The sequence below is a fragment of the Lottia gigantea genome (genome assembly GCF_000327385.1).
Source record: "Lottia gigantea unplaced genomic scaffold LOTGIsca_78, whole genome shotgun sequence".
NCBI lineage: Eukaryota > Metazoa > Mollusca > Gastropoda > Lottiidae > Lottia > Lottia gigantea.
The window spans coordinates 1,477,035-1,621,213 of record NW_008710601.1 but is presented as its reverse complement, the minus strand read 5'-3'; the positions used below and the strand labels follow the sequence as shown (position 1 = coordinate 1,621,213).

Genomic DNA, 144,179 nt, shown 5'->3' with positions numbered 1-144,179 from the left:
TGACATAATATGTGCTCATGTTTATATTTTTTATTCTAAGAACACAGTGAAAATTCTGGACACATGAATTTGAAGACTCAAATTTCGACGGCGAGTTGTTAATACTAATACCGATCATCTCAGCTAAGCGAAAATATTCCCATTTCTATGACGAAGGTAAGATTGGTCAAACGGATGGCGAAATCGTTCCTTTAATAATACAGAGATCTCGTTCCACGAGTGCGTTCGAGTCGTGTTATTTTTGTTCTAGATCAATCTGGCAACACCGCGTCGTGTCAAGGTGCGCGTGTCAAGACTCGCAAGCTGTTTTCAAGAAGAAATGGTGAGTATGTTTTTCTCGATTTTATGAATGTATTTGAGAAAATTATGAATAAGACATATTAAAGCAAGTTTAGTTTTAACCTTTGAGTATACAGGGGACCCATTTTCACTTGATTCCGGTGTAAATCATTGAAGAATTTGCTTGACAAAGATAGGAATGTATTTTCAAAATCGACACGTTTTTCGGTTTTCCGCCTCCAACACATTTCGACTTCAAAATTCTCTAGATTATGATAGATCTATCTATTTTTTACTTGTGACAAGATTTTACAAGATAATGTGTCATATTTGTTGATGTTATTCATTTTCAAAATATGTTAAAAATCGATATTGTTTTCGAATGTTTTTTTAAAATGATTAAATCAACTTCCGGTGTAAATAAACTCGAATGGCGTCCATGACAACATTTGATATTTCCCGAAAAGATAGTGACTCTTTAGTCTGAAGAGTAATTTTGGAACCGTATAGATTACTACTGCCTTTTGCAAATTTGACGTTTGTGTTGTCTCCTATTAAATTCACGTTCAAAGTAAAATCAGTGAAGGAATGTAGAATAATTGATATACTTGTGTAAGTTTACATCCTGGAGATATATTTTGTATTTTAGGTCACATTTACATTCTCAGTCACAATGCCCTATGCTGTATCTCTGCTATAGACAGGTTCCTGTTTCTTCCCTAAATTTCTTTTATTACCCCAATTTAATTTGTTGCTCAAAATCTAAACTCTGACCAAAAAGCTCTCTGAATAGCAAATTGTCAATTAACAAATATTAAATTATAGCCTATCAATACTATTTTTCTTTGAATCATAGTGGAATCCATAGCAGTTTGACCCATTTTTAACATTTCTTGCACTATTTCTTTATAGCAGAAATATGTTAATATTTGAAAAAAAAATTCAAAAATTTTGACAATTCAGGTCTCTTTTATTTTTTCATTATGCCAATGACTCATATACTTTTCCATCATTTATTTAACAAAAATATGCCTTCTTTTGATATGTTTTTTTCCATATATTTTCATACAGTAAAACTCTTCTTTTCAATAATTTAGAAGGAAATAGACATTATTATAAAAAAAATAACAACATTTACACACTTTTAAAATAAATTCAAAGTTTTACAGACTGAAACAATTCCGAGAGATTTTGGTAACGTACATAACAAAATATATACATATTTTATCATACACAATGACATATTAATCTTTATTCAAAAACTATTCATATTATATGCTAGTTGTAGATAAACAACACACCAAATATGTTTGCTTCAATATCTAAAAATGTAATGTAAGTAATGTTACATACGTTACATTTCTCAATTATCCCTATTGGGGTGTGCTTATTTGGAATAAACCTGCTTGCTTCCTTTCCAAGTCAAGTCAACTCAAGGACAAATCAAGACAAGAACAATACTTTCTTAATCTTATCAATTATATTTTCATAATTTATATTAAGATTTTGTGATATAAGGGTGCATCAATGCTTTGTGCTCTTGATAGCATGCATAATTAGTATTCTGTTCAGCCAATTGTTCATAAATGACTAAATCTTATCTCCTGAAGCCTGCCACAGACGAGAGAAACTAGCTGAGCTGCCTGCCTTTCAAGGCTGTCAGCTGAGCAACAGTCTTATTGCTTATTTCACCGCAGACGAGAGATCTTGCCCGAGCTATTGTCTCATTAGAAAATCTTAGACAAATTCAGTACGCCAACGAAAACAACCGAAGAACGCATCCATGTCACACAAGTGATAAAATCTGCCCCATTTTTTTGTTTAGTCGGATAGTCTTGCCATGTTCAGCAAGTTGATCTTCTAAAATGGCATCAATCACGGTTACCATAATGATACCACGTGATCCGTCAACACATTTCTATTGGTTAGCTACTTTTTCTAGCTCAGCTGGCAGCTTAGAGGCCCACAAACGATGAATTTCTGGCCTCTTGAGGCAGAAAATATCAAACAGGATAGATCTTTTCCTCACAGCCTCTCGAGGCAGAAATCTCAATGAAAATGCAGCGCACAATAGGAAACAGCTCAGCTCCTAACCTCTTGAGGCAGGCAGCTCATCTAGTTCCTCTCGTCTGAGGCAGGCTTTAAGAAAAAAAATCTACAATCATGTTTTTCAGCCATTTGTGGTCAATATCATTGATAACTACCCATTACTACAATGTATGAACCATGTATTAATTTGCAATATATTGTTGTAGAATATTATAATGATAACTCACATTTAATTTTATTAATTTAAAGGGACCATGTTGTTTATTTCAATTTTGATTTCAACATTTGATCACACTAAATACCGGTAACAGTTTTATGTTTCTAGAGTTATATCCGTCATGCACAGAAATGGGGCAATTGGAAATGGTCAACTAATCTAGATAAGATATACTATACTATACTATACTATAAAATGCAAAATATTGTAAAAATTATTGAACCACCAACAGTTGTGGATTCCAGAGATCAATTTCAGTTTTGTGAAAGGTTGTTAATGAATTAATAGTCTAGAACCTATTGTCCAAGGTTGTGTTTTATGGGGTTATATTTAATTAAGTAAATCTTATACGATTGATCTAAATAATGTTACAAACTTACCCAAACGGTACAAACCCATTATTAGTTTAATTCTGTTTTTTTTTTTTTCGCCCAATGAATTTTTTATTTAAAGTAACTGTTATTTAAATTATAAAAAGAATTACAAATTGAATGTATTTTAATAAATTGTTTTAAAATTCAATCAATTTCCTCTGAATTCATACAAGTAACGTTTTACTGTAACGTACATAACACCATTCTTACTACATTTACATGGCTATACAATTACAAAGGCCTTCAAATCTTGCAACAAAATGCGAACACATTCCTTCAAATCACAGAAATATTACAATTTTTAAAGACAATTCAATCAGAATTTTGATTTTTTGTGAGTAACGTACGTACGTACGTACGTAATTCTTAATAAAGGGTCAATATTTTGTGAACATTACATATCAAAAAGTTTTAACTAATTTCAATATCTGTCATATGTTCCAAAGTAAAGTTTAGTGGACTTTCAGTTGATATACACTATAAATTGTTATAACTACATAGAAATAAAACACAAAAAAATGCTCCAAATGTAACGTACGTAATAAAAGACTCGCCCTCTTGATTATTCGTAGAAATAATAACTAACCAAGAAACCGAGATTTGTGAAAGTACAACATAAGCTTATTCCTTCAATTGAATAAACTTATAATCTTGCCATTTTACAAATGCTGTTTGGAATGGCTTCAAAAACACACATTATGAACCTTAATTCTAACAAAATTTATTGGACACAATCCTCAAGAGGTGAACGTCATGTGCCATCAACAAGTATGTTGGCCTCAGATGTAAGGACATCAACCCCAATATTCAAAATTAACTTTGGGTGAAAAATACACCCAAACCCTCCTCAAGTATGGATTCAGTTTGATCAAGATTATACATCAATGTAATTAACATACTTGAAAAATATTTTCAGGTATAATTTACAACAGTTTTGATTATGAAAACTTTTTTACACAAAAACGGATTACCCCTTTACACTTCTGTTTCTTTTAATTTCAGAACTGAATAAAAAAAAAAAAAAAAAAAAAATGGCTGCCAGAGTAACAGATTCTGATGGTGGGTCTATGACACCTTCTGAGAGAAGTGATGATGAAAGATCAGAACATGATTCTGATTATGAAACTGATGAAGAAGAAGAAAATAGGTAGGAAGAGCACTACATAAGTTAAGACTTCCATAAAGTTCAAGAGTAATATTCTTTGGGGACTTGAATCAAAGGGTTTCTTAACAAAGTCGAATATTATCAAATTATCAATTTCTAAATTTCTTAAAAGATCTAATTATGCAAATTACACAAAGTTATAAAATGGTGACAAAGAAGTTCTTGATGAGTAAAATGTACCATATCCTAAGGTTTTTTGCATTGAACCACACAAAGAGACTGGACATTGAACCACATAAATCTTCAGACTCATCATTGTCTATCATCTTCAGTACAGCTTATTTCAGTTTTTGTTTCTTTCAAATTTATATTTTGAAACATTATTTATTATTTCAGTTCATCAGATAATTTGAATATTGTGTGGACAGGGTACGGCAAGAAGAATCCTGTGATGATATTTAAGTCTGAAACTATTTTAAATAAGAAGTATATGAATATGAAGACTGTAGGAGGTATACTTGTTATTTGATAGAATTTAAAGGGATTGTAAAGAGGTTTTGTAAATTTTTTTATGTGTATCACTGATAGAATCAATTTGCCTCATTCCAATTTTCTATCAGACGTCTGTGGTTCCTGCAATTCCACTAAAACCAAGCGTTTTAAGACGTCACTAATCGAGAAGTCCTTATACGTGATAAAGCATATTTTACGACTAATGATGTCATCAAACACAATTTGCCTCATTCGAGTTTTCTATCAGACGTCTGTGGTTCCTGCAATTTCTCTAAAATTAAGTGTTTTATGACGTCACTAATCACAAAGTCCTTGAGCATATTTTACGATTAGTAATGTCATCAAACACTTAGTTTTAGTGGAATTGCATGAACCAAAGACGTCTGATTGAAAATTTGAATGATGCATATTGACGCTATCAATGTCCCTGATACACATAGATTTTTTAGAAGACCTCTTTACAATCCCTATATCTTTGGAATATTTCTTATACACAGGAATTCGCAATTAACGCGACCTTTATCAGTACAGATGTTTTTCTACAACTAGATATGCAAGATTTGAACAACATTTAAAGTGATAATACACTTAAATCTTAATATGGATAATTACTAAGTTTTTTGGATTTATCAGATTATATAAGGATCTTGTTATGTTATTTATGACACCAGGTATATCTACTGATGAATATATGGTCTTATAGGCCAAGTTTAAAATTCTTAAATTTTATGTTCATTCTAAGACGTAGTATTCCTTTAAAAGCAGAGAGCTCATAGAAGGACAAGCAAGTGCCTGGCTACAAATTCTCACGTTTAATGGGGGGAACATAATGACAAATAATTCTTCTTACATTTCTTTTTTTTATCAGAACGTTATCACATGGCTTATAAGTTTACCAATTCTGAGTGTAAAATTATTCGAAATATTTTACAGTCACATGGCTTCCATGAGGTGAGACTTCTCCTATGTTTTGAAGGCTATTTTCAACTGAAAGTTTAACTCAGCCATCTATTCAATTAGCTGATAGAAATAAAACATTCACAAATTGAAAGCAAGAAAGAAAAATTACTTTCATTTGAATAATTTTAATGCCTTGCAAATATTCAGGCCATTTCCAAAGGGACACAATTTTCAAAACAGACTTAATATTTTCAGATTCATCCCAATAGTTCAGATTATAACTTAGTATGGTCTAATGGCCATCTCAAACCATTTACATTACGCAGTATGTCAGAATTCCAGAAGATTAACCATTTTCCGAGGTAAGTTTGTTACTGGTGAACTAGTGAATCTTAGCTTCAGTAAGTTTGGGCTCCATATTCAAAGCCTTGTGCTAAGTATTGGAAAAGAAATTTTGGGACAATCTTGTCTACTAATAAGAGTAACTAGCCTATTGGTATTTATAGTAAATATATCCCAAAACCTTGATTAATTATTAGGACTCTCAGAGAGAGATGCTGAGCTGACGATGATAATTGCATTCCTTTATGCTTAAATTTTCGTTGACTCTCTGAAAGAGATACTGACTTGACAAATCTGTCGAAGTGTGGCATCAGATGTTGCAAACAATGTTTTGTCCACTTGTTTTCATTCATGTGCAACTGGGGCTGGTTATCGATTAGCAAATTGAGATCAATTATCGATTGTCAGACCACCGATCAATAATACATTAATAATGAAATTTTTGTGTCTTATATTCTTGCTTTGATCGGCTATTATAGTTTATTGTGAGTATGTTATATGCTTTTTTTTTTTGATATAGGTCTTATGAATTGACGAGAAAGGATAGATTGTTTAAAAATATACAAAGAATGCAGCAAGTCAAGGTAATATTTAGGACTAAGCTTACTGTAGTTAAGGTGATATTAATAGCAGCAGTTATATAAGCAATCTTACTTTCTTTAATTTTTTTTTCGTAATAGCTAAAATACCTATAACTTACAGTACATGTATGTAGAAGTACTCAGGAACTCTTCAACTTTGCTTTTTTGCTATTCTTTGCCTAAGAAATTTACCCATTTGATTTCTGAGAATAAATGATTTCAAATTGAAGATGAAAGAACCAGTGAATTTTCAGATGTTAAGTATTTATATATTGTGTACATTTAATATATTGATTTTTTTTACATAGTTTTTTTTACGTCATTCATTGCTATTTTTTTTATTCAGGGTTTCAAACATTTTGATTTTATACCACAAAGTTTTGTTTTGCCTGGTGAATATCAAGATTTTTGTTGTAAGTATTGTCTTCCTAAGTTCCACTAATTGCATCTAATAATTAGACCCTGGCATAGGTCTTTGAGATAACTTTTGACTTACTTTTTAGCCTGGGTTTTTCACTGTTTATGATGCAGGTCAAAAGGCTGTTGTGGAAAACAGTCTTGTAGTTTTAGGGAAGACCAAGGCTTGGTTTGCTACAGGCTGTACATTGACAGATGGAAATTTGAAAAAAGAGTTTTTATTGTACTAATGCTGCTCTCCTGGCATTTTTATTTATTACACACTTCAGGACATTGCCGTATTTTGTTTGTTCAAACTGGAGCAGAAAGAACCAGTAGGATATAAATACCCCATTACCGGTACATTTCATTCAATCATCTGATTGGTCAGTCACTAACAATGATTTTGAAATCTATTTTTTTGACCAATGACCTTCTTGTTTTATAATTTCAGCTATGTATTTAAAAGATAAAGGACCATATATAGTCAAACCTGTAGCCTCATCCAGAGGTAGAGGAGTCTTTCTTGTTAATCATGTAAGTCTCTTAGTCTCTTGAATCTATGGCATCAGCAAAATAAACTCATAGTTGAGGTGCTAACATGCTTTGCTGATTAGTGGATTTTTCAATCCATTTGGTCCAATCACAACCCATTTTGTGAGGTTCTATAGCACAGTTGGTTAGAGCGTTGTTTCTTAACATGACGTCATTTGCTAGGTTACGTCGAGCGAATGGAGGCTATGGGTTCCGATCAAGATCGGCATGTGAAAGTCTGATGACCTTGAATAAGTCATCTTCACTCATAATTCCAGTTGACCCAGTTGTAAATGGGTTGAGATAATCCGGCAAAGATCAATGCCAAGAGGTTTGGCCAAGGACCAGCTCTAAAATATAGTTGTTTCTCTCTTACTTTTCTTTCATTTCTTTCCATGTCAGTGAAGCAGGTTAGAAGGACTGGAGAATATATCTAGTCCGTCTGATGAGACAATAAACTGAAATCCCTACGCTATAGGCTATTAGTCAAAAGATCCCCCAATTTTTTGGGAAATCATAATAGAGTTATGCTGCCATTGTAAAAAAAAAAATATCTCTCATTGAACGCTGCATTGTGCTATCTTCATCAATCACATTTGAAACAGAAAAGTAAAACATCCATCTCATTTCATTTGTCTTTTCAGCCTGATCAAGTGCCATTAGATGAAAATGTAATAGTATGTAAATATATAGCTAGTCCTTTGTTAATAGATGGTAAGATTTTATTATTATAGAGATAGGATCATCTCAATATTTGCTTTACCAGCTTTATTTCAGCTATGCGTACAGCTTTTCAGAATTCAAATCTAGCATCTTGTTCTCACCTAATTGTTGTTATAATTATTGAATAATAAAGTTCCCTTGAAGCTGTCAAAAATAAGAAGAGTATCATAATTTCAACCAGATTCAGTCTAATTAAAATGAGACCAAACTTTTTTATTAGCTTAAATTATTTTTAATATAGCCACGTCTAAAGACGGCCTTCTTGAACATTCACAGTTTGATGATTCCATCAGCCAATCAATTTTCTGCCCTCTCGAACGCTGGGATTTTTTGAAGTGAACAAAAAATACTTTCAGTGTCTAATGCGTCTCGGAATACACTGTCTGTTCGCATCATAATATCCCAGTGTTATAGAGTGCAGGAATTTTATTAGCTGGTGGTGTTATCAAACAAATGTTCAAGAAGGCTGTATTTAGACCCTATCTGAAGTGGTTTTATTAAAAATAAAAGCTAATAAAAAAACAGAATAAAAGTTTGAAACATGAAATTTTGTGTGATTTTTGTAGGTTTGTAAATCTGTTTCTAGGTTTTTAAATCTAATTCTAGGTTTTTAGATCTAATTCTAGGTTTTTAGATCTAATTCTAGGTTTTTAGATCTAATTCTAGGTGTTTAGATCTAATTCTAGGTTTTTAAATCTAATTCTAGGTTTTTAAATCTAATTAATTCTAGGTTTTTAAAACCTAATTCTAGGTTTTTAGATCTAATTCTAGGTTTTTAGATCTAATTCTAGGTTTTTAGATCTAATTCTAGGTTTTTAAATCTAATTCTAGGTTTCTAGATCTAATTCTAGGTTTTTAGATCTATTTCTAGGTTTTTAAATCTAATTCTAGGTTTTTAGATCTAATTCTAGGTTTTTAAATCTAATTCTAGGTTTTTAGATCTAATTCTAGGTTTTTAGATCTAATTCTACGTTTTTAGATCGAATTCTAGGTTTTTAAATATAATTCTAGGTTTTTAGATCTAATTCTACGTTTTTAGATCTAATTCTAGGTTTTTAAATCTAATTCTAGGTTTTTAGATCTAATTCTAGGTTTTTAGATCTAATTCTAGGTTTTTAAATATCTTTCTAGGTTTTAAATTTGATGTAAGATTGTATATAGCAGTGACATCCTATGATCCATTAGTAATATATTTATTTGAAGAAGGGTTAACCAGGTTTGCTACAGTAAGATATGAGAAGATCACCAAACATATTAGAAATCAATGTATGCATCTGACTAACTATAGCGTTAATAAAAAAAGTGACGACTATGTCAGGTAAGCTTTAATCCACTTCAAGTTTGTCTATGTTGCAAAAGAGCATCAATTTACACCATTCCAATTTTCTATCAGACGTCTGTGGTTCTTTCAATGCACTAAAAGTAAGGAATTTATGATTTCAATATCACAAAGGACCTTATATATCAATAGCAGCTTTTGTGTTAGTGATGTCATAAAAAGTTTGGTTTTAGTGGAATTGCAAGAAGAACCACACACGTCTGATTGAAAATTGGAATGGTGCAAATTGATGCAGTTTCCCGAATATAGATAAAACGTTAAGAAAAGCCTTTTACAATCCCTTTATGTGGCATTAATATTTCTTATGTAAATCCAGAGTGATTATCTACAATTGGTCCGAAAGAATAAGAGTTCTGAATTGTATTTGAATATTTTGTAGGAATGATGACCCTGATGTTGAAGACTACGGTAATAAATGGTCTCTAGGAGCTTTATTAAGATATTTACGGACTGAAGGCAAAGATACTGCAGGTAAATAATATATTGTCAAGTTGGAATATATATCATTTACAACTCTCTTAATGGAGATTGTCTACACATTGTAGAGATTGTAGGCCCATCTCCATAATTTCTAAGTTTCTAACTGTTAAACTTGATATGTATAAAATCATAAGTTGAAAATTAGGTTCAAATTTGAGAAATTTCTGCTCTTGTTCCTGGGTGATGAAACTGCCATTCAAACTAAAAAAAATTAAGTATTACTGTTAAAGTATCCCAATGTCTTTCCATGAAAAGAATAAAATAGGATAAAAGTTAAAATATAGATATTGTTAATAATTATGCAAATTTGTTGGGGTATATTTACATATCTTCTGAATTAATTATCTATATATGGACATACAGGACTTATATCTTTTAAAATGTGGAATATTTTTTCAGCTTTAATGATGAGAATAGAAGATGTAATAATAAAAACTATAATATCAGTAGAATTACCTGTAGCTACTGCTTGTAAAATGTTCATGCCACATAGGGGTAACTGTTTTGGTAAGTTTGATTCTGTCATTTTACAATACAGTTAAATTCTGTCCTATTCATAAAGTTAAGTTGAAAAATCATTTCATTATATATTTAGAAATGGTTACACCGTGGTGATATCTATTTCATTTGCATGTTTGTTTAGAGTAAACAATAGTGTTCTTGGGTTATAATCATTGTCAGTGTGTGAATTTCTGGTGACCATATACTCAATGTGTCGATCAATGCAGCTGTAAATGGACTAGCTAGTAGAAAATATCCTTGACGACTATCTTTATTTTAATGACGCTGTCTTTGAAATCTTAACCCTTTGAACCCTTAGTGTAAATGAAATATAACGTCATATACCCTGAACTCCAAGTAATAAAAGTAAAAGTGTATGATGTTAACGTTGTATGACGTCACTTAGTAACGGCAGTAATACCGGCGGCTTGGGTATATTTTGCCTAAGTATATGGCTGGTAAACCGACCGCTAGCGTTGAAAGGGTTAACAAATTTCATAATTGCCATTGGTATTATATTTATAGAATTATATGGGTTTGATGTGCTGATAGATGAAAATTTAAAACCATGGATTGTTGAAGTTAATCTTTCTCCCTCTTTAGCCTGGTAGGTTGTTATTTTATTTTAAACATAAATATTGTAAGTGACCACTTAAAACTTCGTATAACGATATATATGATGCGAAATTACTTTTTGAGAAAAACGCAAAAAACTATTTGTATGCGTATAACAATTTAAATACTCTGACCTATTCAACCAATAACTCATATAATAGTACAGTATACGAGGTTTTTCGTTTTCATCCGCAGAAAAAGGAACATTGAACCTGTTATTTACAATCAAGCTAAGAATAAGAGGTTTTGATCACAAGATCAGCAGTCACCCACGATATACTGGCTCTTTCATTTTTAACATTACTATCAACAAATTTTGTTGCAAGTCATGTAAAAAAAAAAAGGAAATCAATGTTGCACTCGTGAGTAATCCAGATACTCCACTAGATAAAATTTCCAAAATATAATGGAATATGGAATATGTCTATTGAGCATTAAGGAATTTGTCAAATCATGTGCAGTATTAATTGTAGTCTGATAAGGTGCTCAAAGATCAACAGAGTTTTATCACTAGCCATTTAAATATTATTATTTCAGTGATAGTCCAATGGATTTGAAGATTAAATCCAATATGTTATGTGATCTCTTTAGTTTAACTGGTTAGTCAAAATAATTTTTTTTTACAAATAATAACACTTAGTATCCATTAAATTTTTTTACCAGTTGTTCCTGATTAACTGATTTCATGTTTAGCTTCACGCACCGAAAAATGAGAAAAGATTGCACCATCAGAACTCAATGGGATTAATTCTAAGCATTCAGAGCCACTACATTTCTACAAGTTTGAGCGCTAAGGCATTCCTTAATTCTCGGCTTCATTCTATAAATTGTTCTTTGCAACTGTTCAAGTTAAAAATGTGATGATAGAAGCGAACCATCACAAAATTGATACAAATTTGCTCTTGCAGGTTTGGTGTGTCATGATCCAATGGTGAAAACTATACAACAGAGTCGTCGTAATCTAGAAATAGCTTCCAAATTAGCTAGGTCAAAGGTCAGTTGTTATTCATCTATATCTTCGTTAGTTATTATTATCATCGGACAGTTACCAGGCAACAAGATATAAATAACTGCACATCCAGTCATGTTCAAATATGCATAGTAATTGTTTACTGACTATAGCTTTAAGTATTAGAGTTTAGATGTGCACAGATGTTTTTTTTTTATTATTTCATCTATTTTTTGTACTCAAATTTGGTCTTAGTTTATTCTATTTCACTCGCAGACTCACAAAACCTGGGTCACCTCTAGAAACCTTGTATATGCCATATTTGGTATTTTGAATTTTTTGGTACCATACGCAAAGCTCATAAAAGCGTGGATCTTGTGATCAAAACCTCTTATTCTCAGCTTGATTGTAAATAACCCAAAAATCAATAATTAAATAACATGTATATATACAGTCAGATTTAAAACCTCGTAAAATATATCATTATACAAGGTTAAATGTTCCTTTTTCTGCAGATGAAAATGAAAAACCTTGTATATTGTATTATAATACGAGTTATTGGATGAATAGGCCGGAGAACTCAAATTGTTATACAAGGTTTAGATTTTCAAAGAATGAAGACCATGTATAGCGGTAAAAAAAATGATAAAAAAGATTTTAACAAAATACGAGTACAAAGAGTTTCATGCATTTTTCTCGAAAAGTAATTCTGCCTCATATATATTGTTATACGAGGTTTCAAGCGGTCACCCATGATATTCAGTGCCTGGCAATATAAATATCAAATTGAAGGATTTAACAACTGTGTAAATTGAATACTTACCTCTAATGACTGGATTGGAACACTTTCTTTTTTGTGGCATTAGAGTAGCCCAGCTGATAGTGGTTCTGGGAGTTAGCCCGTTGTGTCAGCTTTCATCCCCTAACCCTAGAGCTACAGTTAGTGTTGAATGGCCAAGCATCAGCTTTGCACCATATTTTGGGTTTAGTCTAACAAATTATTTATTAGTAGTTAATTTGAATTAGTAGATATTTAGAGTAGATTTGTGTGCTATTAATATTTCAGTCAGCTAGAGTAAGACCATCATCTGCTACCTCAGTAAGTTTTATTGTTTATATCTTGCTGGTTGTAGATAGTATTTATTTCATTATATCTTCTCTTCATGTAGAAAAATAACACCTTTGTGATTGGGATTGGGATTGGGATTGTAAAGAGGTTTACTAAATTTTGTATGTGTATCAGGGACAATGAAAGCATCAATTTGAACCATTCCAATTTTCAATCAGAAGTCTGTGGTTCCTGCAATTCCACTAAAACTAATTGTTTTATGACGTAATCCATATAAAGATATTATGTGGTGCAAGCAAATTTTGCAGGTGTGACGTCATAAAACAGACGTCTCATTGAAAATTGGAATGGTGCAAATTGTCCCTGATAAACATAAAAGATTAAGAAATCCTCTTTACAATCCCTTTAGAATAATTCAGATTGGACAGTGAAAGGAGTCAAGTGAGATACTTTGTTTCCTAATGTCATGTTGTCATAGCAACCAAAGCAAGTATCTAACCAGGGGTGTTTGCATTACCTTGTGCATGTTCAAGTTCATACAACTACATATGGAATATTTGCTCCAGACTTGCAAAATTCTCTGTACATCAGCAATTGGATGCAGAACTGTACAAGGTGAAGGTCAAATTTGATTAAGTATGTTTACATTACAGCAAAAGAGACCAACTTCAGCAAGTTCATATTCACAAATTGCTAACCAGAAGAAAAGTGAAAGTAAGAATCCTACAACAGCAGGGTTAAATAGTGAAGAAATTAAGATATTCAGACGTGTAAAAGAAGAAGATGCCAGACGTAATGGTTGGGTTCGAATATTTCCATCAGCAGACACCTGGGATACTCATTCGTATGTTTCTTCTAAACTATTTTCTTATCATTTTCACCAAAAATTTGTCAAGGTCAAGGAAAATCATTTTTGTAGTAAAAACTAAGATATATGAATTTGAAAATGGCTCACAAAACTGCGGAATTGTCTAGATTTACACTATATGCCAAGTCTTCTTTCAGAAGCTTGATTAAAAAGAGTTTGGAAGATATGACCATTGGAAATATTGAAATCTTCCCATATTCATTCATTTGCCTGAGATACTGTGACATCAAATGATGTGCATGTGAACTCTCTAAAATACCTATGAAAATCTGTAAATTCACCATAGCCAATTATGCTTTGTTGGTTGTTGGCTTATTTCTTCTTTGAAACGACAGAGAAAAGTAGATTTTAACTTGAGCAAAGTTTTTTACATTGTCCCCTACCATGTTAGTCAACTAAAAGCTATATTGAATATTTTTGTTATTTTCTAGTCAGTTTCTACAGTTTAATACCACACATAATTTAATGTTACATCAACGACTTTATCCAGATAGGTAATACTTATTTCTTACTGTTATTCAAAATTTTATATGTAAAACTTTACCAGCTATATATTGTTCTAGACAGGGAGGGGAGTTTGGGTTGCTTAGTACTCAGATTATAGCTAGCATGCTAACAAGGTTAGATATATAGATAGAGAAACCCTAAACAGTTGAAAATAAATAAAGTGTAGTTGCTTACCTGTCAAAATTATGTCAATGCCAAACTGGAACGGAAAAGTAGAATGTAAAATTTGTATATTCTCAGAACTAGAAAAATGACTTGAGATTTAATGGTCTAGTTCTGAATTGAAGGGATACAGTCATGTAATTTTCTACAGAAATAACATACAGGGTTAAAATCAGGAATTTAGGAGCACAAAAATAGTGGCAATGAAAGGCAGACAGACCTTAAGACTTCCATCACTCCTGAGGTTTGAAAAAGGTTATTTCTGGACAATAAACCGAGGCCCTGTGTGCTACAGGCTGTGCATGTTAAAGATCTCTCGACAGTTGGAATCTGAAATAGAGCAGGCTAATGACACTGTCCTGACAAAATCAGCATTGCCTGTCTTCATTAACTCACATGGTGCAGAACAGTAGGACGTAAAACTCCTTTCATTTCATTTCATTTGTAGACATAAAGGTTTAAACTTACCTCGAGGTACAGCGAGTCAGACTTCTACTGGACAGAGAGCAAGGTAAGACCACTTAAAACTTAATTTTCTGATTTCAGAATTGTTAATGAAAAATGACTGTGCTAAGTTTGGGTCTGATAATATCTTGGACAAGTTTCTGAGATTCAGTCTTCTAGAATTGTGAATTTTGATATTACAATGTTAGATTGAAATTATATCTGGACAAATGTCTTTATTGCAGGAATACATACTTACAATTAACTGGTGGAAATACTAAACTAGATCCTGAGGTAATTATAGTTCAATATTTTCATTATACTCAGGATCTCCATTGTGTCGAGTACAGAGAAGTGTGGCAGAGATGCAGTCAAAAGAGTTGACACGGAAAGAGTCATAAGTATAGGAAAATGTCTGCTACAGACTGTAAAAGAATATTTTTCAGTTGGAAATTCCTAAAAAATGTTTCTGTCTTAACAAACTTTTCTCATAACAAGCTGTCCATGTCCAGAAAAGTAAGATGTTCAAGTCTATTTCTGGCATGACATGTATTTAAGGGACATGTGCCATATTAGGGGGTTGAATATATGTAAATAGTCTTCAGTAGTACTAGAAATGTACAGAATTCACATAATTCCTTTAAAAATATTTCAAACTAGGAATTTTACTCACCATTTCTATATATGTCTTTTCTATATATCACAGAGTATCTTATAAAGATGAGTCGTCATTTTAACATTCAAACGCAGATAATTTTGGACACACGTGGATTTGAGGACTCAATTTTCAACAGTGAGCTGTGAACACTATTACTGATTAGCTCAGTTAAAAAATTCCAGTTTCTGAGACTAAAGTAAGATTAGTCCAAAAAATGATGCATCTGTCTCTTTAAATATGTAGATGAATATGAAGGTATTGTTGCAGATTGATCCCTTTAATTACAGTCTTGTTCTACTTTTTCTTTACAGAGATCTGTTGAAGCATATGCTCAAGCTCTACTAAGGACCAGACAATATGAAAGAAAATTAGGTAATAAGAAACGTAGGAAAGGAAAGAAAAAAGGCAATAAATCTAATAGAGGTAGGTATTCAAAACAATAATTGTTTTGCGATTTTACCCCAAAAAGGTTATATTGCCTTGATGAGTTAATTTCGCAATAAGGTGGAAGAAATGAAAGCTGAAATCAGTGCACATTCTTTGAATCTTTCATTGAAATTTTCTATTGATTCAGGCATCTCCCCTCCATTGGAAAGATATATTTCTGCCACAGTTTTGAAAATGATCTTTATGACCAAATTCTGTTTCATTTTCAGAATCAAATCGTAGAAGCAAACTAGCTCAGGGAATAGCAGAAGATCTTTTAGATGAAGGTGAAGGTCAATCAGATGATGAATTACCTCAAACAGACGTGATAGAGAAAGAAATAAGAAAAGAAGCCAATGTTCCGAAGTGGGAGGAGCCTAAAAAGGCAGCAGAAGTACAAAAACCTAGTCCTGTGATAGACCTTCGACCAGAAGTGAATCAAAAACCCTTAAAGAAAGACGTACCAATAACGGTAATCAAGTCTGAAGTGATGAAGAAAGTCACTTACACCAATGTTCCTAAGCCTACTACATCAGTCGCCAGGTTTGAAGAGAAACCTTCTTTACCTCCACCAGTTGAAGAGCCAGTTAAAGATCCTACACCACCACCTACACCACCTCCTGAATTACCTAAATATAACGTGGTGGCTTTACTCAATAAGGGAGGAACACTGAGGTAACCTTTGGTTTTTTTTATCATAACTTCAAAAAATTTCTCTCAAAGCTGTCATGCAGGATAATAAGCAGTCTGTATTTTAAAATACAGTAACTTTGTCTGAAAAAAATCCTTTAAAATGAGGCTATTGTTGACAAAGTTAATAGAAAATGAATTTTATGTATCAATCTATTAAAGATTGCTCTACTGACAGTTTTAAAAAAACAAACATTACTTAACTGTGTAAACAAAAACCTGTAGAAATGTGTTCATAGGGAGAAATATAAAATTGTTTTAGAAAATATACAGTTGTCAGCTTTTGAACTTCCATTGTCTGTACAGTTATGATGAGTGTTTAGGGTTTTCTCCTTTGATTGTTTTGAAACTCTTGGATGTTAAAAATTGAATTGTTATTTTAGTAAGGTGCAGGCTAGGTCAGCTTTTGCTATGTATTTAGTAAGAGTGGAATCAAGATTACTAGCAGAGAATGTAGTATTATCAACAGAAGCTGTAGACGCTCTAAATGAACAAATGGTAAGGAACAAGTGAATGTAGATCGTGTATGACATGAGTTTGAATTTGGTTCTTTTTTGACAATTCGTTTAAGAGTTATTGTCCTTGACTTAGTAGATATGTGTTAAAATCAGCTTGCCAGAACAATAGAAGCTATAGTTTTCACCTGGTTTAATGATAGATGTGTATATTACTAAGATTTCAATTGAGGATGAAATTAAATTTCAGAAGAATTCTGGATTGTTGCCCTTGACTATATACATAGCGAAGCATATGTATTGGCCAATTAGTCTTATTGTTAATCTTATCACAAGAAGAAGAGGCTATCCCAAATATAAATTGACATACGATTCATTTGAGAGATGTTTTGGGATTTTGCCGAAATAAAGTAATTATCACTCTTTATTCTCAGGATTTGGTATTAAGATTTTTAAAGCGAGCAGCCGTCAATCTACAACAATCATTTAAAGTGGTGGTACCTAGTCGTAAATTACCATTGATTGACAGAAGAAGGATTTTAGCCAAACAACTTGGAGACTTTGTTCATATTTATGATAAGGTATTTAATCATACTTAAATATGTCTTGTTTCATTTCTTTTCCATGGCTTTCCATTCTGCTTCTGGCAATATGCAACCGTCTTCATATTTGCCCATGCTTAAATACCATAATTCCTGGTGGAAAATTTGAAAAAAGTATTTGATTGGTTGAATTTGTGAACATAGTTTTCAAATAAATGTAGTAAGATCCACATTGAGTAAAGAATCAACAGAAAATAATCACAATCAAATGCCAATAGGTATATTTTGCTTAGATTTATCTTTTCAAATGGAGTTCAATTGTTAACATGCTCTTTGGAGATGGTTTCATATTATTGTTTACAGTGCCAATATTGTCAATATGTTTAATCAGAAGGAGAACAATTCTCAAATTTTTTATGAATATTCTAATTTCAGGAAACAGAACAGTTAAAATGCAGAAATCAGATTGATAAAACACATTTACGCCGTAGTGAAAGTGTTGACTGTTTAAATGAAAATAAATTTGATCATTTTGTAAAAACAGCAAGGGTAAATAAGGATATCTTATTATTGACAATATATATATATATTGCACTTGTGCCCAAACATTTCAACATCCTGGTATCTGTAATACGGCATATGTTAATCATTAATTCATTTGACGGACCCAGTTTCAGAATGGCATCAATTGCAGGCCTTTGATTCTGTGCTTGAATTTGGATTGAGCTGAAATTAACCTTCTACAACATGAACAACAAAGACTTTTCTTATCCTTAAAGGGACAGATGCGCCATTTTTTGATCAATCATACATTAGCCACAGAAAGGGGAATTTTTTAGCTAAGCAAATCAGGAATAGTGTTCACAGCTCACTGTCGAAATTTGAGCCTCTAATTTCATGTGTGTCCACGAAATACAAAGCGAAATTCCTAATATAAGATATTTTTAAAGGAATTATGAGATTTTCGTACATTTCCAGTACTTCTAAAGACTATTAACATGTATTTTCAAGACTCAAATCAATCTCCCAAAATTGTGCAGCTGTCCCTTTAAAATTTTTTAAACTTCCTGAATATTTTGTAGTGAGGGAGAACTAGAAGAAGTATTAACCACCTACACTAGAATTAACAAGTCAGCAAGCATCTTTCTGGGTAGCAACAGCAAATCTACTGATACACAACATCAAATAACATCATCACATACTTGTAACAACGTCAACAACAAGACAACAGCAAGCAATAAACCTACAGTTAGACCAACTGAAATATTGAGTAAGAGAAAAGACAGTACTGAAAGTGACGATGTTAACCCAATAGCATCCTGGGAAGAGATACCTCAAAGTGAGTACATTTTCCCAAAATGGAGGTAATTCTTTTGATGAGGTGAAAATGCCTATTTCTCAATGACATTGAAATGTAGGTTTTAATTGTAGTTATGTAGTTGATATAGTTTAATAACAAAACTGAAAAAAATTATGTTGGCACTAATTTTGATGAATTTTCAAACCTCATAGTGTTAACACTAACAAAACTTTTCCCAGTTGCAGCAGATTTTCTGCACACTTTGTTGGCTGCCATTTTGGATATATTTAGACATTTTAGACAAGATAGATATGAAACACTATTTAACTAACTTTTCAGCATTTTTACGATTAGCAGGTAAAGGTATCAAACAATTTAAATTGTGTTATTTTTTGTTGCTGCCATTTTGTTCCCTTCTCAAGTTTGTTTTTAGTCTTTTGATGTACTTGGTATGTTCCATTAATGTGCTAACGTGTTCATCTCATGTTTCGAATATGGAAAGGAAGCCATGGTGGTTCAGTGAGTTAGACGCTTGTTCGCTAACCTGAAGATCCAGGGTTCAATCCAGGCATAAATCAAGATAATACCTTCTGATTTTTCAACCCAGTTTCCCCCTGACAGTGATGCAGGAAAGAGGGGCTGACATGGAAAAAGGTAGCAGGGTCTAGTCATTCGTATGGGACAATAAACTGAAGCCCAGTGTGCTACAGCCTGTGTACATTAAATATCCCTGGACAGTTGGAAATTGAAAAAGAGCGGGCTAATGCCACTGTCCTGACGAAATTTCCTTCATTGCACTCTGCATGGCTTATGGCTTTGCCCTTCTTCATTATCCCACATGCTGCAGAAAAGTAGGACGTAAAACTCCATTCATTTCATTTCAAATATGGCAAATCAGGACAGCTAATTTGGTTAAAATTCTACTGTTTTTCTTCTTTTGCATCAAATTGTTATTCAGTTGTGTTGATGTTAATTTAAATACTGTTGTTGCTGTTGATTTTGATATTTGCTTCATGCTTAGTGACTTTGTTTTAAGTGGAATATTTCAGTCCCACATTTCCATTGGTTATTGGGCAATGTCCTAAGAATGGATTTTTGACATCGTTTGTTGACCTTGAATAGGTCAAAGGTCAAATGGTAGATCCTTGGTACAATTTTCTAAATAGGTTGTTTCGTTCATTTAAGGGTTTTAACATCACTAACTCTGTAGAATATTGAATTGGGATATTTTAAAACAGAAACACCAAAACAAATTTTGTTTCTATTAAATGATTTAGATAGATTAACATTATTTTGCTAACTTTTAATTTAGTGCGTAGTACATCTAACAATGATCTCAGATCTACAGTCAATCATCATGGAACCGCCAGTATTTATCATAGCACTCGTCCAATATCAGCTAAAACTACTTATAATGATGCTGTCTCTATATACAGCCAGAAGTTATTACGACCACGATCTGCATCAGCTGGTACAGTGTATAAAGGTATACTTAGTGTTGATATAACCTATTGTGTTGTCTGATTAAATGTCCTCTACTGGACAAGATTTAGTAGGTCAGAAGATAAATTTAAAGTCCTGTGCTCTGTTGTATTCTGTAAATAGTGCATAAGGAGGTCTAATTTTTGCTATTTATTGTAATTGTTCCTTGTGTCCCTAATTGAAATTATGTAAAACACTTAAAAGCAATTTCAGTCTTTATCAATATCAAAGTTACTGCAAAAATAATATACTTGTGAATGGAGATAAAGTTCTGAAAATCTATGAATCACAATAGACCAAATATGAATTCAGTACAGTCATATTCGCAGTTTAGCAATGAACTATATAATTAACACTACTACACAATCAGGCTAATGATTTTTGTAGAAAAATTTTGCTAACATTTAATAATTAAGATTAGAACGACATATAGAAAAGGAGCACATATAACAAAACACAAGACAATATTATGGAATATAACACACTTCTTTAATAAGGTTAGGCATAGAACGTTTCAACACAATATACATGTGTCGTCGTTATTCTCTTGCCATTTCATCTGATGACGACACATGTATATTGTGTTGAAACGTTATGTGCATAACCTTATTAAAGAAGTGTGTTATATTCCATAATATCGTCTTGTGTTTTGTTATTTAATAATTAAGCATAGTAAATTTAAGTTTTTGAATTTTATCTAGAAATTAACTGAACATACTATTTCCATTAGTTATACTCTTCCATTGAGCAATTCTTATAGACATGAAATATTTTACAGGTAAATCACCAGTTAATAGACCTATATCAGCTGTTATATCTAGAACTACTTCTTATACCCCAGCTGAACCTGTCGTAGGTATGATATACATTTATAATTTCTATATATCATTCAGTACCTTGGGCGAAAAGGGTTAAAGGGGATGTAAAGAGGTTTTGAGCATGAAGCAATTCCAATTTTCAGTCAAACATCTGTAGTTCGTGCTATTAAACCAAACTAAGCGTTTTATGACAGCAATACTGTGATGGCCCTTACGACATTTCATGTTTCCAATTTTCAGTCAGACGTCTGTAGTCCTACAATTCTACCAAACCTAAGCTTTTCATGACAAAGGCCAAAAAAGACATTATTTTGCAATATTTAGTGAAATCATAGCTTAGTTGTAGTGGTCCTTCAAGAATCACACAGACGACTGATACACATAAAAAGTTAAGAAAACCTCTTTGCAACCCTTTAAAGGGATATACACAAAATTATCCTCCATGGCACCAAACAATTTCCTACCTGGAGGGTGGATTTAACCAATGTAACCCACTAAAAATGGACAATCAAAGGATAGTTAAGAGTTTTCAAATTGTTCAGTAACAAATTCTTTGCTGTCTTTCTTGCTTTGTTCAGTACTGTTAAAGTTTCCACATCTCTGTAGAGAAATTCTTTGCTGTGTTCATTGTCAATATCTAGTTTTCTCCAGTGTGAACTAAGAATTCTTTCTGCTTTTTTTCAGATACATATAATGAACAGGCTATTCACGATGCCCTACAGAGACTAGCTCTACGTCAGCAAGCTAGACAGTACTCTGCTGTCAACAGTAGCTGTGTTTTTAGTCAAGAGAAACTAGCATCTCGGCCACCAACAGGATTTAATCATAAACAGGAAAGATTGGTACCGGTACCAGCAGTTCCTGATTATAGTAAAACAATGGCGTCACAGAATAGACATTTAGACAGTCAACATTCCCTACCCACCTCGACAGCTCAGGTTCGCTATAATACCGAAGATGGCTACTCTCGTCCAGTGACAAGCACTTTTAAACGTACAACTCCTCAGGCAGTGTCCAAACCATCTTCAGTCTTACGAGCAAATCATCCACAAAATGCTAGCACAACCTTTAATACCTTCATTGAGGACTCTGGACAAGCTCGTGATATTGCTAATGCTTACCAACAGCTGACTGGCAACACTAATTACAACAACTCTTACCACAATTCTCGACAATTACAGTTCGCTCAGCAACAAATGTTTAAACAGCAGCGCTTGATGGAACAGAGTAAGGCTCTGCTGGAACAAAGTAGAGCCAAACATCAAGCTATGGTTGCTCAAGCTCATGCAGCCCAAAGAACTCACAACATAAAACCCATTTCGGATTCTCAAACGGCTTCAAGTGAACGCCGATCTGTGAAAATCCCACCGAGGACGAGCTCATTGTCCAGACTTAACAGTGTAAATGACCAATCACAACCCAGAAACAATTCAGACATCAGTGAACGTGTCCCTCCTCGAAGAGTCAACTCTTCTGATAATATTCCTCAAAAAGTTTCAAAACCACAAACTGACAATTCTACAAGTGACTCTGAGAGTCGTCGCAGTGTTCGACCCCCGAAACCCAGGCATAATTCAGAATCAATGAGTCAGTCTCAGAAGCCAAAAGAAAATCAGCGCCTTGGTAAGAAACAAAAGTCTGTGGATAGTATACCTAATTCTACTAAAGAAGATGTTGGTAAACCTGAAGGCCCTGGTAGGTCTGATGTGGATGACAACAATCAATCCTTTGCACCTCAACCACCAGAAGAACCAGCTGGTTTGAAGAAGCTGCCAAGCTCGTACAGAGTAGCTAGGTAGGTATCCTACAAGACAAATAATTTCAACCCAAGCAACCATTGATCTGGAGTGTAAATATATGCCAGTAATTTTATACGCCAAAATGAAATGACACAATTTTTGACCAATTTCACTACATGTTAAAATTGTGTATAATCAAACAGAGATGACCGTATTAAAATTCCCAAAAATCAAAAAATGTTTAATGACTTATTGCCCTTGTGAGGTCAAATAATATCTTTTATATGACCCAAGACACATTTTTACCCCATGAGTTTTACCTTTCTGGTCGTCTAAACCCCCAAAAATGATTTCTATGCATGTTAGTCCATTTGACATTATGGTAAAAGTAGACCTCTTATAAAAGGGTTGCCGTGCTCCATTTTCTTTGCAGTGTCACATGACATTTGTCAACTCAAGTCTTTGATACAACTCTATATAACTGACTAAAACAGAGTGCTTGTGCATTTTCTTTGCATCGATGCCCACTTGCACCAAGATATTTGAAATGAAATGTCATTTTTTTTTTCAGGATGCAGACAAATGGTGATGATACTAAACATTTAAATCTAGAGTTTTATAATAGTTTAAAATATGATAAACATACTGGTCAGACTAGATCACGAGGTGGTGACAGTAAGTCAACTTAACTTTCCTTTTGATCAACTTGACATCTCAAGGGTATATATTCCCAAAGCTAGCAGAATTGCAAGTTCAAGATCATCACTTTCATACAATATTTCCTTTAGTTCCAATGAAAATATGTATATAATATTTGTATTGCAAGTAAGAAATTGTTGGAAACACAACAAAAAATCCATGCAGAATTGAGCCTTTTATAAAAGCGATTTTAAAGAGGTTTTCTAAATTTTTTATGTGTATCAGGGAAATTGATAGCATCAATTTGCATCATTCTAATTTTTAGTCATCTATGGTTACTGTAATTCCACTAATACTAAGTTTTTGATGACATCACTAATCGCAAAAATTTGCTATATCATAAGATGCCCTTAGCGATTCTTCAAACACTTAGTTTTAGAGGAATTGCAGGAACCATGGATATCTGATGGAAAATTGGAATGGTGCAAATTGATGTTATCAGTGTCCCTGATATACATGGACAATTTAGTAAACCTCATTACAATCTCTTTAAAATTCAGACTCATAAAAATCAAAATTGTATGTTTTTATATCCGTTCATTTCTTATCCATCAACTAATTGGTGACACTAAGATACCAATACATTTTCACCATATAAAATAAAACATGCTTTTTTTTGCAAAAATCGTTAATATTTTTTTTTTCAGCATGGTAAGCAATAACAGATATAAATAAGCTTATAAACCACATTAAACATTCCATTGTTATACAGCAAATTTATTTGTCGTTTTTATTTTAGACCTGAAATTGTGATATTATTTTTAAATCTTCCATGTATTGTCTTTTGTCATAATATATACTGTATATTTGCGAATATAACGCGCAAGCATGTATAACGCGCATCTTTTCTTACCCTTCAGTATATCTGAGAAAATCTATGCACACCCCTCGTGACATGTAATAGTCCAGTAGTCTGAAGATTACTTTTAACATTTCTATATTCCCCTGCTAAAAAATTCAATTTTGAACTGGTGCATATTTTCTCCTTTAACTGTACTGTATTTTTTTAAAGTTTTGAATAAACTGTCCCTAGTATTTTAATATTACCATTTCAGTTGATATTCAATGATCCGTCCATTTTTGTTTTATGTTTATGTTTCAATGTATGTAACACTGTACATTTATTATCGCCTTTGATGCCAATATTAATGAGCTCATTTAGATAACTGTTAATTAGCCCCATTTAAAGGTAATGTCCCCAATAGAAAGAATGCCAACTCAGATTTGAAGCACATCCTATATTGCATTCATAATGACCTAAAAAAATAATTACTACGGCTTTTTTTTGTTTTGCACATGACTATTCATTCCCAAATAGAATATAAAAATACTGTATATTACATTATACTGTGATATTGAAAAAATAGTCCAGTGATAATTGGATAATATATATCGGTATATGATAAATTGAATAATATTATATAAATGATAAATTGAATAGTAAACTATATATAAATGATAAACTGTATAGTATACTGTAAATGATAAATTGAAATGCATATTTATATTTTCATAAACTGAATAATTTATAATTTCTGATGATAAATTGAATAGTATACTGTAAATGATAAATTGAATAGTATACTGTAAATGATAAATTGAATAGTATACTGTATATGATAAATTGAATAGTATACTGTATATGATAAATTGAATAGTATACTGTATATGATAAATTGAATAGTATACTGTAAATGATAAATTGAAAAGTATACTGTAAATGATAAATTGAATAGTATATAAATGATAAATTGAACATATATTTTATCATAGAGATGATATTTATTGAAATACATAATTTATGATGTACATCGTACATGTTTACAAAATAAGATTCTAAATGTTGAATATGGTAAAGCAATTGAAATTTCCATTATCTAATGAATAAAAAATGTTATTTTAAGGCTTTATGGCTACTTCAAGGTAGGGCTGGGCAATATACTGGTATCATGATAAATACCGGTATAGGAATTTATATTATTAATAATATCACCCGATGGTAGTGAAATATTGCCGTATCGTGACATACGGCTTTTATCATGATATATTGTCAAATTTTTGTCCAAATAGGATCCGCTTAACAATTCTAACAAGTAACTCAATATTTGAAACAGATAGATTTTTCATGATGTTAAAGATTAGGGTTTTTTAAGTGATATTTATTTTTTTTTGTTACATTTAAAATTTCTAGATAGAAAAAAACATTTTATTAAAAACCAGTAAAAACCATAACGTGATATATTAATGCTTAATATCGTGATATCCACTTGGGCCCAGGCCTACTGAATTGAAATACATGTCTATTTCCAATTGTATTATTGTTTTTCTGTGTATATTGAAATATATTTATTTATACAAAAAAATCTATCCTTTTTGGGCTACTAGGTTCATTCTTAATAAAATAGGGAACACCTTTCCAATAAATGTTTGAAGATCATTATAAGAATCAAATAACCCGTTGAGAAAAAAAAACACAATTGATCTACGACTAAGCAGTTTAAGCAAAGAGGCACCTAATATATGTCACAATTAGCATAGCCGAGTTTCGCCCAAACCCTGTACCTCTGCTTTCGTAACTTTGTCATTAGTATAAAGTTACAACCTTTACTCCCCATTGAGAAATTGTCTTTAGTGCGGTGTTAGGGGTAATTGTTGCAAATGGTTGATTACTATCAATTTCAGCACATTTCAGGAAAATGACAGTGTCCAGCAGTCTGTAAAAAAAGTATAAAAAAGTTTCTAGCTAAGCATGTTTCAAAGCCTCCTTTTTACTCAATGGTGCCAGTTTATCTTCATTTTTCTTCACAAAATCTTTGATTATTTTAGGGTCTGTTCTAAAATGATTTCGTAATGCCCAGCCGATAGATTTCTGTATGAAGAATTCTTTCTCATGAGCACATTTTAAACAGTATCTGAAACAAAGAAAAATAATAATAGACTATTACAATGTTATGAAAAGTATGACAATGGTGAGAAAAGTATGATTTGGCCTATGTTGATAAAAGTGTTATCATGATTAAATGCGGCACTCATGAATGAAGATAAATATACATGTATGACTGCATTGAGAACCATTACCTAGATAATTAATGTACCTACATGTATATGATTAATTTCAACGAGAATCATCACTAAGACAAATGTATGATTGTATTGAGTATAATGACCCCCCCCCCCCCCCCCCTCAAATAAGAATGTGCATGCATGATTGTATTGAGAATCATGAACATGGTAAATGTTGATTGCATTGAGAATTATGAACATGGTAAATGTAGGAATGCGTTGAGAACCATGAACATGGTAAATGTATGATTGTATTGAGAATCGTAAACATGGTAAATGTATGATAGCATTGAAAATAATGACCCAAAATAAATGCACATGCATGATTACATAGAGAACATGAACATGGTAAATGTATGATAGCATTGAGAATCATAAACCACAAAATGTATGATAGCATTGAGAATCATGAACGTGGTAAATGTATGATTGCATTGAGAATCATGAACACGGTAAATGTATGATAGCATTGAGAATCATGAACGTGGTAAATGTATGAATGAATTGAGAATTATAAACATGGTAAATGTATGATTGCATTGAGAATCATGAACACAGTAAATGTATGATAGCATTGAAAATCATGAACATGGTAAAGGTATGAATGAATTGAGAATTATAAACATGGTAAATGTATGATTGCATTGAGAATCGTAAACATGGTAAATATGTGATCGCATTGAGAATTATGACCCAAAATAAATGTACATGCATGATTACATAGAGAACACGGTAAATGTACATGTATGATTGCATTGAGAATCCAGAGCAAGATAAATTTCCTGTATGATAGCATTCAGAATATTTAGATAATTGTATGATTGCATTGAGAATCTTCACTGGGATAAATGTATGACAACATTGAGAATTATGTCCAAAATAAATGTACAGGTATGATTGCATGGAGAATAATGACCAAGATAAATACACTGTATGACAACATCGAGAATCATCACCAAATAATGTGTTTCACATTTATTTCGATTACCTGAATAATCTATCTGTATCTGTATCGTCTTTATACATTAACTGATGTAAAATAGCTGTTCTTCTTAACCACATATTATCATCCTCTATCCATTCATCCATTAGTTTATTATATTTCATCTTATCACTAGCAACTAGTCTACCCACACCTAAACATGTTTAACATGGCTTAGACAGCATCATTGCACACTTTAGGCCGATGTCCGAAAAAAGCATTTTATGATATTAAGGAAATCGATAGAAACTATAATATATTATCAAATCAAATTCCACTCGTACATAATTGTCCGAATAGGCCAGAATAAAGGGATCATAAAAAGTTTTTTTGGGGGGCGAGGGGACTTCTAGCATCGATTCTGAAAAATTCTGACAACCGACCAATTCCATTACTGCAATACCATACACCATTGCCCCTCCGGATATATTATTTGCCCCTCCGAACAATCAAGTTTGAATATTACTAACCTTTATAAGCCAATTCATCTACTGTATCCCACCAACTTTTATGAGTTATCAAATGTTTTAAGACGGTGAAATTCTGGTCGTTCCATTTCGGTTGATTAATATGTTTAATATACTGATCAAAATAATCCAATACAAAACATTGGTATTCTCTTATTGGTTCTTCCCACAATAAATAAAACATATCATACATTTCTAGATGTGATAACATTTTATGAGATGCAAATATCTGAAAAAAATTATTTTTTAAATAGGAGTGATACAAAACTATGATAACTGTTATAAAAGTATGATAATTGAGATAATTATATGAAATTTGACAACTCGGAGATATAACTTGATAAAAAGTATGATTAATGAAGTATGAGTATTATAATTTAAATACTCATACATGTGACATGATATCTGAAAATGATTACTAATGTAAAAGTATGATGACTGAAATATAAGTATGAGAACTGAGATAAGCCTAAATGAGACTAACTGAGAAAAGTATGATGACTAAGATAAACGTATGATGTCTGATCAATACAACATTATGAGAACTAGAATATGAAAGCATGAGCAGGGAAAATAGTATGATGACAGAAAAAAAATAAGTATGATGACTGATATAAAAGTATGAAAGGGAGATAAGCAGAAATGAGACCAACTGAAAAAAGTATGATGACTAAGATAAACGTATGATGTCTGATCAATATAAAGTATGAAACTATATATGAAAGTATGAGAATTGGATAAAAGTAATCAAATCAATGCTTTCTTGGAAAATGGAATGATATTGCCTTAGCCTAAGTAGAATACAATGTTATGGAGCCACGAATGGAAGTAATAGTATGATTATAAATGTATAAATATGACAATCATACATTATAAGTAAAAAAGTATGATTACTAAGATAAACGTATGATGTCTGATCAATTCAATATAAAGTATGAAACTAGATATGAAAGTATGAGAACTGGATAAAAGTATGATAACTAATCAAATCAATGCTAACTAAGAAAATAGTACGATATTGCCTCAGCCTTGGGAGAATACTATGTTATGGTGCCACAAATGGAAGTAAAAGAGTAAAAGTATGAATATAAATGTATAAATATGACAATCATACAGTCATATACTATATATCATAAAATACAACGAGTATGACAAAGTATGACTACTATCTCACCTCTTTGTTAATGGCTCTTCTTTCGGGATACCTCAAACCCAGAAATTCAAATTGGTTCCTCATATACTTTGTAACAAATGCAGCATATTTCTCATTTTTAGCTGCAGTATATTTAATCTTTACTGTTTTAATCAAGTTCACCACCGCCATCGATGGTTTAGAATTTCTGACTGTTTCTTTGGAAATCAAGTCTGTGGTCGTCTTCTTCTTCCTTTTAGACAGAGGTTGTTCAGATATGGTATCTGGTTTCTTTGATCTTTTCACTTTCGGCATTTCTCTCTGCAATAAATTGACAGTGACATCATGTGTAGAAGATTCTATTAGAACAGTTTTATTTTTGTCATGGTGCGTTCTTAGGTGAAGTTAAAATTATAGAACTTAAAACATGAATTTTTGAAAATTTAAAAATTTTGCAGTATTTCTATGATCATTTTGCAGTCTCGATAAATTAAAATAGGGCTCAAAGATAATAAAATTCTCCTATACCAGGATTCTATTTTTTGAGGAATTAACTGCAGTTTGTAGTCCAAAATACCTTTATAAAAGTCGGTTACCTCCCTTCCATCTCATGAGGTTATTAAATGGATCTCTGTTTAACAGCAGAAGAAATTCACTTATATTACACTTATATCAGAATGTACTGTCTCCCTCTCTCGACCTAAGTCGCTTACATCTGAAGAAAATTATGTCTAAAGCATGCTTACCTTGTAATCTTAAATATTTACACAAAAGAACTATAAGATTTCAGTTACGGAAATCATGACCCAAATTATGAATGTTGTTGCATACTCACTTATAATAGCAAGCCACACCTCCGCATTTTTCGCGCCTTATTAGAAATAAAAAGAATTGTCATGGTTCGGGGACTTCAAATGGACATTTAGCTATCAACTCGTGTCCAAGTTTCAAGTTGTGCTAGTTGGTGACAGCAGGCCTGTAGCCAGCCCAATGTTCCAAGGGGGCCGCCGCATTTACATTTGCTTCAATTGAGAGTGTGATCGAATTTTGCATGGGGGCGAATATAGTTCCAGGGCCTGGGTGACAGGCAGAGGTGTTTCAACTAGGGGCCAGGGGGTGCCAGAAAATAGGCTGGATGGCCCGAGTTTATTCGCCATATGTAAGATAGAAAAATTTGTGTGAACAATGTTTTAATTACTTTCTTAGGTTAATTGGAAATTAAATTAAGTTTAGCATATAAACCTACACAACACTCGACTTCAAATTTTTTGATTCTCAGATTCTCTTGTTCCTTTCACCGTCTGTCGACCGCCATTCTTGTCCGTGAAGATAAACGAGACGTAAAACTTCAATTCATTTCATATCTTATGACTTTGCTCATGTTACCTTTCGCCCTACAAAAATTTCCACTAAGCATGTTTCAAAGCCTCTTTTTTACTCAATGGCGCCAGTTTATCTTCATTTTTCTTCACAAAATCTTTGATTATTTTAGGGTCTGTTCTAAAATGACTTCGTAATGCCCAGCCGATAGATTTCTGGATAAAGAATTCCTTTTCATGAGCACATTTTAAACAGTATCTGAAATAAAAAAAAAACATATCAGTTACAAAACTCTACTTTGGATGTTACGCTTTCATTGACAAACATTCCTCTTGAAGTTTTTAATGCGTAAGAAAAGAAAGTGTACGACATACGCCTTAAAAAGAGTGATTTGAAAAAAAAATTACATTACGTTTGAGAAAATGTAGGAGGTATAAAAGAGATATGATTTTCAAGAGAAAGTACGAAATTTTAGAACGAAAATTTGGAGGTATGAGAAAAGTATGATTTTCAAGAGAAAGTATGAATTCGTAATGATACAGTAAGAGATATGAGGAAGGTAATGGCTCTCAAGAGAATAAATGAATTGTAAAGAAAAGTAAATGGTAGGATTTTCTATAGAAAATATGATTTTGTAAAGAAAAGTGGGAGATATTGAAGATATGAATTCCGAGAGAAGTATGATTTCGGCAAAAAAATAAAAGTATAATATAAAGGTGTGACCATGTAAAGACAGTATGACTTTTAACAAATGTGGAATCGACAGATTTTCATTTATTTCGATTACCTGAATAATCTATCTGTATCTGTATCGTCTTTATACATTAACTGATGTAAAATAGCTGTTCTTCTTAACCACATATTATCATCCTCTATCCATTCATCCATTAGTTTATTATATTTCATCTTATCACTAGCTACTAGCCTACCTACATCTAAACATTTAAAAAGGGTGGAACAGAAATATCCATTGTACTAGAAGTTCCAAAAAAATTACCGAATTATGACGTCATCATCGGAATTGTTATTTGGTTTGGCGTTATCATCTGTTCGTGTTCTCTGGTACAGTAACCACAATACTTTGGAAAGTTGCAAGGTAGAGATTATAGCATTTGACAATCCAGTTTCCCTAGAGCTGAATTTGAACAAAGCGCAGGCGGGACTTCCCCGGTATATCGTTTGAAGTTATAGGTCGTCAAGATATGCGTACAAGCGTATGGAAAAACCTGTACAGAATCCCTTTCAGGGGTCTATAGAGATAACTTTATTTCAGAAATTAGCGTCATGTTGACAAGCTCAGTCGCCCAATAATACTGTGTGCTCTGGGAGGTGTAAGAATTCCTTGCCTTGCTGACAATGACATAGTCTATAAGCTACTAACCTTTGTAAGCCAAAGCATCCACCGTGTCCCACCAACTTTTATGAGTTATTAAATGCTTTAAGACGATGAAATTCTGGTCGTTCCATTTTGGTTGATTAATATGTTTAATATACTGATCAAAATAATCCAATACAAAACATTGGTATTCTCTTATTGGTTCTTCCCACAATAAATAAAACATATCATACATTTCTAGATGTGATAACACTTTATGGGAGGCAAATATCTGAAATAAGCAAATATATCAAAACAGATGATGCGTTTAACTTTAGTTTGTAGGTTCCTTGTTGGACTCTCGGTGCTTTAATAAAATTCAGCCTGAAACACCTTGCTTACAGTTCATCAAAACATGATAGGACCTACTTTTCCTGGATTATTGGGGAATAGCAAGAACCACAGACGCCAGAATTAAATTGGAATGGTACAAATTGATACTGTCAGTGTCCCAAACAGCATTACAATGTTAGAACACCTCTCACAATCTCTTTAATGTCGAATCCACTTTCATTGGTTGAAAATTTCACTATCCAATAAAATATTAGAATTTATCTACTGAGTTAAGATTCAACGTGATTGACACTGATTGGTGATAATTGGTCTAATCAGTCGGCACATTCTGAACCTTAGAGTCACGGTTTGTTCGGAATTACTCGTATCTAACTGTACAAAAATCAGCAATTTTTTGAAAATTTTGGGAGATTTGAGAATCGAGCTTTTGTGAGCTTTTTTACAATAGGATTATTTATTTCCTTCCAAAATTCCAAAAGTAAAAAATCTTTAGTTCATAATTTATGAACTAAAACGGTGTACAAGGCTTCTCAGTTGTGTGAAAGTCAGTATTTGTACCACTGTTAACGAAAAGTCACGATTGTCTCGATTAGGAAGGATACAGCTTGGGTTCTAATTAGTTTTTAGCCTCTATCATCTAGTCCAACTTTGTACAGAGTTGAGTCTAAATAGTTGTAGTCTTGATTATCCAGACTGAAATCTGCTTATTCTCCCTCTCAATGCGTTTTTGCAAATCTATTGGTTATTGACTACCAGAGCTAGAAATGCCATGTTGCGACAAGATCGTGCATTTTTTTGTACAGTTGACAAAGATGTCTGAATCAATCGAAAATTTTTATTTTAAATCACCATTCTCTTTGATTTTGAAAAGGAGTTTTTTGTCCCTCACTTCTCAAGCTTTCGGGATCAATGGCAATTTACAAAGTCATGCACTGAAAAATGAAGGGAAAGTTCTCTTTGAGGCTTGCGATTATCCCTTGGTGTTCAATGGTACACGTGGGTGGTAATAGTACCATAGTGTGGAATCATGGCTAAAATAAAAACATCCAAAGTTAAACACACAAGCAAAAGCATAATCATTGCAGTAAAAGTATCTTATGATTATCAAATTGAAAGTATGATTAAGATTATTATGGTAAACGTATGATTATCATGGTAAAAGGATGACTATTGAGGTAAAAGTATCATTGACTATATTTTGTAAAAGTATAATTAAATATTATTGACGTGAAGGTATAATTATTGAGGTAAAATTATGACCATCGAAGTAAAAGTATGATTATTAAAGTAAAAATATGATCATTAGAGAAAAAGTATGACAATTAGTAAGAGTATCCTGATCGCTGTAAAAGTATGATAATTGTCAATATTGAATTAAAAATATGATTATTTCGGTAAAGAATGGTTATTTAGGTAAAAGTATGATTATTGAAGTAAAGTATGATTAATTCGGTAAAGAATGGTTATAGAGGTAAAAGTATGAGTATTGAAGTAAAAAATGATTATTGAGGCAAAAGTATGAGTATTGAAGTAAAGAATGATTATATAGGTAAAAGTACGATTATGAATCAATGATTATCGAAGTAAAGAATGATTATTGTGGCGAAAGTATGAGGAGTATTGAATTAAAGAATGATTATTGAGGCAAAAGTATGAGGAGTATTGAATTAAGGAATGATTATTGAGGCAAAAGTATTATTATTGAGGTAAAGTATGATTGGAGGTTGATATCAAATTTAAAGAAAGACCCTCACCTCTGTGTTGATGGCCCTTCTTACTGGAGAACGTAGTCCCAGAAATTCAAATTGGTTTCTCATATATTTAGAAATATACGTGGCATATTCATCATTTTTAGCAGCAGTATATTTAGTCTTGACTGTTTTTATGAAGTTGACCACCGCCATGGATGGTTCAGGCTTTCTAGTTGTGCTTGTTGATGTAGGCTCCGTTTTCTTTCGTTTAGAAACAGGTGGTTCAGATGCTGCAGTTGGTCTTTTAGTTCCTTTTGAAGCCTTAGGCATTCTGTCTCAAAGAAATAGAATTGTAGAGAGATCTCTAAATCTTTTATTTGATATTTGTAAGGATCGGCCCGTAACCCATCTGGCTTTCCCAAAGGTAGTAACCATTGATCCAATAAACCGCTATTTCCTTGCTAAATTTGATTGATGGAAGATTTACTCATAGAGCAATCACTCATTGAAACAATATAATGCAATAGAAAGGATTTACACAGATCACCGTTTTAATCGCTACACACCATTGCAACGTAAGTGTTATGGGGTCTTATTATAATAATGCCAGAAGTTCAGAGTAATTTAAACTTTAATTAAAAGAACATTGGTCTGAAAGAGGATCAGATTAGATTTTGACTCTTTTTGGACTTTGAAGCGGCAACATGCTATATAAGTGCATGTATGCCAACAGAAAATGTGATCACTTTCGTATCCTTGACTATTACAAGCCTTTTTCGGGAAGGGCATTTTTAAAAAGTCAACTCTATGAATTTGCGAGAGATTAATGAAATAAATGTTGTCTGTAGTACAATGGTTCGTCAATAACATGGTTTATCTCCCTTCTATTTTAATACCTTTATGACAACATGCTTGGAAATTAAAAACACACCTTATCTATATTATGTTTTGAAGAAACTGACATTGTAGTTTATGCTCTGACTGTAAAACTATAGGTAGTCAAGCTTACCTTGAAACTTATTGGTAGTCTATTACTATGTTATAAACAAGAACAGAACTAATAGCTACTAAATATCACCACGGCTGACTGATAAATGACCCATTTCAATGACTATACTCGTTTTTATAGACACTCCCATTTTTGCGAGTCTTTTCAAGACTTCACAGGTATAAATAAATGCAAAGAAAATATCATCTTAAAAGTCTCAGTTTTATGTACGCCTGAGCAAAAGTGAATTTTTTATGACGGACCCTATAATATGATTGACTAAGGTCGTAAGAGTCAGTCTACATTTAGCCCTTATACAACAGACCAGTCCTCCATGCAAGACGAATCATGCGACCATGTTAGAATTGTATAGGATTGCGATCTTTATGCACATCTGGACCCAATACAAGCCAAAACAAGAACAGTCTGTTGGAATTTGGGTTAGAATAAATAGTAGACTTAGTTTTATATATGCTGTGTTCAGGACATCTTTTACTACCCGAACTAAAGTGGATTGTTCGTGTTTATGGTTTGAATTATACCCGGTTTTATATACACATCTCTGTTTAACGAAAGTATAATATGGATCCAATTCATCGAAAAATAAGTCATATCCACTGACTAAAATGCCGGCCAATTGCGTGAAGTACCACCAGTAGCGCCTGAAAAACTTTGGATTATTGAGGGGCCACCGCCAACTTTTTGAATTGAAAATAACTGTGTGAATTTGCACAGGGCCGTGGCTAGCCTAGGTTCTCAGAGGGGGTGGGGGAATTATTTTGAATGGGGCTCAACTATAGTGACTCATCTCATCTAGCCACGGGCCTGATACTACATGTTATGGAATTTGAAAGAGTATTCCAAGAGGATAAAGCAATTATTTATAATACTTGAATTATTGTCATGTTTAACATGAAACATAATTTACCACTGCTAGTGCTTGATATATATACAAACGTTTTATTCAATAATCAAAAGTTATGACATTTTTCTTGCTAGCTATCAAAAGTTATGACATTTTTCTTGCTAGCTATCAAAAGTTATGATATATTTCTTGATAGTTATCAAAAGTTATGACATTTTTCTTGCTAGCTATCAAAAGTTATGATAATTATATTTCTTGCTAGCTATCAAAAGTTATGACATATTTCTTGCTAGCTATCAAAAGTTGTGACATTTTCTTGCAAGCTATCAAAAGTTATGACATTTTTCTTGCTAGGTATCAAAAGTTATGACATTTTTCTTGCTAGCTATCAAAAGTTATGATAATTATATTTCTTGCTAGCTATCAAAAGTTATGACATATTTCTTGCTAGCTATCAAAAGTTATGACATTTTCTTGCAAGCTATCAAAAGTTATGACATTTTTCTTGCTAGGTATCAAAAGTTATGACATTTTTCTTGCTAGCTATCAAAAGTTATGATAATTATATTTCTTGCTAGCTATCAAAAGTTATGACATATTTCTTGCTAGCTATCAAAAGTTATGACATTTTCTTGCAAGCTATCAAAAGTTATGACATTTTTCTTGCTAGCTATCAAAAGTTATGACATTTTCTTGCAAGCTATCAAAAGTTGTGACATTTTTCTTGCTAGCTATCAAAAGTTGTGACATTTTCTTGCTAGCTATCAAAAGTTATGACATTTTTCTTGCTAGCTATCAAAAGTTATGACATTTTTCTTGCTAGCTATCATAACCTATGACTTTTGTCTTGCTATCAATATTAATGATATTTTCATGCTATCAAACGTCAAGATAGTTATGATATTTTTCTTGCTATCAAAATTCATGATACTTTTCTTGCTATCAAAAGTTATTGATTGGAACAGCGGTTTTCAATAACAGTCGTCTCGGAATCGGTTCTCCATAGCGAACTTCCCAAGCTTGTGGTTTCTTTTTCTCGTTTTTAGCTCTAAGACCTTTTATATAAACGCCGAGTCCGCGCATTTTATCCTTTGTGGTCAATCGTGAGGTCGTTGAGCCGTTGGTGTTGCGTAATAAAGTTACAGACTTGGTCGCCGCAGACGTTACAGGGCAACTTCTATGAGATAGTGCTTCATAATTACTGAGACATGTGTATGGTGTGGGATATGATTGAAAACCTAACGTCTCATACGTCTCCGGCAAATGGCACGGAAAATATTTACATTCCGATTTTTTCTTACGGCTGCTGTAGCGACAACTTGTACACACCGGTTCTGATTTAAAACCAGACCATCCTTTAGAACTGTCCTGTTTGTCTCTGAAAGATGGCAGTTGAAAATCCTCATCCCAGGCCGCAGACGAACACGCACTTGGTATGCGACACGTTTTTGGAGCGTCCTGAAGTTCCTGCAAAACGCATTCTGTCTCTTTTTCTAACGCTTTGAACCTTCTCTCATATTTGTCTTCTAATTTCGCCATCTTTTTATCCAAAAGTTGCTTAGCTGCATTATTTAACCTCCTAGCTTGAAGAGCTACTCTATGATTCTGTTTGTTCAATCGTGAAACTATATCCATTATTAAAGTTAATTCTGAAAAAGAAAGTAAAATATATTAAATAAGCATTTCCAATTACCCAAAAAGCCTTTTTTAGGGGGGAGGGGATGGGTGAATTCAGTTCTCGAAGTAATCACATTTCATCCTGGTGATGGACCGATGGTTCTTCTTGAAAATGTCCCAATTTTGAAATATCTGCCATTAGACGTTTGCTACGTCAAATTTGATTGCAGGTAAACCCGAAGTCAGATTTTAAGCCCGAAAGAAGAATTTGATAGCTATTATTGAACTATCAACATTAATAATTAAAAAAATTGTATTATTGTTTAAAAAAAAACACCTAGATATAGTCCCTTTACGTATAATGTCTTACCTGCAATTTAGAGTTATATTATTTCCTAAAGAATCACATATTTTTGGTCGAAAATCCCAAAAGTTTCCAATGATATGTGGTAGCTATATAGAACAAACGAAACAATGTATACAGTTACATTAGCAACAGTAATAGGCTAGACTGAATCAAATACCTACTTAATATCATTAATTTGATCGAAGTCTATATGATACTGTCAATGAACTAAGACTGAAATATGAGCTAATCCCACTACGTAATCTCCGTTTAATCTCTTTTAAGTGTCTATAGATCATAGTAACACCCGATTAAAACAGTATTAGTATTCGTATGAAATATAACCTACTTGTGACCCACCTGTGACGTAATGAGATTGTTATAATGACCAACATCTACACAACTATGCTTTTCTCGGGCCGACTTCCGAAAGCACTGGTCGCTATATCAAAATTCTTCGTACTGTGAGAGAGAATCGAAGCAACGAGACCCCACACACTAGAATGTGATCAATCGTGACAAACAGATTGAAGTAGGCTATATCACTTTTTTCACCCTCTGAAGATATAAACATCAAAATGACGTTATACTTTAAAGGAAGAAGTGAGCCATTTTGGGGGGTAGATTTGAGTGTCGTAAATTGTGAATACTCATTAGATATTTTTGAAGGAATTATAGTGGTTGTTGTACAAGTAGAAATGTACAACAACCACTATAATTCCTTCAAAAATATCTCAAACTAGAAAATTCTTTTTCTTTTTCTGTATATGTCTTTTCTATATATAACAGAGTGTCTTAAAATAAAGATTCGTCATTTTAGCATTCAACGCGGATAATCTCGACACACGTGGATTTGAACTTTGAAATTTCGACAGTGAGCTGTAAACACTATTACTGATTGGCTTAGCTAAAAAAAAAACCCGTTTCTGAGACTAAAGTATGATTGTTCTAAAAGACAGACGCAATCGTCCCTTTAAAGGGAGCCACAACCATCAAACAGATAATCTAAATGGTATTTAAGAAGTAACAAAAGCTAGAAAATCTCTTTTGAATCCTTTTTTAAAGAATCTGTATAATATTTACTGAGAGATAAACTTAAAAGAAATTGAAAATGCAAACTTCTGAAAAAATGAAATAAATCTATCGTGTTTACTGCTCATAATCTCTTATGTCGAATTAACTTACAAGAAAATACGTAACACTAACCTCAACGGGCTTCCATAAACCAACTCCGAGCTCTACAGACAGGCTAAGAATAACTATAAGAAAGCTGCAATCGATGCTTTTCCGATAATCAATAGTAATGAGAAAGGGCGCGAGATCGATAAGGTTATTTAGTAAGTCGACAAGGCAGAGGGACTAATATTTTCCTTGCACACCAGAATGTACAAAAATAAATACTGTTAGAAAAGTACACTTCACATATTTAACCCCATTAAATCGCATAATAAATATATCAATTCCACCATATTCGTAACAATATATGTAAAATCACAAAAAAATAAAACACAAGTAGGTTTAAGCTATAATATACACAAGGAAAAGACAACCATTTCAGACATATAAGATTTGAACGGCATGTAAAAGCGAGGAGCACATATAACAAGATGTAATGACATCATGACGACACATGTATATTGTGTTGAAATGTTATGTGCCCAACCTTATTAAAGAAGTGTGTTATATTCCATAATATCGTCTTGTGTTTTTGTGATACATTTCAGAAATATATAATATAAACATATCAAATAGACAGAACAAGATATTGATACATTACTAATACATGGGGCCTTTAAAAGACGATAGTCGGATCATTGTCAGACCTTGTAAACCTGATCACAATTTTGATTAGCTCTGATCACAATGTTCATTAGCTCTGATCACAATGTTCATTAGCTCTGATCACAATGTTCATTAGCTCTGACCACAATATTCATTAGCTCTGATACGCCCTGACACCTTGTTCATTACCTATGCTCATCCTTATCACTTATAACAATGTTCTTTAGCTCTGATCACAATGTTCTTTAGCTCTGATCACAATGTTCTTCATCTCCTCACAATGTTCTATAGCTCTGATCACAGTGTTCTATAGCTCTAATCGCAGTGTTCTTCAGTTCTAATCACAGTGTTCTTCAGCTCTGATCACAATGTTCTTAAGCTCTGACCACAATGTTCTTCAGCTCTGACCACAGTGTTCTTCAGCTCTGATCACAGTGTTCTTCAGCTCTGATCACAGTGTTCTTCAGCTCTGATCACAGTGTTCTTCAGCTCTGATCACAATGTTCTTCAGCTCTGATCACAATGTTCTTCAGCTCTGATCACAATGTTCTTCAGCTCTGATCACAATGTTCTTTAACTCTGATCACAATGTTCAATAGCTTAGATTTCAAAGTTCTTTAGCTCTGATCACACTGTGCTTTAGCTCTGATCACAATGTTCTTAAGATCTGATCACACCGTTTTCATCCCTGTCTCCCCTTGTCAGTGATGCAGGTCTGAAGGACTGACATGTAAAAAGGCGTCTAGTCGTTCGGGTGAGCGAATACAAAAGGATCCGTGCGCTACAGGCTGTGCACGTTAAAGATCCCTTGGCATTTGGAAATCGAAAATAAATAAATGCTGTCCTGAATTATGTATTCATTCTGATATATAGACTACAGGTACATGTATTTTGCATAATGCATTTCAAGAAGGCACACATACTACAATGAATTATAACGAATTTACGTCACAAGGTTGGGGGTAAATTTATTTTAAAAAATTCTTAATGTAGCTAGAAATAGAGATCTAACTTTCGCTATGGCAAAAATCAAAATGCCATACATACCTTAAAAAACGAAAAAAAAGGGCTGAGTTTCAGCAATAAATGACGAATAGTCTATCACATTTCTGTATTATGCAATTCTATTTGTTTAATCTGAACGACGTACGTAAGGTAATCGCATTACTTACAGATATGACTTTCTTGGCTTTAGATATTAAACTCTTTATTTCTATGTAACGTATACTGTATATCATTTACTTTAGCGTTAATGGATCATGACCGAAATTGTGGAAGAATGAAAAATGTGATTTTCAAACGGGACTCGCTAATGAAAGAAAAGTTTAACTAAAAGAAGCTGTATAACATGGACTTATCATTAACTCCAAGCATCTAACATTTTGTTGTTCCGTTGTACAACATGACCGATATTCTAAAGAGGTAAGGAGCAAATCATCGACTCAAACTTTTGATTAAAATTAAGTCGAACCAAATTCCAGTTATGGTTCAGTTTGAATTTAGATTCACATGTCACAAAAATCCAATAACATTTGAAAATGTTTAGGAAGGTAGGCCGATACCACTTAAATTGAACACTACGCGGATGGAGAATTACGTTTTTACAGTGAAGAACAATTCTATATAGGAAACCGAGGTCCATAATATATTGAAGTAATTGGTTTATAACATTATTCTTTCACTAAATCAATGGTTCCCAACCTTTTTCAGTCTTCACACCCCTGGAGCGATCACCTGGACCTTTTACACCCAAAAAATTTGTTTCGTTCAAATTTCCAGCATGTGATGATGTGAGGTTCTCTCTCAATTCAAAACAAATTCTTCTCCTACACCAGTTGACCACACCCTTGACACCCTAGTTCCGCACCCCAGGGATTGAAAACACCCCAGGATGGGAACCGGGGCACTAAATGCTACTTTACGAATATTAAAATAGGTTATCTAAATTTTGTATGTGTATCGCGGGAACTGACAGAAAACCTCGTTACAATCCCTTTAAAATCTTTTTAAAAATCGTTAATTAACTTATTAAATGTATGTTACACTTTTGCTTATATTTATGAAAGATTTCTTCCAAAAGAGCCGATTGCAAAAGTAAAAAAAAGACGAAATGGTCATTCAAAATCCTTTAAACAATTCAAATTTCCCTATATATAGAAGTACAGAGGTGCGGACTTCTTTTATCGTCAGATAAATAAACCAGTTTCAGATCCTTCAAACTGTAAATCGATTGGATACCCTATATATTGACCAATAGACTTTTGGTAATAGTCAACCGTTTAATTCTGCTTACGTTGATCAATCCTGATTGGTCTAATTAACGATTTCAATCTAAACCAGTTAACTGCAATCCGTACAGAATTACTTGAAACCAACTTGACAAAAATCAGCAATTTTGTGCAAAATATTTTTGATTTGAGAGTCGAATTTTTGTGAGTCAAACACTGAAGGAGCATAAAGGCAGAGTTAAACAAATGGGAATCTAAAAATCAACGGGGAATGAAATATGACAAGAAATATACAGGGTGGGTAGTAAATTGTGTGAAAGGCTGTATTTGGTAGAAAGTTTATTGAATGTGGTGATTGTCAAAACTTAAACGCTTCGAGCTTGGGGTATGATTAATGATGACGTCACACTTGTATGTTAGTCCGAATATAATATCATTAAAGATATGCCGTTTGCCAAAATTATATATCTATTTATTACGCCACAGACTCGATTTAAATTGTTTGTATGCAATAATGAGATAAAAAAAAAACACCGCAAAAAGTACCTGAATGTCAATATGCAACAATCTAGTGTGACCAATATATATTTTGTTTCACAGTTACAAACTCTGCATTGATAAATGGATTACGATTCACTCTTTTTGAATTTTATAACATAGTCTCAGATAATGTGCATTTGCATCTATCTCGCAACTTTCCAAAAATGTACGGTTTTATGATTTTCCGGGTAAGCAATCCGACCAGCATCATTTCGTTTCTATTTTTTTAGGGGGTGGGGGGGGGGACGAAAAGAGGCTGATGAAAGAATAGCCTGTGGTCCCCCTGAAAACTGATAAATTTTGTGGCTCCTGCTGGCCCCCCTTATCTCCTAGAGTAGTTGAATTTGGAAATTACAGAGAATTGCACCAAAATAGTTATTGGTGCATCACTTGAATCACGATTGACTGCTCAATGAACGCGAAAAAGACATACAAAGAGCTCATTAACAAAGAGCCATAATTAACAATATGTAATTAACATAATAAGATTAGGATTAGAATTTTGAAGGCTGAAAGAGGATAATCCTGGACTCCCATATCGAGGTATCTATTGTAAACAAACATTTTCTCATGTCCCTCTTTATTGTAATCATTTAAGCAAGAAAACTCAACGAGGTGAAGGCAACTTTACGAGCAAGACCAGCAATCCAATGCCTTCTTGTGAACACCGAACAAAACTACAGAAGCAAGCAGTTTTGGGCTTCAAACCATCAGCATTCAGACGAACGGTTATTGACAAATCCAAGAAAATCAGCCGCGTTAAACCACCAACTGAACCAGAAGAACGTCAAGTCAAAAATTGGAAGAGGTTAAACACAACGTTTTCTTTGTCGTACCGACTGAATAGACTGAACAGCGATATAGATATGTCTTTGAATTACGAGAGCGACGAAGAAAAAAGTGAGTTTTATCCATTTGTATTCTTTGTTTTCACGGTCTACGATAGTTCTGACCACAGAAACCTAGTGTTGGTTTCTGAGCACAATCTGCTTGTTATTGTTGGACACGAAACTTGTTGTGAGCTTAAATAACACTACATGTATCTTGTAGTTAGCAGTAACAGTTAAATCTGTACTGGTCATCAGGGGGAAAAACTAAAAAATGTGTCACACTGGGTCAAAAATACTCAAATGAATACGACATTGACTTTACGACATACGACTCTGCTCAAGTTTTTTTCTGGAATCAATATAACCACAGGCTCAGAATGGAAATCGGAATGGTGGCTATCTGTTTCACATTCAAATCATATTTACCTAACCAATTGACTACATTGTCTCAATTTCAGGCAACAGATCAACGGCATCACCAAGTAATGCCGACAACACACGAATGGTCTATAGATCAGCATGCAAAAGACTTAATCTGGTACCATCTTCCACATTTATGAAGAGTGTTGATGGTTCCACTGCTAATCTCAACTATCAGGGCCTGCAGCCATTTGGCACCAGAGCTGTTGCCATGGCGTTAGTGGTAGGTATCCCAAGTCTTACTTTCAATGGGTTGATTTTAGTATGAATGCCTAAAGAAATCAAAACACATTTAATGTTTCTACGAAAAGCGTTCCAAATCCAGAAAAGTATGATTTTGGTTTACAATGTTTAGTAAAATAAGTTTTATTTATATTTCAGTCTAATTTGACAATAACAGAACTATCATTACGTGGTAATTCTATTGGTACTGAAGGTTTGCAATGTTTGGTTGATATGCTAAGAGATAATTGTGCTTTGAAGGTTTTGGTAAGTATAACAGAAAATACAATCTTGTTACGATTTCCTGTTTGTGTAATTGTGTTTTTCATATCTACAATTCGCCGAATATTGACGGTGAAATCTTTTCGAACTGGACAATATTACAAAAATTAGTTGCAACTTCATAAATTCTGTTGTTAGTTTTTATTTTCCCTTAGACCCTCCCTCCCATTATAAGTAAATGTACCTGAACATAAATACATGACAATAAGGCCGTGGTATTCAATGCCACAATCCCTTTCATGTATGATATTGAAAGGCAACCTGTTTTATAAACTCAATATAATTATAATTGTAGGATATATCTGATAATGATTTATCAACCGAAGGAGCGAAATTGATAGCCAAAATAATAGAAGAAAACGAAATCTTAGTTAGTCTTGCTATTGCAGGTAAGAAAAAGTATCTTTTGAACCCTTCTTTGCCATCGTCAGTAATTCTTTAACGTTAAATCGTTTATCTGAATCCTTGTTTTTGAAAAAAGGCCAACCGCTGTGGTGTATGCCCTTTTTGGCATTATAAGTATACAGTATATATTTAGAAGGAGATATCCCGATAATGACTTAAACTTTGTGTATTGGATTCGTTCCAGGAAATAAATTAAGAGAAGGCGATGTTCAACCAATTGCGGACTCTCTCGCTGTAAGTGATTTTTGTCTGTTATTTTTATATATAATTTCTGGACCTTTAAAAAAGGCGAAGCAAAATTAATTTTAGAAATTGGTATGACCTTAATTTTGGAGGAGTTTTTTTTCTGTTATTCTGAAATTGGTTTTTATATTTTATAGATAAACACCACATTGAAGAAACTTGATTTAAGTTATAATGAACTGAGTGAACTAGGTGGTATCATCATTGGTAAAGGACTAGGTAAGATATGTTTGTCTTCTAACAACTATTATATTTCTATATAAAACAGATTGTTTTTTTTTTCATAAGCAGATTTTCTTGCTATCATGGTGTGTCTGAAAAATCTTTCTTGCTATCTAATTTTTCCGGCTATCCAGTCAAATCTTTCTTGTCATTTAAAGAGATATTGCCTGTTATCCAGTCAAACTGTCTGTCTATGAAATCAGACCTTTCTGGCTATCTAATTAGATCTTTTTGCTATCTAAACAGACCTTTCTTGTTGTCTGATCGGACCTTTCTTGCTAACTGATCAGATCTTTTTGCTATATGATCAGATCTTTTTGCTCTCTAATCAGATCTTATTTGCTATCTAATCAGAACTTTCTACGTCTATAAACAGATCTTTCTTGCTATCTGATCAGACCTTTCTTCCTCTGTTATCGAAACTTTCTTGCTATCAGATCGAACCCTTCTTGCTATCTGATCAGTCTTTTCTTACTATCAGATCATAATTTTCTTGCTATCTGATCAGATCCATCTGGTTATCTATTCAGATCTTTCGTTCTATATCTAATCAAATATTTCTCGTTAATTAATCAAATCAAAGTCTTTCGTGCTTTCTAATTAGATCTTTCAAGCTAATTTATAAAATCTTCCCCAAGTCTTTCTTACTCTTCAATCAAATCTTTCTTGCTATGTTATTCAACACTTCTACCGAGTCTTGACTTACTCTCCAATTCATTATTTTCCAATTTGCTTTTGTAGCCGGTAATGTTGCTCTGACCCAAGTAAATCTAGGCTGGAATCATCTACGACAAGGAGGAGTTACAGGTGTAGCTAATGGTTTAAAGGTAGGATTTTACTAGTTAGCTATACAGTACAGGTCAATGGAGACTGGCAGTGCAATAGGGGGTAGACTGACTGAATGGTGTGCCAAATGCCACAGGCGCAATCGTCCATAGAGCGTATGAGAAAAGTTAAGAAAAATATAATTGATTTGGTTATGACACATATTTTGGGATAAAACTCAAAAAAATCATTTAAATTTTGTCAGAAATAAAATGGGGGTACAATTGGCGGTGCAAACTGTTTTTCCTATGTTATGTTTTCCTGATATTACTATGAAGAATGGGCCTTCTATTTAAGTTACTGCTTCTGTGCCTAATATATATTTTTAAAAAATACACCATTTCAGGAGAATAGCAGTATCAGATATTTAGACTTGTGTTGGAATGGAATAGGTGATTTTGGTGCCAGATCTCTGGGACAGGTACTGAAAGAGAATACAACATTGGAAGTGTTAGATCTAACGTCATGTCGTATTGGTATGGATGGTGTTGGATTTCTGATGACTGAGATGGTTGGCAATGAAACATTGAAGAAAGTCATTGTAAGCTTCAATTAAAAATTTGTTTTATCAGCTACAGGCAGCGTGCGACCATGGTGCCACGGGTTAAACAACCAAGCATTTCTGGGGGTGGGCATATAATGCTTGCAAAAATAAGACAAATATGTTTTATACATGTATATGGAATCCAAAATCGACCATTTGAACGCTTTCCCAGTCACTAGTCCAAAACACAGCATTTAATACCTCAACTTAGGACTTGCTGATGTGTCTTCATGTTGGAATTCATGTTGGCCCTGATGAAGATTTCAAACCCATCATTAGATTAACTCTCGTCAAATGGTTTCTCAATACATAAAACTAATGTTAAAAGGATTCTTAAAAAGACATTGGAATCCTAGTCGTAAAATTTTTCTCCGAATTTTCTTTGTACAATTATTGACCGGTATATTATTGTTTTCAGCTTCGTAAAAATCCCATAACATCACATGGTGCTTGTGTTTTTCTTCACGTTATGAAAAAACACCCCTGCTTTGGCATAGAAATCTTTGATATTTCGGTAAGTACAAACAAAACAATCTCTTATATCAATGGACCCTCTGAAAATAGCAACTGCAAAAATAATGACCACAGAACGGTTTGGAAAGGTACCTTATGAAGCTCAATGATTTTCTCTCCACAGTTTTCACAAATTCAGCCTTCGATCAAGCAATAATTGACCGAAAAAAGGAGTGTATCTTATAGAAATACGATAGCTTCGGCTTCAACAAACTCTTACACATTTGGTTCGTCACAGAAGCCCATCGCTAACAAACATTTCTTAGTATCATCAAGAAACGCCTCTGTTTGTTTTCTTCAGGATATTTGTATCTCCCAAGAATTTATAGATCTATTAACCGAACTGAAGGAAACTCGTTCAGACTTTGATGTGAAACACGGAGGTACTCTTCGTGGTAAGGATGCATTTATACATCGTGAAGTGAAAAAGATAACTATGGAAGATCCCTTAGACGTTTTATTAGCTTATATCAAATCTAATGGAATGAGACTGACAGATTTTTTTCACCGATTTGATCGCGACAGAAGTCTGGGGATAACCAAACAAGAATTTATTACAGGAATAAAGGTAAGTCTGCGATTACTTACAGGAACCGTTCATTCTTGACGATTTTAGAATTTCTGACTCTGTCACAAATTAACATCAGCATAAAGTTTATAAGTAGTTATAAGCTTAACATTAGAACATATGTTCTTCCGATACCGGACCGAACACATCATCAGCTGCGAGGGCTCGATCTAATTCCAGTAAAAAGGTGGCACCAGGTGTCTCAAGAAAAATGATTATGTCCCAACTATATATATTGAATATTTTGGTGACTCTGTAATTTTGTGCTTCTGTGATAAAGGTGCCTCAGGAGTACAACCTCAAAGGCGTCACACTTTTCAGATGACCCAACATGTTTTGTCTTGGATTCAAGGTCTCAACACCACGGGTGTTCAAATACTGATATATTTATGACCCTTTAAACATTACATTCCAGGATGCCAATTTGCCATTAAATTTAGCCCACATAGAAAAAATAATATCTAGACTTGATGTAGATGGTAATGGTATCATTGATTTTGGGTAAGTCTGATACATGGAGCACATTATTATTTTCATAACGGAAAAGGGGATTTGAATAAACGCTCATGCTTTTGAATGGACAAGATGGTTTTGTTTAATCTGAAGGCAAAGCACAGCCGTAAACTGATCAGATGACGTTTTTGATTGTTTGAAACACATGGAAATTATTGGTCTCTTTACCGCTTAGCGAAATCTAAGAGGGAAAGCATGGTTGGGATAGCTGTCCGCAATGCTCGATGCTTCATTCTGGTCGCATCGAATATCCCGTCATTCTGATCCTGCCTTATAGTTCTTCAGACGTGATATTACGGATGTGATATCGACCTAAATGTAACGATTTCATATCTGTTATTCCGTCCGAGGAACAGGACACTGCCACAGTTGTCGGGCTACGCAGCCTAGCGCTGGCTTCTTCTAGATTCGTGTGCATGGGTTTCAAAAATTGTCGTTACAGATTCCTCGACACTAAGCGAAACAAGTAGTTTTATACTACTGACCGTCTCCATTGCATAATGCAAGACTTTGTCCATTCTTTTATATTCCAATCTAGAGCACAAAAATAAAATTTTAAACATCAGTTCTTACCGCCCTAAAATGATTATCATATATTAGTTATGCATGTGTATTCTGTCATGCTATTATGGTGTTGTGTTTACAGAGAATTGCTAGAAGGTCGACAGAACCATCTGGTAAGGAAACGTAGTCAACAAACGAAAGGTGCACCGAACATTAATCTACCCGCTTCAGGACTGAAATCACCGTGTACATCACCTAGAATTAAGCAGAAATTGGGAACGTTTAAATTTTCTGGGTAAGCACTATTCTTTACCACAAAATATTCTTCACATATATCCCGAGGTGCTATCCTGTACGCATGCGCTCAGTTGTATAGTTCTTTACGATAGTCTTTCTTTCAATTGACAGCTTGCTCAAAAGAAACACAAAACTATCAGTATACTGTCAACTAAACTTAGGGCGGATATGAATGTGCATCCACATTCGTTTTATTTCAAAAATTTGAATGAGTGCTCGGCTTCTTCCGAATCTCACTATACATTCATTCGCTTGTGTGATGGTTTAAGGTTTAATTTATTGTCATTATAGTTCGGTAAGTTTTTGGAAACGAACCGTTCAGTTTAACATGGACATTTCATATGTTTTTTCATTCCGCAATTGAGTACAGAACTTCTCTCGGCTGCTCTTACCATGGATCCAAGAAACATCGCACTTTGTTCTCACCTATTACTGTTAATTTCAGAATTTTGGGTAATCCAGATGAACTAATGATCAAAGCGCCCAGTCCAACGCCAAGTGAAAACTTCAGTCTAAAAGTACCAATTCTCAACTTAGCAGACAGTTCTTAGAGCCATTGTTCTATAATAAAAGGCATAATAATATTGCCTGTGGAAAGGCTAGAAAGTCAAACGGTACAAAGGAACAAGTTAGGTAACTGTTCGGGCTTGAGTTGCAACGAGAGAGAAAGAAAAGGGATGAATAAAAGAAAATTTCGAAACCCTGTTTTTTCCCTTACATTTACATTAGTTGATATTTTTTACGGTTTAACGCTGGTTATATACAGTATCATCAATATCTTATAACCCTTTAAAATGGATCTGGGTTAGGGTGTGAGGCTGTGAGCCCCCCTCCCCCCTGCGGAACTGGTGGCAAGTACTCCCCTAACTTATTGCTTCATGGAGGGAGACGCCACTGATGTAGTTCTTGAAATGTTGTGTCCATCGTGAAATAAAAATTCTTATTCAAATTAGACTAGCGTCTATGATTATTGCCAACTTGGATAAATTGGAGTTCAGTTTCAACTTCATTTGTTGATATCCGGCCTCCGTGACACTATTCCGTGAAAGGCAAAGTATTCTATGCTTCCAAATGACTTTAGAACTGTTGATGTCCACTTCACAGATACCATGGCGCCCGAAACTGACCACGATTCCAATAATGGTAACCTGATATCGGGATCTTCGTCAGATATTTGTAGAATTGTTCCATTATCTTGAGAAACTCGGGCTAGTTCAAATACCATAGTTCGACCATTGACGTTTCCAGAGTTTCTGTCTTTCAACAGCGCGTCCATAGTTCCTTTATCAATGATTACATCGAAGAGTGTATCTTTATATGGAAGCCTACAAACATCTGCCACTATGAAGTGAGTCAATGTCTGTGGGTTTTTAAACTTGACTCTTGACAACCACGATTGCTGTTGACACAATGCACTTTGAATAAAGTCTACGCAATGGAGATCTAAGGGTCGATGGGAATATGAACATAATGTTGAAGGAATGGACGAGGCACCACAACCGATGTCAAGAATTCGCAAAGGTTCTTTGTCATTTGAATCCAAAACGTTATCCAATTGTTCACAAACTGTCTGAGCATCTAAAAACCAATCAAATTGTTCATTTTGATTCAATTCCGATTTTGTATAAAACTCTTTCCAATACTTCTTGGTAGATAACTTGCTTAAATCTATGAAATAGACAATTTGAAATTTAATTCCGATACGATTCGGGTAGACTCAAATTTCGCCAAAAGAGAGAGTGTCTTACCTAACTAACCAACCTCTGGCAGTCCCAGACCCCTGGCCTCATTTTTGGTCCCCCTCCTCAGGCAATTTCTAGATACGCTCCTGAATAGTAGATCGGCTAGAATTGGTTGGGCAACGACCTCTCTCTTAATTTTGCCATGGATAGGCTATTGCTTGTCTCTGTTGTCTCCATAAATTTTGCCAATATAGTTTGAAAGTGACTATTGTTGCGGAAATCGTAAACTTCGTAATAACTATCGATGGGATGGTACAATTGGTACTGGTAGGGACATATCGTATTCCGAATCAATTTGACATGGAATATGGGGGCGAGTTTTAGACACGCTGTGGTAGGGATGGCCATATCTTGGTAACTGCAGCTGACTTAAGGGTTAGGAACAGATCTCTACGGTATAAAAGAAAATATATGTGCAATCTGTCGTAGCTATAGAAATTATTTGAAATTACAGTTGCTTTAACTCTGGGCTCTATCAATCCTGTGCCTTTTAGTTTTGCCAATGGCAATAGCACAGGAGTGGGGGAGATTCGTTTAACCAATTTTCTGTTACTAGAGAAATAGCCATCGTACCACGGTGATGAGAATCGTCCGAAAAACTTCTAGTACATGTTTTCCATCCCAACCAAATTGTTTGAGACTGTTGAATGTAGAGTAGCTTTGATTTCAAAATATTCATTTTGACAAGCACGTGGATTTGTTTACAAGTTAATGCCATTCACACCTCCACGAATAGAGAGCATTCAAGTTAAATTACCTCCCCTCTACTTCAGCCTACAGTTATTTCTTAATAAATTCCACAGAAACAATCCCATGATGAAATGAATTCAGAGATAGGATATTCTCTAACAATATTTGAGAATAATCAACCTTTGGCTCAAAAAATCATTAAAATATCTGCATCACTTTTCAGAATAAAAACTTGACACTTAGTTTGTCACCAATTAAAATAATATAACTGACATAAGTTTGATTTTTCCCATTATGAACAATCTTATTATTCCAAATGACATCATTAAATCATCTCTAAGATATTTGTCTTTATTTAATTGCAGTCCAACCATATGTCAGATTTTGATTCTGAAAAGAGATACGGGCAACTAAAAATTAAGCAACTAATAAACCATTTCTATACAATGAAAGACTTTATTTTTTCAAAATATTCATCACAATATTGGATGTTTTTAACAATAACCTTTGCCTCTGTTTAGGTTTAAGTTCACTACTGTCCAGTTTTTGATGACAACATTTTAATTTCTTGAGAACGAGCTTGCGTTTTGTTTTATCTAATGGAATACTAAGATTGTTATTCATTTCTATTTCTTTCTTGTGTCGTACTTCTTCCAAAACTTTCACTAAATCTTCCACACTTTTCATTTCAAAGTTACTGGCACTTTCAAAAACACCATTTTCAAATTCCAGAATGTTTCCATTCTTAGTTTTTGGGTCTTTTTCATAATTTTGAATAAAATTAACTACTTTTGTTTTAGCTTTGACTAAAGTTTTTTGTCTTGCTTTCAATTTTTGACTGGAAAAAGTTTGGTGAAAATTTTGTAATGATTGTATACAAGTCTCACTGAAATTTGGATATGTATGCTTATCACATGATTGGACAACTTCGATCAACTCTGCAATATTTTGACAATTTTCAACCATCTGAAGATAGTCTCCTGTTTTGAAACTTCCATTTGTGTTGATGGCTTCTGATGCTAAAATTAAACAAAAGTAGTTGTAAGAAACATATCATATCAATATAATTAGGTATGTGAACTCTCTTAAAGTGATGCAGAATTGATGAAATTAATGACAGAATCAGCTGTAAAGCTAATTGTGTGAAGGGGCAGACTGGGTAGATGAGCTTGATGCCAATGTCCACCTCATCCTACATATACTAAAAAAAAAGAATTTTGAAAAAACAAAATAACATTCCCCAAAATCGCCTAAAAACTGTAGACTCTACAAAAATGTGAACCAGCAGACATGGGTGCTGGTTACAATTCCTCAAAAGATATAGGTATAGAAATTTGTATCTTTTGGGTCCAATAAAATAGATGATGGGAGTTTGTTTTTGCAGATTTTTGAAGCCTACAATTTATAAACATGATTGCTAATTTTTACCTTCAGCCTTCCCTTCCTTTTTCTCATCTTTTTGAGGTTTTCTTTCTTTGGAGTCAGATGATCTCCCAATTGTTGGTTCAACTTTTTTCTTTTTTGGCTTTGGTTCCCATACCATTTTAGGCACCTGCAGATGTTTGTCATGTTTGGAAGCTTCAGATTTGTACGATTTTAGAAACAAGTTCACCTTCTTTACAGCTTTTGGAAATAGTTTTGCCTTTAATTCAGCACTGTTACCAGTTTTCTTAGCAACACGATATTTGTTTTGGAACAGTTTCAAAGTCTCTAAGCATTTCTTGTGCTCTTGAGTTAAGAATTCGGTATATGTGTTCATTACATCAATAAGGTCTTTAAAACTATCACATGTCCTGGTTGGCTTGGCTGTAGTTTTGGTTTGTCTTGGTGCTTTGATAGGCTCTCTCAATACTGGGGCTGAAACAGAAATCAGAAGACACATAATTGACAAAAGCTCATCTCATGCTGCAGACACACGTTTCAGATATACAAACCTCATCAGGAACACTGGTATCGAAAAAATGAATTGGGACTTGAAGCAATTGAATTCACAAAACAACATAAACCATGAAATCAGATAGTGTCTAACATCATACTCTCTCGTTCCTGACTGGGATTGTGATGATGGACAACGCCATGCAGTGTAAAATGAGGGACATTTTTTCAGGACATTAGCATTAGTCCACAATGTTTATATATCCATCTGTTAATTGATCATTATCACATGGGGCCTCGTTATTGTCCCATCCCAATTGGCCAAGATGCTTTTTCCATGGCAACCGCTCTGACCTGCATCACTGACAGGGAAAAAGGGGTTTGCAAAATCTCTACCTTTTCTCGGATAAAAATTTTTATAAACTTAACAAAACCGAGCTTTTCTTGAATCAAAATTTGATTTACCTCCAAGGTCTTCTTCAAAACATTTATACTCCATCTCTTCTTCTAGTTCATTTTCCTGGTTACTTGTTGCTACTGATAGATTATCATCATTATTATCATCAAACTTCATAGCATTATCATCATCAGCATCAATCTTCAAAGCATTTTCATTGCCATTATCATTATCATGATCAATTTTCATAGCATTATCTTTATCAATGGATGTGTCTTTAAAATACTGATTGTATCATAGATTCCACTTTATTTTGTGAAATGTCACTGAAATTAAAATAAGACAGTGAAAGTCTGGTGACCATGGAGAAGCCCATCATTCATTTCTTGTCAACAGATTTGGGGAAAGACAAGGTTGGTAGATAGGATCCTCAAGAATTTGAGTTCAAGAGGATGCAAACTTGTGGAGTTTCATTTTTTTAAACCCATCAAATGCACAAAAATTGAGCCAGTATTAAGAATAAAGACATTACCTTGAACATTGTAAATGAGACTGACTGTTTTTCTTCACAAATACTTCTAAATCTTTGGGTAAAGTGTCCTTAGCCGATAACTGTAAGAAAAAACCAATGTGATGTATGAAATCCTTACAATTCTTAAAATGTTTTGTATCATGAAGAATATACTAAGCAGTAAGCAATGAGGAAAAGTAAGTCTGTGAAGCAAAGGTAGAGTGCAAAACACAGGAGTCCCCTAAGGTAACTTCTGACAAGAAGTTTACTTGAGCATTAATTTGGTCAAACAACAGAACACTTTATTTTTTTGATTTTGAATTATCAAATACTCTTCTAATGTCAGTGAATTCCTATAGAAAGAAAAATAAAAATAATTGAAAAAACATACCCACTCAACTTGTGTTGCCTGTAGAATGTTCTGTAAAGGAAACAATCTTCTATACCAATTGATACAGTGTAAATATTGAGATTTACATAGTGCCCTGTATAATAAAATAGATAACCTTTGAGCACAATTATCACAGTAGACAAAATATATAGAACAAGAAGAAAACACACATTGTCTCACATGTCCAGACGGTCAATGTAGATATTGCCTGCAAATTTCAGCTTTTTAAGTATAGTTACTTACCATATTCTACTAGTAACACTAATATATAGTAAATACTGTGGTACTAAATGACCATGATCTAATCCCATCTTACACCATCTAGTTTCATAGTTAAGGAATTTCAAAGTAATATATATCAATATGAACTATCTGTATCACTTTTCAGAACTATACTCAAAGTACGATTCCCCTACAATTTTGGAAGTAACAACAGTCTAAACATCCATTGTACGTTTTTGTTGAATGGCAGTAAACATGGTTTGAGTGTATAAAAATATGAGTTATTGCCCTTGTTAATTGAAACATATTTGATTTCTAGTTTGTACACATGCTCAATATTCAAGATGCTGAAAACTTTAGAAGTGTTACAGACTGCAAAAAGTTCCTTAAATATTCCTCCGTGTGAAATAGGATACAGAAAGGCTTGATAACAGTAAAATATAGTTTGAGATAATAACATAGTTAAACTGATTATTTTCACTAGTAGAAACTGTAACATCTGTTGTGATGGTAGATATATAGAAATACCTCTTCTTATTTCAACACTATAAAATAAATTACAATATATACTAAAATAATGAAATGAAACGAATTTTACATCCTTCTTTTCTACTCTCCATAAGGCTCAAAATGGACAATACCATGCAGTGTACAATAAGGAAAATTTTGGTGTACAGTGACATTAGCCAAGTATTTTTAAAATGCACAGACTGAAGCAGTGTGCAATGAGGGATTTTTTGCTGTGCAGTGATTTCAATTGTCCAGGGATCTTTAACATGCACACAGGACCCCGTTTTGGTTTATTGTACAATCTAAACAACTAGACTCTTTTTCCATGCCTTTTTTAAAAAAAAAGTATCATACTCATCAAAACTCTTTTTGAAGTCTACGATAAGTTTCTTAATGTCCATCTCAATATATCTCTTCATACACTTTTCTATCTACAATATATAGTTAAATCAGTTTCCTTTTAATTCAAGAATCAACACAAGATATAAGCTGAATCATCAGTAGGCCTGCATGATCATGCAATTTGGAAATAAAATGAAAAGATGATATTAAATGCCATAAATAGAGCAGGATTTTTTTTAACAGAATACAAAATATCACTGTACAATTTTAAATGGAATTGTGACAAAAAAATGACTCATTTGCAAAAATTTGGCATAATGAAGCTCAATTCAGCTCTCTTAAAAAATTTTGAATTGCAGGAGATACAAAAGTCAGATTTTAATTCTCGAATTTCAAAAGCTTTTAGACAAGCTGGACTTGATTTTTACCATCTAGGAATGTAAATATGAAAAAAAATATATATCCTTGAAATTTCTCATTAAAATTGTTAAAACTTTCAAGTCTTACCTGTTTAAGGAATTTCATTGTTTTTTCTCGTCGAAGTTGTAAATTGCGTTTATATATCAATCTTGATAAAATAAATATCTCTGAAGAAATAGCTGTATCATCATCTAGTACTGTTAAACATTTCTCCAGTATCTGTTTCAGGGACTTCAATTTGTCTAAAATAAATATGTTTCGATCAATTTTCACTACATACATGATATATTCCAAATAATTGCAAGATTGTCTTTAGGATAATGAAAATGTCAACCACTGGAAAAATTAATATTTGTAAATATTTTACAGTGTCAGAGGGGGATTATTTTCAATCCAAAAAGTGGGTCATTTTGACTCTAACTTTCATGAAGAAAAGTGTGTTTACTTGTAAAATCACTGAACCTTATATTTCATGGACAAAAAGACATTCTGAAATAAATGGCATGCAATTGAAATTATTTGCTGTTAAACAATTCAATTCTGACATCACTGTGGTCAGAGAATACAGAGGCTACAATTAAGACTAATTAATTCAGGCTTTGACTAATTACCTATATTTTTCACAGTCACTTCAATTTTCAGGTTACAAATTGGTGGAGGTATTAACAGTTTTTGGTTCCAAATTGGAGATAAATCAGCCATATTCTTGTTTTTTCTCTGTTTGACTTAGATTTGGTAAAACTGTCTTAACCATAGACTCAGAAGCCTTTTTTCTCTGAAATGAAAAAAAAAACAATACACATGAAAACTACTGATCATTCAAAGAAAATGCAGAATTAACAATCAAAACAGGCTTCCTATAATGAGTCAAATGCTAAATTCATTGGCACTGATGCCTGATTCACTTTTCCCCCTCCTAATTCAGCTATTGACTCAAAACTTTGCAGAAACATACTGATATTGGTTTGTAAAAGTTCAACTATGATTATGAAGACCACATGCTTTTATAGAAGTCATTCTATTGCAGTATTGTTCTAATCTAGTTGGGGAAATTTAGTGTTGTCTGAAGCCAAATTTAGAACTTTCAGCAGTTTGTATTTCTTAGCCACGATTGACAAGGTTGGAAGAATGAAAGTTATGTCAGTTCTGTTAGATGAAATATAGGCGAGTATTTGTCAAATTGACGTAAATTAATAACTTATACGATTTCTGCAGGAATTCTTATAAAATTTACCTATTTTCACGTGAAATTTTGGGATTTAGAGTTATCTTCTCTTGGATAATTAAAAGTGCGGATTAAATATGGAGTAAGAAGAAGGTCTTAAAGAGGTAAATGCAAAGTTAGAATGTTTTCCAGCTACCAAAGAGATATCGTTTATGAATTGATTTAAATTTCCAAATAGAATTGGACAAATTACTAAATCTCAATGTAACTTGCAAATTTGATGAATTTAGAGTTTGATGATTCTAAAAAGTTTAATGAATCCACAAATGATCCGCTGTAATTTTTGCTTCTTGTGTTCCAAGGAAAAATATCCCAGAAAAAACTAAATACCCATCATTTAGTCTTTGATACCGTATTGCATTATTTTGCATTTTTGACAGAAATAAATCAAACATTATTTTGTGAGAATTTTGTCAATTGACATATCAAGAGAAAACTTTTCATGACGGCTTGTTTGTTGACATTGGGTCATGTGACATGGAAAATGGCTGAAACTTGTACTGTCAAAAACTAGATGTACAAAGGATTAGGTTGTAACTAGGAAGTTGCTGGCTTTTTGTCATCTAAAGTGATGGCAGAGATCAAATAAAACTATTAACATGTCACTGAATACGGTAAGTGAAAAACAATGCAGGCCTGTTTTAGCTTTTATACCTTTATAGGCTGCAGGTACTGTCTGTCTGAATTGAATTTTTTCTCATTTCATAAATATTCAAAAAAAATTTTCAATCGTATGCCATTTGCCATAGAATGTGTTCGAGTCCATGGAAATACGAGGTTCAGTGGTGTTACATTTAAACTAGACACACTTTCCTCCCAGAAAATTCACATAAAAATGACCCACTTTTCCGACTGAAAATTCCTCTCTCTCTAAAATCATTTTTACAATTAATATTTTGTTCAGAACCGTAGTTAACATTTTCATCAACCCAAAGGCTATGGAGGGGGATCATTGCCAAAAGTCAAACTTGAAAAAAAGGCGTTGACTTTACAGATCATATTTTAACATTACATAATTACGAAATACACCGTTCTAAAATCAACAAGTCAATCTACTAATTACAAAATAGAGATATTCATAGTTTACTTTTCAAACTTTATTTCAAATCGAAAATGGATCTTGCATTATTGACAAAATCAACTGTGTCTTCTTGAATTTACATTCTTGAAAGATGCAAGTTTGACCATTGTATACTCGAGAGTTGTAAGTACATCTTCTGCATTCTTGAACATTTACCATATAAGGTATAGTGACAGACCTCATTTACATGATCCGAAAATTTTTTCAGCACATATCCACAAATGAACGATAATAACCAATGAAAACAAGAATATACTTCTATGATGCAAAAATTACCCATGGAATTCAGAATTTTGGCATGTTTTTAATGTAGTATTTACAGGGTTTCTCAATTGAATTATTGTCTGTGGGGTCAGTATAAACTATTTATTCTAATTGTTTCTAAAACATATTAAAGGGGTATTACGCTTTTTTGTAAAAAGTTTTCATTGTCAAAAACGTTGTAAATTATACCTGAGAATGCTATTTATATCAATGTATCAATCTATTGATCAAACTGAATTTGTTTTAAAAGGGTTTATTGAAAACGGAAAGGACTTGATTATTATGCAATATGACCTAGTGTTGATGTTTGGCTTTATAATGGCTCAAAATTATTCGTTGAAACCTTTAGAATAGGTAGGGGGCAAATTTCTTTACAATTTGGCCTTTATATTGCTTAAATCTGTATAGTAGTTTTCTTCCACTCACTCAAAATCATAACAAACTTGAAAACCTTACGTAATGTTTTTATATAGTATAGGCGTTAAAATTTTTTTAAGCTAAAACCATTTCTTTACATTTTGGTGAAGAGTTTTCACAAATTTTTAAGACAAAAAATTTTTGACGTACAAAAAAAAGTGAAACCTCCTTGTTTCCAACACTGAATCACATTAACTTCAAACTAGATTTATTTTAGACGACAGACAGGTATTTGTCACTTGTGCTGGAAATGAAGTAAGAATCCGTGTAGTGGAATGATAAATTGAGCTCAGTTTTTATTGACTGTGCACTTTAAAGATGGGTTTCCTTATTTTTTAGTGTCAAATTGAGCAAACTATTTGATTAAGTGGTGTCTCTAATCAATTATCGAGTATTCTTAATCATATCATTATGTTCTTATTGCATATAATTAAGAGTTTAAACCAATCATAAATGTCATGTATGTACAGTCTGGACAAACAAAAGAAGACTTTTTGACCTTTCTTGATCGGTCACTCTTTGAAATTCTAATTTAGCTAATTATGAATTAATTATGGACATGTGAGACAAACTGGTATTTTTCCAAATCATTAAAACACCTCTGCTTTTATTCATATAAGTATTAGCATTTTCATTTTCTTAAATAGAATAAGAGAACCCATCTCAAAAGATAAGCTAACATGTTGAAAAAGAGTGTAGACAATTGACACTGTCCTGGGGAAGTATTCTTCAGTGTCCACTGTCTGTCATTGATTGGCAATAGAAGCAATCTGTACTCAGTTGACCTAGTGGACTATATCAAAGTACAAAGTATAATCAAGGAGTAAGCTTATACCATAATATATAACACAATTTTCTATAGATCAGTTAAAGAGATTGTAAAGAAGTTTTTAAAATTTTGTATGTGTATCGGGGACACTGATAGCATCAATTTGCAGCCATACACATGGTCAATTAAAGTATATCAGAGACTTTCTCCTTTTATCAAATGACATGACTGACCTCTTTTTTTCCTTCTTCCTTTTTGCAATTTTTTCGATTTAATTTTCCATTCTTTCTTTATTTGAGGGCCTTTGGGGACCCCCTTTGAGCCACATATGAATACTCTGGCTGGTATTTCTGTATATTTTCAATGTGTGCAAAAAGGAATCGAACATCTGCCCTTTTTGACATGCTCATATAAGATTAGAACACATATTGCTTAATAAAGGAAAATGACAATGACCTTGACCTTTGATATATTTTAAATATATTTTCCTCAATATTATAATGATAACAATCCCTATCAGGTGACACTGACTACACTTGTAGTTGAAAAATAATTTTATAATGTATATTATATCTTATTATAAGCTTATATCATGTGACTAGTACAGATACCTGTATATATTATTTAATGTGCATTATATATTGTTACCGTACTGTTTTTCTAATGTAATTCTATTTGAAGTGGATATTACGGGTGAAAGTGGACACCTGGCTAACTCTCGAAAGCACAGGCACAGGCATCAGAATTTTTCTTACATTGAGGAATATTCGAAACCCAAGGCACTTCATCTCCTAGCAGACGACAATCCAACTCACTACCGACTGATGACTGAGTTATTCCGCTGCTATAATCGAAGACTGGATTTTTAAGATTTCTTAAATGGACTTTTGTGAAGACCTGAGTTCTATTTTCAATAGATTTGGATCACAAGAACATTTGAAATGTATTTCATTTTCTATTGAAAAAGCAATGGGAAGAACTAGTAGATATAAACATTCATGGATAAAATTCTCTTGGTGAACTATATGTGAAATCTAGTAATTTTTATGCTCCCAACCAGCATCAAATTCTGATAGAAAGACTAACTTTAAATTGTAGGGATACAAAGTAGTATGTGGTTTATTTGTTACCTTATAAGGATACACTTTTCTTACATAATAAGAAAAATAGCGTAAAGGGACTGGTAGGCCATTTTCTTGACCAATCATACTTTAGTCTCAGAAACTGGAATTTTTTCACTGAGCTCATCAGAAATAGTGTTTACAGCTGTCCGTCGGAATTTGAGCCTTCAAATCCATGTATGTCCAGAATTATTCGCGTTTGAATGTTAAAAAGATTTCTCGACAATTTAAGATACTCTGTGATACAAAAAAAACTCATATATATATAGAAATAGTTGAGTAAAATTCTTAGTTTGAGATATTTTTAAAAGAATTATGTGATTTTCATACATTTTTTGTACCGCTGAAAACTTTTAACTTATATTCAAGACTAAAGTCAACCCACCAAGATGCTGCACATGTCCCTTTAATGTAAAGAGTTGTCTTATTACCATGACATTCTGATATCATGAGCTTATAGTGTAAATTAAAAGTGTCAAGTTCCAGCGTGAATTATGTCATGGACTGTTGAAGAAATCTTGCCGAATGAAAAGTGTTAAAAGGGATGTATAAACAACAGTATTATTAATTATCAAAATGACAGAAAATGAGCATTAGTGATCAACAAACGGTTGTTTATGTTGCCGTGGTGAGTTCTGCTTTTTTGCAGGTTTCATTTACTTGGTAGTCAAATCAAAATAAGCTTATCTTGTTTTAAAGGGACAGGTAGTCCTTTTTTTCACCAATCACACTTTAGTCTCAGAAATGGGAATTTTTTTAGCTAAGCCAATCAGTAATAGTGTTCACAGTTCACTGTCCAAATTATAGCCTTCCAATCCATGTATCTCCAGAATTATCTGCGTTTGAATGTAAAAATGACAATTCGTCAATTTGAGCTACTCTGTGATATATAGAAAGGCATTTATAGGAAAAGTGAGTTAATTTCTAGTTTGAGATATTTTCAAAGGAATTATGTGATTTTCGTACATTTCTAGTACTTCTGAAGACTATTTACATATATTCAAGATTAAATCAGCCCCCCAAAATTTTATATTCTGATTTAGTATTTACTAAACCAATGATTGATTTCCAACCACCAAAATTTGGTGATTTTTTTCGTAAGAATATATAACAATGTACATAATAGAAAAAAAATAAATGCGGATCTTGATATTTTTATCTGGTAATAAAATTTGTTGGAGAATATTTATTTTGTAGTTTGATATAGCAGCGTTTATTTCTCCATAAGGAAAACATCATTCACATTCATTCTATATTTATTCTTTATGATTGAATTTTTTTTACCTTCAATAATAATAATGATAGAAAACTTTTTACCTATGAAAAAAAACTATTTAAATTTATTCATTTTCTAAACATATATATTTTCAGCACACAAGTGATATGGTAACTGTGGCAACAGATCGAGAAAATGCTGCCAAATATGTTGGTCAAGTTCTATATCAAGGGGGAGGAAGACCTGTACAGTCTAATGGTAATACCAATAACAATAGTACCATAAGGTAAATATTCATATCATAATGTTAAAGTACATAATGTTATCATATTGTTATCATATTGTTATCATAATGTTATCATAATGTTATAATAATGTTACAATCTCTAATAATGTTATCATAATTATTATAATTATCATAGTTATCATAATATCTAATAATTTTATCATAATGTTATAATGTCTAATAATGTTATCATAATGTCTAATAATGTTACTAATAATGTCTAATACTGATTAGTTATCATGATGTCTAATTATGTTTTCATAATGTTAAAATAAGGTCTGATAATGTTATCATTTAATGTCTAATGTTACTAATAATGTCTGATAATGTCTAATGTCTAATTATTATAACATTATGATAACATTATGATAACATTATGATAACATTATTACTAACAATGTTATCATAATGTTATCATATTGTTATAATATTATTCAACAGTGATCTTTGAACACTATTACTGACTCCTTAGCTAAAAAATTCCTTTTTCTGAGACTAAGGAACAAAACAGATGGCTAACCTGTCCCTTTCATACCATATCTTATAGCCCTAGAAAGACTTAATATTTCATGTCATCTCTTATAGAGCTAGAACAAATGGAGATCATGAAGAAATTTGGGTGCCAAACTCTGGGAAGATCTCAGCAGTTAGAAGAACATTTTTACTACTGACAGTCTTTGATGTAGGACTAACTTTTATATTGTGGGTCATCTACACTCAGGTTCGTGTATTTTTATACATCTGCAAATTGTGGTGCTAAGTATATATCCAGTAGGGCTGTGATGATTCTTGAATTCTTCATTCAATGATACGATTTACTGCGATAATTATTGCAATTCATTATTTAGAGAAGGAAAGAGAAAAAATAGTAGAAATTTGTATATTTCTAACATGTTTCTAACAAGTGCTCACTATTAAGCACTTGAGAACGTGAGGAATGACATGAAAACATACTTGGAAAATGAAAACATGACACAATTTCTTATACACACAAGGATTCTTGAAATTAAAGGGGGCTAAGAATTAATTCTGCCGATACATCACGATTATTTTTATCCAACGCAATGCATCGATAAGACTGAAAGAATCGCGATTCATCGGTGAATCGTTGCAGCCCTATTATATAGTGGTAAAAGGGTTTATTAATGCAGGGACTGGCATGTCATTTACACGGAACTAAAAATTTATTCCGTAAATGACGCCTTAATGCGGTTTCGTTGTGATTGGCAACCAATTATCGAGTTGCATAGTACATGTAAATATTTTACTATTCTCTCTCTGGTCAACTTATGGTTGAAGTTTGAACTGATTCTTGTTTTATTTTTGAATTGTAGCTACTAGGATCTGGAAGTGGATGGGATACATTTAAATTACAAGTTAAAAATTATTCATTTGAAACTTCTCTTTTTGATACTGTGGTAAGTACTATTTAAATTCATTTCTGCATTAGTTGACCCCTCAGTCTTCTGATGACCTTGAATAAGTCACCTTTCCTCATTATTCCAGTTGATTCAGTTGTAATTGGTTATAGATAATACAGTAGAGATTAATGCCAAGAGATTCTTGAGCCTAAGTTGTAATCCTTGTAAAGTATGAATATGCCTTTCTTTCTTTCTGTCTAATCTTAAACTTTCAGACTGTTTCTAGCCTCTCATATGATGCCAATTGGCTGATATAGGATCAGAAATGATCTAGGTCCTGACTTTTGGGACCAACCATTTTGATGCAAGTAAAAAAGGATCAATATGGCTATTGGGATCAGATTATTTGGGAGGCAAATTTGGGAGCTAGAGTCTCATGCAAAGATACTTACAAATATTTGGTAGTTTTGAGGTAGGGAATTTGTAATGAATATACTTGACTACCATTTATCCTACCCCAAAATCAGAATAAACCTGCCTTGTTTAGGTTTGAAACCATTCCATTTTAAGATAGTTTATAAAGCGATTTTCATTGTCTTTTCAGATGTTGTCTTTTGTACGTTTTACCCTGCTCAATTTAGCCTATGCCTTATTCCGTCTTAGACATTGGTGGCCAGTTGCCGTAAGTTGACATTTTTTTTGAATTATTTATCAGAATTTGTGTGCTACAGCTATGTGCATTAAAGATCCCGACTGGCCAGTTGAAGATCGAAACAGGCTTTGGAATTATTTCCCTCATTGAATACTGCATGACATTGCTTATCTTCTGTAGCTCAATGAAGTAACGAAATGTTGAGTAAAATCCAAACTATTGTACATGAATATCTTCTGCTACATTGTATGATAGAGTAAGTGGAACAAATTTGACTAAATTACTATTATGTGCTGCAGACAGTCTCGGTCGCTGATTTTTGTTGCTGACTTGAATATTGAGTAAAATCTTGCGTGTGCCGAATAATGTGTTGCCCACAGGATTCATAATATCAAACAAGTTTTTATATTTGTTGCTGATTGTTTTATCAGACAGAGGGTCATCCTACAATCAGATTAATTTTTCCTTTTAATTGCATGATCTGCACGTGATTATCGACATAGTGGAATGACAGACTGGAGATTTTTGTCTCCTCGTGTGCCTACAGCCGGTCAGTCACACTATTGACATGACTCTAGTCAGTGACATAAATCACGACTGATACCATTTGTGCGCCCGCACATTTAAATTCTTAAAATATTTTTTTTTATTTCAGTTTACAACTCTGGGTACTTGTGTATTTTTAATTGTGAAAATTTTTGAATTTAAAGTAAGTAACTTATCTTTATAGTCTAATTAAAATTTAACCAAACTTTCATTCCGTTTTTTTATTGAATTTTTTTAATAATATAACCACTTCATTAAGGGTCTAACAACAGCCCTCTTGAACGTTCATCAAATTAACCTTTAGACCTTTATTAAAGAAGTGTGTTATACCTTAATATATTCCCTTGTGTCTTTTGTTAATTAAATCGTTATCATATCTTATTTCAGTTTACACAGACAGAAAGTGCTAAAAATCCTTTAAGTTATTGTTTAGTTATTGTATCATTTGTATTAGCCTGGGTTGAAACCTGGTTTATGGATTTCAAGGTCATCCCTCATGAAAAGAAAGAAATAGAAAGACATAGACTGTATGCAGGTAAAAACTAAATATAGCTTGATTAAATTAGTCAATTTATATTAAGGGGGTTTATGTCAGTCCTGAAATTGCAGGAATCTAAGGGCAACTGAATTTGTATGTGCCCACATGAAATGTGGAAATTCCAAATAAAACTGAGAGTTGAACAGTAAATGGTTGTACAACACTTGTAAAAAACTATGATGCTTTGACAGAATGAAGATATGAGGCTTTAGATAATGAAACACAATACACCATTTATTTCTCCAACATGTTGTGTGTCTAAAAACACTTCCTCAGGGAGTCCAAAACCAACACAATAATGTGGAGCTTATATTGGTGGCACCCATGTGCATACGTCTGTTGGTCTGCCCACAATTTCATGTAAACACTCCAGAAGGCATTTTAAAGTGACTAATAATATTGATATAGTACTAATGAAAAGGCCGTAGTTTTAATTACTTTAATATATTGGTTTGAATTCTATAATTGTAGGTGTTATATCACATACTGATGAAAGAACACCATTATTAAATAATCAGCAAGGTTTTGGTTCTCAGACACCTGGTGATGAATATTATTCACCGCTTGAGAGTGAGGAAGGTAGGTTTACTACTTTCTAAACACATCAAAGATTGACTTGGACGTTCGATGTCAGTACTAGATCTTTCTTGATCTAGACCATCTTTTACTAAACAAGTTTTACCTATGTGGCACTCAAATGATCAGTTTTGAACAACTTCCGTCTGCTCCATTTTCGGCTTCTATCGAGCAGTATTTAAAAAATTTTTCCTTCTATTCTTTTCACTGCCATTTTGAATCCTGTTTACAACTGTTTATTTTTCGGCACATGTGGAACACATTCTGAACCCTGTTCCAAATTGTTTCTATGAAATTCCTGTTGATTTTATGAATCCTGAAAGTGCAGAATTCATCAACCATGCACCCCATCTGATGTGCACTGGCAAAAATTTCAAAAAGGCATGGCTGGGAGATGTTTGATTGTAGACACCTTGCAGACACTTTCTACTGTTTTGATGAAGAAGTTTTGTTATCTCTTTATAAGGTTTTTATAAAAATTTAACTTTTTTTACAGGTTCTGACAGCGAAGAACAACATCATCATCACAGAGATAGATTTTATAGTGATCCTAATTCTAGGTCTATCAGTAGACCAAGTAGTTCAACTAGTAGTCTAGGCAAGGTTTGTTGATTTTATAGTGATCCTAATTCTAGGTCTATCAGTAGACCAGGTAGTTCAACTAGTAGTCTAGGCAAGGTTTGTTGATTTTATAGTGACTCTAATTCTAGGTCTATCAGTAGACCAGGTAGTTCAACTAGTAGTCTAGGCAAGGTTTGTTGATTTTATAGTGATCCTAATTCTAGGTCTATCAGTAGACCAGGTAGTTCAACTAGTAGTCTAGGCAAGGTTTGTTGATTTTATAGTGACTCTAATTCTAGGTCTATCAGTAGACCAGGTAGTTCAACTAGTAGTCTAGGCAAGGTTTGTTGATTTTATAGTGACCCTAATTCTAGGTCTATCAGTAGACCAGGTAGTTCAACTAGTAGTCTAGGCAAGGTTTGTTGATTTTATAGTGACTACCATATATCACAATATGGTGATATTTCGGTATTATTTAATCAGGTGATATTATTAACAATATAAATTCCTATACCAGTATTTATCATGATACCATTATATCGCCCAGCTGTAGAATAAGATCTAATGTGTAACATTCCATGGTTTTATTTTAGGAGTTAGATTATATTAATTTAGCAGCTAAAGCCTGGACTTTCCTATGGGATCTAGTGTGTATGGATGAAAGTGAATGGAGTTTAGACGCTGGTAGAGATATGATAGAGGGCTGTGTTTATACTAAGAAGGTTAATGGTGTAAAAATGTTTAAGTTACAGGTATTTCATTGCTGCAATTTTCACACAAACACATGAAGATGACAGTGTAAATATACATAGCCTGACAACATTTTTAGGAGATTTTTTATTGAATTGCGGGAGAACAGGATGTCAGATTTCAAATCTGATCAGTGTCGAGGAAAGGTTAAAGTATTTTTAATAAAATTAAATACTGCGACAACTATAGCCCACAATAACTCAACGATATAATCTCACTGGGGGTTATATTTGTATACCTGTGCCAGTGCTTTCGTAGAATCGCATAACAATCCACAATACCTATAAGATAAACTGGAAGATGGGGGTTGTATATGTCTCTAGATTTTGAAACTGTTTTATTTGTTATAGGTGATAATAGAATATAATGCTAAAGATTTATGGTATGAATTGGTCCATAGAGCACCTTCAGCACCAGATTGGAATCCTACTATATTAGAAAATAGGGTAAGCTTATAGTTCCTTCGAATCTTTTGGTTCTCTTTCCTGAAATATCTTGTTCACATCAGAACCTGTAACATATTTTTCCGTGTTTCACTGCAGCTGGTAAACCTTGTGAGAGGATCCTAGGTAATAAATATTCATGTAATATGATGATCAAACCAACCATTCAACACACTTGCACTGAATAATTTCTACTGTTTGTTTTGTAATTTTGCACATATGTATGCATGTACAAGTACAGGTCACTCCTTTCCAGAGAAAAATTTTTTTTTTAATTCTTTAAAAATCATTGCCTTATATGAAGATATTTGGATAAAGTGAACCACAGTCCTCTATATTTATTGATAAGGAGAGCAAAAGATAAAACTCCCATTTCATCTTCAATAGCATTATTAACATGCCCTTAAAGGGATTGTAAAGTGGTTTTTCTAAATTTTGTATGTATCTCAGGGGACAATGATAGCATCAATTTGCTGCATTCCAATTTTCAATTAGACGTCTGTGGTTCTAGCAATTCTAATATAACTAAATGTTTTATGACGTCACATGCCCCAAAGGTCTTTTGTGATACAAGCAAATTTTGTGGAAGTGGTGTCATTACACACTAGTGGAATTACAGAAACCACAGACATCTGATTGAAAATTGGAATGCAGCAAATTGATGCTATCAAAATATAAAATTCCCCTGCACAATTCCTTTAATTTGTGATTATCTATATTGTAGATATTATGTATAGTAGATGATAATACTGATGTATGTTATAGTGTAGCAGCAGAAGGTGGGGGAGGGTTGATTTCTAGTAGAGATTTTGTTACTGTCAGACATTATGGTACTAGAGAAGGTATCTGGCTATCTTCTGGTATAGCTGCTACTCATCCTGATATGCCTCCGCAGAAAAAATATATCAGGTAAAAACCTGCTAATAGTTTTATAGGCATGTAGTCATCTAATCAACTCCTTCATAGAGCAAAATTTAACCATCTGTATCACTTTTCAAAAGTAGTGTCTGGTTCTACTGATATTACATTATCAGTTTTAGACAACCATATCCTTTAAACTTGGCTGATGATTACTTAAATTCATATGCTTCTTCGGCATGGAAAAAATTCTAGCAGTCGGGTACATTGGCTTAGATAGAAAAATTCAAGTTCAGTCACAGACCTAGGTGGCGCTCGATTGGAGAGTTCAGAACAGGTTATGTCTGTTCCCAATAGATAAAAATTCAAAATTTTTTTTCCCATCTAATTCCTTCTCCATTTTGAATTCTGTCTGCACCTCTATTTTCTACGGCACACATGGAACGCGTTCTAAACTCTGTTCCATCTTGTTTTATTGAACGTTTTGTTGATTCCATATATCCAGAACGTGCAGAACTAACCAATCGAGCGGGTCCTTAGTACCAGTATATTCTGGTCAGTGTTGTCTGCTTGGTTGAGTAAACACCATAGGTTAGAATTCTCATCTCCAAATTTCTTATACCCAATGCTTTGGATAATTTGTGTTTCTTCTACTATTGTTTCACAAATGGTTTTTTTCTGTCTTGATATTACTATGCTTCTATTTTTAGGGGAGAGAATGCGCCTGGAGGTTGGGTATTTAAATCATCAAGTCAAAATAATTGTATATTTTCTTGGTATGTTAATACAGATTTAAAGGTATGTTTATATGTAAACTGGTTAGGTTTATATAGAGAAAAATATGTATTATGGCTTCTTATTGCACCAGTCTAATGATATGTAAAGCTATTAGTGTCCTCAATACATTTACAAATCTTTAAACAATTCATGCAGGTAAGAGGGGCTGACATGGAAAAAGTGTCTAGTTGTTCAGATGGGACAATAAATTGAGGCCACATGTGCTACAGGCTATGCACATTAAAGATCCCTCGACAGTTGGAAATCGAAGAAGAGTAGGTTAATGCAGCTGTCCAGGCAAAAATTTCCCTCATTGCACCCTTCGTGGCGTTACCCGTCTTCATTAGCCAACATGGTGCAGAAAAGTAGGACATAAAACTCCATTCATTTCATTTAAAACTATTCATGCTGAACGACATTTAAAAAAAAACATAACAAGTTAGTTCCCTTGAAATACAAAATTTGGTCAGATACTAGCTTCACAATTGTCAACCTACCAATGGCATTTCTAAGTGCATTTAAGGACTCTAATCGAAATAACGCCACTGCAACCCACTACTTCATTGATCATTTGATTAATTTGGCTACACAATGACAGGGGATGGTCTTTTTAACCTGTATTAAACTAAGCCCACTTCACTTTGGTTTGTGGGTGTGGAAATGAGATTGGTGCTAATTGAATCTGACCAATTAGATTGGTAGAATGGAAATGAGGTTGGGAAAACAAAACATATATTCGATTTGCCGCCACTCGTTTGAAGATATAGGAATACATTCTTTCCACCTTCCAAAGTAAATATTCCAACGGGTTTGATTTTCTATCATACTTAATTCTGTATCGTCCATATTGATCAAAATATTAAATGAGGCGTTGCCTTAGTTTTGTTAATTTTTGCGAACATAGCGTTATGACAAGTGGATTAATTTGATTGGCTGAGTTTTCCTACAAAGATTACAGGGGCCAATTTTGATTGGTCAATATTTAGCAATGAATACTTAATTATCCTCACTTGTATTACCATGGCCTCGAGAAAGTATGATGAATGGGAGTGTGGTTTGGACACAATGGTTCAAGGTATTCACAATTTCTCCTGTTGAAATAATAGTGGTATATTAATGGTTTTGTCCTTTCTGTTTTCAGGGATGGTTACCTCAAAAACTTGTTGATCAAGCTTTAGCCAGTGTGTTATTAGAATATGTGGTTCATCTTAAAAAACATGTTGTCAAATTAAAACAAAGCACACATTAATGTGATCTATACAAACTGCTCAGTCATTCATTATACAGTGCAGAGTGCAGTCATTGTTCATTAGGCATTACTACTGGCACTATAAGGAACAATCAAGATCAAGAGGCACTTTGAGAGACATGACCAACACTGTGGAGACTATTAAAAGTTGCTGGGAACAAGGCAGCGTAATTTTTTTTTTATCAAGGCTCAACAAAACTCCTAGGGTTAAATGAACATCATGATTTGATAACTTACATAACCAGAGCATGATTTAAAATTGTTTTGCTTTATTAAGACTTCATATGCATAAATAACTGTGTTTGTAAAAATTAATGATAGCTAGATACAAAGTCTATTATCGCTTCTGCACGATGCTTTTTCTAGAATTTAGATTAACAGTTTATTCTATGAAGACCTGAAGTAAAGCTTTATCAGCTGGAAAAGCAAATATATGATTGACTGTGTCCCTTTAATAGACAACTAAGACCACAGACAACTATAACCACTAAGTAGACTTAAACAAGACATAGCTAGAAACTCTTGTCATAATATCATAGCAGTCAAAGTTCAAATACTCTACCTCAAAACTTGTTTCTTGTGATTCGATTTGAAATATTACTGCGAAATACTGTGAAACTATGGAATTTAACTGCAAAGAACTGTGAAACTATGGAATTTAACTGCAAAGAACTGTGAAACTATGGAATTTAACTGCAAAGAACTGTGAAACTATGAAATTTAACTGCAAAGTGCTGAATACTGTGACATTATGAAATTTAACTGAAAAGTACTGAAATACTGTTAAACTATGAAATTTAACTGCAAAGTGCTGAAATACTGTGAAATAATGAAATTTAACTGAAAAGCACTGAAACACTGTTAAACTATGAAATTTAACTGCAAAGTGCTGAAATACTGTGAAATTATGAAATTTAACTGCAAAGTGCTGAAATACTGTAAAACTATGAAATTTAACTGAAAAGCACAGAAATACTGTTAAACTATGAAATTTAACTGCAAAGTGCTGAAATACTGTGAAATTATGAAATTTAACTGCAAAGTGCTGAAATACTGTAAAACTATGAAATTTAACTGAAAAGCACAGAAATACTGTTAAACTATGAAATTTAACTGCAAAGTGCTGAAATACTGTGAAATTATGAAATTTAACTGAAAAGTACTGAAATACTGTAAAACTATGAAATTTAACTGAAAAGCACAGAAATACTGTTAAACTATGAAATTTAACTGCAAAGTGCTGAAATACTGTGAAATTATGAAATTTAACTGCAAAGTGCTGAAATACTGTAAAACTATGAAATTTAACTGAAAAGCACAGAAATACTGTTAAACTATGAAATTTAACTGCAAAGTGCTGAAATACTGTGAAATTATGAAATTTAACTGAAAAGTACTGAAATACTGTAAAACTATGAAATTTAACTGAAAAGCACAGAAATACTGTTAAACTATGAAATTTAACTGCAAAGTGCTGAAATACTGTGAAATTATGAAATTTAACTGCAAAGTGCTGAAATACTGTAAAACTATGAAATTTAACTGAAAAGCACAGAAATACTGTTAAACTATGAAATTTAACTGCAAAGTGCTGAAATACTGTGAAATTATGAAATTTAACTGAAAAGCACTGAAATACTGTTAAACTATGAAATTTAACTGAAAAGCACAGAAATACTGTAAAACTATGAAATTTAACTGAAAAGCACAGAAATACTGTTAAACTATGAAATTTAACTGAAAAGCACAGAAATACTGTAAAACTATGAAATTTAACTGAAAAGCACAGAAGTACTGTAAAACTATGAAATTTAACTGAAAAGCACAGAAATACTGTAAAACTATGAAATTTAACTGAAAAGCACAGAAGTACTGTAAAACTGTGAAATTTAACTGCAAATGTTGAAATGTTGTGACATTATGAAATTTAACAGCGAAGTGATGAAATGTTGTGACATTATGAATTTAACTGCAAAGTACAGAAAAATTGTGGCAGAAATTTAACTGCAAATTATTTTTCAACTGCAACATTGTGAGAATATACTTGACAAATGTGATATCCCTGTATATAGTACAGTTGAAAGTTTTTAGTTTTTGTAATATAACTAAATGCCTATACGAGTTTCAAAAAGTGTTCAAATATTATTTCAACTTATCAACTGTTCAAACTTGTATCTGATTACAAGTCATTTATTTTCATGCATTTTAAAAATTAACTGCCTTTATACAAATATAGAAAAATATATTAAACTTGAATGACATTTAGAAGGGAGGAGTACATATATCACAAACACCAAGCAAATATTATGGAATAAACACACCTCTTCAAAGGAATACTACGTCTTAGAATGAACATAAAATTTAAGAACTTGGCCAATAAGAGCATATATTCATCAGTAGATATACCTGGTATCATAAATAACATAACAAGATCCTTATATAATCTGATAAATCCAAAAAATTAAGTAATTATTAACAATAAACTATTGAAAACGCTTAATATTAAAATTAATTGTTTTTCAATAATTACTTACTTTTATAATTTTTCCAATTTTCCAGATTTCACAGGGATTCTGTTTATGACACCAGGTAAGTTCACTGATGAATATATACTCATATTGACCATTCTTGAGAACTTAAATTTTATGTTCATTCTAAGACGTAGTATCACTTTGATAAAATATTGAACACATACCGTTTCAACACATATTACAGTGTCGTTATTTGATGACTGAACATTTTGTGTTTGATATTTTATTCAAGAAGTGTGCTTATTCCAAAATATTGCCTGGTGTTTGTGAAAATATAGTTATAAATATTGACATTGTGGTAATGAATCTGGAATGTCAAATATATGACAATGTCAACTTGACATTCAGAGATATGTATATGATGTATCAATATGACTCACTAACTGAATTCTGCAAATAAACAGACAGATACCGGTGAATATATTCTGAAAGTTATGAAAAATTCATAGGGGATTAAGATTATGTATAAGAAATCGATTTGATATCCCAATTATTTGTAGAAATATTCTTTGCAGTTTAGAGATATCATTGTTTTGTTTCCTTATTTACACTGTAGTCTCCTTCACTCAATCAAGTTCTACCTAATGACAAAGGTTAAAAGGTTATTTTATAATATTTACGACGAATTCAATTTCTCTCAAATCGTGGACAAGATTTTGTTGAAAAACATTTGATTGGTTGATTAGTGAACAAACCGTTCATATAGATGCTGTAAGATCTAGAATAAGTAAAGTGAATCACTAAAAATGATAGGGCTGTATTTGAAAAAAAAAAAACATTGTTTTATATAAGTCCATAACACATGGTTGGTTGGTAGATGACAAGTAAACGTTCGCTTCCAGCAGTTGCAGATATCGCAAACTAGGTAGTTGTTGGTAGTCGTAGTAGTTGGTAGTTGGATTGGTTTAAATTGGATGATGCTGTGTTGTTGGTCTGGTTATTGATACTTCGTGAGATCTGGTCGGGTCGAATGACATGGCAATGAAACTCGGTCCTGGGTGGTGTGGCGTGAGTTACTCGATCTTCTAAAATGCTATTAACTGTAGATGAAATTGAGCTCAATAGTAATTCATGTATATAGACTACTACTTCTCGGTAGGACACTTTTTATTTTATTTACACTTAATATACTAGAGACGGCTCATAATTAGAAATAGTGCAATAATTTAACACATTGATAGTTCAGGATAGTGATAACCTTTAAGTGATTTGTAAAAAAGTTTTTTTTAAATTGTGTGTGAACACTAAAACCATCAATTTGAACCATTCTAATTCAATCAGACGTACAGTGTGGTCCTGCAATTTCACTAAAACTAAGTGTTTTTTAACGTCACTTAACGCAAACTAATATGCTTTATCACATATAAGGCCTTTCGCGTTTAGTGACGTCATCAAACACATAATAGTTTTAGTGGAATTGCAGGAACCATAGACGTCTGGTTTAAAAATGGTGCAAATTCCTTTAAGGCCTATACATATATATATTCTAAATATATTTCCTCAAGATGCCATTCCCTCAGCCACCCTCTCTTCTCATTCGAAATAAAGAACCAAAAAGTTTCATGAAAGTCTTTCAGTGAACCGAATCAAGGCAACGTCTTGTGCCGAATTTAATGAAAAAAGTTGAAAAAAATAAAATAACATCCGCTAAAAAATATCGTTTATTTGATGTCTACGGTAAAGATAGTTACCGTTTGAAGTCTACCGAAAGCGTTGCGATAAAAGACCTAACTGACTTCAAACACCACAGGATTTTAGCTTAGTTGCGGCCCCCACAAAGTCTTGCATTTGACAGGATCAGGACCTCGACCAAATACATCAAATTGTTAAAGGGACAGATGCCCCATTTTCTATACCAATCATACTTTTGTCTCAGGAACGAGATTTTTTTTAGCAAAGCCAATAGTGTTCACAGCTCACCGTTGAAAGTTGAGCCTTCAAATCCATGTATGTCCATAATTATTCGCGTTAGAAAGTTTAAAAGACGAGTCGTCTGTTTTTATGAGATACTGCCATAAAAGAAAAGACATAGACTATAGAAATAGGAAAAAGGATATTCGTACATTTGTATTACTTCTGAATACTAGTAGTAAATATATTCAAGACTCAAATCGAAATTCTAGACTGGCGCATCTGTCCCTTTAACGTAGTCAATAAAAGAAGTGAAAATCAATAGCTGGTTATCGAACTCAAATAAAATATCAGGGCACTAATACCCTTAATTCGTAAGCGGATCTTTCATTGGATACCATTCTTTGATCTATAATATATTGTACATCAAGTCGCCTTTACAAAGTGTTTTTGTTTTTCTAACAAATGTACATAATTTATTATATTATCTTTATTGAATATTTGTTAAAGAGCAGAATGATAATTTATTATTGCTGTATATTTCAATAAATTATGTTTATATATTATATGTTATGTTATATTATGTATTTTATGTTATAAATTATTATGTATACCAGTATATGTGTACTGCTTGTGCACTCGAAAAGACTTAGTTTGGTCTTAGGGTTTGTAAGCACCTGTTCAGCTTGTTCGATTCAGAGAGAATCTTTTAATTCAGCAAGTTTCTCCTGGTCGGAATTCGAAACAGATGTCGATGTCCTTACAAAATTCCCCACAATTGCACACTAGAGGCGAAGCTAGGTTTACGTCAGGGGCAGGGGTTAGGAGGATATTTGAGATTGCCCGAATTTCTAACCTAGTTATGAGATTTTTCAGGGCTGCGATGGTGGCGGTTGGGGGTGATAGGGCCCACCTTTCGCTCCGCCACTGTTCATTTACATCATTGTATCCCAAATTTGTGAGCAACTTCATGCGTAGTGCATATAACTCCACGTCGAAAACAGAATAATTCAAAAACCTTCAAACGAGTTATTCCCACTGTGTTTTGAAAGCAGTTTGGGGACACGCTTTCGATCGTTTTTGACGAAACTAAAATAATTGAGAAATTGAGAACAAACAAAGGATATTTTTACGAGTTGTTGCCCTTGGTCTTTGAGTATTTTGGTGGAATTATGTCGTAATAATTTTTTCCCATGGCAATTTATATTTCTAATTAAAAAATAATACATTTTTATAAAAGTTTTTTTTTTGGATTTTTGTATATATATTATAATAAAATATAAAATATTCACACGAATTTAAAATATTTACAAATAATTACAAGTCAATCTAAAACCCCCAATATTCTGAGAGCGATTAATGGGACAAATTCGGACTTATTCCGACTTGGACTGTAGCAGTATTATATTCAAGTCATTTCAAAAAATAAACTAACGAATAATAAATCAAAATGATTTTCAGCTCGATTCCATTTCAACTAAGGCATTTCAACATCATAATAAATTTGCTAGATGTATTCAGAAATGAAATGAAATAGGGAGTTTTAGTCCTACTTTTCTGCACCATGTGGGCTAATGAAAACGAGCAACGCCATGTAAGGTGTAATGAGGGACATTTTGCCAGAACAGTGGAATTAACCTGATCCTTTTCGATTTCCAACTGTCGAGGGATCTTTAACGTGCACAGCCTGTAGCACACGGGGCCTTGGTTTATTGTTCCGTCCGAACGACTAGATTGAGTATTGCTGCAGTCCAGTTCGAAATATCAACTGAAAATATATTAATTTGTCTTTTCTCCAGCTAGCATTGCACCACTTGTTTTCACCTTTCTAAAAAAAAACACGTACCTGTACAAAGTCAAAGTCAATGATCAAAAGCCATAAGTACCAATCTAAATATTATTCAAAATAAAAATCTTCAAAGCTACATACAATTTTTCATAATAATATCTCAAACTAATAATAGCACAATTCATATTTTATATTATAAAAACTAGGGTTGTTATTTCAGAAATAATAACAGAAGTTATATTGTTGGAAACATTGTTACATTAAGATGCATGGCTATACTATTTCAGATAACAAATTACACACCCCAAAAGCAAACTTTAATGTTACGCATAGATAACAACACACGCATTCTGATAGCATCAAGATAACAGGATTTTAGGTATATTCAAAGAGCTACTCGTTGAGATAGTTAAGGATTTAACATTGTCAATCTTTTTGATAACAAAAATAAGAGAAAGTATATTGTAATACATAGAGGTTTTCACACATAGATAAGAACGTAAGTTATAACAAAATAAATCAATATCACAATATACGTGTATCACATGGGAAAAATTCTTCATCATCTGAAAGTATAAAACATTAGTTATGACTTGCTGATATACTGTCTCTGATGGTGAACGATTCTGCCATAGGCGTAGGAGACCCCCCACCCTTCTCCAAATATTATCTTTTCGGACAGCGACCGAAAACATATCGGAAAAAACCCGAAATCAAAGAAAAATACAGGAAAAAATTCATGGGAATACGCCTATGAGCTATAGGGTTTTGTACTGTAGAATATTCTAGGTGTCACATTCCGCCCTTGTTCAGTGAGTCCAGTACAATTCAAAACGTGATGATGAGATGTCGGAACAACAATGTAAATGTGCGCTTTGGACTCATAATAATTACCTACCGCCATATAACTATACCCAAAATTAGATAATATGTGACTTAATTTGATGATTCCTAATTTACAAAACCAAACGTTTGAGTGAATGTGCTGTTTCGAGTGAGTTACATACAATATATAGTTCAAACATAATACAAACCTCGAGAGTTTAAATTCTAATAAGACCTTCGAACACTGATAGAATCACCATTAAGGTACAGCCAACTAGTATACCAATATTCACAAATATAAACGTCTTTATATTCATTTGATGTGTTAGTTGGGGCAACTGAAATTTAAGTCCAAATAAAAGTTTAAAAACGCCTCTATCAAAACAAACCATACCAAAACGTCGGCCTCAACGAAGCCTTATTTATCGTACAATATCGTACAGCCCATCTAGACAAGACGGATCAAAGATACTGACAGATAATACAGCCCATCCAGACTAGATGGATCAAAGCTACGGATCAAAACTATTGACAGATAATGAAGCCCATCCTGACTAGACGGATCTAAGCTACTGGTAGATAATACAGCCCATCCAGACTAGACGGATCAAAGCTACTGACAGATAATAAAGCCCATCCAGACTAGACGGATCAAAGTTACGGATCAAAACTATTGACAGATAATGAAGCCCATCCTGACTAGACGGATCAAAGCTACTGACAGATAATACAGCCCATCCAGACTAGACAGATCAAAGCTACTGACAGATAATAGAGACCATCCAGACTAGACGGATCGAAGCTACTGACAGATAATAAAGCCCATCCAGACTAGACGGATCAAAGCTACTGACAGATATAATACCACCCATCCAGACTAGACGGATCAAAACTACTGACAGATAATGAAGCCCATCCTGACTAGACGGATCAAAGCTACTGATAGATAATACAGCCCATCCAGACTAGACGGATCAAAGCTACTGACAGATAATAGAGCCCATCCAGACTAGACGGATCAAAGCTAATGACAGATATAAAAGCCCATCCAGACTAAGCGTAATAAAAGGCGAAAGAATTGACAAATGCCTTAGCTTAGCCAATGCTGTACCTACCACATCAACTAAAGCAATGTATAAAAACATGCCGGCTGTTACAGCGAAGATCCACTGTCGAACAACAACATCTTCAGAAATTGATAAACCAACGTACAATCCTAAAAACGCTGTCAAAGCAGACATCACATTCCAAAATACTGCCCATTTTATTGTCATACCAGTCTTTAGAAGGACAGCAAAATCCCCTGGAAATATATCGTATAAATTACAGATGAAGAAGGCGTCACAATGTATGCTAAGGAAAGTATGGATGTTCTTATCCTCAAATAAATGGCCCGTAGACAGCCCAATATCTCCTGAACAGTCTCCCTTTGTGTATGCACAAAATCATCCATGGATTCATCGTGGATATTGACCCCAACTCTTAAGTTCATATGGTTTCATGTCCAACCTTTTTTTGCAGCTGTTTGGGCTATTAGGGTTGACGATGCATTGTGTAATTAGGGATAATGTTGCAAGGAAAACAGGATTAGCCTGGTCATATTCGATTTCCAACTGTCGAGGGATCTTTAACGTGCAGAGCCTGTGGCACACAGGGCATCGGTTAATTGTCCAATCCGAACGACTAGACGCTTTTTCCATGTCAGCCACTCTTACCTGCATCACTGACAGAGGGAAACAGAGTTGAAAAATCCGAAGATAACACTACTCATTTGAAGACTTGATTGCTATGTATACACGCTACCTTACCTAATTCATGTGGTAATTCATGACAAAAGACAGCTACACTGACTGCTATACCTTCAGTGGTACTATCTGTAAAGGCTGCACCAATAGCTAAACCGTCAGCAAAATTATGTATAGCGTCACCAATTATAATCATTAAAGCCAAATGACGCAATTCTGAAATACAAAAACGACATTCCTTAGTACACTAACGTCCTCTATATCTATTATCCTACCTCAATGAAATCAATATCAGCTCAGAATTAATATGTGAAGCCCAGTTCTTCTCAATAAAAATAAGAAATGCACAATGGGAATGAGGGCCAAACTGACTGTATTGCTTCTCTATTTTGATACATGTACTGCATCGCGCGTTTCTATGTTCATTCCGTACACGGAAAATGACGTGTGCGCTATTGTACTGGTACTGTAACCTGTACAATACTGTTGAACTAGGTACAAATGACCCAACAATTTCAAATTCATGTTTACAAAAGGAGCATATTATATGGTCCAATGATTGCAAGACTGTTGGGCGTATAAGGCACGACTTGGTAAAAAAGTACTCACTGTTAGATTTACCGGAGGCTACAATCGCATCCATTTCCTTATCTTGTAATTGTAAATCACCATTTTTAGTCTAAAAAAAATATTAATATCAATATTGGACATGAGGAAACCCCTTTTAAATCAATGAACATTCATTTCGAAAATCTGGCCGATGTTAGGTCCATTACTTAGGAAATATCATATTATCAAATCGACAAATTTCGACTAATTTGGATCACATATTTACATTAATAAACACTTACTGGATGGGGGGCAACTTCATTAAGTTTGAATTCATGCTACGATAAAAAAAAATATTGAGATAATCAGAATTATATTTGATAATAAAAAACACCAAAGCTTCAAGTACACAGTAGAGAATATTCTAGTTAAAGGGACAGGTTTACCATTAGTTAGACCAATCGTACCTTAGTATGAGAAACTGGATTTGTTTAGCTTAGCTAATCAGTAATAAGTCTTCACAGATATCGAACATTGAGCCTTGTGTGTCCAGAATTATCCTCGATTAAATGGTAAAAGGCCTTAAATAACTGCCATAATATATAGGAAAGTTTGAGATAATTCTGAAGGAAATTATGCGATTTTAGTACATTTCTAGGACTTCTGGAGACTATTTACATATATTCAAGACTAAAATGAACCCCCAACTGTCGAGCTGTGTCTACATGCAGGGTATAAAATAAAAAAATAGGAATTAACTTACAGAATGAACGTGTCCAAACATTGACATTACAGATTCTATTAAGAAGAACGCATATAAACCTGAAATATATATATTTTATAAAACGTTATTTAGCTGCTACCAATATTTGGCCAATATGTTGTTTGGATTTCGGATTTCGTTTTGCAGTTCAGATCGTTAGTACTGGGTTTATTTATTCACACCCATCAAAAACAAATTCCAGATAAACCAATCCTCAAAAACACATACCACCAAGTGCAGCAAAGGCAAACCAAACGAACTTTTCTACTTCAATTTCGTCACTACTGTGTTCATGGCCTTCGTGATTATGGATTCCAAAAGCCTGCAAACAGGAACAAAGGTGATTAGACGAGAGAATATATTGGAAAATCAATCAAAACATTCAACGTAACTGTTGTTCAATTTACAAAGATGAAGTGCATTAAGCGATATTAAACTTATTTCATGCCTCATGTTGATAACTTACGATTAGAAGCCCATTTTGATAAATAAGTCCATATAATCATCAGAATAAAGATTTCAACCATTCGTATGACATAAAATCCGATGAACGTTCCTCCCGCAAATATACAAAATCGTACTTTGGACTGTTGTTACTTTTGAACATATTTACATACTTATTGACAGTCTTTATATTCGATTTAACAGCATTAAGAGGTTTCTACTTCTGAAAGATACTGAAATTGGTGTAAATTTTGAAAAGATGTCTTGGAGGAAAATTTAGCATACCTCTGGTAGAAGATGAAGTAAAGCATCACTGGTAAGAGTACCAACAGCTAATCCCATAAACGTTGCCATAAAGTAATTATAACATTTATCCTTGGTACAAGGGAACAGAGCTGCACCCAGAACAGCACAAAGAGTTATTATAGCAACAGCTAATGTACCATATCCATAACCTAAATATAAAACGCAGTGGAACTATAAGTGAGTATTTACATATTCGAAAAGTTCTTTTTCGACTTATTTAACAAAAATTAATGCAAATCTAGTATGATAAGATGGCTAGAATGCTGCAAAGAGGCCATGGAAGAGTAATGCGTTCTCCAATACTAACTTTTTAAAGCAGATCGAAATCGAAATGATCTTGATTTCACATCCTCTTTGCGGGAACACGAGCGGTCTTAGTCGGAGATTTTTGTCGCCGATTAGAGTCTTTAGTAAAATCTAAAGTGCCCGTGCTCCCTTCACAAGATTATCTCGTCCCCGACAGTTTGACAGATCGTAATCGTCCAATCAGATTCCTTTTCCTTTCAATTGCATGGGGATTTTTGTCTCCTCGTGTGCCCGTGTCAGTCAGTGAAACTCTTGACAAGACTCCAGTTGTCGACAAAAATCTCCGACCAAGACCGTTCGTGAGCCAGACTACATTCACACACCATTTTAGAATTTTACATCACCTTTGATGTTCATTACAGTCATCTAAAAACTTATGTTGCATAGAATTATTTATGGGTGTTGCTTCAAATCCTACGATTTAAATGAAAACTTACGTTCAGCATCTGTTGTACTTGCATGACTGCTATGTGTATCTTCGACACACGAATCTGAGACTTGTTGATAGATGAGAGATGGACATAATTCTGTGAAGGCTGCCTTGGTCAGATCGCCTGTCTGTCCAAAAATAGTTAATAATTGATCTACGTTGTAGCACTTCTTCTCCTGCAAAAGTATAATGCAACGCTTTGAGAAATCGATGCATACAAAATATATTTTCTAGATAAACACCTGATGCACGAAAGGAATGAGGAACGCCCTCAGAAAATGATTTTGATCGAGTATACCCCGTATTCAGAATAATCATTTCGATGGGTAAGATCTGTAGCAAAAGCACTAGCACGAATCTTGTGCATTTAATGGATTGCAAAAAATTTTAAAGACTTTATATGTGTATCGTGGACACTGATAGCATCGATTTGCACTATTCCAATTTTCTATCTGACGTCTGTGGTTCTTGAAATTCCACTAAAACGAAGCACCACAGTCGCAAAGGATCTTACCTGTATGTGACTTCAGCAGGTTTTGCGATAGTCACAAAACGCTTGGTTTTAGTGAAATTACAGGAACCACAGACGCGCAAAACATAGCTTCCAAGTTGACCACCAATATTATAGAAAAGGCATTTATTCTGAGCTAATCTATATTATCAGCATGAATGAAATGGATGAATTATTCTGTTCTGCTTCATAGCATTTTATATTTCAAATCTAAATTTTTATTACTATGTCATGAGCTCTTATTCAATTGTTTGAATTTCTATACCGTTTTTTTTATTGATAAAATATACTGTTAAGATTACATTGTGATAAAAACATTAAAGTCGATATGAGGATAATGAAACAAGACGCTCTTTAAATCTAACGTATCTGAAAGGTATACGACCTCTTAGGATGACCAAAATATTGAAATTTTTTAACTTGGTTAGAATGAGTCTTTGTTCATCAGTGGACTTACTTGGTGTCAAAACTAAACGACAGAATCCCTCTATAATCCAATAAATCCATAAAACTAAGCTATAATTCATTCAATTAACTAAACCTAAATGTTTAGTTTTTTCTTATATAGAAATTATATTCTTTAGTCATGGCACCTGGTAATTCAACAAATAAATATATACACATGTACACATGCAAGTTTGTACCTTATGAAACATTAATTTAAACTTGTGTACCTAAAGAAACATTGACTTAAACTTATGTAACTTACGAAACATTGACTTAAACTTATGTACCTTACGAAACATATACTTAAACTTATGTACCTAAAGAAAAATTGACTTAAACTTATGTACCTTACGAAACATTGACTTAAACTTATGCAACTTACGAAACATTGACTTAAACTTATGCAACTTACGAAACATTGACTTAAACTTATGTACCTTAAGAAACATTGACTTAAACAAAATAAGTATCATTATTGAACTATCACATATCAGCGAAAAAGCTTTTCAGATACACGGTTCTTAAACTTGTACATTACGGGGCATTGATTTTAACGTCTGTATTTTATGGAACATCAAACGTCACACTATCACAAATCAACGAAAAGGCATTTCAGATACATGGCTCTTCTACCTGTAAATTACGAAACATCGACTTACACATATTATGTATCATCAAGCGTCACACAAGACACAAATCATCAATAAAAAATACATACCACAGAATGATCATGCACTTCTTGGCGTTTAGATCTAGATAACAGGGCTTCTGTAAGTATGCTTCTCTTCTTTCTTTCATGGGCATGATCAGCGTGCTCATCTTCGTGGCCGGTTCCAGTTATCTTTAGTTTTTCCATGATCTCTATTAAGCCTGAAATAACAATGATAGTTGTGGAAAGCTTAAGATTAAAGCGACTCTAACAAGCACTAAGCAAAACAGATAGAGATTACGTCCTACTTTTCACCTAATTTGGCTAATGAAGACGACCAACGCCGTGAAGTGAGCTTTTTTCGATTTTTAAATGTCGAGAGATCGTTATCGTGCATAGCCTGAAGCACTTGAAGCCTCGGTTGTACGCTCTTTACGTATTAGCCTCTCCGACTTGCAACACTAACCGGTTTTAAAAAACGGAAAGTATTATTTCGACCTATGCCGGAATTGAACCCTGGACCTTCAGGTTTGTGAGTATTTGTATGCTTTAAGATTTCACATTTCAAGTTTTGTTTCACTTGAAACTAAGTGGTTTTAGCCCAAGACTCATACACACCTATAATATATCTGACAGAAAATAATAGTGCAATTACCTTGTTCCGTCATGTTGCCAGTTTTTGCATACAGTTCAAATAACTCCTCTAGAAAAAACTCTTTTTTTGGTAATAACCGACACGTATGTTCAATCATTGAATCTATAAAAACATGATAATGGCACTTAAAACAATGATAGTCATGCAGTGAGCAATGAGAAAGTGCACTGGACTCGATTGTAAATCAAAAGAGACGCTCTAAGTATTGGATTGGCAAAAACCATTAAACCATTAGCTATATTGAAAGTATATTATATATAATTGATTAGAGCTTCGGATATGGACAGCTTTAGTGACCTAAAACTGAAGAAATATGTCTTTAGGACATCCCCAATCAAGCACGATTAAATGGAGATAATCGACAGTAGTATAATTGCTGAATGCTGAACGAGGGCTGCCCCGGTATGTGTTGGAGGTATGGAGTTGCCAGTTGACGAGTGTTAGGTGTTCGTGGTGACAGGATTGAGCCATCTTCACAATGACCAAGGCATAACGAACTTTGCCTTAAGCTTTGATTACAATGGCCACCTTTTTTGTATAACAATCAGGGCCATCGACAGAAAATCTGTAAATAATAAGTCATAATGTTTACAGTCTTTCATTCTGGGCCTCTGATTGGCTGTATTCGCTGGTGCACAATCCAATTAAATCGCTTGTAATAGCTGGAAAGATAGGATTGAGAAGATATTGAGTTATATATTATTTAACTGTATTATATAGTACTGGAGAAAGTGACACTTACGAGAGAATAGATGGTAAACAATATGACTAGCGACATCACCAAAATGATCTGTCTCTATTACTGGACTTTCACCACCCACAGAATGCATTATGACATCAGCTGCTAAACACTGGAAAATCAAAACATCAAACTTGTGTAGGACTTTCCCATTTTGTAGTCAGTGCTAAAAGATGCTACGCAACTATCCCTTCATCAATAATAAATGCAGAAAACCCATGTATATAAGCCCTTTTTATTCAAAGCAAGATAGCACAAAGACACATGCGTTTTCTCAGTCAATCAGATATTGTATATTATGTCTGATTAGAAGAGCTTATTAGTAAATTTAGGTGTGTTTCTTGTTGCATGTAAAATTCTATCCAACATTGTCCTGTACTCAAATTAAACATTAAAGATGTGGGATATCGTAACGTTTACATAAAAGTTTATATAAGGGAAGAATTAAACACTTCATATATTTGTTTCATCTGTTCAACTGGATAATTCAATTTCTATGGCAATTTTTGACCTGTTCTTTACAAATAAGAATGTTTAGAATTCTTTCTAAACAAAAGTAGGTCAAATGAAATTAGCTTTTTATGTACATGTATTCTATTACACTGGTGGCGGAATACCATGGTAAGAAATTCATATTAAAGATGGGTTCCTTTCTGTTCATTTATGAAATTGAAAATACTAATACTTATATGAATATAAAGTAGAGGTGTTCTAATGTCTTGGAAAAATACCAGTTTGCCTCACATGTCCATAATTAATTCATAATTAGCTAAATTGGAAGAGAATAACCAGCAGAATTCCAATGAGTGACAGATCAAGAAAGGTCATAAAGTCTTTTTTTTACTTATCCAGGCTGTACATACATGGACATTTGTGATTGGTTAAAACTCTTTATTATATGCAATAAGAACATAATGATATGATTAAGAATTCATGATAATTCATTAGAGACACCATTAATGAAATAATTTGCTTAATTTAACACTAAAAAACTAGGAAACCCATCTTTAAATAACATGTATGAATTTTGTTTTTTACTTATGTATAACAAATAATGATTGTGACCTTTGACATTAGTTTCTAAAAGGTATATGATTTTGAACTACAATTGAACACAAAGTCACGTAGCATTTTGTGTCACTTGCAGGGCGTTATCAACACTAGCGTGCATATATTTCTGATAATATATCAGCTGTCATTCTCTAAAAGGGAAAATGTTACTGACGTCGTATTTCAATCTGAAAAATGATATGGATGGTTGAAATTGATCTATATGAGATGGTAAAGCAAATATTTAAAGGTCTACATCCCTTGACATTTTTTAAATAATAAACTGAAATGTTACTATATCAATGTCAATCATTTAAAAATGTTACCAAATTAAAAGAATGTTTTATTTTCATCCAATATTAAAAAGGCTCTCCCATGAAATATGCTAATAAATACTCTATTATGTAATATATATAAAACAAAAAACTTTCGAAAAAGCATCCAAAAATTTGGTTATTTTCGAAACACCTGATTGTACTTATCTTTGGAGGAGTCTACTACTATACAACTTTTATTCTTGATTTTGCCATACTTTGGACGAGATTTTATTAACGGCATTGTCTTGCTTGTATGGATTTTTATCGTTTGAAGATTGTCGATTATATGCGTTGTTTCAATGGCCAACATTCAACATGTGGGAAGTTTTAGGTTACAATTTCTCGATGGAAATTGGAACGTTAAAGAAAAACTGTACATCAAATCAAATGCATTCTAAGACCATCATATGTATTTTGAAGTTGACATCCCAACCATCAAAATTACATTTGTTAATAAGAACAGTAGCATTAATATCTTTACCTTTTCTTCAAACATCAAGACCTCATCACCATGATCTTCATGTTCATGGTCGTCGTGGGCGTGGTTATGGTAACTGATATTGAGCGCTTCTATAACTTCTTCCAGGTGTGCTTCATTGGTACCACTAGTTCCAGCAGCTAACAGAGATTTGGACAACTCTGTTTTGTAAAAGTTTAAATCGTTCTCTGTAAGGTTAACCATTTGCTGACAGTATTTATTAACCTTTATCAAATGGTATAAAACCACGGTAGCAAAATTCTCAAATTGGGTCTCATTGATACCAGTGGCAGGCGAGCCTCCAGATATCGTTACCAAATCATTTGCTACAAAACACTGAAATTAAAAAATACAAAATACTATAAGATTCATTATCTGAAAGATATCCATGCATTTCGGGTTATAAAATTTCACCGATCACATTCCAACACCGAGTACTCTGCCACAAAACACTAAAATGATAAAATATCAAAATGCTATAAGATTCAGCATCTACTGAAAGGGGGCTACTTCGGGTAGTGAAACACTAGCTAAGATCCGTTTTATGACTTAACATAGAAAACGTATGTTTGTTTCTACTCCAATGTTCGAAGCTCATCGTTTATAGTCTAATATAACAGATTGAATACCAATGTAGAGGGACAGATTCAACAACCCAACAAATAGTTTCCAAGACATCATGTTAGGCGCAATGAGAAAAGAAATTTATTCAGATAATATTATTATATTCAAATATCTCAAAGTCATCAGACTTTTCTATGCCCCTAGGCTTCTAAAAAGTATCATAGCATAAAATTGATCCTAAGAAATTTTTTGTGAAATCGCACCTTGCCGTAATATAAAATACTATTTTTTAGCTAGTGAATGACCCAGTCAACAATCAAATATAAATTTTCTTTCCGAATAATAAATTTGTATATTTTTTCCAAATAATAATTAGGAACACTTCTGTATTAGAGAGAGGAGTTGGAATCGGGTTATTTAAGAGCGTAAGCGTAATTTTTATGAAAAGTTCTACGTTTCAGATAGAAATGATTGTGTTAAAGTATATAGGCAACGCCAGGCAGTGTATAACGCTGGAAATTCTGCCACAAAAGCGGATATGAAACAACGTCTGCTTTGTTTATAGGTACAGCTTAATGTATCTTGACATGGATTGAAAAAAAAATTTCTTGAATTGTTTAGATACATAAGAGTGAATTTTCCAGAAACAAAAAAGGCTTAAATTGTTTACATGTTTACAATTTACATCTACATAAAATTAATAATTAAGTACATAAACAAACGCGACAGACAGCAATGACGGATGGCTTTCCTCGTTAAATCTGTCAACCATCTATCAGTAAGTGTAGTTTCTTGTCGACGTCACCAATAAAATAGTTTTTACAGTGAGTCAGACATAGGGCCATGGCGTTGAGACAAGTTATATGACATTTTTATTATATTCTATTATTTGGTTTGTATCACTCTAAATTATATCATTATCAGCATATTATGATCTTTGTACAGCCTTAAAAGGGCAGTCTGATTTTCAAAGGGATTGTAAAGAGGTTTTTTAAAATCTGGGACACTGATATCACCAATTTGCACCATTCGAATTTTCAATCAGATTCCACCAAAAGTAAACCTAAGCTATCAGTGTCCTCAATACGCTTAAAATGTGAAGAAAACCTATGTACAATCCCTTTAAAGGGACAGATGCCCAATTATACCTTAGTCTCAGAAACGGGAGTATTCCTTTTTAGCTCTGCCAATCAGAAAGTGTTCACAGCTCATCGTAGAAATTTGAACCTTCAAATCCATGTTTGTCCAGAATTATCCAAGTTTAAAAGTTTAAAAGACGAGTCGTCTTTTCTAGAGACACTGTCATATATAGAAAACATATATATGGAAATAGAAAGTAAAATTCCTAGTTTGAGATATTTTTGAAGGAATTAAGCGATCTTCTGAAGACTATTTGCATAATGATATTCACGACCCAAACAACCCCCGAAAATGTCGAACCTGTCCCTTTAAAGAAAACTTTACACCAAAATGTAGAGATATTTCCCAGTATGTATCTAAAAGTTTTAAGTGATATTATCTTGCCGTTAAATTTAGAAAGCTAAAACTTTTGAACAGGTTTACAAATTGGAAAATTAATGTACGGATTCAAAAAAAAAAAAAATATTTATAGGTTTTGACTTTAACTATCGATCCGTTATGAAACATAAAGCAAAACTTCAGCAATAAGTACATTCCATTTTCTTTAATAACCCTTTTAAATAAATTAGAGTTATTATCAAGTAAATATAGAATTAAACACATATCAAATTAGAAATCTTAAAGAATAATTTACAGCGTCTATGATACTAGATAAAACATTTAAAAGCTTCTTCGTTCACACAGAATTGGGACGATTACACAACGAAACTACGTATGGTTCTAAATATAGCCTTTTCAAAAATTCAACTTATTTAAGGGACAGGTGCGCTATTTTTTCACCAATCATACTTTAGTCTCAGAAACGGAATTTTTTTTAGCTTAGCCAATCAGTAATAGTGTTCACAGCTCACCGTCAAAATTTGAGCCTTTAAATCCATGTGTGTCCAGGTGTTTGACTGTTCAATGGCGATTCATCAATTTAAGATACTCTGTGATATAGAAAAGACATATATGGAAATAGTGAGTGCAATTCCTACATTGAGATATTTTTAAAGGAATTGTGGGATTTTCTTACATTTCTAGTATTTCTGAAGACTATTTGCACATATTCAACAGTGAAATCAACTTTCAATATTGCGCATTTGTCCCTTTAAGTCCAGGTAGTGATTCTAAATGATAGTGAACTACGTTCGTGTGTATTATTTCCATGTGAGAACTATATTACGTAGTTTCGTCGAAATTTGAGCCCAAATCCATGTGTGTCCAGAATTATCCGCGTTTGAAAGTTAAAAAAAGACGAGTCATCTTTTCTTAAGACACTGCCGTATATAGAAAAGGCATCTATAGTACTTTTGAAGACTATTTACATAATATTCAAGACAAAAATCAACGCCCCAAAATGGCGAATCTGTACATATTATGTGTAGATATTAGGTTGTGATATAGTACAAGTGTTCTGATATTAGGTTGTGATAAAGGATATATGATACAGTATCAAAATTAGGTTGTAATAATAGACGGGTTTCCTAGGACTAGGTTGAGGTATATACAGGTTAAAATTCTGTTGTGATATCGGGTATAATAGTCATGATATTCGGTTGTCCAAAAAATTGTGGTGTGGTGGTTGTGGTGTGATACTCTTTCTATCACTTGAATTAACAACAAATGTTCGCCCGCCGACCGAAATTAGAATGAACGACCACCATAGGTTCGACGCAACCTTGTTTCCATCCAATGATCTTATCAATAATAAAAAAAAAATTCTGTTAAAAGTGGGCGGACATTATAAATCTATCTTTAAAGGAATAAACTATTCGTCACGTGTGGTCTCACTAGGCCATTTCATTGGTTGAATAAAGAAAATATGATTCATAAAATTTTTTTACGGATCATGAGTAGGAACTCAATGAGGGGTGTAACCCACAAGTAAAACCTGTCTGATTTGATTTGACTGGTTTGGCAAATTGGCAAATAATATTATGTATTATGCAAACTTCAGTAAGCATTTAAACTAAAATAAGCATTTTGGAAGAAGAAGAAAGACAATGCAGAAAATCATGTAATTCGGATACAATTTCATAATGTCTAAATATATAATATAGGGCCTAAACATATCATTGAGAAATAAGAAACGAATACACAATGGAATTGGTAAAATATACAAAATATGTATAGAAATAATGAGCTTCTGATAGAAAATATAGTTGTATACAGGATAGTTAAAATTGAATAGTGTTTACGCCTTATCAATATTGCATATTTAAAGTCAAGCACAAATATATCCGGGTCCAATTCAAAACATGAACACGAGCAGTCCATTATATTTTGGGGTAAAATTGATATTAAACTAACGTTGTGCTGATTACTTCAACAATTTTCATTATAAAAAAAATCGTTTTAAAAAGATTAATTAAAAACGGAGTGTACTTATATGTTAATTAAGCAGTTTAACCTAGTTTTGGTGTTGGGCCTCATAAATGCTCACTATATTAGTTGAAACAATAAGAATACGTAGGAGATATATACCCTTCAATTTGGCTTTACTTTTCATTCATTCGCACAGTAGTTTTCTTACACTTACCTAAAAGCATAACGAACTTAAAAAATTTACGTAAACTTTATAAATAGTTTTGGCGTTACAAAAGTAACGGCGGGATATTTTAAAGTTAAGGGACACATTTTCTCTACATTTTGGTGTGTATAATTTTATAATATTATTTTCTTTAATTTGAGCAAAACAAATTTTCGACCTAGGCAAAAATCATTATGTCCTTTTTTAACTATAGCTAAAAATACAATGGAGAGCGAGTGTTTATCCGTTTAATCAGACCAGGATGAACAAGAACATCTTTTATCAACTATGCATTTAAATGAGATTTAATAATAGCATTCCCATTGTAACTAGAAAAAAACCACAAAATCCCCGTTTCATTACGTCAACACAATAATATTTCAACTTTATTTGGGTAGGTAAATATGTATTATTCAAACCTCAATAAACATTTAAAATGATATTAGTCTAAATAAACTAACCGACAGAAATGGAATAATTACCTCATAAAATGATCATAAAAGCATAATAATGTCACGGATAGCCAATCTTGAATAGTGTGAATTGCACGGGGAAATGAAATGACATGGAGGTTTATGTCTGACTTTTCTGAACTTGATTTGGGCTATGGGCTAGTGGAGACGGAAATTGTGTCAGTAGCGGGTGTGAAGCAGAACAAGCTTACTCCTTTCGAAACACCCGATGGTACTTCTCTTTGGAGAAGTCCACTCCTACACAGCTTTTACTCTCGATTTTGCCATATTTTGAACGAGAGTTTGATTAACGGAATTGTCTTGCTTGTTCGGATTTTTATCAGGAAAGCGGTGTTTAATCAACCTTTGATCTCAAATAGGAAAGAAAATGTATTGATAAAAAAAGTTTTGGTTTTTCCAAAAGTATCCCAAACGGGAAAGAAAAATAATCCCAAAGAGAGGTAGCTCATATCAGTAGCCTATTGAGAAAAATGGGGAAAGCTCTGATGGGAATTAGCCCAAGCGGGAAGACTTATTTACCTAGTTTTTTGGTTATTAACGGTAGGCCTATAATGACAAATTCTATATAATCGCCCTTTAAGTAGACACGCACCTAAACTGTAACAATTCTTATAGAAATAGACAATATTAGTACAAATATTTGAAGGAGAGGAGTATTAAAGCGATAGTAAAAAGGTTTACTAAAAAAATTGTGTATCGGGGACACTGATAGCATCAATTTGAACCGTTCGAATTTTCAATCAGACGTCTGTGGTCCCTGTAATTTCACTGTAACTTAGTGTTTGATGACGTCACTAATTGCAAAATGGCCTTCTGTGATATTTTGCGAATAGTGACGTCATAACACATATTTTTTTGTGAAAGTTCAGGAACCACAGACGTCTGATTGAAAATTGGAATGATGGAAATTTATGCTATCAGTGTCCGTGATACACATACAAATTTTAGAAAACCTCTTCACAATCCCTTTAAATATATAGACTATTTCGGATTTATTATGTATGTTATAAATGACCTAAAAAAACTGAGTGAGAAGGTATAAGAAACGTCAAAAAGTGAAAATGAAAGTAAATAAAGTGAAACTGAGTGTAGACTGGTACGTACGTACTGCTTTCTATGAAAGAATTAACTTTACCCAGGCCAGTTTTCCCTGTCAGCATTACTGTTGGACCTATGTTGAAGGTCCAATTTGTACAAGGAAATAGCTTACTAAAGGTTATAAAATATGCTGCATAATCTTCGATCAAAGATATGGGTTTAAAGGCACATTCCGATTTTTTGGAAGGTCCAATTTTATTTTGCTAAAATATGTGAAATTTATACACTAAATTAATGTGGAGTTATGTGTCCCTTTAGGTATCTGAAAGTTTTAACCGCCAGTTGGTAATTTTTAAAAACAAACATTACGAAAGAATACGTAAACTTTGAAAGTTCGTTATGCGTTTTGGAAGCTGTAAGAAAACCAATGTACGGATTTAAGTAAATACTTAATTGTAGAGAAACAAGTCATAAGATTTGAACGACATTTAGAGGTGGAGAGTAGATATAACAAAAACACAAGGGGTATATTATGGTATAACTCACTTCTTTAATAACAAAGCACATAACGATTTTCACGTGTCGTAATCTGATGACGGCACGTGAAAATCGTGTTGAAACGTTATGTGCTTTGTTATTAAAGAAACGAGAAATAAGTCTCTTACATATTCTCAAGCTTTCAACTAACAATATTGCGTCATTATAAAGCCAAACATCAAAACTAGGTCAAACTGCTTAATTAACACTAAGTAATCACCGTTTTTAATTAACCCTTTTAAAAAAATTCAGTTTGATCAAGAAGATACATAGGTATAAATAGCATACTTTAGATATGTTTTCTCTTATAATTTACGACGTTTTTGACAATGAAAACTTTTCTCAAAAAAGCGGATTGTCCCTTTAAGACGCATTAATGATTTTTTGTAAGTTAAATAACTAAATTTATATTTATATTTTCATACGAGGTATAGATTAAAAATTTTGATAGATTGTCATAACAAGATTCACATTGGGATTACATGTTGGTTTTTATCAACAATAATAGAAGTTAATAAACAGCTAAATAGTTTAATGGTAGGTTAGTGATATGCAACTGATGTTGGTCTTTGGTTTACTCGGCTATGTTTTATTTACGACTTAACAGCTAAGTTGTTTTTAAAAGCTGGTTGGTTTGCGACTTAAACAGCTAAGTTGTTTTTAAAAGCTGGTTAATTTGAGACTTCAACAGTTAAGTTGTTTTTAAAAGCTGGTTGGTTTGTGATCTAAACAGCTAAGTTGTCTTCAAAAGCTGGTTGGTTTGCGACTTAAACAGTTAAGTTGTTTTTAAATGCTGGTTGATTGGCGACATCAACAGCTAAGTTGTTTTTGAAAGCTGGTTGGTTTGCGACTTTAACAGTCATTTTATTTTGTTTTTTGTAAGCCGGCTGGTTTGCTACTTAAACAGCAAGGTCGTTTTTAAAAAATGGCTGTTAAGTGGTTTTATCATCTTAGTTGTTTTTAAAAGTTGGTTGGTTTGCGACTTCAACAGCCAAATGGTTTTTTTTCTATCTGGATGGTTTGCTACTTAAACAGATAACGTCGTTTTTAAAAAATGGCTGTTGAATGGTTTAAACATCTTAGTTATTTCTAAAAGCTGGCTATTGTGTGTTTTTTTAAGTGATTCATCTGATTGGTTTGTGGTTTAATCAGTGGTTTTGATCTGTTGGCTTGAAATGTGATCAGCATAGTTATTTTGATCAGATTTTTGGTTTGTGTCTTCAACAGCTGAGTTGTTTTTAAAAGCTTGTGGGTTGTGATTTGATCAGAGGTGTTGATCGGATTGCAAATTTGGAGTTCGATCAGCTGATTTGTTTTGAACGGCTTGCTTTTTGCATCTTGACAAGCTTTATAAGATTTGAACGACATATAGAAGCGAGGAGCACATATAATAAAACACAAGACAATATTATGGAATATAACACACTTCTTTAATAACGTTGGGCACATAACGATCAACACAATATTCACGTGTCGTCACGTCATCAGATGCAATGACAAGCTTTGTTCTCAATTTATGTTCAGATGTTATATTTGCATTCATCAATAACGAATAACATATAACTCATGCCCCACATTGATGAAAGGTTGAACATTTTTTTGTCATAGATGGATACACAATGTCAAGTTGTCCCCTCGTGTGCTATTTTACCGTCATTCAGAAATAGTTTGGGTGGTTTACATATTTATCAAAAGTTGGGACTTTGTAATAAATCATTAACTTGTCAAGCCGGGGGCCTTTTCACTGTAACACAGTATTTATGTTTATAATTGGGCTGATCGACACCTTATAATGGTCAAATACTCCCCTTTTTCAATATTTTATTAATTCAATATGGGTCAATTGATAAAATGCTTTATCACCCTCCCGTAAACTGGCTTAAATATTACTTTCATCTTTTCAATACACATTGACTAGTTTCTTTGTCATTTATCGCCTAAGAAATCAGAAGAAAGTAATAAAATAATTTTTCATCTGTTTGAGACTCATTGAAAATTAAAGAAATCAACTGAAAACCAAAAAAAGTTTTATGGTTGTTACCCCTTGATAAATACAATAAATCCACGTCTTGCATTTTGGTTGATTTGTTTGGTCGAGCATGAATTGATCTGGTTGTAGCTCATGATTTTACAATTAGGGTAGTAGTAGGTGTCGCGCGAAACATGCCAGGCTTACTCTTTTCGAAACACTTGATCACTACATATAACTTTTACCCTGGATATTGTCATTCTGTGGACGTGAAAACATCACATTCAAACCCTTTCCTTCCTCCTGATGGACACAATGTATTATTCTGATGCTCACGGCCAAGTCCGTTCAAGATAAGATCAAATTCTGACGATAACCACATCTAAAGATAAGGATATATTTATGATCACCGCTGTTATGGACACGGACAAATTCTGATGGTCTCCACCATTCAAGACAAGGATATAATATTCTGATGATCACCGCTGTTATGGACACGGACAAATTCTGATGATCGCCACCAAATATTCTGATGATCAAAACCATTCGAGACACGGACAAATTCTGATATATTCGTGAAAAGTCAAGCCCTCTCGTGACAAGGACCAATTCTAATGGTCACGACCTTTCGATATAACGTCAAATCCAGGTGGCAACCATCTTTTCAGATAAATTCTGCTGGCCGGGGCAGTTGCCTATAATCAGTAAGATTTCTGACATACACTTTAATTTGATTTCTAATGGCCATTTGAGATGGGGTCAAATTCTAATGGCCATTCGAAATAAGGTTAAATTAAGATGACCACGGTCATAGACGTTTGAAACGATTGGTGACCACGATAAGTTCTGATGTCCATTGTCAACCTCTTCCAACTAACAGCAGGGTTAGAAGAGGTAATGTTGTCTAGGTTTGGCCTTGTCAGTTAGCTGACAGTAAGACATCTGTCAAAATGTGAATACAGGATATACAGCCATATCTCTACCTGGTATCATAATTTACACGTAAGGAAATATTTTAACACACCAAGCCTAATTTTGTTCATCTATCAATAGGATTTGACTCCTCGATCAAGTAACAAAGAAGAAAGTCAAATCATCATACATGCACTTACGAATTAAACGTATATCGAGTGCACCCGACAAACGTCAAGTTTAAAGAGATTTTGTACAGTTTTGGTGTGTATCGGGAACACTGATAGCATCAATTTGTACCATCAGACGTCTGTGGTCCCTGCAATCCCACTCAAAGTGTTTGATGACTTATGACTTATCGCGAAGGGCCTTTATATTCCCTTACGTCAGAATACTTATTTGCTATGGCATAGCTGAAACCTATCCGTAAAGAACACGTGTTCTCGCTCTCCACTCAGAGGCAAACGTCTGTAGGCAAACAATGAATATGATAAGGCTGTCTTCAGAGGTCGCCGTCAAAAGAATCGGCGTAGAAGGTATAGAAGCAGGCAGGAAACACTATTTATTAAGCGAAAATAGTTAAATCTGGTCAAGCACCACTTCACTTGTTTCATAAGAGAAGGGCGTAAAGTCCATTTCATTCCGAGATTACGTAAAAATTTCCTCTTGGGTTTATGGGAGCCGCGTAGCCGCGTGCCCGCGTGACCTGAATGTCCAAGGTACATAGGTCGAGGGACTGACATGGATCTAGCGTCTAGTCGTTTGGACGGGATAATAAACCTATACAGATTCTACAGGCTTTGCACGTAAAAGATTCTTCGACAGTTCGAAATCGAAAAATAGTTAAAATCCTGGTAAAATTTTCCTCCATGCACAGTTTATGTTGCCCGTCTTCGTTAGCCAATTAGATTAAAAAAAGAAGAGCACAAAACTCCATTCGTTTGATTTTTCTTTTGTATGTATGAGATGAGTTAACAAAAAACTTATGAACCCTAAAACTGTTGTCAATTCGATATTACAGATATTTTAAATAGTTTAGTGTAATCGGATATCCTATAACATGTGTGACTTAATAAATTAATCTCTAGGGGAAAGTTATCATTTTTGTTCATTGAGGTAGACATAAAATTATGTAAAGCCATCGTGGATCATATAAGGTATAAACGAAGGACAAAGCCGGGTGTATGCAGCCAAATTTGGCAAATCGTATTCTTAAATCCTTACGGACAAAAAAAAACGTCATTATTCCCATATACATGTAAATTAAATATAAGCCCGCTCCCCTTGCCCTCTCCACCAAAAAAAAAAACAGAAAAAAAATTCTTACCATAGTTTCCGAGCATGATGCGGTTTTGGTAGGATTACACGTAAATACATGAAAGATTTCATCCAAAAAAGTTTCTATTTTATTCACAGGAATATTTTCACCGGTCAGCTTCAAACTTTTTAAAATTTCATCAAAAACATCCAGTCCGCCATGGTGGTGTTCTTCGTGGCTGGTAGCTTGGACTCCATTCGATATTACGAGAAATACAAAAATTGTTGACACTTTCTTAACCATCCACATGATGAGTTATTAATTAGCTTACTAATCGTCGAATAATTATTTCGTTTCGTTACTTCAAATCGTTCAAAAGTTAAACAAATAAGTGCCGTGTGCACAACTTCCCACCATTCAAAATGGCGTCGACTGGGTGTTTGACGACTGTTAGCTACGCGTGTTTGTACCTTTTCAATTTACTGAATGTAACTAACCAAGTGAAACATAATACCTGTCACATGATAGGTAACCACTAACCAGGACGGTGATTTGGCAGTATTAACTAATCTTTGTGCAGTCGAAGTTCATATAAATGTATATTGTGGAGAGCTTGATATGTTATTACCTGTATTACCAGGGGATAGAACGTCGCTAACATAGTGATTGATAGATCAATTTTATAAGTAATTAATGAGATGACACCTTGTTATATTGCCTGCAGTTTATATCGTGGTGAATCAAAGTCATTGTTTCGAATTTAGACATCGGAAATAATTACTGTTTACGTTACTTGATGATTTACAGTCGGATTAAAATTGCCTATAATATGCACGTATTGGGTAGTGCAGTGTTGTGCTGTTTTTTCTTTGCAAATAGCACTCAACTGATGCTACTTACGAAGTATGAGCAGTGTATGTGGTTCTAAAGCGCGGTAACCAAGAATTTTCAAAAACACAATACTATGCGTTTCTACACCACCTTGGGCCAGGAAAATATGCCAGAAAGGAGCATTTAGCAGAATAATCATGTCAAGCTATTCCGAATGCGGAGTTATACCTTGACTGCAATAGCCATCTTTCTTGTATCATGGAATGCAGCTATTTGATTAGATCGTGCGCTCCTGAATACAGCCAATCAGAGTACCTGACTTAAATACTGTCCACATTTTGACCTATTAAACCCGACCAATTTACTTTTAGGTATTTGCTTAGCCTATATAGTCTCTATTATACTATTTAGCTCGAGTTATGTTATTTATTCGAACAGACGACAAAGGTGCGTACATGAATAAAACGTCGCAATAATTTTCTCTTTCGTGGTAATACCCCATACTATAGTTTTATTTGAAGATATCTTCAACCTAAATCTTATGCTGAGACATTTTGATACAGGAAGTAGGCGTGTTATTTATGAAACATTCTCGCGCTTGTTTGTATATCAAAGAAAATAACTATTACAACAAATGAACAGGCGATTCATGCAACGGGGACAATAACTCAAAACCTTTTAGCTGCAACATAGTCAAATGTACAAATACTATCCGTTTGACCAATCGTAACTGGGATTTTTTTGCAAAAGCTAATCAGTAATAGTGCACTCAGCTTACTGTCGAAATTTGACCTTCAAGTCCATGTGTGTCCAGAAATATCTGTGTTTGAAAGTTAAAATGACGACTCGTTTTTTCTTTAGCCATATATATAAAATAGAAGCCCCTCTCGCAAGAAAGAAAAGTCGGTTTGATTGATTAAATATCATATTAATTCATTGTTTTCTATTGTTAGTTCTTTGAGACAATAAGATCACCAGACAGTTACAAAATACATAAAGACATAATTACAATAACTAAATATTTTCACTGTTGTAAAATGCTCTATACACCAATTGGGAATTGAAAAATCGTAAAGTCGTTCGGATAGAACATAAACCGACGCTCCGTTAGCTATAGGTTATGCGCGTTAAAAAAAAAACCGACAGTTGGAAATCGAAAAAGAGTAGACTGTTGCCACTGTCCTCACAAATTTTCCCTTATTGCACACTGCGTTCAAACTCTGTAGTCTAAATAGGTGAAGTAGTACGCACATTCTACCTTAGAACGTTCATTCTACCTCTTCTTTTATAACATAGAAATAAAAAAACAAACCAAGTTTCGACAACTTTTGTACGTTGTTTTTATAATCTAATGAATCAATTCAATTCAATATTTTTGAATATACCTTCATCGTATTAATGTTAATTATAAATCTCATAGAGAGATTAACTATCACCTGAAATGGAAGACAGGGGATTATCGCCAATTAAGCTTGGTTGTTGATTAGAGGGATTTGGCTATAGTTTTAATTACTATGCTGGGTTGCCACAAACAGCTCTGTATTTGACTATAGATACAGCGTCCTAGAATGGGCTATATAACCCATCCTCTGCCATATTCTTCAATTAACAACTAAGCTTAATTAGCGATAATAAAAATAAAAAAAAAAAAAAAATAAAAATAATAACCTGTCTTCCATTTCAGGTGATAGTTAATCTCTCTATGAGATTTATAATTAAACATTAATACGATGAAGGTTAATCTACTACAATATGGTAGTATTCATTCTCTATTTCTGACAGGTAACAAAGTGCATAATGATATATATCTTTCAATCTTTTTAAATCTTTCAAATAAACCACTGAATTTTCAGATTTATTAATGAGTTAACGTGGTATATGAGGTGATATATTGTTACTAGTATCAATTCTATTCAATCATTAAAACAGATCGTGACGCAGGTTCAGAGAGGTCAGATTGCATAGCGTGAAACTCTGAGTTACAACATGATTCAAGTTCTCTTTTAATATTTCTATATCGCTCTACAATTGAACTGAAATTTTTTGTTTTTTTTTAATTGTTTATATTCGTATATACAAGTATATCTTGTTTTTGTAGTTTGAACTGTATTATGTGTTGACTTGTCACATTAGCCTCAAATTGTTTCCGAAACCTTGCCTAGCATTTTATTCGATTTGTGTCGATGTGCAAGTCGAAATATAATTTTTTTTTATATATTTGCCTTGATGAACGGAATTTCTATTGTTGTATAAAAAAAGAATTATTTTTGATGAAATTATGATGGATTTACAAGGAAGCGACAAAAGACTCAACCTAATTCGTCACAGTCAACATAATATCTACCCAATCGTGTTATCAACTCCGTCCCTTGAGGGCCGTTCCCTTCAAAATATATACTCCCTTTCAATAAAAATGTATATGCGTCATGTCTAATCGTTCACTCTACATGACCTCTACTACGTAAAAACGAAACCGAATTGACCATGTCGAGCCTGTCTACTATCTCGATCTACCACGAAAAACACAACATCGAGTTCGAACAATTTCTGATTCTCTGTGCTATTTGAACAACTCGATTTTTCCATTTATTCAAGAGATTTCAGCTTGTAACTGTTGTCAAAATCTGGCTTCCGAATTTCGAACGCTTTTTTTCAACAGAGTTCAAATAGACGTCATTCCTTGTAGTGAAAAGTGTCATGTTTAGTTTCCAGGACAATATCAAGGAGTTTCGCTTCATAAATTATGAAAATATTCAAATTTTAAGTCAAAACACCTTCGTTAAATATACATCTTTTCGCTTTCTAGAATAGAAAATTCAAATTTTTCTCAAAAACTACATATAAAAAATCTTGAATCCGCAATGTAAATAAAAAACCTGTTTAGTAACTGTGTCAAAAGAATGAACGATATTAAGACATTGAAATATAAGTTAAGAGAGGCATTAGCATCTCTTGTCATTGTTTTCTTTTGTTGTGAACATGTCGTAATTCTATTGTTTCTAATGAGTGCGATCGACGAAAAATCACGAAAAATTCGACCGATCTTTTGTGTGAACATCATTTTCTCACTAATCTTCAACCTTGCCATAATGTTGTCAAAAAGGTTAATTTTGGTAGAAATGTGGGCCGTTGTCTCATAATCCGAACGCCATCCCCCACGTCTCGCGCTGACTTCTCTTAATGTGAAAATAAATATACCGGAGCCTTAACCCTTCGTTTTGACGTATTTAGTATGTATTATATAAATAAAGCTATCATCATAATTGACCATTATTCAGATATTTGAAGAGTCAAAAAGATTTACGATATAGTGTAAATGCTATGTTTTCATTTTTTGTCATCTCGCCATTTCGTGGTGTGGTTTTTAAATGTCATGGTCATTTAGTTCGATTGTTTAACAGTACAATAGAAGAAAGCAAATCAATATACCAGCCCGACAACCATCTCCTCTTTGCAAATACCACCCAGCTGAAGCGGAGGCATATCAAAACTAAGATATGATAAATCTTGTTTAGCACATAGATTGTAAGATACAGAACCCGTAATTTTAGGCCAGTGGAAGGATTAGGCGCTGAATACCGGTTCATGCACTATACCGAAATATATGCCTCTTATCCAACCTCTGATGGTCAAGTTGACAGTTGTCGTTGTAAAGTCAGAAAAACTGTGGAGATTTTAAAAAATCATATCCCTGTACACCAACTGGTGTCGCCTCTGTGTTAGAACCGATCTGATCTAAGGATCATCGAACAGCGTACCTACATATTTTTTTTATATTTTTACAAAAAGGCAAAACGAAACCTTGAAGAGAATCGATATTCCGTAGTGAAAATTGTAGATTAATTCAAGCTTTTTGTTTAGGATGATTTATTGCAAACTAGTGTCAGTATAAATTTAATTAGCCCGCCAAATCCTGTCCTACTTGTTCTTAGGTCGTAATATACTAGTAGTATGTAGTATAGTATATAGTGATAGTATATTATACGCATGTGGTATTAGTACGCTGGTACAAATTTTTCATGGGAGTAGCTTCGATTAATTTTTTGAGAATTTTCACTATGAAAAAAGTTAACTGTAAGAATCTATACCAAGCTAAAACCCAGGCCCATCACATCGAGACTTTACCCGATATTGTACAAATAATATGTTCCTTTGCGATATCACAATGCATTCGAGTAGGCTTAACTTACGGAGTAGGCTTAACTTACGGAGTAGGCTTAACTTACAGAGTAGACTTAACGCACGGGGTAGGCCTCTACTAAATATATACTATTGCATAAAGTAGTAACTGATGACCCATCTGTTTATTTATGACAAAAACATGTTTTGTAGTCTTATTAAGTCTAGTGATTTATTTGAAGTTATCTCCCTTTAGCCATGGTTAACTGGTCGAAACGAGAGATAAGGCTATATCAATTGCAAACCCATTAGCATTATTTTTATGAACATTAAAAAACTTTAGATTTGATCTGATCTCGAATGAATTTAACTTTGACGTATAGCGAAAATTTGCGAGAATTGCTCTGGTAGGTGGATTCAAACTATTGGTATGCTGTGCTTACCCTGGTTTAGTTTCATTTCATAATGTTTCGCCCAACAGTTGTTGAGTTATTGCCCTTGACAAGACTTAGAGTTTTATTACGGAGTGAGTAAATAGTGTATGGCCTAGTTGATTGGTTGGTAGATGTCAAGTTTACGCCCGCCTTTAGCTGAAGTTCATATTGCAGATAAGCCACTTCTTCGAGTGTATTACGATTCACAAGGACACCATTTTATTATCCCTTGAAACAGAAGAGAGTATCAAAGTCCAAATATCGAGAGTTATTTATGATAGTAATTGGTATCCATAAATGTCTTTTCCAGTTTTTCACTTTCCAATTAATAAATGTCACCTAAAATAATAAAAATAGTGTTGAAGCTTCGTTGTTTTTCTAAATGATCCGATGGACGTTTTCCTCAATTACTGGAACAAGGAAGGTCTCCCCTGAGTTCAATTTAAATATTTTCTTATATCATCCTCGGCTTATCGAAATTCGCGGTTTAAAAATGTTAATATCAGTGGCGTGTCCAGGAAATATTATGCTAAATAGAAACTGGGAAGGGGGACGCAAATCCGGGCCAGCCTATTTTCTGTAGGTGGGGTGAGGGTGGAATGGGAGGAGGCATGACCCCCCTCTCCCTCAGTAGAAACGCCACTGATTAAGATAATAATCTAAGTGTGAGATCGAGTTGTCAGTGGATTTTTCATGTTTTGATAATGCAGTAGTCTTTGAATTTGGCACTGTCATCTGTGATTATTTTGCTCTTGAAGTTATATACTCAGTATATTTAGAATCTTATCACGCTAAGAAACTCAGTTGATGACCAGCAAAGTAAAACTATTTAAATACAAGTTTTCGATTTGGTGTCGACCTTGCGAATGGCAGAATCTGACGGCAACTGTTTTTTTAACGACCTCTTTGCAACTCACGTCATCTGGAAGTATCTGATTAGTCGTTAGATTTTGCGCACTAACGACTGACTAATCTCCATCTACAGGTTCTATATACGGCAAATATTGGATCTTGGCTGTAGATATCCAATCTATCCTATTATTGATGCTATTTTTACAATAGTCAGTAGTCAAGTGTATTTCTTCATAGGAATGTTTTCGATCGGTCTTAAAAATACTGGGTTGAATCTCTAGTTTACCTTGGCTCACTTTTAAGTGCACACAAAACTTAATCAGGTGCTTGTGCGGTTTAACAAACCCATATTGCGCACGATAATTTGCTATTACTGGATTGCCAATTTTGTTATGGTTACATAACTGTCATTTCAAATATCGGCTAGTCTAAAAGCCAACGATGTATTTGTTTTTTTTATGATGGGTTTATTGAATGACCCCACGCAACAGCCGAAAGCTATACAAACTTGGACAATTACTAGAAAGCTAGTGAGAAGTCGTGTCGCCAATTTACTATGTATATTATATTATCTCTTAAAGATCACCGTTGATTGCCTACAATCCATTTCTGATGAGAGATGTACTTGGAGTTAATATATTGGTAGAGGCAAAATGCGGCGACGCCAAATGAGCGAGGATAATGTTATTTCTAGTACTGATTGGAAATGTTGCAGTAACATTAACTAGCTTTCATCTCTCTCTAGTTTATGACGTTCTCTTAGTAATAGCCTGCTCTCCTCACTGACCCTTTCTTTTCTCACTATATTGATTGATTCAGGTCAAACAAACATCAATGACGTCACGTTTTTTCGAACACAGATATCAATACGTCATTGATTTATGCTTTCTTTCACAAATATCCAGTAATGTTGCAGTAGCTTTGCACATAAAAAAAAATTCAAAAGCTGATTTTGCTATTCATTCAGATAATAAAAAAGATAAAATCGGAAATCTTTCAATTCACTAGGAAAGCTACCAGAAAAAGCAGCCACTGGAATAGAAAAATTACTATTTCATATCAATAAATCGAGAAAATTGAAATCAATAAACTCTTAACTGAAGAGTATTAAATATTTAAAAAAAATTGTTGTAACATTCTTCGAATTCATTACCACAATAAATGTATGATTGCAGATGATGATATCAGAGATATATAGCTCTCCTGTGAACTTAAACTTGTGGCTAAGTATAACATTTTTTATTCGAGTTTCCGAAGTTTCGCTTGGCAACTTTTTAGATTTATTTTTACATTATACGTTTAAAAGTACTAAAAACTAATCCGAAAGGCGCTCAAAATTAATAAAAAATGACAATAGAAAGCAAATGAACGACCAATGGAACCAACCAAACGATCAAGGTTACCAAATAAACAACAAAGAAAATTACATAAAAGACCAAGGATACCAAATGAACGACCAAAGGAACCAAGGAAACGACCAAGAGAATCAGGTAAGCGACCAAGGGAAGCAAATATACTACCAGGTAACGACAAAGTGAACCGAGTAAACGACCAAGGGAACCATGTAATCGACAAACGAAACCAAATGAACGACTAAGGGAAACAATAAACGACAAAGGGAACCAAATAATAATATTAGTACATTGTATTGGTGTGTCTTGTAGGCGGTATCTTATGGTGGTTTTGCTCTCATGGGGCACCCATCAATAATGAACAACGGCTCAATGGCATTCATTGAGTTGATATTATACCTTGACTTGTCCGTTATTAGTTTTAAATCCTAACCGGCCTACTGGTAATACAAATTTGCGATAAAATTAGTATTGTTAATTGTTTCTTTTCATTTTTGAAAAATCTGTGATTCCATAATATTGACGTCACCAAAAATATGTAATCTGCGATCCTTACAACAAACCATACGTATACCTCTTAAATTTGTACGTGCAGTACAACGGACATACCTTATGTTTAATTGTATAAGGGTAATTCTAATAATTAAATTCTTATTGTAAGTAGTTAATTTTACTGGAACGGGTGCAATATTAATGTTATCTTTCATTAGGAAAGACCTTATAACAGACAGACGTCGGGTAAACATGATAAATCAAAACTTTCTTAAGCTTGCAATATCATAATTAACTAGAGAGTTTTCTCATCTCGTTTGTCTTTGACCAAACCAACGTGCCTTGGTGTCCACGACTTGACCACCGTAATGAACGGACAAGGTTATTAGTATTAATAGTAATTACTGAAAAGTAGATTAGTACCTGAGATTAACCACTTTTATCTCCTAGAATGAAGGCTCTAATGAATTACCACGGTGGGTTATAAATGAGGTTGTCTATGGTTTTTATTAAGGAACGTGAGATAGCCTGTCTAAATCTCTTGTTAAAATTAGTTAAGCAATCAATCAAAGAGAATGCGTTAGGAGACAATACATGCTGGTACTCTTAATTCCTGAGTTAGTCACACCATATCTATATCATTTCCTCATCTCTTCTTTCAATCTACCCAAACTGTCTTAATGGCCGGTATCATGTCTCCAAGTTTCTTTAGGAACATAACATGGACTTAGTTTAGAAGTCTACTTTTACTTCGTGAAACAAACTCGAACCCGTTGTCTACTGTACGATCCATAAATAATTGAATACTTCCGTACCAGTGGCTTAACTATTATAGCCCAGGGACTGGTTGAACCAAGTCCACGGGCTACCACCCCTATTGGACCCTGCCCCAATGCAAAATGCAGGAGGGCATATTTGTTAACAAAAAATTCTTAGGGGAGCGGTCCCAACCTACTTAAGATCATAGAACCCCCCCCCCCCCTATCTATTCGAGCCACTGCCATTGTCTACTGTACGATCCGTAGATAACTGGATACTTCCGCACTGTTTAGGCTGTACTGTGTCCTGTTTCTTTATATTTCAGGGGCTGTGCTATCGAAGTTACATCTTCAGATGATTTATGCCAAGTGTATTGGTGTATATTGATCTGTGAGAAAAGTAATACGGACATTGTTATTGCAAAGTCACATTACCTATAGTAAATATTGCCAAGTTCCTTTATATATATCGAACTGCATTCAGCTGAACTCTCTTACTCTGTATCTATTGTGTATATGTTTGTAAGTTCCTTTAAATACATAATACGAGCTTTGTTATTCTAAAGTGCTATGAGACTTGAATTCAACTGAACGTCCTTAATCTGTACATAATGTATATAATGCCACGTTTCTTTAGATACACAGCACTTGCTTTGTTATTTCATGTTATGACACTTGCATAATAATGATATAGTTTCCTTATTCTGTACCCATGGTGTATATTGCATTGCTTGATAAACATAACACGGGCTTTGTTATTCCAGTCTTTCATGTAATAAGACTTGCATATAACTGAACTTCCTTACTCTGTACCTTTAAGTAAGTTTCTTTGGAAAAATAATACCGACAGAGTTTCTTGCTATGAGACATGACTACAACTAAAATTCAACAACATAATGATTGTGGGCTTTGTTATTCCAGAGTTTCATGCTATGCCAATCGAATACAACTAAAATTCAACAACATAATGTGGGCTTTGTTATTCCAGAGTTTCATGCTATGCCAATCAAATACAACTAAAATTCAACAACATAATGTGGGCTTTGTTATTCCAGAGTTTCATGCTATGCCAATCGAATACAACTAAAATTCAACAACATAACGTGGGCTTTGTTATTCCAGAGTTTCATGCTATGCCAATCGAATACAACTAAAATTCAACAACATAACGTGGGCTTTGTTATTCCTTGAGTTTCATGCTATGCCAATCGAATACAACTAAAATTTAACAACATAATGTGGGCTTTGTTATTCCAGAGTTTCATGCTATGCCAATCGAATACAACTAAAATCCAACAACATAACGTGGGCTTTGTTATTCCAGAGTTTCATGCTATGCCAATCGAATACAACTAAAATCCAACAACATAATGTGGGCTTTGTTATTCCAGAGTTTCATGCTATGCCAATCGAATACAACTAAAATCCAACAACATAACGTGGGCTTTGTTATTCCAGAGTTTCATGCTATGCCAATCGAATACAACTAAAATCCAACAACATAACGTGGGCTTTGTTAGTCCAGAGTCTGATGCTGAGACATGAAGAAAACTTCGATACTATGATGAAGTAGGTCTCCGAGTTTCTTATGAAAAACACTTATCTATTGCATGATTTGCAGACAACTAGACGTCCTTACTTTTTGTTTCCAAGGTAATTTGTCACGCTCTTGAGCAAAACAGCCTTGACATAGTTAATCCTAGTCTAACTCTGTGTGATCTTCTCATAGACGATTGCAACACCAACTTAAAGCGGAAGTGAATTTAGATTTTCTGTTAGAAATAATACATGTACATATTATTCAACCGATACTAAGCTAAAATCAAGTATATATAGGTAACAAAAAAACTATTTGTCAGGTTATGTAATACCTTCAAAGTCGTGTTTTTGACCTCCATCCACCGTTATTGTTATATAAGTATATTTGTTTTCTCTCTTATTTGTCTGGACACACAACAGTGAAGAAGACTCATTTGTAGTATCTTTCTAATGGAATAGTTGATTTATAATCTTCCTGTACTTTCTGGTACTTAAAGTCGGGAAATTTTAAGGCAATTGGACTACCAACAACTACCTAGTTTGCGATATCAACATCCACTGGAAGCGAACGTTAACTTGCCATCTACCTACCTACCTACCTAAGGCAATTGTAAGGAGGTTTTCTATTGGTTGCCCCATTGATACGACTGAAATTCATTATAACTCAATAGGAAGCGACATATTTTTTGAAAAAAAAACTTAATATAAGCGTTTACTTTTTATTCGCCTTAAAACATGGACTCTTTGAAAAGATAAGGTTAGAAAAGCGAGGTACGGACTAAGGGTGATGTACTCTGCGTGATTATCATCCAGTAGAAAATGGCCTCCGGACCCTGGCTGAAGCATATGAAGAAGTACATTGAACTGTTGATTCATGGGTGCATTGTACTTAAAAATCTTTATACCATCTGAAACTAACCAACATATATCAAATATTTTACAGATATATTTTCGTTTCATAAAAATCAATATTTTAATATTTGGAAATCAAATTCTCTTCAATAAAAATCGCCCGATATTTACGCACGAGATTCTCCACGAATGTAAACAAATTCCACACTAAAATTTGGAATTTATATCGATGAGCACCCATGCAGAATAAAGAAATAGCAAAACTGGCATCAAAATGCCAAATTACTAGTCAAAATCTAATATATTAAGTAAAGCGTGGCTTACTGACTGGCGAACGAATATCGATAAATAATTACCCCTTTGACCCCAGCGAGAGACTAACGACTGATAATAAGAGATGATGGGTCCGCACCGTCAAATAGATCAATGTCTTTCAAAGAGTAATGGCAGTTAAATCACCATATCGTATTTAACTATCTGAATTAATATTAGAACGACCTTCCGCTGACCGACTATCTAGGTGTAACAAAATTAAACAATTTCAAACACCAAATTGAATCTCTGGCTGTTATCTGATTTCTTATTCATTGGAATTAAGCTCATGATTTCCATATATAGCTTTTAAATTTGATTCAGAACTCATTAAACAACTTGCAAACAGTGATGGACTCTTGTCGACAAACCTAGTTATTTTTCTTTTGAAGTGAATGCAAAAACAGTAAATGATAGTTACAAAATGACTTTTTATTAATGACAATGTAAATTTCAACTACAAATTTTGATTGAAAATTTCCTTCAATAAAAACAAAAATTTAATTGGAAAGATTTGTCCATGGTTTTATTTCCTTCAACACAAAGTCAATTTAAGACAATCCGAAGCAGATATTCCAGTCCGCTTAAAAATCATCAGGAAGATTTGAGAAACTGTTGGAAGACATGTTGAAAGGGAACAGTTTTGAGTTATAAACACACATTTTTGGTAACGCGAGTGATCTTGGACAGATTTTGGTGCTCGTCACCGGGGGAATTTAACGGTGAACATTTTAAGTTCCTTTCAATTTTTCTATCAAAAACACTACCAACATTTTTGACGCTATACAGTAACAGTGTATGTAGTATCAGTAGTAATTGTAAGAGAACCAGATGCAGGATTATTATTCTGAAAGAAGATAAGCTGGTGTAATCAGTTGGAACAGTTAGTGGACATTGTACGTAGTGCAACTATAAGAAATAACAAAGTTCAACTATAGTAAAGATTTTAATTTCAAGTATACTAAGATTAGCGTTCAATATTTCCTCGGGGCACCCTTTTGATTTTAGTTCCTGAACTTTACATGTATCAATCATTTATCAAATCCGGTATCTCATTAGCACAAATTTTCTGTGAAATTAGGTTGACGAGATATGAGCTTGTTATGCCACAGTTTTAGATTAATATTTGGCATTAATAATCCATTTTATGGTCAGCTGAATTGGTCTAGCGCGTATAGCTAATCATGTTTCTAACGTTGAAATATTTCGATCAAGAAGATACCTTGATGTTTTAAGTTTTAAAGTGATATGGTCGTCGAAATATTCCCAATGTCAGCTGAGTTCAATTCGAACTACCAATATCAATTTTGAGAATTAAAATAATATAACTTTTGCTTCTCATACAATTAAATACAAAACTTAGATAGTAGTTATTGACATTCTCACGTGCAGTTTAAATTGCATTCGGGAACTCTAATAACGGTCGGGAAATGCAGATAATCATATTTTTGTAAGGGAATCGGACATTAAAATTGATATGTATCAGCCGGTAATGGCCCGTCAAGCCAGAAAGGCGTTCTTACTGCGCAGCTACTACGATGGAAAATTGGCTTAGAGCATGTTAAGGTCGTCGTGAGCGTGAGCATGTCCGGCATCTTCGTGCAATTGTCTCCACGATTCGCCGAGTCATGGCGTTTATTTTAGACATGTTCAAAACAAACGCCAATGTTCTGCAACGCCTTTAAAGCGCCATAGGATCGAGAAGGTCGTGAGAAAAGCGTTTTAACATCTCCTTGAGCGGTATAAACGCGCAGTACACGAGTGACAAAGAGGCTGCAAAATCGTTAAAACGCATTAATATGGTCGCATAACTCGTGCTTAGAGGTCGAAAAAATTTTTTGCTCAAATTTGTGAAAACTATACACCAGAATCTAGAGGTTTTTAGATTTGTAATTTTAAGGGAAAATATTTAGACGGCTATATCCCTTTAAGTAATTGAAGTTTTAATACCAGGAACACATAGTATTTCCGGTTCCTTAGATCAAAGATACACAAGATGAAAAAATTAAATCAAAAGTAAACTATCTGTACTATTTTTCTTATTAAAAACATTAAAGGAAAAGTATTTCAAAGCAGATTTTTTTCATATCTTTCCATTTTATGAAAATGTGAACGCATGTTGCTTTCTGCCGCCTAAGAAGAACATATCAACATATCTTGTTAGCACGACGGAAGTCCAAGTTTCCCCCAATTTTAAAGGAAATAGATACTCTTATTTACTAGAGCTATACTCTACGATAGGATTTCTCGGATAGGTTGGGAATTGACAATATTTCGATAAATCCTCGCTAGTTATTGCCCTTGGTTTAGTCAAAATAAGTTAATGTTAGTTTGTTAAATTAGATATACTTATTATGTTGATCGATGTTATCTCTTTGATGTTTGAACTTTTTTGAAAGAAGTGTGTATATTTCAAATACAAACTTACAACATTATATTTTTCATTAAGTAATTCGACGACCATCAGTAATTTTTTGCAGCAGAAATTTCCATCCACTTTCAAAAGACACATAAAATTCAATTTACAGACCAAATTACGAAGACGGTAGTATTAATATTAGATTTGACTAAATCAAAATTATTAATGATAATATTAATCAAATTATGATCATATTATAACGACCGCTTCGTAACGACCTTAGTAATCGCATTATCATCTCTGTATGACGTTAGTTACCGACTTCTGAGGATAAAAACAATAACTTGAACAACGTTTGAGAATCGTGTTATGTCGGAATATTTATGCTATGTCATGGATGTTACTGAAGCCAAACTTGACATAGATCCGTTTTAATAGGTCTACAAAAATTGTCTTAAATCGTTTCTTACATTTCCTTGATAGGCCTACAAATTTTAAATAAATTCAGTTTATTATTTACTATGTTGTGGTTCTTCTGTTCCTAAAAGTAGCAATCTGCCTTTTTGTAAAAAAATTTCATTATCATAAACGTCGTAAATTATACCTGAAAATATGTTATTTATGTCTATGTATCTTTTTGATCAAACCGACTTAAAAAGGTTAATTAAGAACAGAAAGTACTAATTAATTGTTAATTAAGCAATTTGACCTAGTTTTGGTGTATCATTGTTCTATATTGTTAGTGGAAACCTTTGGAATACGTTGGAGGCATATTTCTCTTACAATTATGCGTCGAAGAAAATTTAGAAATATAAATATGATATCTGCTAAAAAATATCGCTTATTTGATGTATATGGTAAAAGGTGGTTACCGTTTGAAATCTACTGAAAGCATTGCGATTTAAGACATACATGACTTCAAAGACAACATACTTTTGCCTCAAAGAAAAAAGAACTTAGTCACGGATTTGGAAAAGCAATCTTTATTTTTTACAGCAAGAGCTTAGTCTCGCTTCTCGCTCCCCCAAAACAAGAGGACAGTGTACACTTCTTAGTTTTTAGCAACACAACATGCTCTGTTTCGAATTCTGTTTATATACAGACGAGGTTAAAATAATGGAAACACAGGATATAATTTAAGAAACCATTAGGGGTGGAATTAACGCAGTTTGGAGAGATTTCCTAGACATTTTCTAGTCAGCGGTCGGTCAAGAACCTTAATATGTGTGGATAGGAAAGTATTAGACAGTCTATACATTAACTGTTATTACACAATTTTGTCTGAACAGTTTAATAACACCACTCAATTCATTTTCTTCTTCAAATTATCCGTCTTAACAGCAAGTCTGATTTTTCTTTGTCAGAATGGTGCCACAGCGTCTTAACGAAATTTTTTCTTTGAAAACACAATTTTCAGTAAAATGCTCGACAGGTGCTCGGTCATTAGGTAGAGTGTGACGACTGTTTATAGAAGTGGACTAATGTTGTGGGTACTTTTAATTTGCAATACTCAAATTAGTCAACCTCTTGGCGATCTTTTTGAGTCACGGAAATGGTTTTCCACCATTTATATGTATTAGAGCTTTTAAACAAATCGCTCATGAAAACATCACGAAGCGTAGTAATCGTTTATACAAAGGAAGTAGAGAGGAGGGGGTCTTGGTAGGCCTTGTAACTGTGGGATCTGAGAAAACAGAGTTTCCGGTATCCGGGACAAAATGATCATTACTGTTTATACACATGGAGTTAATTGAGATGGTTGACTTTCTAGCAAATTCTCGGATCATTGACCTTAGGGTCTTGTCGTCACCACCGGCCAGAATGCGATTGATCACTGTAGCCTGCAGTAAATATGGTTGTTATGGTAGTGATATCCTTTTCAGCCCGGTTTCCCCTGTCAGTGATGCATGTAAGAGGGACTGAAATGGAAAAGCGTCTAGTCGTTCGGATGCGACAATACACCTAGGCCCCGTGTGCTACAGGCTGTGCACGTTAAAGATCCCTCAACAGTTACCTCTGTCTTGGCACAATTTCTCTCATTGTACCCTGCATGGCGTTGCCCGTCTTCATTAGCCAATACGGTGCAGAAGAACTCCATTCATTTCATTTCATTTCAAATGATGCAATGTGCCTGAATAATGCGAGGCATCAGACACAATTCTGCTTTCAAGCAAGATGGATGACCTGTAACACTATATTTCGTACCCTTTCGCTTTTGGGAATTATGAAGTAAAATTTAACCGCACCATTAGCCAGACAAGCTCAGTTACTGGTAGGCTTAAGTAGCAATAAATAAACGACCCATCAACTTGCCCCAGTCTTAGATTTCTTCACAATACTATTAAGTACATTTCTGTGCGAATTTGTAAGATGGACGCATCACGGCAGCCTGTCTGGCTCGCGAAATAGGATTTGTCTAAAGCAATTCCCCATACAGTCAACTTTAGTGAGCTTCCAAAGATACACTGACTAGGATGACTAGTTTTGGTTTGTTAGCCAATATTTAACTAATTATTTAAGATTATGGACAAATATAGGCCTACTTTGATATCCAATGCAAGTACCGTGTTCACAAATGGATCTTGAAATTCATGTAAACGTGGTTATCCAATTATGATTCAGTTGTAGTCATCCGATGACAAAAAGATTCGGGTTTTGTTGATTGTTCAAAGAATGGTGCTATCCATGAAAACACGCACCTGGTTTGCCGAATTATCCAATTGATTGCGGAATTACTTGGTTAACCAGTCGAAATCAGATTTATTTATTTATCTTCAATGCACCATGTTTAAATTCTGGTTTACTTGGATAACCAGCATAAGCGGAGATTTAGGTTTTGATCATTTGCGGATCATACTGAAATCTAGGCTCAAAAACCTCTTCAAAAACCAAAGTTTGATTCATTATCCAATTTATACTAAATGTAGGGTGTGTTGGTTATCCAAGGAAATCGAAAAAATGGCTATGTCATAAATATAAAAAAAACAAGAGATATACGTCATTATTTATCCTTTATTATTAATATACAACAATTATAAATATGTTTGTAACATATCGGCGTATTTCAATCTTAATAACACTTCTTATAAAAAGCGGCACATTACACATAACGCATCCATTGTAACTATAAACATAATATGAATGTATGATTATCAATGCAACAAATTAACAAATGCTCATTCAATATTCCATGTTCAAATGATAAGTTATGTTCTCTACTACACATCCATGTTCTTACATTATTATCCCCTATATTTGTCAAGGTTTCCAACAAAAGTAAAATTTACAAAGAGTTAATCAAGGTAGTATGTTTCATTTGATTACTTTACATCCAATTTATTTACGATAAAATGTGACCCAAATACAAACATTATTCATATTTTGTATTTTTTTGGAAATTACCCACAGAACATGTTGCTCTGCCAAATGTGTTCAGCCAATGTTAATACAGAGGCGTTTCTTGAAAAGTGAGTCAATACAGAGACGTTTTTAGAAAAGTCAGTTGGTACAAAGACGTTTCGAGAAAAGTGAGATAATACAGAAACGTTTCTAGAATTATGTTAGAACAGAGACGTTTCTAGAAATGCAAGTTATTAATGCAGAGATGTTTCTAGAAAAGTCAGTTAGTACAGGCAGTTCTAGAAAAGAGAGTAAGTACAGAGACGTTTCTAGAAAAGTGAGTTAGTACAGAGACGTTTCTAGAAATGTAAGTTAATACAGAGACAGACATTTCTAGAAAATCCAATTAAAACAGAGACAGTTATTGAAAAATGAGATATATCTATAAGGATTGTTTAGCTGGAAATTTAAGAAGCTTAAAATGTTATGTAAATAGTCAACGTTATACAACCTCTGTAAAGTCCGTTATTTTTATTCGAATCTTCTTTGGCAAACATTTAGTTCCTGGAAGTAACCGACCACATTTTATTTACCAGCAATGCACTGGACATGACTGCAGATCTAAACAAGTACTCAATATAATAATACAAAGATTGTGATAACAGAAACTTAACAGCGACTTCTGTTAAAATGGTGATAATAAAATGAAGAAATGCATCAGCAAAGATTCAATGCGTGTTCATTTTTGACCAAATCCATCCAATCTGCATATTAATTGTCTAAATTAGAAAAAATTTCAGCGCAGCGACCTTATTTATTTATGTTTTTGTGTGGAATTTGGTAAGTATGTTGAAGGTCAAATTTAGCTATTGAGCACATAACTGGTCTGAAGTGGGCAATAAGGAAAAGAGCAAAGCTAAAATTATCCTGGTAAATACAAATGTAAATACAAATTGCAAGATTGCACCTAATGGTGCTGCCTGTCTTCAGTGTGTAAATCAAGAGTAGAAAAACGCCATTTAATTTGAAAGATTTTAAGAAATTGTTGTTTTTATTAAAATCTAATCAACAACTTGGAGAAGTTCGATTTCAGTACAACCTTAGCTCGGAGCCAAATATCAGGCGCATTACTTTGCTGCCATGTGGGGATAGATATCATTTTAATGGTTAATTATAAAGATATTGGTCCATTAAAAACACAATTCAAATTTAATTTTTATACTATAAATTATGAAATTGGTCTATTATTACCGGGTATAATTTTACAAGTTTCTAAATTCTGGGTACAATAATTGTACCAGTTTGTTATTTCAGGGTACAATTGTACCAGTTTGTTATTTCAGGGTACAATTGTACCAGTTTGTTATTTCAGGGTACAATTGTACCAGTTTGTTATTTCAGGGTACAACTATTGTACCAGTTTGTAATTTCTGGGTATAATTTTACAAGTTTCTAAATTCTGGGTTTAATTGTACCAGTTTGCAATTTCTGAAAAGCTTCGTGATGTGAAAGCGAATTTAACCAATTGAGGACAATGAATCTTTAATTGCAACTGATATGTTTTGCTTCGGCGGTATGAAGACCAAAGAATACAGATCAAACACACGAATTAAAGAGCGTAATTTAATATATTTGGAAAACGTGTCAAGAAATTCAAGGTTTCCTGAAATTTTTGAGTGGAGAGCTACTTTCAACAGTCACAGAAACGCTTCAAGTTAACTGATTAATGTGCAGATCTAATTGTTTCGTTTCGTTCGCATGATTCAATTTGACATCAACAATCTAGCGAAATTGTTACGACACACATGTTTTAGGTCAATTCCTATTCGACAAATCAAATAGACAACACATACATGTGGGAAATATTTGACATTCGTTATTAAGCCAACATCTGATGCTATATGTTAGATTTCTACTGACCGCTATTTAAAGAATAAGTTATTTAGATCATGGATGGTCAAGAAAAACACAAAATGAAACATCTTTATCTGCATTTTAGAAATCTGATTGGCGTAAGTAATATAGGGTCATACTTCATGAATATCCATACAAAAAAAATCATGGATTAATTTCCAATGATACAAAATAATGGCGCATTGAAACTTCGTGATACTTTGATAACTACATAAGTCTTTGAACTATAAAATGACAATAAATTTTCATGAAGCATAAAATAACCCGACTATTCCGAACTCTCATAATATAACAAATAAACTAAGTAAGTAAATAAATAAATGGATATGAAAATTTGAAGGTGTTTTCAACTACCGAAGAAACGCACATTGAGCAGGCCTTCTGGATCGTAACGGGATTGAAGAGCTATAGTTTAAGAACAAACTGATGAATTTACATTGCATGTAAAAGGAATCCCAAGTAGAGGTATGGTGGTATTGATGGCGGCAAGGTCCTCCGGTGTGTCGTATTCGAAATGAGCTAATTTTCCTACTTGAGTAACTGACAGCGTCAAGCTGAAACTTCAGATAGAGTCAACCCGGCAATTGCTCAGAATCCCACAGATGCAACCGGATGCGAGCATTCGTTAAAAACCAAGTTACTCATTGGTTCTGACAGTCACGTAAAAGTAGGCCAAGCAGTGATAATATACCTTTCTTTTGTAGTTGAGAACATTAGCTGAGGAAAATGCTAAGCCTTATGCTTAAGTTAGTATATAACCGACCACGCTCCGGCTTAGCATGTTCTTTTAAATGAATTATGATATTTTGACTACACTTTTTTATATATCATCAAGGATGAACATTGAGTATTAAGATTTTGTGGAAATAGCTTTGAGCAACTGCTGTAACTTTACTTTCATTTCAAAAGTGTCATCCAACTCGTCATGTGGTAGAGCATAAACTTAAATGCCCACTTATGTATCATCTAACAAGCACTCCAGTTGTGTATTCGATAAGCCTTCAGTGACAGAATATTTCATACGTTTAAGTATATTGCCAATATCATCAACGTTTTACGATGGTTTATGGAGCCAAAATTCCGCCCACCAAATAAATATGGCATTGTTATGCTGTGTTCGAATGTGTTCAAGTATTAGGTGTTTATCGACTTGTTCAAATTTCCAGTTAACACGATTACATTCTAGATGGTAATGGTAATCTGTTTTCTATGCATTGACGCATTAAGAAGCAAAACAGTTTAAGAAATCCCCTCACCGGAAAAAGAAGTACTAATCAAGTGTGACCTTTTTGTGGACTTATTAAATATCTCTCTTTGTTTTTTCAAGAAATCGAATTATTATCACAGAATTTGAAAGAAGAAAAAAACTGAAGCGTTAAAGTATCATGGTAGCCTCGTTCATCAATGTCAACTCGGTGGAATCTAAAGAGAAAACAATTATACGGCGTGGACTATTATTTACCCATTTCGTAAAATACATTTGGACTGGACAACATAATGGTTTAATAATTCGATCCCAAATTTGACGGATTCGAAAACAATACAAAATATCAACGCTATTTCAGACCTGTGGTTAAATCTTTAATTCGAGAAATGAGTATTTGGTGTAATCATTAACCTAGGGTCGAACAGGTGGAAATTGTCTCATTCTTCAATGACGTTCAACCTTCTTCACAACGACTTTGGCGCACTCATGGACCCGAACCGTTGACTTCAGGACAATGACTTCGCTGTACCAAAATAACGCTTATAATCTATTCAATCTCTGGCATATAACACCAAACCCAAAACCCTTTTTACTGACAAAATGTTGTATTGGATTTTTGGGTTTGGTTTTGCTGTTTGGATCGCTTGTACTTGGTTTATTTGATCAATAATGTTAAACAGTTTTAAGTCATGAACTGTATTCGCAGAATATGACAAAGACCGTGTTTATTTAAAATTTATCCATTAAGATAGAGGCCCACGTAAAATGTAGGTCCTTAAAAGAAATTTTCTCCCTTTCTGTCTCCTGACACCCTCAAGTAAACTTTGACCTATACATGTCGCGTTGAGTTCCTGAATGAAACAAAGTTAAAGTTGAAGTCAAAATAGCATGTGGGAGTGAACGCAGGTGATGGTTTTCACAATTATGACGGTGATTAATTTGATTTCGATTCCCAGAAGAATTTTTTCTTTACTCAAATGTATGGCACTTGTTTGCTTTGCTAAAGACGGCGTCTCCGAAAGCTAAAAATTGACTTTTTTCGCAATATTTCACAATTCCCATTTTCATACAAACGCACTTTAAACAACTACATTTACTTAAATTTAATTCGTTTCAAATGGATTCTATTTCTAATAAGTCTGCAATATGTTTAGAGAAACAACATTAATGGCGTGCTTTGAAATGTCGACGTGGATTTCATAATCTAAATTTGTTTTTTTTACAGAAAGCATGACTGGCTTTGAACAGAAATTTTATTTTGTTTTGAATGCGTTATTAAGAATTCATAGATAATTATGCCGCTTGTTGACCTCAAATGACAATTGTTTTTTTTTCGCAAAGGCGTGCAAAGATGTCTGGTGTTGATTTAAAATATAAGGAGGAGCATTCTATTTTGTTTTGAGGTATGTTATTGAATAAATTGAAATAAACAAGCCAGATTATTAATATGTTCATCACCACTTAAACTACCTAAAAATATAGAAGACTGTTCTGGTTCATGTTTTGTATCATACTTCAGTGTGCATACATATCTTACGTGAGAAAATTCAGTGAATTTGGAACAATAATGGTGATTGCTTGACAATGTAATATAACGATTTGAATATAAGATACGTTATTAAGAATTGGATGACGTATACAGATTACTATGATGAGAACGAAGGGTAATTTAAGATGAGAAACTGGTATCCTGTAATCTCCTCTTATTAACTTTCCAACTATCATTATCACATGAATTGCTGCTTTGAACACATATAAAGCCATGATTATATCATTGTGTAGTGAAGGAGAACCTCCGAGAAAGAGTAACACAAAATCCGCTTTCAGATATTATCGTGTTATAACTAACAGTAATAGATGAGCAGTTCTTGGAAATACGTTCTATAATACACTATTAACTTATATACGTTACGGATGTGACAATTAGTCCGTCCAGAAATAATACCAGTCACATCTCATTTGGAAGGAATAACAACTAGAAATATATTCGTCTATGTAACATAACCAATTTAATATGGTCCTAAAAATTTCTTCCACACTCTTGTACACATAAACAATGCTACGTTCTATGGAAATCCAGCTTGAGTATTCTAAGAAACGTCCTCTTAAATTGAGCGTTTGCAAAAGCGTAACAGAAAGGGTTTATTGGACTATTGAGATAACACAGCCAATATGTGAAGTTATAAAAGGGGATACTAATACAAGCATAACCTTTACAAATTGCTATCACTAGAAGCATTATATGATACGGTGTCCAACACAGCACAAAAGCTCCTAAAATAAAAGTTATGGTCCGCAAAGCTTTCCGAGCACGATTCTCAGATTTTGATTTTCTTTCTCGCCTATTTCTTCGCCGACTATTTCTCGACCGAACAGATTTAACTAAATTTTGAAGGCGTCCATTTTTCCTACGCTTATGTGCAGCTAAGCGTTGCACACCGCGCTCTTCTAAAGCGTCTTCGGGAGAAAGATTATGGGACTTGTTATTTGCATTGTTATCACCTTTGTTATTATCTGTCTTCATTTCATCCTCCAACATGAACTCGCGTTTATCTTGTAAAGGAGCAGTGCCCGAAGGAGCATCCACAGTCACAGTAGGGTTCCCATCCGCCGAGTTGCGTCTCCTCCACACTGGAGAACCTTGCTCATCTTCATTATTGTCCGTATTGGGCTGATCAATTAAAAATTTCACACCTTCTGAATTAACAGATTGGAAGCTCTTTTCATCAATATATTTACTTCCTTTGATGATGTCATTTTGCAAAAGAGGTATGGACGATTTGTCCATGCGCTCCGAAGATGTGGAGTATAAACTGTCAAATTCAATTTCCCTAGTGGGTTGGTCCGAAGTAATCTCACTGGGGAAGTCCACACGAACTTCTGGAGCCGATAATAAGTTAATGCCAGGTATTTGAGTTGGAAGTAAGAACTCCACAGGGGATCGGTGTGGATTTTTGCAAGAATCTGGTTGTAAAGCATTGTTTATGAAACCTTCTTGGCCCTTGATCCGTTTGGCTTTATGATTTGTTAACGGAGTTTTACTTGTGCCACCAGCTCCAGCGCTACTACTGTTTTCATCATCTGAAGCGAATGCTGGGCTACTAGATCGATCGTCTTCCTGCTCTTTAGCTTTTTGTTTGCTGAAGCTGGTTGTTTTTGTCATACCTTTTGGTTTATTGTTTTCGATCACGGTTTTCTTGTTTTTATTTTTAGGTTGCGGACTGTCACTCGAGTTAGATATAGTATTGCGCAAAGCTGCATGATCGGCAGCCAATTCCATAGCTGATTTTAGAATTTTTTGTTTGGCGTCGGACTTCCTTTGTAGCTTTAATGCAACTCTGTATATTCCAGCGTAGAGAACGCACATAACAAAGAGAGTTATCCAATAGTATCCTAAAGTTAACAGAAATGTGAATAAAGGGTCGCTCATAAACTGAACTTCACATGAGCCTTCCTTTACAGTTCTTTCACCCACAAAATACTGCCATCCTATGACGGATGTGAAAAACACTAATGTTGGCAATATCCACGTGAAAGCTATCATCACTAAAACTTTCCGCTCAGTTCGCCAATTTCTGTATTTTGCGGGTATTTTCACCGAGAGGAAACGATCCATAGTTATAAGAAACACGGTATATTGCGACGTGAGACAAACAGTCCAGTCTAAAGCCAACCACAGATCACATAGCCAGGGACCGAGTGACCAATGGTCTAATAATATATACTGGGTCAATAAGGGCATCGAAAACGTTCCAATGAGCAGATCCGAGACGGCTAATGAGGCAAGAAAATAGTTTGTCGGTTGTCGTATACTTCTCTCTAAACCAAACGACAATAATACTAAAATATTTCCTAAAATGGTCAGCACACTGATACAGCCGGCTAATATTCCAAGTATAATTGATACCCACAATGGTTGTTTGGGTTGTGTTCCGGCTGTTCCGTTCCCTACTATATCGTTAATATTATCACAGACTATGGCACCTTGTTCGGCGTCCCAAGCACATAACGTCCCAGTAGCATTCTGATATGACGCTGAAGTTCCATTAGAGATGATGGAACTGTTTTCGGGTGAATACAATGATGTATTACTGTAGAACCCAGGAAGGCTGGTAGTGGGAAGACCTCCCACAGCACTAGATACAGACATGATAATGTCCCTTGATCCTCAATTCTTCTCGTAGTCCATTTTTATCAGTTCAACCTGAAATTAGAATAAATAGGCATGAATAAAACTTATGATAATATATTAGGAATCTATTACCAACACAGTGTCCTTTGTCATTGATTTATTGTTGTCCAATTGCTGAACAATTACCCTAAAAGCACTCTCCAAAATAAATAAAATTGCTCAACACCTGATGGTACTTCGGGTTTGAGGAGTCCACTACTTTTTACGAAAGTTTGGGTTAATGGAATTGTTTTGCATTACGGAATTTTATCTTAATTTTGAAAAAATGTTGGTGATCAATCTGTATTTTTCCATACTATGAAACGTAGAGGTGTATTGTACCACACCTTGTAGATCAAAAACATTTGAATCATTTTATTACATTGGAATGACTTAAATATCGTTTATGAACTTCAATTTATCAATATAAAGAAGACCCAATAACGATGATGCCTTCAAAGAAACTGCAATAATGCATTATCAGTTAAGCTAATGTCTGTCACTATAGTCCCGTGGCCTTTCCGCCTTCCGACAAAGGCATCTTTTTATGTCTTTTATCCACTGTGTAAGCCGACATCGTTAAGATTTTTATACCTCTTATATGATGAAATTAGACTTGGTATAAACCTGTCTACTTGACACGGGTGGAAAGGGGAAATTGATCGACATGGAGTCCCAGCCATTTAAACACAAAATGACAAGGTTAGTCTACTTAAAGTAATAGACGTTTAAAAGGTAACCTATAGAATATATGAGAAAAGACTCTACAAGCGACACAAAGCGGGGGTGGCAATAACGCTCTTCAAGATAATTGTATAGTTTCAAAGAGCTGGTGACCGAACATTAAACAATTAAATTCAAGCAAGTTCAATCAATGGCATGGAAGTAACGTCTTGAAGTACATGTAAGTCAAGTAACATTGCATTAATCATTGCGTCCATTTCAAACCAGCTGTCCTGGTGTGGGTTTTATAACCGAAACGTCTTTAAGGAGCATGAGATGAGCTTTTGTCAATTGGAAATCAAGATTGCATCGAATTACTAAGCTAAGAATGTGACAAGACTGCCTTTATTCTGTTCTTGTACAAAGTCTTATTTTCGCCATTTAATTGAAACATCTTGACTATATGAACATCCATAAAGTCCATTTTGAATCCAATTTGTGGTATGCTTGTCTTTGAAGTAGTCCTGTAAGTCGCCGCCGTCAGTCACTGTTGAAAACGCCGCCTTTGTTATTTTTTCGACTAACCGCCGAGGTGGACGAGCAGCCGAACGCTTGGCAGAAGTTGACTTTTGCGATTAATTATAGTGTATGAAAATTCTGTTGGGTGTCAAAAGCATCTATTCTAAATATTACACACACTTTTTAATTAATGTTTTAGTGATTTATGTTTAGACAACTGATAGTCCCACAACACGATATTTCAGCCTAACTTTAAGCTTAGCCGACTTAACAGCTTGAGTTTCAGCCAAGCTGGTCACAGTAATCACGACTTCATTACAGGTCTACTCTGAAGTTAATAATACTATCTTAGTTGGTCTACTGTCTTAGTTGGTCTACTGTGTAGAAAGCGCCCTTCAAAGGACACCACGTTCTGACATTAATTGTCATCACTGGGTCAGTATTTGACTCAATCATGGGTTCATTGATTTCGTCGCTTGTGACTTTGATTTCTGGATTATGATTTGGATTCGTCTCTTGAAGTATCAAATTAGACATAAGTTAACCTTTAATTTTAAATTTAGAAAATTCAATGTCTAGATTAACCCTAGTAATTGATCAGAGGTCGGATAAATCAGACTTAAAGTAAAGTCTGACGACTACAAATATGGTACCATTACTTGCATTGCAGATCAATGTCTACGACAGTAATTAGTCTTAGAGACGTGGTAGACACTTGAAACGGAAACGACTGGAAGTTTCTCTCAAATCCTTTTCGTGCACAGAATAATTCTCATCATTGTCAAGAATCTCGTCTTTATCATTCTGGTGCCAACTGACCGATATACTACCAATTCCAGAAGGCAAAGAAATAAATCTTAAGACATGTCGGCTTGAAATTAGTGATAAGATTCTTAAGGCTAGACAATTCTCTATAGAATACTACTAACTAACTACATAGGTATTCTGAAGTTCTTTTATATAACAAACCGGTAAAACTGACTTGTAATTTATACAGTTACATAGTCCATCACGAAATATTTTCACTGTTAAAATAGTGCTCAATACATCAATTGTAGAGAGATATACTGAAGATCGCATAGCGTGAAACTTTGAGTAACAATATATTTCAGGTTCTGTTAATATTTCTAGTTTAATTTCCCAGTTAACCGTACTAAGTCAATGTTAGAGGCATATCTAAACAACCTCAAACCAAAACAATAGTTTTCGAAAACTTAAATTCTGAATGGTGAATTAACAGATTGATGCAAAAAGTTTCTAGAACTTTTAAAGTACGGTACTATTATTATGGATGATTATATCTATTTTGTGATTTTGAAATTTTTACCCTTTTTCCCAATCACATAACTACCACAAATTTCAGTACATGGTTTTCAGAAGATGTGAAATACATTTTTAACCTAATCTTGGACAGAAATCGCCACCACAGGTTACAAATAACAAACGATGGTGCTCTACAACTCTTTTGCATTTTTTGTACCTTTTGTATATAACATTTTATTTATTGATATTTATTGATAGCAATTTCAATAAGCATTAAATGACCTGTTCACGACAAATATGCTTTGATCCGTTATCTGTGAATTGTTCGATGTAATTAAATATCCCTGCCCAATAATATTCACCAACGTTTTAAAATAATTAATAACCATATAGTAAAAAATTTGAATTTCAGGTATGTCATAACTAACGAGTTCGTCATATCTCCTATTATAATTATAATTATGGTTATTAAAATAACACAAAATAATAATTGCTATATACAAAAATGTGTGACCTATATTCGCAATATAATTATTGTCGCTATTGAAGGAATACTACCTCTTAGAATGGGCATACAATTTAAAGTTTCAAACAAGACTATATATTCATTAGTTGGACTTGCCAGGTGTCATGACTAAAGAATAGAATCTGTAATATATCCATCTATCTATATAACTAAGTAAGTATGGAAAAAAACGCTTCTAAGCGTGTTTCAAAATAACTTATGAATTAATACTTAGTTTTATGGATTTATTAGATTGTAGAGGGAATGCTGTTGTAAGGTTTTTATGACATCAGGTAAGTCCACTAATGAACAAAGACATATTTTGGCCAAGTTAGAAAAATCTAAATTTTTTGATCATCCTAAGAGGAAGTACCTTTGAAATAACAACATAATAATTACTGTTCTAAATGCCATACAAATTCTATGACCTACATTTGCAATATAATTATTGTCGCTATAAAGTTAGTTGTGCGCTGGTTCATCAAGAGAAATAACAATGAAACAAATAGAAATAAAGCCATCTGTATTGGTTACAATTAATAATTTACAATAATTCAATAAATCGTAGAGTCATAATTGTATCTGGATACAATATACACTGACAAACCACGCGACTCGATCGTACATAAGTAAGATGACACTAGCGCTAGGAAATATATTGCTTGCCGAGGCCAGTCAGTCAGTAGCTGGGGAAAGGTAATCAAAGACAAAACTGAGGCTCACTACCAGATAGTAGTGCCAGCTTTATTTTGACCACATTTGATAGCAAAGAGCTGTATTTGTGTATTCGCTTCTTCTATGTTTTTTTTAACTGTATCGACAAAATGTATGGTGCACGCCATCGTGCATCGTACATCGAGTATACGCCTTGTCCATTTTCTACTGTAGCGATAATACACCATCCAAGGCCAAGGACTAGGTACCTCGTCTATTCGAACCCTAAAGGACATGTTCGCCATTTTGGTGTCTTGAATATATATAAATAGTCAACAGAAGTATTAGAAATGTGCGAAAAAAGCATAATTCCTTCAAAAATAACCCAAACAAGTTATTTATATTTAATGTCTTTTCCATATATGTCTCAAGCAAAGACGAGTCGTCTTTTTAACTTTCTGACACAGATAGTTGTGAACACACAAAGATTTGAAGGCTCAAATTTAAACGATAAGCTGGAACACGATTACTTCTTAGCTTAGCTTAGCTAAAAATATTCCTTTTCTGAGACTGAGACTCGATTGGTCAAACGGATGTGGAATTTGTCCCTTTAATACTTGTAACTTTCTGAACCAATCTATAAATAGACCTTAACTATCAGATAATCTAACTGCCATATGGGGTACCGTCTGAAAGACATCCGAAAGCTTAAGAATCCAGATTTCCAGAAGAAAGCAAATTAAAAATTTCTTTTCAAACAATTGCTCTGACAGCTGACCGATTTTAACTTCATTAAATAGAAAATGTATCAAAGTAAAACGCAATAATTTGAACGGATGTGTAAAATCTAGCATGTCAGACGTAGAGTGTAATTAGACTCTTTTATCTGACTGATATTTAATCCCCACTGTGTGGTTTTATCATATGTTTTTCAGAAACGTCAAATGCGTTTATATCACCGTTTAATCCAACTGTATTTTCCAATTTGATGTGTAATTGCATATGAAGCTTATATTATTGTCTATGACTCAGTCAGCTCAACGATCGTTTACCTCGTGGTCCAGTGTTACATAGGGTTCTTATTTTTAAAAAAAAGTTTCCTATTTACAGGCTGACATGGCGTAGTTTGGTAATCGGTTGGGTCAAAAGACAGTAAATGATGACCTTTATAATACAGACTGTGCCAGAAAGAAGCAGGTTTGCAAAAGATAAGGCGATTTTCCATCCCATTTACATTACTTTGAAGTTTCCAGGCGATCGTTTGGAATTTATCACATAAACTTTGATGTACATCAGCAGTGCTATCGTCCGATTATCATGATCCGAAAACAAAATAAGTCTTATTTTGTACATGTACACATAATCATAGTTCAATCGTTTAAAAAAACATTGTTAGGATGGGTCTAAGGTGATTAAAATCTGAAATTACAAAAAAGGAACAGTCTGCTTGGTAATTGGATTTAAGATAAAGCAATTTTTATCTATTTTAAAACAATACTATAAGGGACGGCAAAATGTCCTGAGAGACCAACCCGCCATTGTTACTAGAGATTTGAGCACGTAAAAATTGCCTTGGTTTTTTGTAAGCAGACAGACAGTATTCCTAGGAAGGCAATATTACAATGATTAGAAATAACAGAAATATGAAAACACTTGTAAAAGATCAATGTTAAACGTTCCCTCGACGATTATTGTTCAACTTGTAATATCGGAGATGTCAACCTCAGTTAGTCTTCCACATGCAACACGATAAGAGTGCAGTTTACGAAAAAAAACACCAAGTCTTCAGCGAAAATCGCACAATTCCTTCAAAATATCTCAAAGTAGGAATTTCACTTCCCATTTCTACATGTCTCAAGAAAAGACGAGTCGTCTTTTTAACTTTCAAACGAAGATAATTCTAGACACACATGGATTTGAAGGCTCAATTTTCGACAGTGAGCTGTGAGCACCAGCACTGATTATCGTTTCTGAGACTAAGGTACGATTGGTTGAAAATATGGCAAACCTATCCCTTGAAAATGAATTTATTAAGTCGAAACGAAATTCTCCATGTTTTACAGAACTTGAAATATAGAAAGCGGAATCTGAAACATATTGTTACTCCACGCTGTGCGATCTTCAGACAACTGACCTATTTCAAACTGCGTCCCATCTGAATTTTAACAAGTAATACTTGTTCTGTTTTATTATTTCTGTGTTTCTATATCGCTCTACAATTGATGTACGATTGAGGAGTTTTGACCGACGACAAAACGAGAGGGGTTGCTTATACTGTGTATGTTCATATTTACAAAACAAATTATATGTTGAAGCGTGTTGATTGGCCGGTTGAAAATCACCTGACATCATAAATATGTATTACCTTAGTCCCTTATGCGAGCTTTACCTACTAAAGTTAAACGCAGTACCGATATGTTATACCTTGTAAAAACATTCATGGATACATGGGTACATTCACGGATACATCAACAGATACATTGTATTGTAAGCTACCTTTTCTTGCTTCTTCTAATAAAAGCAACTTCTTGCACTACAGCGTAATAATCTTTAATGATGACAGTAAATATAGCTTCTGGCTTCATCTATCAAAGATAATGTTCATGTACTAATACTATTTTATACTTTCTAATAATTACCATTTTAATTTTCCTTAAAGCAAGATCTTATGTAAAATCCAAATTTTCTGGTAGAAAATCCTTTATATTTCAAATTTGTACTCTCAAAGTCAAACAAAATTACTTTTGAGATCATTTTCGTCCGAAATCAGTTGTTAATGAGGCCGCCATTTTCTGTAGCACGTATATTTGCGAGATTAAGAAGTCACGTCATGAATGGGCAATATGGCTGACGTATAAAATTTCTGAATCTGGTCACAAAACACCCAGTCTTTTTCAGGATGAATATCAGTCGTTTGGCCTTGTTCGTTACTTCCGCCATGATAATAACTGCTTCAATTGGAGTAACTGAAGTCAAGCTAATGTCCTCAATTCAACTCGAACATAGCCAAGACCAAGTTAATGTCTTTACACTAATGGCGATTTCGTGTTGTATTTTGAACACCAGTTAATTAGAATGAAATATTTAGGAGCCGTCGAGACAGATATTTCATCTTAGATAGTCTTCGTGGTTGCTCACTACGTGTATGACCCAACTTATCAACATCAGCTTTCCCGAATGTCAGTCGTGTTCAAAGAGAATCTTACATGAGTTCAATTGCTCTCAGAAAATAGCCTGTCGGTTAATCAAATCATTTCGAGGAATTTCAATTTGCGAAGCATTTAAAGATTTATAGATGTCTCATTATACAATAAACCGTGTTCAATGTATTTGATAAACATCCACTTAACTCTATGTTATTAATTATGCATACAATTTGATACACTTTATTACACTTTTATCGTGGCTAATTTTACTGTTATTTTGGGGTTGTTGTATTTGCACGCAACATTAAGTACTTAAGTTGAAAAACGTGATAGTGATACATCTATCAACAAAATCTACATCGCGAAGATCTCACTTTACTTGAATATCTTCTTTTAAATCTAATACAACAGAAAGTTCTTCCAGTGGCGGAGCCAAAGGGGGGCAAAAGGGTTGCCTCCTTTCCCCTCCCTCACAGCCCCGCAAGCAAGTAAACCTGGCTCCGCCACTGAGTTCTTCAAATTGTTGAAAATACAATATTGACCTCCCTTTGTGTACAACAACGTGATATACATGTATATGGTTGAACGCAGTAATAAAGATTAAGTCCCAATTTCTCTCTGCGTGATATTTTTTCCACACATACTGTTTTATAGTAAGAGGAGAGCTGCACCAAACGATATGTTACGCTGAGCAAATTAATCACACGTTGGGCTGGGCGTTTTACTGAGGATAGCGCCATTCGCAATATGTGATCATAAGGCATTTTTCTTGAAATGCTGTTCATAATTCATGACGTATGGATTTTGCCATAATTTACTCTTACCAACCATAAACACTACTGAAAAATGAATGATCCATAAAAACTACTGGTAGACAAAGATTTAACGAAAATAACTATATTCAGAAACAATACTCACATACACACAGATAAAAGCACAACCATCACCAGCAAAACAACAAAAAAATGATCATCTAACCCCAACCATCGACTGTTTTACACTTTGATGACATTATTTCTGCATGATCCTTGTCACCATTCTAAAATGCTTTGAGACCATCCTTCCACTTCTACAACGTCCCGATCATTTTTTTTTTTAAATCAATTCATTTGTTCGAGAAAATTGCAATCTTAACAAGGAATACACTTTTTAAAGACAACTTGGACAAGTCAAGGTAGTACACACTGCTCGCTTAGTTTAATATATTTATAGTTCATTGTTTTCTCGTGATACATTCGAAATACATTTCAAAGCGTTTAGATATATACTTATTATAACAGTATTGAAGTGGTGACAATTGGCACGACGTCAAATAAGAATAAACACAAAAGGTACCGATCACTTAAATATTATTGAATGGTTAAAGTACTTTGAACAAGAATGAACGAATCTCTCTATGAATACGTAATCTAATTAATAATGTATATAATCACTTTTCACTCAATGGTCAGCGAATCTAGAGGGAGTTTTCAGAACAAACTAAGCTTGTCATACTATACATTTCACTTATTACATTTAATACATTACATATCAGCTTTTACTTTCTCTACATCCCTCGTGGTTCTATTGAGTGATAACTATGAATATGTCAAAAGCATCATTGACAGAAATTTGATTGTTTCAGTAGTGTTTCCGCCGAAGGTCTCCTGCGACCTTCAGAATTGATAAACCCGAATTTTGTTAGTTACCACCCAAAGAGGGAAATTGCAGCGTTAGTGACACAAATGCCCGACCAGAGAACATTTGTCAGTGGCCCTCACAACTGCACGACTTTCATTTTGTTTCGAGCATGCTGGTTGTACAACCCTGAATTTTGTTAGGTCTTAAATGGTCAGTTGGTATCCACAGAAAAAAACAAAATTGCAGCGTTAGTGATACAAATCGTCTCTAAAGAGGTTGCCCAGTATTTTTAACATACCCACTTCCGCTTTCAAATGCATTACGAGATAACATTTGTCAGTGGCTCTCACAACTACATGACTTGTTTTCGGGTTGTTGGTTGTACAACCTCAATTCATCTAACCTAACGGACAATTTTGAAGATGGACCTTGGCAAACCCTTGGATTTGTTCTTTTGTAGGTTGTCAAATTTTCACTCGTAATTTGACAATCATACTAAGTTTATTTCGGAGATCATTAACTGCCCTTTCAAGATTCACTCGTCGAAATTCGTTCCACCGGATAGTTACCATTCCGACCCAACAAATTACAAACTCATAACACAAGCAGGCACTTTTACTGTTCGAGACACAAACCCTTGTCAAAATATTAAAAAGCTGCACTGAATCGCCTGTGTCGGTACTTTCAGATTCGTTACTCCGACGAAGAAAATGTATTTTCATAACGTCGTCGCATATGACATCCAATTTACAAGTGTACATAGTAGACAATTATACTATTAAATCTCTGAAAGCCATCAAAGGCTGCTCTTCATTTGCGTAAAAGATTCCTGCAGTCCCTTAAGATCACATTTTTAAATTCAGAATCCATTGAATAGAACGTACTTGTACATCACAAGTAATTTCCTCACCGTGATCGAGATGCACTCCAATTGTCTGCGAGCGGTATTCTCGACATAACTGCACAAAGGTTGAAGTAAATCCTTTGTTGTTGCGTTAGAATAATACAATATACAATAAATCGATCTGATAATTGCCTTCATCAGAAACCTACAGAAAATTATCTGCTTACATCAGCGAAATTTTCCCTTTTAGTTTAACTAATAATGAAGTCAGAGAGACCTAGCAATTATTAAGCAAATGAAATGAGAAAAGGTTCTGTTTCACTGAATTTGAATAGACCTTGTGCACATAGAAAAAAAAAGATCGGAACGGTCTGATGGTTTCTCTATAAGATAGACAATAACCACTTTTTAAATTCCGAAAGAAGGAAATGCTCTTCATCTTATATAGAGAAAACACACCATAGTGACGATTGTATTGGCTACGTGTTCTCAAAACGTACTTAGCAATAGGATAAACTAAAAACAATGTCGGAACATCCCAGCGCTAAGATCGTTTCAAGATTGTTGTTTCCGTCCTTCTTTTCGGCAATTGATTTGGGTATAGGCCTACCATAAATATTGTGAAGACGTTGATAATGACGTTCTCTTAGTAACTGAACGTGGTTCTACCACGTCGAGCAAACGTGAATCTTTTACCAAGAGATAGTTTGTCGTCAATTCTACAACTGAAAAGCCATTTCCACGCCACAATAATTTACATGAGGCAGAGTTAGGTTTTTACACCAAGTGACATGGTCCTGTCTAACATTCAGCCTATAGGGACGAACAGAAATACAATGTATAATATGAAGGCGACAAAAGAAAAAAAAATCAGTATTTTGATGTATATAATTTATATAATTTTGTACAAGACATAACTAAAAGAATTATTGAATAATTGATGGGTTTAATGAACCGTAGTAAACTAATGAAAATCTTCTCTGTGAAAAGAATTAATATTTTATAATATATATTTATGGCCTAATTGATTTAAGACAAACACCTTTGTACTTCATAGTCTTCTCTTGTCAATACAGAAAAACTCGTCCAGTGCGGAGTGTTGGTAAACGAAGACATCATAGTATGCCATGGTTTGGTCTTCAAATCACATACGGTACATACGAGACATTCAAGACTGACTGTAATGACGAATTACAAAAAGTACAATGTAGTCTATTACGAACTGTGAGATTGAAATGTAAACACTTTCAGATTTTTAGACCCGGTTTCAACTGTTACTGATGCAGGTCGATAAGGCTGACATGGAAAAAATGTCCAGTCGTTCAGATTGGACATTAAACCGATCCGCACTGCCCTGACAAAATTTCCCTTATTGTACACTACATAAACCAGAAAGTGCAGAAAAGTAGAAGGTATTATTCAGTGAAACAGAAATTTCAAATATAAGGTAGTTTGGAGAGACTGTGAGATTTGCGTATTTAGTATTTCTAATTACATATTCAAGACCCAAATCAACCCTCAAAAATGGCGAATCTGTCCCTTTTGAGGCAAGGCTCTCATTGGCTGTCCCAACCGAAATTTGCTAAATTACCTTTACCTGCAATCAAATGAAGTAATATCTTTAATAATATCCACTCTAATCGGCGAGGAGATTTTCCTGTCGTGGCATCATAACAAACCTAAAGTCGGTTTTGTCGCAGTAAGAACATATTATAATAAATGCGTGGCATCATAACCAACCTAAGGCCAGTTTTGTCGAAAGAAGAACATTTTATAATAAATGCATGGCATCATAACAAACCTAACGCCAGTTTTGTCGAAGTAAGAACATTTCATAATAAATGCATGGCATCTTAACCAACCTAGCGCCAGTTTTGTCGCAGTAAGACCATATTATAATAAATGCATGGCATCATAACCAACCTAACGTCTTGTCGCAGTAAAAACATGTTATAATAAATGCATGGCATCATAACCAACCTAACGCCAGTTTTGTCGAAAGTAAGAACATGTTATAATAAATGCATGGCATCATAACCAACCTAGCGCCAGTTTTGTCGCAGTAAGACCATATTATAATAAATGCATGGCATCATAACCAACCTAACGTCTTGTCGCAGTAAAAACATGTTATAATAAATGCATGGCATCATAACCAACCTAACGCCAGTTTTCTCGAAGTAAGAACATGTTATAATAAATGCATGGCATCATAACCAACCTAACGCCAGTTTTGTCGAAGTAAGAACATTTCATGATAATTGCATGGCATCATAACCAACCTAACGCAAGTTTTGTCGAAGTAAGAACATGTTATAATAAATGCATGGCATCATAACCAACCTAACGCCAGTTTGTCGAAGTAAGAACATGTTATAATAAATGCATGGCATCATAACCAACCTAACGCAAGTTTTGTCGAAGTAAGAACATGTTATAATAAATGCATGGCATCATAACCAACCTAGCGCCAGTTTTGTCGCAGTAAGACCATATTATAATAAATGCATGGCATCATAACCAACCTAACGTCTTGTCGCAGTAAAAACATGTTATAATAAATGCATGGCATCATAACCAACCTAACGCCAGTTTTCTCGAAGTAAGAACATGTTATAATAAATGCATGGCATCATAACCAACCTAACGCCAGTTTTGTCGAAGTAAGAACATTTCATGATAATTGCATGGCATCATAACCAACCTAACGCAAGTTTTGTCGAAGTAAGAACATGTTATAATAAATGCATGGCATCATAACCAACCTAACGCCAGTTTGTCGAAGTAAGAACATGTTATAATAAATGCATGGCATCATAACCAACCTAACGCAAGTTTTGTCGAAGTAAGAACATGTTATAATAAATGCATGGCATCATAACCAACCTAACGCCAGTTTGTCGAAGTAAGAACATGTTATAATAAATGCATGGCATCATAACCAACCTAACGCCAGTTTGTCGAAGTAAGAACATGTTATAATAAATGCATGGCATCATAACCAACCTAACGCCAGTTTGTCGAAGTAAGAACATTTTATAATAAATGCATGGCATCATAACCAACCTAGCGCCAGTTTTGTCGCAGTAAGACCATAGTATAATAAATGCATGGCATCATAACCAACCTAACGTCTTGTCGCAGTAAGAAGATATAATAATAAATGCATGGCATCATAACCAACCTAACGTCTCGTCGCAATAAAAACATATTATAATAATGAGGAAATAATACAAGTTTAATACCACCACATTATTTCAATCCATTTGATTAAGTCAGTTTTCTCTGCTAGAGTCCCGTGATGAATGGTTAAACCGGCTGATTCGCCAGGAAATGAATCTCCAACGAGCTGAATAGAATTTTCTCCGACTAATGAATCGCTTACTGCTTCAATAGTTCGTTTGATTTTTGTTAGCACATTCAATAGTTTCTTTCGTATCCGTTAGCAGATTTGATTGGCTAACTATTGAAGAAGATAGAGACCATAGCAAGTCTGTGACCGCTAAATCGCCTATGAACAAATAGTGTAATTACTTATGGACAATCCAAGTCGTTTCCAAATATTGATAGTCAGATTTGACTTAATGACAAAATTCGTGTTTCTTTTGTCTGAAGTGCTTCTATTTATCGAATAATGATGGTTTTATCACTAGGTCAATGTTGCAAAACGTTCCTGTGTCAGACAAAAAGAGCTTAAGAAACGTTGTTTTTTAGTAATCAAAAAGAGAAGCCGTCTATATTTAGATCAAAGATTTATAGTAATTTTGCACGAGTGATTAAGAGACTGGTAAATTTAATCTATCGCCGATAGAACAATCATCCAGTATCAAAGCCTTTTCTTTGCTTAACGTTAATTGGTTAGAAGATGACAAACTTTAGATAGATGACTTGTGGTATTTTGTATAAGTTAATTTTCACTCAATTCACGAAGGCAGAATACAGAGTTTAATGTGCTGTAAATAATAGACTATTTGTCAGGGCTAAATAAGGGAAATGATTACAAATAGACAATCATGGAGTAACTTTTCGACCTAAGCCAATAACCCAGTTTAATACCGAGTGAACTGTTGCGGATTCTCATCTGAATTAGTATTCATGAACTAGCCCACTTATCCCACTGATACTGTCAATACGAATAAATCCTACGAGGTAGTTTAGGTGCTATTAATTAATGCAAGACTCTTTATAAAATAGGTCATTACTCGGTCTTTTGTCGGTCATCCTTTGTCCAGCAGGAAATGCAAGGCAGTTGCCAGTAAAAAATTGCCGAATTAACATTAACACAGCAGTAGTTGTATGTATTGGAATCAACGCGGGTCGATCAGGTATAGCACTTAATAATTCCAAAGCCAATGGACACAGACAACTAGTGTCTTAAGCATATCTGGTGACGATTCAAAACATAAACGAACAGACCACAAAAACAATTACTAATCAAATCTACACAAGGAAGAATATATTGTGTTTAGTACTACCCACACAACCTGAAAAAGTGTTCAATTAGTAGTTTGTCAGCGACTCGTTAAAATCAGACCTTTCGGCACTGTACAAGACTTGCAGCCCACAATTTATTGCTAAAGGAAGACGCAACGTTAAACAGTAAACATAATTTCATGCGCGTTGTGTTTTAAGACCCAATATAGTAACATTTCTAGACTTCACAATAAGAGATATCTCTCCGGTAGAAACAGTGGCGGAAATGTGTAATCATCACAACACCTTCACATTTTCCCTTGCTGCAATACCGGATTTCTAAATAAGTCACACAAGAGAAAAATTCTAATAATGTATGAGACTTACGAAACGACCATTGAATTTTTATTTTGGTCTCCTGCTTAAAATTCAGTAGGCAATGTTATTAACATTTGCTGTTTTCGATTAGAATAAAACTGATTTTGGCAATAACACAACAATATTCATGCAAGAAAAAAGATGTCCATTTATCGAAAGAGATAAGTTCCTTGGAATCGAACTATGGTAAAGCACCATCAAGTCACATTTAAGATTTTGGCTGTTCAGACACAGCGTTTGTAGCAGTTAATGTTTAACGCCATGAGGTCAAAACCAAAATTTATGGCACATTTGAAGATGCTGGTGCCTCTAAACCATCTGTTTCAACTATAAATGTTTTTGATGACTATACAGGGGAAGAACTAAAACGAATGGTTCACTTGAAGATGCTGGTGTTTCTAAACCATTCGTTTCAACTGTACAAACATGTACGATACATATAGTTGGTGTCTTTGATGACGCAGCGGGGACAAAACCCAATAAATGGTACACTTGAAGATGCTGTTGCTTGTAGACCACCCGTTCCAAAAAATAAAATGTCAGATTCATATAGTTGGTGCAACAGTGACAAAACTAAACTAAATGGTTCACTTGAAGATGCTGTTGTTTCTAGACCACCCGTTCCAAAAAATAAAATGTCAGATTCATATAGTTGGTGCAACAGTGACAAAACTAAACTAAATGGTTCACTTGAAGATGCTGATGCTTTATAGACCACCCGTTTCAACTGTAAAAACAGGTTCGATTCACACACATGTAGTTTTTGATGACGCCAAGGTGACAAAACCAAAATTAATGGTAGCCTACACTTGAAGATTCTTGTGCTTCTTGGCCATCAGTTTCAACTGGAAAAACATTTCATTCACATAGTTGAACTTCAGTGGCGTAATTAGACAGTAATTTTTAGGCCCTGCCACCCCCTGCCCCGATATTCTCCGGCTTCTTACATTAGGGGAAGGCGCTCTTATCCTCCTACTATGACTAGTGCCCTCTATAATCTGCATAGGTATATCGGGGCGCTCGGATGGCCCCTTGTCAATGAAAACCTCGCTACGCCACTGTTGAACCCATAATATTTTTTTTGTATATGTCATTCGATCTATAGCTGTCGGTTACAGCTTGCATATGTAAAAGACTTAACCATAAAACTTAATCATTTATTTTAATATAACATTATTGTATTCAAATAGGAAAACAGGCTATTTATTTATCTACAATGGAGGCAAATGGTAATCAAGTGATATACAATAAGCGTTTTATTTCTATTAATATAACATCATTATATGTCGTAAAAGCCTTTACGCTGTATTTTGTTCTATCGATTTTGTTTTATATTGGTTAATTCCAATAGTTAATTCCATTCTAGACGGCTCATTGCCAGCGATCGTCAAAAGGAAATGCAATTGAAGTAGTGTATTTGCAGACAGAGCGCAATATTGATAATAATTAAATATTTGAAGACTATGGTAGAGTTTATATAAGCCGTTCTAACATTCCATTAGAAAACAATAGAGTTATATAAGTGATTAGCGATTTAACTTTTTTTTAATCAATTTTAGAAACATTAAATTTTAAGATTACATCTACTCAGGTCTATCGTTTCTAGGTTACAATACGTCATCATTAAAACACTGCACTTTTTTATATTCAAAGATAGCTTGCCTGGCGAGGTAACATACGCCCATTACCAGCTGTTAGAAATGATAACAAAATCCTTAGTGGCTTGATAATGAATTTTCAAATAATTTATCAATATTTATAAGTCAAAGCAAAAACCTGAAACTCTATCATGAACAATGTCTCATTGCCGTATACATAATAACTCTGAAACTGTTCATCCGATTATTACCAATTTCTTACTTGACCGAGATCTTTTCAATATATACATGCATATCTAGTTTCTTCAATATTGGATACAAACTGTAGCCTCTATCTTACCTGAAAGCCGAATTTGACGCGTTCTAACTAAATCAAGGGCAATTACTCTGAAACCGTTCGTCCGATTATTACCAATCTGGAACTCGTGAATATATACATGTATACTAAGTTTCATCAAGATGGGATATAAACTGAGCCTCTCTCGCTCCTACAAAAATGTGAACGGACCGGAGGACGGACGGACAGGGGCGACGGCAATATACGTCCATATTTTCTTGTGGGCGTATAAAAAATGCTTGTTAAATCCGAGAGAGCTGTGTTATTGTCTGATTGAAAAAGATAACATTGCTCGAGTTTTATTTCGAGTAGTCAAGTAATCGATTTTGTCTTCCTGGTAAAATTTTATTCATTGGTCTTATTAGTAATGATTCTCCTGCCGAAACACCACTTGGAGTTCCTCGAAAAATATCGTAGTCACCATTAGGATCAAAGTCCATCACAAATTAAACTTTTCCAATGAAATTATGTATGAAAGTATTTTTGAAAAAAATGTTTAAGCGAAAATTGAGTGAAATTTATTGTTTTTCCAAAAAACATTATTTTATTTTTTAACATTTAAGGCTCTTATTATCGGTCATATTTCTGGCAGTTATGTTTACGTCTGTAAATATCCACGGTAGACGTCTCAGATGACGATAATCGACTGCGACGGATTTGATTCGACCGTAAATCAATTATATATTTCATTCCACTAAATTGATTAAAAAAGAGAAGAATGCACATTAATACGAGTCAAATGACACATATAACTGATAGATAGTAAAAGGTTAGTTGACAGGATTCTTGTCTGTAACCTACTGAACGAAACATGTCGACAAATCCACGACATAGATAATCAACTTGAGTTCATCCAGTTTGAGAAATCCGATATCCAATGTCCTTACAAAACGACCTTGAAATTCTGCTCTCACTTACGTTTCTATGAATGATGAGATGAGGGGGCCGTATAGGGACTACAGGGGTGTCAAGGGAGACCGCGGACAATTCTGTTCTATGTAAGGATAAGGAATTTGAAAGTTAGAGGAGGGGGGGGGGGAGAGTCGGCCCAGCCTCTTTTCGTGCCCCACTCTTCGCCGGTTAACTTTTGCAACAAACATTCCACAATGTGGTAGAAGAATTTTATTGGTCAATTTTTTTTAAATCTTAGAACTCGACAACATAGCAAGTTGTGTACATAGTGGAGTCATCAACTTACAAGAAAAACCACGAGACGAAACTTCAATAAATGTGCATTTTAATCAGATTCTTTCTTTTGTTTTGCACATTCCTCATTTTAACGGTGGTTTATGAGTATATAATGGCTATAGGACATCTTGTCGAGTCATTATCTAAAAATGGCCGATTTTATCCTAATTTTGTATCTTTCTGGCATCGGGCCGAGGATTTACAATAAAAATTCCCATAGGTAATGTAATGATAATGTCTTATTTAAAAAGAAAACACACGAAAATACCGCATAGAAATTCAGTAGAGAGAGTTTGAATTTCTATAGTAATGTTTAATTCGTATGGGGCAAATACGTTAAGTCATTCTGGAAAACTCATTTAAATCTAAATTTATCCTTGATAGCATTCAACGTTCTTTATCGACGTAATGTTTCTTCACCAATTAATGAGGATACCGTCCATTACACTTGATGATATATTATTTATGTCGGTCGCTAATATTTTTTCTATGGTTATTGAAGGTTTTTTTGTCCTTGAAGTTCAGACTGCCTCATTGGAATCAGTAATCGTTTTGGCCTTGGTCGTTTTTCATCCTGTCTTATACTTTGTTCTCTATAGACCAATGACTTCATCGACCTCCTTTGATTTGATAACAAAAGCGCATGAATTGAATAGGGTTTTACGTCCTGATGGGATAATGAAGACGGGCAACGCCATGCAGTATACAATCTTTTCGATTTCCATATGGGGTCTCGGTTTTATTGCCCCATCCTAACTACTAGACGTTTTTCCATGTCAGCCCCATCAATGCAGACCAACGACGGAAACAAATTCCCAGAACTCTTTGTCCTCTAAAAGAGGAAAGCAAAAAGATCTATTTGATTCACAAAGCAGATTACAATTTGTTTTATATTATATATTTGTTGACGCTTGAAGCACTATTATTATCTAACCACGCTGAAATTAAGTGAATGAGATTTTTGGTCAACTTTCTTGTCCAATTGGATAAATGAAAACAGGCATCCTTGACCCATACTGTGTACAATGAGAGAAATTTGGCAAGGGCATCGGTATTACCAACCTCTTTTCAGTTCTGAACAGTTCAAATTTTATCTGCATACAGTCATTGCAGCAGATCTTTGATATTCGGATACTTTATAAAAACGTATTGCCAAGAAATGTTCAAAACTATGCAAATTGTGCGCTGCAAGTAGTGTCCACAGGAAGCAGAAATAAATATCACTCCTATTCACTATTGACACAGCAATTAAGGGAACCCATTACAAAGGTTGAGTTCGCTTGGAATAAGTTCTCTACGTGTCATGTACACTGTTACAGCATCCTGAAGAAATCGTGTTATAGTGCACAACTCTCGTAATGACTTGCTAACATAAGAGACATTATTGCATTATTCCTTTCACAGATATCCTAAATCGTGAAAACAGGAGGTTTTTTTTTTGGACGACCGGAATGATCTAAAGCTACATTATTCTGCATTTAAAGAAGCGACATTAACAACTATTTGAAATGTCAAACACGTACCAATAACATTTAAATAAGACGCGGTGATACTTTTCAGTATTCTCTCTAAGAGCACTCAAGTTATCTTTGATCGAATTAAGTCAATTTCGTGGGGTTATTTAGAGACTAGTGGAGTCGTTCGAGTGATGGCTAAGAAGCTGTAATATGAGGACTTTTAACGGTATAATTATCTCTCAGTGCTGAGTGGCAGTGTAACAGTCTTTTGAAGGACTCCTTGTCGTTTGATGTTGAAAGTTGCAACATAATCTTGTTTAGGATAAAAAAAATGACGAAATCCTTAACAAACACTAATTCCTAGAAGTAACTTTTCTATAAAATACGTCATGAAACATGTAGCACAAGGTTTAAAATAGACACATACTTTTCCAAATGACAACGCATAAGACCTGAAACACCGACAAGATCAATTGGGTATACGGCAATGCATGCAAGACTAGATTCAAACCAATAATGGAGGCATTAGGCATTAAGAACACAATTTAAAATCAAGATACATTGGTATCTAATGACATAACGCTGCTACACTCTGTGGAAAAATATCAATTTATGGCATGTTACTTTTAATTAAAATATACAGTAACACATCACTTTGATATTGCACACGTGTACATACATTTATTTTCGACTTCTCAATTTCAATGATCGAGTCTAAATTTATGTTATGCATAAACAACGTCCAGTATCTATATGGTGGTGTTTTTGAACATCTTCCATCACCTATTGTTTAGTGTTCATGAACGTCGACCAGCAGCTATTAGTTGGTGCTTATGAACATCCCAACCGTCGTCCAGTATTTAAAGTGTGGTGTTCATAACAGCTTTAAATATTAAAAGGGTGGGGTTCATCCATTCATGAATATGTCTAGCATCTTTTGAGTGTTGCTTATGAACATCTTCCAGTACCTAAAGGGTGGTGTTCATGAACATGTCTAGCATCTATTGGGCGTTGCTTATGAACATCTTCCAGTTCTTATAGTGTGGTGTTCATGAACATTGTCAAGCAGCTATAGGGTGTTGCTTATGAACATCTTCCAGTACCTAAAGGGTGGTGTTCATGAACATGTCTAGCATCTATTGGGTGTTGCATATGAACATCTTCCAGTACCTAAAGGGTGGTGTTTATGAACATGTCTAGCATCTAATGGGGATTGCTTATGAACATCTTAAAGTTCTTATAGTGTGGAATTCATGAACATCGTCAAGCAGCTATAGGGTTTTGCTTATGAAGATCTTCCAACATATATAGGGTAATGTTCATGAACATCGTCTAGCATCTGTATGGTGATGTTAATGAACATCGTACATTATCAATAGGGTGGTGTTTATGAACCTCAGCCAGCATCTATTCGGTGCTGTTCATGAAAATCGTCCAGCATTTATAATGTGATTTAAAATCTGAAAATAGGCTTTAATCCGAGTCATTAACAGAGTTTCTAAAGCCGACCTATTTTTAAAATCTTTTTAGTCCTTAATAGATTAAGAAAGATTAAAAAGTCTTTAGACATTTCGTCCCTATATACCATTAGCATTATCATTAGGCTTATTAATATTTGTCAGAACAGTCAAATGACAAACGTACATTGTGGACTTCACCGTCTTGAAAGGCTTCTTAGCAACTTATATTTTCTGAAATAGGATTGATTTGTTTATCACTAGTTTAACATGTGTAAGGTCATCTTTTTAGCCATGTGCATGACGTTGTCCGCCATTCTGTAGCAAAACAAAAAACTCCATTTTATTATTCCTGCAATTCCACTAAAATTAAGTATTTGATGACGTCACTAATCACGAAGTCCTAGTGTGATACAAGCATATTGAGTGATTAGTGACGTCATCGATCACTTAGTTTAAGTGGAATTGCAGGAACCACAGACGTCTGAAAAAATTGGAACCGTGCAAATTGATGCCATCAGTATCCACCACGATACACATAAACACTTCAGAAAACCTCTTTACAATCACCAAAAATATGCATTGCAAAGTCCAATAAAAAAGTATTGATTGGTTTAGTCTACTAAATTACTTTAATGACGAAATTACTCTTTAAGATATACTCTTGAAATATAAGTCATCAATTCTCATGTGTACAAGAACTAATAATTGCATACATGAACGAAGTTAATTGAAAAGTGCAAAACACCTTTCCAAACTTAAGTATTTTACGATTCGGATGCCTTCATCGTCGTCACTCACTGACTTAGCTATTATCGACAGTAATTACAGAAACTTAATATTTTTACAATTTGCTTCACAATAATTTTTTATAATGAAAACTATTTAACTTTAAAAGTATTACAATAAATGTTTTCTGCTTTTAAGTAGGGCTCAACACATGCATTGGCTAAAACTCGTCGGATACATACACGAAACACATGTGTCGGATAAACAATCTTCATCAGGACCACCAGTTGAGTAAGCGATTTCATTGAACAGGACAAAGAGAGCCAACAACGAAATACTCGGATAGGTTAGATACCCTTAACATATCTAATTGAACGTACCTAGTCATATTGCCAACATGTGTTTCGGATACGCAATCCACATCAGGACAATGATTTGTTTCAAAAAATAGAAGTTAACTCTCAAATACTGAATACAATAATCGTACGAACGATATAGCATTACATGTAATTTTACTCATCAGGCGAATATTAACTTTTTATTAATTTACCTAAGCTATATAATTGACATAACACATTACAGACATAAAACACTGTACAAAAAATAGTGACACTAGCTTACCTTTTATCTGATTCAAGCATCCTGTTAGCAAAGCCTCAAAGCGACTCGCTTTAACAAATCATTTTAAACAGTAAATAATTTTGTAACTTTCAAACGATTTTTTTTGTAAATACCTGTTGCACTTAACGTTTGTTATAGAAGTAATCAAGTAAATTTCAATGAAGTTATTCTTAATGATTCACTTTATCTTGATTAAATTATTGCACAGCTGTTGAATCCATCCCACTAATTTGTTATTTGTATAACGGCGAATGTCAAAAGTTAATTCCATTGTAACTAATTTAAGACTTCACAGAATCTTCAGACACATTCAATGCAACATAAAAGTGTATCTTTTGAAGCTTGTTGAAAACCATAGACGAGCATTGTCCGTATTCGATCATTTGAAAATCACAGTCCTGGTCTGAACTGTGGCCTTATTTAATACCAACTTAAAGCACATACAGATCCTCGAAATGGTCACCAGCAGAAAAACCAAAGATTCCAAAATCTAAAACTGTACTCCGTAACGTCCGTTTTAAAAAAAACGCAATGCACGTCCATATCTGAACCGGTATAAGCCTACGCGGTAACAAGCTTAGACCACACTATACGAATAGCAGCCTTTATGACATAAAACTATTAAAATGAATAACAATCACATATATAATCCGATATTAGCGAGTAGCGTATCAAAACAAATCTACCGTCTAGTATCCTAAAGCAAAACCAATGGTGCTGAATTGCTTCCGTCCTATTAAAGTCGACAGTAATCTTTAATTAGTCCCTGTAAAGCGTTCAAGAGACAATTTAAAGCCTTGAACTAATGCTATCCATGTACTGGAGGCTTTAATCGGAAGCTCAA

At 33.8% G+C, this 144,179-nt stretch overlaps 13 protein-coding genes across 13 annotated transcripts; 3 read left to right on the top strand and 10 right to left on the bottom strand.

The window, feature by feature from the left end:
* Window positions 1–4,418: 4,418 nt before the first annotated feature.
* Window positions 4,419–14,332, top strand: LOTGIDRAFT_132183 (hypothetical protein; the record flags this gene model as incomplete). The annotated part of the gene is made up of 15 exons (XM_009066618.1): window positions 4,419–4,536; window positions 5,406–5,488; window positions 5,693–5,799; window positions 6,300–6,363; window positions 6,707–6,773; window positions 7,211–7,293; window positions 7,935–8,004; window positions 9,145–9,331; window positions 9,732–9,823; window positions 10,232–10,339; window positions 10,859–10,940; window positions 11,486–11,547; window positions 11,857–11,942; window positions 13,626–13,810; window positions 14,266–14,332. Coding segments are annotated over 15 exons (1,461 nt in total), but the record flags the coding sequence as incomplete, so codon positions are not given.
* A 12,167-nt stretch (window positions 14,333–26,499) lies between these two features.
* Window positions 26,500–29,715, bottom strand: LOTGIDRAFT_132117 (hypothetical protein; the record flags this gene model as incomplete). Its single annotated transcript, XM_009066617.1, has 4 exons — window positions 26,500–26,668; window positions 27,808–27,955; window positions 28,272–28,497; window positions 29,443–29,715. The coding sequence occupies 4 exons, from the start codon at window positions 29,713–29,715 to the stop codon at window positions 26,500–26,502; spliced, it is 816 nt and encodes a 271-aa protein (XP_009064865.1).
* Window positions 29,716–30,809: 1,094 nt separating this feature from the next.
* On the bottom strand, window positions 30,810–34,410 carry LOTGIDRAFT_168730 (hypothetical protein; the record flags this gene model as incomplete). Its single annotated transcript, XM_009066616.1, has 4 exons — window positions 30,810–30,978; window positions 31,508–31,649; window positions 32,102–32,327; window positions 34,144–34,410. 4 exons carry the CDS (start codon window positions 34,408–34,410, stop codon window positions 30,810–30,812), a joined length of 804 nt encoding a protein of 267 aa, XP_009064864.1.
* A 1,555-nt stretch (window positions 34,411–35,965) lies between these two features.
* On the bottom strand, window positions 35,966–38,291 carry LOTGIDRAFT_236275 (hypothetical protein; the record flags this gene model as incomplete). Its single annotated transcript, XM_009066615.1, has 5 exons — window positions 35,966–36,328; window positions 36,456–36,528; window positions 36,560–36,664; window positions 36,726–37,582; window positions 38,246–38,291. 2 exons carry the CDS (start codon window positions 38,289–38,291, stop codon window positions 36,876–36,878), a joined length of 753 nt encoding a protein of 250 aa, XP_009064863.1. The 3' UTR covers window positions 35,966–36,328; window positions 36,456–36,528; window positions 36,560–36,664; window positions 36,726–36,875.
* A 2,789-nt stretch (window positions 38,292–41,080) lies between these two features.
* Window positions 41,081–49,780, top strand: LOTGIDRAFT_236274 (hypothetical protein; the record flags this gene model as incomplete). The annotated part of the gene is made up of 14 exons (XM_009066614.1): window positions 41,081–41,100; window positions 43,045–43,346; window positions 43,735–43,919; window positions 44,078–44,185; window positions 44,496–44,589; window positions 44,790–44,839; window positions 44,986–45,067; window positions 45,812–45,897; window positions 46,242–46,436; window positions 46,858–46,953; window positions 47,254–47,520; window positions 47,936–48,021; window positions 48,680–48,832; window positions 49,280–49,780. The coding sequence occupies 14 exons, from the start codon at window positions 41,081–41,083 to the stop codon at window positions 49,383–49,385; spliced, it is 1,830 nt and encodes a 609-aa protein (XP_009064862.1). The 3' UTR covers window positions 49,386–49,780.
* Window positions 49,781–49,840: 60 nt separating this feature from the next.
* LOTGIDRAFT_132122 (hypothetical protein) lies at window positions 49,841–50,491 on the bottom strand (the record flags this gene model as incomplete). Its single annotated transcript, XM_009066613.1, has 1 exon — window positions 49,841–50,491. A coding segment is annotated over one exon (651 nt), but the record flags the coding sequence as incomplete, so codon positions are not given.
* Window positions 50,492–51,722: 1,231 nt separating this feature from the next.
* On the bottom strand, window positions 51,723–54,751 carry LOTGIDRAFT_168726 (hypothetical protein; the record flags this gene model as incomplete). Its single annotated transcript, XM_009066612.1, has 5 exons — window positions 51,723–52,285; window positions 52,695–53,123; window positions 53,607–53,823; window positions 54,441–54,534; window positions 54,684–54,751. The coding sequence occupies 5 exons, from the start codon at window positions 54,749–54,751 to the stop codon at window positions 51,723–51,725; spliced, it is 1,371 nt and encodes a 456-aa protein (XP_009064860.1).
* Window positions 54,752–55,474: 723 nt separating this feature from the next.
* Window positions 55,475–56,636, bottom strand: LOTGIDRAFT_168725 (hypothetical protein; the record flags this gene model as incomplete). The annotated part of the gene is made up of 3 exons (XM_009066611.1): window positions 55,475–55,603; window positions 56,022–56,176; window positions 56,546–56,636. The coding sequence occupies 3 exons, from the start codon at window positions 56,634–56,636 to the stop codon at window positions 55,475–55,477; spliced, it is 375 nt and encodes a 124-aa protein (XP_009064859.1).
* A 6,305-nt stretch (window positions 56,637–62,941) lies between these two features.
* Window positions 62,942–70,624, top strand: LOTGIDRAFT_132177 (hypothetical protein; the record flags this gene model as incomplete). The annotated part of the gene is made up of 11 exons (XM_009066610.1): window positions 62,942–63,038; window positions 63,655–63,731; window positions 64,279–64,356; window positions 64,982–65,039; window positions 65,273–65,407; window positions 65,882–65,989; window positions 66,483–66,589; window positions 67,648–67,743; window positions 68,465–68,649; window positions 69,309–69,396; window positions 70,517–70,624. Coding segments are annotated over 11 exons (1,137 nt in total), but the record flags the coding sequence as incomplete, so codon positions are not given.
* A 658-nt stretch (window positions 70,625–71,282) lies between these two features.
* On the bottom strand, window positions 71,283–72,425 carry LOTGIDRAFT_132149 (hypothetical protein; the record flags this gene model as incomplete). The annotated part of the gene is made up of 1 exon (XM_009066609.1): window positions 71,283–72,425. A coding segment is annotated over one exon (1,143 nt), but the record flags the coding sequence as incomplete, so codon positions are not given.
* A 6,295-nt stretch (window positions 72,426–78,720) lies between these two features.
* On the bottom strand, window positions 78,721–79,579 carry LOTGIDRAFT_74077 (hypothetical protein; the record flags this gene model as incomplete). Its single annotated transcript, XM_009066565.1, has 2 exons — window positions 78,721–78,923; window positions 79,429–79,579. Coding segments are annotated over 2 exons (354 nt in total), but the record flags the coding sequence as incomplete, so codon positions are not given.
* Window positions 79,580–79,974: 395 nt separating this feature from the next.
* Window positions 79,975–89,591, bottom strand: LOTGIDRAFT_168722 (hypothetical protein; the record flags this gene model as incomplete). Its single annotated transcript, XM_009066608.1, has 11 exons — window positions 79,975–80,044; window positions 80,217–80,252; window positions 80,678–80,736; window positions 80,906–80,999; window positions 81,407–81,576; window positions 82,171–82,339; window positions 83,840–83,991; window positions 84,426–84,527; window positions 85,168–85,276; window positions 87,013–87,345; window positions 89,565–89,591. Coding segments are annotated over 11 exons (1,321 nt in total), but the record flags the coding sequence as incomplete, so codon positions are not given.
* Window positions 89,592–119,831: 30,240 nt separating this feature from the next.
* LOTGIDRAFT_132084 (hypothetical protein) lies at window positions 119,832–121,922 on the bottom strand (the record flags this gene model as incomplete). Its single annotated transcript, XM_009066607.1, has 2 exons — window positions 119,832–120,325; window positions 120,764–121,922. 2 exons carry the CDS (start codon window positions 121,920–121,922, stop codon window positions 119,832–119,834), a joined length of 1,653 nt encoding a protein of 550 aa, XP_009064855.1.
* Window positions 121,923–144,179: the final 22,257 nt, after the last annotated feature.